Source organism: Anolis carolinensis, chromosome 5 (genome assembly GCF_035594765.1).
Source record: "Anolis carolinensis isolate JA03-04 chromosome 5, rAnoCar3.1.pri, whole genome shotgun sequence".
NCBI lineage: Eukaryota > Metazoa > Chordata > Lepidosauria > Squamata > Dactyloidae > Anolis > Anolis carolinensis.
Window position 1 is genome coordinate 15,962,274 of NC_085845.1, and position 129,625 is coordinate 16,091,898.

The window sequence follows — 129,625 nt, forward strand, 5'->3', positions numbered from 1 at the left end:
GTGAGGTCTATTGGAAACTAGACAAGTGGGGTTTATATATCTATGGAAAGTCCAGGTTGGGAGAAAGCATTCTCGTCTATCTGTTGCAATTGATCACCTTGATTAGCATTTAATGGCCTTGCAGATTCAAAGCTTGGCTGCTTCCTGCCTGAGGGGATCCTTTGTTGGGAGGTGTTAGCTGGCCCTGATTGTTTCGTGTCTTGAATTCCCATTTTCAGAGTGTTGGGGTTTTTTTTAAAATATTTACTTTGGTTTAAGAGTCTTTTCAATGTATAATTCTGAAACCACAATATGGTATATGGTCCCAATGTACGTCCATTTGCATTAACATCGGCCCTTCACGTGCTTTCTCCCAGTTCTTGTAAACCATTCTTCCACTCAGAATTATCCATTTTTCGATATCATTTTCCATATCACTCTTATAAGTTCTCGCTTACTCCAAAGCCTGTATTTTCGATGTGGAAGAAGCAAAACACTTCCAAGTCATATTATTTCGAAACCAGGTGAGCTTGCGGCTTTATTATTATTTTTTTGTATATATTTTTATTATGCAGTTTGTAAGCAACTCGTACATTTCTTGTTACAATAATAATTCTTTTTTTACCATATAATAAAAAACATTATTTCGAAACCAGGTGAGCTTGTGGCTTTAAATCATCCTAGCAAAAGAAATAAGTTCAAACCTCTAGATTCATATTATGGCACAACTGATATAGTGGATACAAATTAGGCTTGGGCAAACTTCAGCCCTCCAGGTATTTAGGAATTGTGGGAGTCAAAGTCCAAAACACCTGGAGGGCCCAAGTTTGGTGTAAACTATCCATTTTCCATATTCTTTTTCATACTACTCTTCTAAGTTCTCCCTTACTAATAGGTTTACTCCGAATCCTGTTTTCAATGTGGAAGAAGCAAAGGACTTCAAGTCACATTACTTCGAAGCCAGGTGAGCCTGCGGCTTTAAATCATCCTAGCAAAAGATATAGGTTTGCATCTCTAGTTTCATTTTATGGCACACTTAATACAGTGGATATATAAGATGCGGAGCTCAAAAGATGGGACAACAGATGTGTTATCTCTCCCAAAGGAGACTCAAAGCGGCATAATATAAAAGCACTAGCTTTGCCACACATTGCTGTGGCTTATGGGAATCATTTGTTGGCCAAGTAGAATAGCCTTGCAGCCTCAAAAGCCTGGCTTTTTTCTTCTTATGGAAATACAATGGAATAGGCTTGCTGCTTAGAAGGCTGGGTACTTGCGTTCTAGGTCATTTGGGCTGCTAGAATTGCAATGAATAGCCTGGCTGCTTCAAAGCCTGGCTGCTTGCTACCTAGCAAAATCTTTGGTTGGTCAGCTTCAATAGTATAGAGAAGTATCGCTGCTTCAAAGCCTGGCTGCTTGCTACCTAGCAAAATCTTTGGTTGGTCAGCTTCAATAGTATAGAGAAGTATCGCTGCTTCAAAGCCTGGCTGCCTTCTACCAAGGTTAATCCTCTGTTGGTCTGGTTGAATTGGACTGAATAGCCTTGCAGCTTCAGTGCCTGGCTGTGTTATATCTAGGGGAATCCTTGTTCGGTAGCATCCTCAATCAAAGAGTCGCTTTGAAGCCTGGCTTATTCCCTTGTAGGGGAATCCTTGTTTGGCCAAATTGAATTGCACTGAATAGTCTTGCAGCTTAAAAGCTTGGGCACTTTCTACATAGGGGCAACCTTCGTTGGCCAGGTTGAATGGGATGGGGTAGCCTTGTGGCTTCAAAGCCTGGGGTTTTCTATCTAGAGGAAATCTTGGTTGGCCAGGATGAACACTGAATAGCCTTGCTGCTTGCAAGCCTGGCTGCTTTCTACCTTGCTGAATCTTTGGCTGCCAGTTTGAATAGCAATGAAGTCTCTGTGTGACAAGTATGAATGCTGCAGTTAGGCACCTTGATTAGCATTTAATGGCCTTGCAGCTTGAAAGGCTGCTTCCTGCCTGGGGGAATCCTTTGTTGGGAGGTTTTAGCTGGCCCTGATTGTTTCCTGTCTGGAATTCCTCTATTTTCCGAGTGTTGTTCTTTATTTAGTGTTCTAATTTTAGTGTTTTTAATACTTGGAGCCAGATTGTGTTTGTTTTCATGTTTCACACAACACAATAACAATATTATTAATAGTAATAATCATGACTTTGATAATAAACACTACTTCTCTCCCTTCTCAGCTCAATTGTGTCTGTGTTGAAACAATTTTTATTTTTTAGCAAATTATGACGAGGTCCATAACACAAAATAATTTAAATTCTATGACACATTCTATATTTTATATAGTCTTAACTAAACCAAATTTCTATTTTAGTTACAAAATAATACTGTCATGCCTGTTAGAAACACTTGAAAACTGTCAGTACACTTTGACAGAAATCAGGATCCATCAATAAACTTCGGTGGACACTCAAGACTGCAAGTCCAGTCAGTCTTTCTTGCCCCATTGTGCTTCTTATGTATGTTTTCAAACGTTCACTTGTTGAAAATGACCTTTCATTTGTAGCTGTTGATACTGGCAATGTGGCAGAAATCTGAAGAAGTTTCTTCACATTGGGAAAAACCTGTCCATCACAGACAAGATATGCTTCCAGTGCATCTGATGGTCTTTCCGAAGGTGCAATCTTCTTCCATTTTCTACACCATCAGTGTCAGTATCTTGAAGGCATTCACTGTAAAGTTCGATAAATTTGTTCAAGTTGGATTTTAAATGTCCACAATTAAGTTGCAGTTCCTGAACTACTTCCCTGTGCCTTGTAAACCTTTCTTGAAGCTGATCATAGAAAGTCCAAAAATGGGATGAACACATGTAGCCTACAATATTCCATTGGTGTTGGTGAAGTTGCCTGCATGTTGTTTTTACAAGTCTGGCTTGAACAGATGTGGGGAATCCTAACTTCTCCACTCATCAGCTCCACTGACCTTGCCGTGTCAAAAACCTTCTGAAATTCTTTCAGATTCTGTGCATATTTCCCTGACTTTCTAAGAGAAGTTCGACATATTGCAGATTACCAAAAATGTTGGCATCTACTCTGCTAAACTGGAGGGATACTGACAAAAGCTTTCTTAGTATCTGTATGGTTACTACAAATTTAGCATCCAGAACACCTAAAAGAAGTTGTCCAGCTTCAGAAGAAGTCTCACTGTTGCGTAAAGGACTCTTAGTTCTTCAAGTGTTCTAACCACCACACTGTAGTTTAACAAAACGTAAAACTGCATCTTGTTGCTCAACTCAACAGGTTTCACAAAGCAACAGGTGGTTTGCACTTGATTCAGGGAAACTGTCATTTATATTTCTCTTCAGCAGTTCCAGTCTAATTGGTGATGCTCTGAAGAAACTGCACACCAACGATATTCTTCCCTGGCAATTTCTGACAAGTGGAATGTTGCAAGTCTTTACTAAAGCTTGATTTTGTAAGTGAGCACTATAGTGGGTGCAGACAGCCAATGGATACTTCTGAGATATAATTGCCTGTGCTCCACTAATATGACCACTGAGATTAGCACCTCCATCATAACCCTGTCGACACAAGTATTGCAAGTTCTGCCCAATTTTTTTCCAGTGATTCAAAAATACTTGAGTGTTTGGGAGAAATTAAAGTATAAACTTTTAAAGCAAGCACAAATGATCATAGTTGCTATGATAATAATTTTATTTATATCCCATCACCATCTCCCAAAAGAGACTCAGGGCAGCTTACATGGCAACAAAAGTGCAATCTAGAAACATATACATACATAAAAGTTCACCCACAATGAGCTACACAAAATATCATAAAATAACTTACAATAACTGAGAATACAATTTAAATTCAAATACACATTGTGAAAACACAATAAATTAAAGCTAAAAAGATATACAGGGTGTTAGAAAAAGAACTCCCTAGTTTTAAGTATAAATTAAATGGTGAAAATAATGAAAAACTACATCGAGTACATACAATAAAAGAGTACCTTCAAGTTTTGTTTTAGTATTAGTAGACTTCAACGTGGGATCCATTTGTTGCCCTGCACACGTCAAGACGATATTCCAGTTCTCGCCACGTATTCACCAACATATCAGGTGTAACTGTCCCAACTGCTGCAATGATTCTTTCCTGTAAATGATTGATGTCTTGGATCTTTTCACCATACACAAGATTTTTTACGTGGCCCCAAAAGAAAAAGTCCATTGGGGTTAAGTCCGGGCTTCGTGGTGGCCAAGAGATTGGGCCAGCCCTGCCTATCCACCTTCCCGGAAAGCGAGTGTCAAGAGCTGCACGCACATGGTTACTGTAATGAGGTGGGGCACCATCTTGTTGGAAAAACACAAGCCCCTTTTCTGCCTCAATATCTTCCATTTGGGGAAAGACATACTCTGTCAACATCTTGTAGTAAATGTCCCCATTTATTGTTCCTTCTACAAAAATGAAAGGACCAATCACACGGTCTTCCATCAAACCGCACCAAACATTAACTTTGGGAGAGTCAGGTTGATGCTGAATAACTTCATGTGGATGCTCTGCCCCCCAAATTCTGCAGTTATGACGATTAACTGTTCCACTCACATGAAATGTAGCTTCATCAGAAAATAGAATATTTTTCAAAAAATTGCCATCATCATCAATTCTGTGTAGAAAGTCAATAGCAAACTCACACCTTTTGATTTTATCAGTAGGTTTTATTTCATGTAACAGTTGCAATTTGTAGGCACGCAAATGAAGTCTTTTACGTACCACATCATAAACAGTACCTTTAGGCACTCCTAATTCTAGACTACGTCTGGCAAATGACTTATTTGGGCTCCGAACACATGAAACACGGATTTGTTCAACAACATCTTCAGAAGTTCTCGGTCTACCTGGCGATTTTGCTTTTAAAACACTACCAGTTTCCTTGAAAGACTTTAGCCAATGACGGATAGTTTTTGCTGTGGGTGGTTCACTATCATACTGACGTCTAAAATTACGTTGCACTGTTATAACAGACTCAGTTTGCACAAGCCAAATAACACACTGTGCTTTCTGTTGCGGAGTAGCCATTGCACTGCACTGCACTGCACGCCTGGACTGAACTGAGGGAACTGAGCACTGGCGCCGTCTCAAGGTCAAGCAGACTTGCCAACTCTACAAACCAATATCATAAGTTTATTTAAACTTAATTTTTTCTATAGAATTTGATCTGGGAAGTCCAATTCAGATGTCAGTTTTGGTGGATTACATCATCAAAGACTCAGCATAAGGATTTGGTTAACTAGTTAAAATTCATGAGTAAACCAGGTTTTTTAACATGAAATTTTGAGGGTTGGGCGTGAAACCAGAAACACATGTGCACACACTCGTCTAGGTCCTCATCTTAAGACTGTTGGGGAGCTGGACTATAAGTTTGAAAAAAAAAAAACATGAACAAATTCCTAATCACAATGTACATATCTTATTTATAGTGCATTTTTAAATTAGTGACCTAATGACTGGAATCCTGTTAATCTCAAGTAGAGTATTCATAAAACCAGTTGAACAGAGAGCCAATTAGATATTCTAGTTGCAACTAACAATAAACTATTCTTGCTGTTTCACACGGGTCCATTGGGTTACCTTGCTATACTGGCAGTTTCCTGATCCCTGAAAAAAAAGAAAACATTATTATGTAAAAGTATTCTTCATATTCATTTTGCTATTTTTAATTACACTATATTGAAGAATCTGGTAGTTTTTAAATGTGGTGTCCTCATTCAAAAGATGAATAATCACAGCAAATCATGATGTGAACAGCAAAGGGTTTAATCACTGGACACCAGGGACAAAGCAGCAGAAATTACTCCATGTAAGGCAAATACTTCAAAACTTACAGAAGTTGTGCTTTTCAAAGAATATTAAATGACCATAAGCAGCAACTGTTATAAATAATACACTTTCATAAACATATGCATACTACTCATGAATAGAGGTCTTTAAAATAAAAACAAGACTTATTTTGAAGAAAAATTAATAAAATTGCACCTCGAGGGATTTGGGATTCCAACATTCCTGGTAGCACGTTAATGGAAAAATTAATTCCTAGGAAAGTAGAGAAGACAGTTTAAAATGCTTAGCCTTCTGCCAACTCAAAACACTGGACATAAAAATATGCATGTATAAGCTGGAACTTGAGGTATCTTACAAAATAAAAAACAAATACAAGGAAACAGTTGCTACCATATTTCTTACTAGGTAAGGGCAAACTTTGGCCCTCCGGGTGTTTTGGACTCCAACTCCCACAATTCCTAACAGCCTACTGTTGTTAGGAATTGTGGGAGTTAAAGTCCAAAACACCCGGAGGGCCAAAGTTTGCTCTTGCCTGCCTTATACACATTTTTTACTGTACCACCGTGTTGCACGCAGCCTGGGACTACAAGAGATACAATGCCATGCAATGACTAGCCAGGAAAACATGCTTAGCAGATGACAGAAGCTCCAGCCATTCCTAATACAATTTGTGTAGGTCATAAAAACGTCATTGCATTCCTGGCAAGAGAATGTCAAGAAGCATGCCATGTTTCTAAGAGAAACCTAACATGAATTTATTATTGTTATATTTATTTATATCTAGATTTTATCTTTTTGGTATGACACAAAACAGCTCACATCATTTTGTAAAAGAACAATTTTAAACTCACAATCTACAAATTTTAAACCAGTTGAAGTAGGAAACAAAGGTTGAGTTACATCCTAACACAACACAATTGTGTGTATATATATATATATGTGTGTGTGTGTGTGTGTATTCCTAACTCAATTCATTATAGATGTTTGATTTCTTCCCAACTCTAATTATTTTATATGTACAAATATATTTACATGTTATATGATATATATATATATTGCATTTAGAATGAAAATTGTTTTGACTTAAAAAAAATCAAATAGCTTCAGACTATTTTATCCTTTAAAAAGAAAATATATAAAACACACACACACACACGATTTCTCAGTCTGAGGCTCTGGTTTCTTCCTAACACAACATGACAAATCTGTGTGTTGTCAAAGGCTTTCATGGCTGGGATCACTGAGTTGCGTGAGTTTTCCAGGCTGTATGGCCACGTTCCAGAAGCATTCTCTCCTGATGTTTCACCCACATATATGGCAGGCATCCTCAGAGGTTGTGAGGTCTGATGGAAACTAGGCAAGTGGAGTTTATTTATCTATGGAATGTCCAGGATAGGAGAAAGAACTCTTGTCTGTTTGAGGCAAGTGTAAATGTTGCAACTGGCCAGCTTGATTAGCATTGAATAACCTTGCAGCATCAAAGTCTGACTGCTTCCTGCCTTGAGGAATCCTTTGTTGGGAGGTGTTAGCTGGTGTCTGGAATTCCTGTTTTGTGAGTGTTCTTCTTTATTTACTGTCAAAATTTCAGATTTTTAAAAATATACTGATAGCCAGATTTTGTTCATTTTCATGATTTCAAGCATGCAGGCAATTTCAACAGAAAAGAAGAAGCCATGAAAACGTACAAAATCTGTCAACCAATATTTTAAAAACTCTAAAATCAGTACAGTAAATAAACACTCTGAAAACGGGAATTCCAGGCAGGAAACAATCAGGGCCAGCTAATCACCTCCCAACAAGGGATTCCCCCAGGCAGGAAACAGCCAGGCCTTGAAGCTGCAAAGCTATTCAATGTTAATCAAGCTGGCCAATTGCAACATTCACACTTGCCTCAAACAGACGAGGGTTCTTTCTCCCAACCTGGACATTCCACAAATATATAAGCCCCACTTGCCTAGTTTCAATCAGACCTCAACCTCTGAGGATGCCTGCCATAGATGTAGGCGAAACGTCAGGAGAGAATGCTTCTGGAACATGGCCATACCATCCAGAAAAATCACAGCAGCCCAATGATTCCGGCCATGAAAGCCTTCAACTATACATATATACACAATAATAACAACACAACAATAACAATTTATCTATTAAATTAAAATGAATAATTATCATGGTGCGTTAGGAAAAAATTAAAGACTCTGACTCGTATTAGAAAACACACCTCATGTTTCCGAGCCCAGGTCTTTGATTCTGAAGCCCGCTCCCATTTAACCGCCCTCTCTCCACAGAGGAAACAAGCAAAAGGAAGTCGAACAGAGAAACTCCCCTGACCTAGCCTCGCTTCTAACTGTGCCGCTCCCTCATTGGCTTAAACGACGGATTCATTTTGATTGGCCTTCCTTTCCAAGAACCGACCAATGAAAACAGACGTAAGAGCCAATGAGAAACGGGCGTAGAAAAAGAGGCGGTAAACTGAGGAGGACAGTTTGAATGGCTCTTTTGTGTCATGGGTTGTTTTATCGCGAGAGAGGGAAGAAACAGAATTGGCGCGAAAACCCTCCCTCTTTCTCGCCTCCTATTGGTTAGTAAACGTGGCAGACGGGCGGGGCTTAGAGACAATGGAATGATCCAAAAAGAGAAAGAAAGGGGGGGGGGGGAGAGAGAGAGACAGATGGACGAAACCAACTCCCGCTCTTGGAAAGAGACAGTCACTGAATGGGATGACACGTGTCAGTGATTATTGGGAGGTTTTTCCCCCCGCATTTGTTTGGTTTATTTTTCTTGTTGCAAGAAGTGTACCTGATTTGAGTGTATCCTACCTATTTCTGTTCTAATATCCCATGCCACTTTGTATTAAGATGTAAAGTGGTCAATATTTGGTGTCTTACATTAGTTTCATATAAATTAAATAATAATCATAATACCAAAAATGCCCAAAATTTCTTGTATGTACTGTTCTCTCAAACAAGTCCTACTTCATGGTTAATAAGCCGAAGTCAATGATTAACAAAACTGTTATCTAAAGCTGCATCTACATTGAAGGATTAACACAGTTTGATACCACTTTAAAAGCCATGTCTCAATGCTATGGAATTGTGGGAGCTGTAGTTCAGCAAGGTCTTTCTCCATCCCTGACAAAGATTGCCTCAACATGTTGTCAAATGCTTTCATGGCTGGAATCACTGGGTTGTTGTGAGTTTTCCGGGCTGTATGGCATTCTCTCCTGATAATAGTGGATAATTAGTGGATAATCTGCTTTGAGCTGGATTATATGAGTCTACACTGCCATATCAAAGCAGACAATCTGGATTTTATATGTCAGTGTAGAAGGGGCCTAAGTGATAATGTATGGCAATGGGTTCTCGTCCCTTCTATTGTTTATTTCAATGAGTCAAATAGCATTTGCCAATTTGCTGCAAGTTTAAAGGGGCATGCAGTACCGTGCTTCCTCGAAAATAAGACAGTGTCTTATATTATTTTTTGTTGCCAAAGATGTGCTACGTCTTATTTTCTGGGGATATCTTATTTTTCCAGGAAGAAGAATTCACATTTATTGTTGAACAAAAAAAAATTGAACATGTATTATATACTGTACAGTAGTTGTCATCATAAACCAGCATAACCAAATTGTGAATCCTATCAAGAATTTCTTGTTACTACCATTATTTCCATATACAACAGTCTATGGTACGTTACCAATCCTGCATGGTCTGGTGTTCTGTTTGGTGGGTATGCTTCTAAACAAAACCTTTGCTAGGTCTTACTTTTGGGGGAGGCCTAATATTGAGCAATTCAGCAAAACTTCTACTAGGTCTTATTTTCAGGGGATGTCTTATTTTTGGGAAAATGGTATAACAAAATAACCCCAAACCACTAAAGCCACAGATCCACTACACTTCAAACTAAAATGGCATTTGCTCTGCTTGATACAAAAGAAAGCTTAGTATTTAAGATTAAATGTGGATAATGCCTAAAGGTAAAGGTTTTCCGCTGACATTAAGTCTGGTCATGTCTGACTCTGTGGGTTGGAGCTCATCTCCATTTCTAAGCCAAAGAGCCTGCGTTGTCCATAGACGCCTCCAAGGTCATGTGGCTGGCATGACGTGCCAAGAGGAAGGTGCATCAAGCCAACCCTGACCAGAATTGCCTTCCACTTGGAAACCGGTGCCCTCACTGTAGATGAACATGCGGGTCAAGAATAAGGCTCCACAGTCACCTGAAGGCCATCATATTCGGACAACAAAGGATCACCTAAGTAAGTAAGTTTAGTATTCCTAATTAATAAAGAAAAACGTGAAAGAATTCCACTTGAACATAATAGTATAAACGTTTTATTTTTTCCTTGTGATTTATGACATTTGTTTGTTTGTTTTTTTACAATATAGAAAAAGTGTCCTCTTTGAATAGTCTAGTAAATATAAATTTAATTCTATTTAGATGTAAACCGGAACTAGAAAATAAATCCCCAATACTGCCCCTCTTTCAAAATCTGCTGACATTAAATATGATACAAAAATGTTCGGCCCCAGCACCTGCCAGTCATTTCTATAGGGGCTTGGGCAGAATACTGCAAAATTCCAAAGAAGTGGAGACAATCATGCTGCAGGTGTGCTCCTCCATACTTTTTCTCCCAGTATCTCCTGAGAAGTTGACTATTTTTACGAGTTTGTTGAGCAATGTAATACAAAGAACTAAGCTTTTTTCCCAAAAAAACAACAACAACAAACCCACATGAGGTGAAAGAAGGGAAGAACCAAGCTAAGTACAAGACAAGAGCCTGTTTTAAGAGACAGAAAACTAGATCTTTGATTGCACCTTTTTTTTCAAATCTTTTACACATAGTTCCATCATACATAATCTACAACTGGAATCCCAACTTCACAAAAGGGTTTCTGCACACTTATATAAATACACATCACAAAAAAGGTGCAAGTTCAAATAAGACAAGACTATGTACAAAATTAAACACCAATTTAGTTCTAGTCAAAAGGTTGCATATTTTTAAAAAAATAACTTGATCAAATATTACTTTATCCACTTACACTAATTTACATTTATACAAATCTCTCATCCTACAGATGCTTATGTAATTAGCAAAAGGCGAGTTCTCACCATGTTTTCTGAAAGATAGCACACATTTTTTTTTCTAATCAAGAGCTCCACTTGCTAAATATTCTGCAAAAATGAATATCTTCCCTTTCAGGAGTTGTGTGTGAGAGAGTTATTATGTGCAATGCATGCACAGGTACATAATAGAATACATATGTACAGTTATATTTTGAAAAAGTCCCTTTTAAAGAATTGCAGCATAATAATTACAGAGCATATTAAGATGGCTAGGAAGTGCTTTGTAATTCAAATACAGAATTTAAAATCAAATTTGTTGAATAGTTTGTCGTGCTAGAAAAGCATGCAGTTGTGTTTATAACATTTTAATAGCATTTGTCACAAATATTCTCGCTTCTAAGCATCTCCATTCAAACAATACAATTTAATCCTTTTTCTTGTTTCACCAAGTAATCTTTAGGTCTAGTTTTTTTAATACAGTGCAAAGCTAACACACTGCACTACTTCATTATATTTTAAAATATCAGTCGAAGCAATATCAAAAGTACACATGGCTTGCAGTTATTTGAGTACAGCTAATTTGAGCAACTCGGGCGAATTCTTCCTAGGACTTTGCTCTCTATTAAAAAGGAAACGCCTGACACACCCACATTTCTATGATGGATCCTTTTCTGCTATTTGGGAAAATGCAGTTTTAGGTAATTTATAAAAAGACAAATCTACGGTCTCATTATCACAATCCAACAAATGCTCTTAAATACACAGAAATCAATTGTCTCAAATGATCTAGGATGGACTAGCATCATCTAATGGTCTGTGTTTTTATTCTAGCCAAATCTATACACAACTATTACAGTTACAAATGTACACCTCATCTTTAGAGAACTGTGCCTTCAACAATTCAGCATTAAAAATATATGAAAACAATCCTTGACTCACGTTTATGCATTCCCACTGACAATGGGATTCTACAAGTCACTTTCAGTGTACCAAGGGGATTCCTTCAATGTCATAAATTGGATGATCTCCTTTCAAAAAGAGCTTAATAATATGTGATCTAATTTAGGAGAGAGGACTGAGTCTTGGTGGGCAAACGATCAGTTTCATCCCAGTCAGTAGAGATAATTTTATGCATTGGAAGTTCACAAGGTAAAGACTATTTTAAGATTATATACAGTACTGTTACTGTAACTGGATTCATACTGCCATAATAGAACATATTTGGATGATTAGGAACTTACCCAGAATTTGTTTATTGAATGGTAGTTAGAGCAAGATAAATTTGCCTCCGGTCCTTCAGAGGGCTGAGGGGTGTTTGAGTCATGTTAAAATTCTCTTACATTAACATTTGTCCAAAACCAAATGAATATAGTTTGTTAAAATTTGGACCATGTGCTACAGTGATATATTACTTTTAAAAAACTTACCAAAATCGTTTTACGGCAATCTGAAGATAGGACACATATTTTGACCTTGATTTTCATATATCTATATATTTCCATAGCTAGCTACAGTAATGTGCTACTCTTAATCAACACAAGTATTTCCACTGAAGTCAGAACTTCAACCAACAAGGCAAATTTGCATCTCTTTCTAAATTGCTTTTCTGCAAATATTTATTTATTTACTTTTGTTTACCACCAACTTGTCTAGGGACTATCAATGTGCTCTTGCGTTGCTGAGTGTCCAAGATCCACTGGTCATTTTAAAGGAAGTGTGCTCAAGAGATGTTTCTAATAGACTTGGCAATGTCTGCCCCCCCCCCCTCTCTATACAAAATTCAATACTATACATGTCAAATAATAAGTTAAAGAATTATCAGAATAACATTTTCTAACAGCAAAAGAGGGGGGAAGCCTTCACAAATCTGCATAGTCCTGTATAGTTTAGAGGGTGAGGAAAAGAAATATACACATGGCAGAGGAAAAAAATATACACATTGCAGATGTTAAGTAGAAGAAAGTTAAGCTACAATGGTACTCGTCATTACAAAGCTCTATATCAACATACGCCAATGAAAACCAAGCAGCACTGAGTTAAGAATGAAGACGGCTGCTGAGAACAAAGTGTCCACGTGCCTTTTAGTGTCCTGTTTAGACTTCAGCTCCTTTTCAAGAGTTAGCAGTTCATGGCACAAGGGTCACTTTTAGACTTCCCTGCTGAGTTAATGATTCTCATCAGGCAACGCCCAAACTCTTCCAGAATAATTCGTTCTGCTGCCGCCTTTGACTGCCCTGCCTTCTCTGCCTGTTCCGCCTGTGCAAGTAAGCAGTCACACGTCGCATCGGCAACCTCCTTCGTCACAAAGGTAAAGGGTAACCTGGCAAGAGAAGGACATGCTTGCATGTAACACATTGGTGAAAACCAGGTTTTGTTTAGAAGCCAGCTTTATTTCAGGGAAGTTTCACAATATTTGTCAAGAGCATGAATCAGAGACACATCCTTTAGGATTCCAATGTAATTCCTCAAACTGTGAAGTACTGTACATCCTATTTCCTCTCTGAGTAATGCGACTGGTCCTCTGTGCTGCAGGTTTGACTTTTGCAAATTTGGTTGATTAAAATGTTATCTCTATAAATCTCACTATGACTCTATAGTTACATTGAAACATGATTGTAAAGTCCTGCTTGGAAGAGCTAGAGATTCCTAGTAAGAACACCACTCTACGGCCAGCTTCCAACAGAGGTAGACCACACAGTCATGCTGGAGGACTGAGAAATTCATAGAGAAGTGTTCTCTCAAGTAAACAAATAGCATTGTTATTGTTGTTGTTTCTATCCTATTTTTTCTCCATAGGGACTCATGGTGGCTAACAATAACATGACACAATCCAATAAAATTCAAAAACACAGAAAATGCAAAATGCAAAAATGAAAAAAACCCCACAACTGAATATTTTTGTCATCAATACAAGTTAAAATACAGTTAAAATATAATTAAAATTACTTTTTAAAGGAAATTTCACCCCCAAAATCCCACCCACAAATATCTCAGCACCATGCCCCCATCCTCCCCTCCCCAAAAGCCTGCTGTCACAGGGAGGTCAACTTGCTTGCGGAAGGCCTGGTCTCTCTTGGGAGGGAGTTCCACAGTCTGGGAGTAGCCACTGAAAATACCCTTCTCCTTTGTTCCCACCAAGAATGCTTCAGCAGGTGGTGGGACAGAGAGAAGGCCCTCCCCAGTTGATCGTAGATTTCTACCAGGTTTGTAGAGAGAGATGCATGGACCTAAACAGTTTCCCCCTTTTTATTTTTTTTACTTTCATGGGGAACCTATACTGACTGTATCATTTAAGAAACTGCACAAAGCCAACCGAGAAAGGTGGGGTATAAATATATAATGAAATAATAATAATAATAACAACAACAACAAATTGGATATGGACAGACCTTCCCCCACCACTGGTGAGCACTGGTGCTGGCCTTGTCAGTAGGTCTGAAATCTGCGAGGATAGCTTTGTTTTTGCGGCAGTTTGTTGCTGGACTCGTACTTCCGCAGCATCAGCTAAATGCATCAATGTCTTCCGCTCTGGACTTTCCTCAAAGTTCTTGCAGCCAATGCATTTACAAATTGAAGAACACATAATCTTCGCCTAGAAAAATATTATACAATTTATATATATATATATATACACACACACACACACACACACATACATATACACACACACACACACACACACAATGTTTATTTGATTCAGTAGTCAAAATTATTGGTTATTTAGGATACCTTTCAGTGAAGCCAGCAAAAAACATAAACCTTATTAATCCAAACTAACACTGCCATAATGAATTCTCCCTTTCAACCTCTCCATATGATATAATTTTCATCTAAGAACTTATTCAAATACTTCTTGCATTGTTTTTTTTTATTCAAGAGAAGATAGGGAAAACCATATTTAAGGGTTTTTTTTACAATGTTATTTCTAGTCTTACCTCGTAACATTCACAATAGTTTTTGAGGCATCCAGACCGCTTGCAGTTGCAACCTTTGCTGTGCCGCCTGTCTGATTCACCTTCTTTTCCCTTCCCTATTTTCGGCTTGAACGCTTCAGGGTTTCTATCAAGGCAAGCCTAAGAAGACAAAGGCAAAGAAACGTTCAAAGCAAGTAAATGATGGAGACTTAAAGCCAGTTCTTTGCAGGAAGAACTAGCTGAAACTCTTTAGTTCAAACTCAATTATCATGCCTCTCGATACCATCCAGCCTAGGAAGGATAACAAAGTAAGAAAGGAACTTTCTTTTCAAAGATATCAATGACATTCAGAAATATATTTCCCTAGGATTCATCTACCCTCAACTAGAGTATTCCGTTTGAAAAGAAATCCTACCTTGATTGCTTTTTGTCTATCATTTTCATGATCCAGGTTGTTGTAACAATTTGCACAGTTGCAGTTGTTGCAGAATTCGCCGTTGGCAAAGCAATCACAATACCTAAAACAGAAAACCCAATGATGGTTTAAAAAGAGTAGTTGGTTCTACACTATTAAATAGCAGGTAATGACAACTTGCAGATTGCATAACTAGAACAAACCTAAAAGGCTGCACCAATTCCTCCAAGCAGGTTCATAATAGGCCAATAATCATTTCAAGGATATTTAACAGTGCCTCCCAAGCTATGTATCACAAAGTAAAAATTATGGAGTCGACTTATGAAACAATCATTATCAAAGGTCAGAGTTATAGACTTTTAGAAGAGAAAAAGAAGTCTTCTGATCCTTCCCTTATTTATGAACAAAGAGAGGGTTTTCCCTGAAGCAAAATAAAAACATAGGCTTTCTCTATCAGCTTTGCAGCCAAACTAAATCGACTTGGTCCACTAGACAGAAGTTTTCTTACACTTCTTACTCAATTAACCAAACTCACTGAAGGTTTGTGTCCAAATACATCCTGTCCTCAAGTGGCATATCCCATCAAAAAAGGCCTTATCCTACCATGTTCATGGAGTTTAATAACTATTGTGCAGACTGTAGCCACATCATCTGTTGCTCAGTAAGACTAGATAACAATCTAGAATCCGTAGGACTCAAAATCTCCACTTGTTTATCATTTTAACAGCCAGTTCCAATACAATTGCTGGAAGGAAAGTGGAATGTTTAACATTTGAAGTTGTCAACAGAAATTATTATACTTACAGTTTAAGACACAGTGATTTTGTACAGTTGCATGGCTTTCTGGGACGATTTGCGGATTCAGAAGGAATTACCCTGCAAAACAATTGTAACATCTTCAGGTATTTTGCTCACAGGAAAAAAACCAGAATGGCTACTAAATAAGTGCAAAGATGTAGGACGAGGGTGGAGACGTTGTGGCCCTGGAAAAGCCACGTTCAATTCCACAATGGTAAAATGTTGTCTAGCTTTAGACCAGTGTCCAGACTTGCTTCACTCCTATTTCCCTGCTCTGTGACATTTAGCCTCTCTTTAGAACCAGAAGTGGACTCCTGACAACTTTCAATTTTGTTTCATTTTGTTTGACATCCCATGCAGCCACCAGAGTCCTGGGGCAGAAAAATAGCTCCTGGACCTACTGCTGTTGTCCATCCTTGCTATGGGACAATTCTGCCTCAGATCAGCCTACAAAATCCAATGTACCCAAATCATTCCATTCTCAGAGAACAGGACCGTAATAGACAGTTGCTTCCAGAGCACACTATGTTCCACAAGAGAAATACAAAACCAGATGATAAATACTTTAGGATCATTTTCCATAGATACCATAGTACTTGCTCTGGCCTTGTTTCTTGCTAGCCAGTTTCTACCAGAGACAAGTAATTTAGCTTTTGACAGCCATTTGGTATAACTTCAATTATTCTAATTAAAAAGACACAGAACAATTACTATTCTCCTCCATCCCAACTCCCATTGCCCTGGCCTTAGAGGGAGAGAAGAAGAGGCAGTATGTACTGCAATTAATATCTACCCTCACTGCCATCCACTTTCCTTGTGAGTTGCATCCGATTTAGATTGTAAGCCTATGATTGTAAGCCTATGACTGCGGATGACAAGTGGATGGAAGCAAAGATCGTGGTAATATCTGAAATGGCTTTACAAATCATCTGTTTGAACTACCTATGTCCATGTGTTTTCATGTCCCATGTCTTTGTAGTGAACTGAGCTAGCGGCTAAAATGACACAACTGGTCAGCTAAGCCATATACAAACAAAGCAAAAAGATAGAAGGTAGTGCTGTGGAGGAAAAGTTTTTTTGCTCCTAAAAATACACTTGAGATTAACAATCAAATAATGGACATCATTTTCAGTTAATCTTTCCCTTCCCATTTGAATTAAACACTGTTCAAAACTAAATACAATTTTAACTTATCTATCCAATACACACCCATTAAATGGCAGTCTGGCTTGGGTCTGGATACTAGATGTCCCACTAAGACTGGCGTTGCTTGCTATGGATACATAGGATGACTGCTGCAGCTAAAAGAGCACAAAATTAGTACATGATTTATTGTTTGTAGATTAGTATTTTCATAAAAAGCAGCCTTAATCACATGCTGCTTATTCTGTGCTTAAGAGTCAGAAAGCATTGTTCATGACTATTTGGATGGAGGAAGGAGAATAATTTTGTCATCTTGGATTATATTCTCAGGTTCAATATATACATAGGTTTCCAGTGGCAATGAAAACCCCTTTTATAATTTACTTATATTTCTCTCTGAATTTAATGAAACAGATGCTTATTTCAGTGCTCATGTCTCATAACACCATCACATAATTTGGGTGCCTGGGCTGAAAAATTCATCAGCTATCACCATAACATAGCAAAACACACTGCTTTATTTAACACTCTCTAGGAATCAATGCTATAGCCAATCTGCATTATCTACCATCAAAGCTCATTATTATCTTACTTAGGCTACATTTCATAGCCCAACAAAAATTAGCAAGAATAAGAAAATCTTGAATGAGATAACACATTTGAATTCTGTTCTCCTTGGTTTCCTTCTCACTGATAAACCTCTTATATAATTTCTCCATAACTACATGGTTGTTTTGGATCTTTTCATTTTTGCTGCAGGTGATATTAAACCAATTTATCATATAAACAAACTCTCAAGTTCCCTGAAGCAAATTAAATAAAAGCTTCATACATTCCTTGTGCATGATTTTGGTCAATTTCATTCTTCCATCAACACCCTACCTGTGTGACATATTGAGCCGGAAGAACTGCATATCCCACATTTCCTGCACCAGGAGCTGGGGCCAGGACAGTTCCTGGGGGAAGGTTGGTGAGGTTTGGTTGGATCTGTGGCAGTGGCGTGGCAGGCATAATGAGTCTTTGCTGGGGCTGGCTTGTGGTCACTATCTGTGAAGTTGTATTAATCGGTTTAGGTGCCACCTGCAAGGGAATGAAAAGTTTAATGACATCACCCCTGCTGAGAAAGTATTATGCTTTTGAGGGAAATTATTTTACACATATCAAGTAGAGGTACACAGAACTTACCTGTTTGACTGTCTGCGTTGCTGGAACTATTGGGACCGACATCCGCACCGGGGTTGCATTCACCACCATTGGCTTAGCTGTTTAAAAGAAACTGCATGAGGCACAATGTGCAGTATTTGAGACAAACCATTTAACTGACAAAAAGCTTCTTTGGTTAGCCAGAGTAACATGTTATTGCCCAAAACTAAGTGTCTATTAAATAGCTCCACCCTGATTCATCCCAATATCACCAAGAAAGGTTGGCTGCCTTTGATCTACCATGATGTCACAGTATTGGAAGGCAGAATGGCAAAAGAGTTATTTTGTTGGCCAGGCAGAATGCCCTTCTGGATCTCATTGTAGGGCCACAAAATAAATGGACCGAATTCCTTTGTATTTTGATAGTAATGAAAGAATTCTAAAGTGTATTAATATAAGAGAGACCTTGACCAGATGGTCACTGTGTAGGTTCCTCTCCCAGTAAGCTCCCAGGCAAGAAACCACTACCTGTGGGAAACTGCAGTCCAGCGACATCGTCAACTGGAGAAAATTATTCTTTAGGAAAAACGAGTTCCGAGGTTGTTCTCAAATTTCTGTTTCTGACTTTGCTGTCCAGCCGTGGCATATATCATGTCAGCACACGAGGCCAGTAAAGACTATGAATAAAACCCTCCCACATCTTGTCTACTGCCAAACAACTCCAAGCAGTGCCAAATGCCCATTCTTAATGAGAAACCAAAGGTATAACTTTGTGAGAAGCTCTTTATCTCATGACTTATATCTTTTCTTCTGGACCTGCATTCTTTTACTTATCTGAGAGACATTAACGAACTCAGTTTTAAAGGAAAATACATCAACAAAGCCGCAGTTGCAAGCAGCTGTAAGCAGAGAGTTCCCCACTAGCATCTCCGCACTTTAAAATAAAAGCTATGTAAATTTGGAAGGTTAGACCTAATAACAACTTCACGATTAACAAACAGTTAAAGATTGCTTTATATTCTTTACCTCACATTTAACCTCAAGAGTCTGAGACTAATAGGAAATGGGTATTTCAACTGTGAAAGGGAACTAGAAAGAACTTGCATGGAAGACTTAGCGTGTGTTTAAGCTAAATTAATGTCAGAAAATCCTTGATGTTTTAGATCAACTGGTAACTTAGAAGATTTCAAGGCAAATGGCTTTTAAAGAACTGTGAGCGTTTGTGGATCAGCAAGAAACAATCAGATTAATCCAATTTTTATCAATTAAGGATAATTAGAAAGGACTTTACAGCTGATATGAAAGAAAGTGTGTAACTCTTTGGAAAAGCTGACTGGGGAACTAACTCTGATGAACCAGAAATCCGTGAATCCAAAACTTGGGGCAGAGAATCAGGCAGAACTAACAGAGAAACGAATGCATAAGCAGGAGGAATTTTCAGAAGTACCAGCACCATATTTTAAGGAGAAAGAGAGAGGAGAACAACAAGAATAAGTTATTCATGTCAAAATATATGAAGCCCTGGCTAACTTTTGGGAGGTTTCATATAAAAGTTCCACCTAGGAAGCTGTTATCTATCAACTGGATTCCTATATGGCCAAATAGAAAAACCTGCACAGAGATGTGGTGGATAATGTCGTAATATTGCTGATTCATGATGTGATTCTATAACTGAGCATGATGGGGATGAGATACAGGAACATGATCAAATGCCCGGAGAAAGAAAATATGGAAAAGAGAAGTTGGAAGAATTATGAGAATGGCTGATCGAAATTTGTGATTGCATTGTCAATTTGATTAAGGTACATAAGGAGAAATATTTGTCCAACTTTAAGAAAGATTGTTTCTTGTTCTATTACTTTGTTATGATAATAATAGGGGCAAATGTTACTTGTAAGATTTATGAATTAGAAAAATGTCATTAAAAGTAGAAGTATGCCTATATACCACCATATAAAGAGAATAGATTAATAAAAAATATAACCATCAGAAAAAGAGAGGTAGATTTGTGGTTGGTTGGTTTGTTTTTTACTGTTAGTTTTGTGTATGCAAGTATATTCATGTTTCATTTTTGTATTTAAAATCTGTATTTTAAATAGGTACTTAATTGTAGTGTTTATAGTTGTACTAGGTTAAATGTGGATGGGTAGTTTTTAAAACATATAACCTTAAAAAGACTTGTTTGTAGGTTCTATGATTCTTTTGTAACTATGCTTTTCTGAATATAAAATTATTTTTAAAATGAAGTATATAAATATATAAGACAAAATGAGTTCTAAGTTGATGCCATTATCATGCATTTTAATTAAATTTAATTCTCAGTATTTTGCAAAAGGTTGTACCTCTTTTTAAAAAAATAATTTTTATTGAGAGGTTTCCAAGCAACACCATACATTTCTTATTACAACAAAGATTGTTGTACCTCTTGAGACACCATTTCTTGTCAAGGACAAAAAAGTTTTATTTTTATACTGCTGAGAAGAGGGAAAAAGGGCTTTTTGCTATTGTTTTGAACACAGTGAGGAATGAAGTGGATAAAACCCTAAGGAGAAGCACACTGTATGGCAAAAAAAATCTTTGTTCTGTTTCTATTATTCAACCATTAATTCTCTTAACAGTGAGAACAGTCAAAACAGTGTCACGGCCACATAAAAATTAGTAGGAGTGTGAAAACACCAAGACATGAAACATGCAAAAAGCCTTTAAAACTGGACTCAAAGACAACATTAGTGGCTGAATGAAGTCAAGAGATGCACTTTAGTCTTCTATTCATCAACTGTGTATTTGCGAACAATCAAGCATTGATTGGGCTTCAGTACTATTATAAAAGCTCGTCATACTTTTCATCATCACATCAGTTTAAAATTATATACATACAAACAAAAGATGTCTCAGAATTTTGTATATAGGGAAAACATCATGTACAACAGTTAATCCTAAATCAATGAACTAATGGATCTTACATGAGTGTTCCACTTACTGTTTTTTCATAAATTGATCAGTGAATCTAGCCTAACTAGGACTAAAAACTGGATTTTGAGTCACATCGAATGGAACAACAGACAACACAACAATCAGATTGCACTTAGAAACCACCTCTTACAGAAATTCGTTGTGCTTTGTAAAATTAAGTGTAAAGCATACAAGTCACAGTCTTAAACTGATTATTTGACAACTGAACAAGGCATATAGGTAGGTTTGGTACAAACTTTTCTTTGGAAAAAACTACAGGCCGTAGTATAACTACTCACAGATTAATACGTTTTCATGAAACATTAGCTGATATTATTTGAAACATTAGTATTTGAACTTCTTAAATACATTGAGGGTTACTGTTTGGTTTAATTAAGGGCACTACTATTCAATTAACTATGCTACTTACCTTGCTGAAGAGGTGCTGTGCTGGTGCTGGGGTTCTGAGTGGCTGGTTGTGCAGAGCTGCTGGCTGTTGTGGCAGTTACAAGTCGGACGTAATGAAATTTGCTTCCAGGTACCTGAATCTGCTGGACGTTGGGTGCTGTTGCCAAGGGAATGATGGTCTTAAACTGAGACGTGCTCACTCCACCTACAGTCAGGGTTTGTACTGCAGATTTCACAGCCTGTTGAAGAACAATAAAGTTCTGTTATAGAAATGTATTTTAAATTTTTATTGTTGGAAAATAAATATTTCCAATGGAGCTGGTATTATTTACCTTCACACTTCAGATTAAAGTACAGATATATGACATATATGCTTCTATCTGCCTGTCTTTCATTATGAAATACATTATAATCATATTACTAGGCAAGAAAATACATTATATAGCCAATATACATATTATTTTGGAAATAACAAAACCAATGCTCTCTAAGTTTGCGATTAACTGTTTTCTCAGCTGTATTTCATTTGAGTATTTCAAAATAAAAGCAGGAATAAGGCTTTCAACAATATCTGTAACAAGACACAAGCCAAAAGAGAGGCTCTCGGACCAAGTTATATCAGTGCACACCTGAGCAGTTGTACTGTTTGCTACAGCTTTTCCTGGAGAAGATGGTGTTGAATGCTGCACTGCCAGAATCTGCTGCCCCAAGGCAACGTTTAGTGGGACACCGACTGTTTTCTGTGGGGAGCTTGGAGGTTGTGAGGCGACTGACACCACTGTTAGCTGCTTAACAAAAATTGAAGACCTCAGTTAAAACACTTTGTGAAAGACAGATCCACACAAATACAACTCATTCAAGTTCAGAATGTATACATCAGACAAGTACACAAAATGACCTTTAGTGCTTTTGGTGCTGTCAGGGCAAGACTGAAGACAAAATAAGAAGGAAAGACCACAAAAGCAGAAGTGCTGATTTGAAACATTTTGAAGAAAGTGAAGTGGTACCTATGACTCTCTAAAGAGGAGCAGTTACAAGAACATTAAGTCCATTTGCTTCTCATAAACAGTAACATTCAACATTTCTCTGTAAATTAACCTGATAATCTAAGGTGAATTTAATTACAGAATCATAGAGTTGGAAGAGACCTCGAAGGCCATCCAGTCCAACCCTCTACCAAGAAGCAGGAAAATTGCATTCAAAGTATCCCCAACAGATGGCCAACCAGCCTCTGCTTAAAAACCTCCAAAGAAGGAGCCCCATCACACTCCGGGGCAGAGAGTTCCACTGCTGAACAGCTTTCTCTCACAGTGAGGAAGTTCTTCCTAATGTTTAGGTGAAATCTCCTTTCCTGTAATTTGAAGCCATTGTTCCAATCTTGCTCCCTCCCCACTATGACTTCCCCTCATACATTTAAACATAGTCATCATGTCTCCTCTCAGCCTTCTCTTCTCCAAGCTAAACATGTCCTGTTCTTTAAGTCACTCCTCATAGGGCTTGTTCTCCAGACCCTTTATAATTTAAAGTAACAGTTACACCATACTGACAAACATGGAAAGGCACAGTGCATATGTCTTCGGGATTTTGGTGGGCTAGAATTTAATATTAAAACTGCTAAATACTAAATATACTAAAGCCATCTAAAGATTGATGTAGAAAGCAATGAAGTTGGCCACAGCAAGTACAATGAATAACATGAGCAGTTTCCCATGTTCATTCAGTGTCTGAATTAAAAGGGTTTATCAATTCCAATAAATTCTAATTAATTATTGTACTGTATATCTATATTGTAAGTTACAGCACTTTAAGCAACAGGATTTATCTGCACTAGGAAACCATCCTTCCCTATTCTACTCTAGGGTTTTTTGCCAGTCCAGTGAGTTGGTTTTAAGTCCAAATAGACTCATTCTAACTTTGACCAAAAATGAGATGATTTTAATCTTTAAGGTGCCAGAGATAATTGCTTTTGCTGTAACACACTAAGCAGAAGTTAGCATCATGGTATATGTTTCTCAGTTGCAATCATTTCAGACCAATACTGGAATTAGTATAGGTGTGTATGAAAAATATATATAATTTTGCATTATTCATTAACACAGAAGGAAAAATACAGTTTACCTTGTTGGGGGATTTCAAGGGAGAAATTGCTATCTTGTTTGGTGCCTGCTGTATAGCAGAGCTTATAGAAGTCCCAATAACTCCACTTTCTGAAATAGTTACAGTCTTTGGGGGTGTTCCTGGAGTAGTGTGAGAAAGAACTCTACCTGAAAGGAAAACGTCAAGAGAGACATTATTGTTAGAGTGGCTATCATCTTTCCAACCTAACTTACAAGGCAGGAATGGTAAACAGCCTATCAATTGACTATTCTCTTCTCTTGTGTAACTTAACAGACATGTCTTGGACTTTCTACTTCAGCCTAGTAGTAACCATTAAGATACCATCTTCCCAAACCTAAACTGCCTAATCAGCCATGAATTCAAAGCTTCTCACCATGCTGCTGCATCCTGACACTATACAAGTTAAGATAACACTTTGTAGGCAATACTGGGTGACTCTTACTGCTCCATTTTCCTCCTTGTTCCCCGTCCTATTTTCACTGAAAGTACATCTGCAAATATACAAGATTGGGGTTATCAATTGGCCCTTAGCACATCAAATTTCACTCTGGAACTCAAGAGGAGCTTATTCATAGGGATTTGGAAAGCAGTGATGGGAAGGAATAGTGCTCTTGAAAACCCCCCAGGACTATCCAGCCACATCTCTAACTCAACTGACATTCACACCCTTGAAAAACAGCACCATGCAAGAATATATAAATATATATAAAAACCTGCAATGATAGGTGACACTTGGGTTGTCTGTCCTGTAACTGCTTTGCTATTGATGGGTTTTGTGAAGATCAACTTTGTTATTACTGGGGCTGAGGTTGGTGTCCTAGTTTTCTTAGCAATCTGAAAGAAAGAAAAATCCAACAACCAAGTCATTCTTTTACAAATTTTTTTCTTGAGCACCGATACTGAATCCCTCTTTAGATTGGGTATAATTTTGCAATTCGAGTTTGAGAAAATGGAGGAAGGGGAAAAAACAGAAACAAAGGGAAATGTATAGAAATCAATGTGGCATTCCTGAATTCATGTGATCAAAATAGTAAACATACATTACAAACTGTTCTACACCTGTCAAGTTTTATTGTGTCTTAGAATGAAGGGGGTGATTTAAGTTCACAGCTATTTTTGATGTGATATGAACAGCAGAGCACCACTAGGGGAGCCAAAATACAAATCTAGCCATTTATGTTTGAAATAGCATCCACTAATCCAACAGTTTGGGGAGAATTATCCTATCCGCTGTTTAAAAATGCAGCTACTTCTATATTGTTGTGCTGGCAAAACCCACCACAATATTTAAAATGGTGGGCAAATGTCTATCACCATGACAACTACACCTACGCATGTATCTTACATTTAAATATATTCCTTCCTAATTGTTTTCAGCTTCCCTTTCCAATAACTACTAGTCTCATTCTGCACTGCATCCCAACCAACAAATCTGAACACAGTTCCAAATCATTTCTAGTTATCACAAGTGATGCTGATCTTTTCATGATTTTTGGGAGACATAATTGAACTCAGTCCTGGTGTTACCTATTTATTTGTTATGTGCCTAACCCAATCTAACAGCACATCTCAGAACATAACATAATCAACAAAACAATTCAATAAAAGAACCTAAACAATTAAACTGCAAGTTATAAAAACCATCAGTATAGGCTGACCATCACCTACATGAAATGCTTGGCGTTTTTGGATTTTTCACATTTTGGAAAATTTGTATTTACATATACATACATAAGGAGATATACTGGAGATGAGCCCAAAGTCTAAATATGGATTTCATTAATATTCATATACACTTTATGTGCATAGCTTAAAAACAATTTATACACATTATTTTTAATAATAAAAACAAACTGAATTTTGTTTCCACTGTGACAAAGTGAAATTTTAAATAATTAGAACAAAGTTTGTGTACTCTGAACCACTTGAAAGCAAACACATCACTCTTTCAGCCACCAATGTGGACAATTCTGGAGTATTTCAGATTTTGGATAGGAGATGCTCAGTTTGTATAAGATCTGCACCAATAATCCAAGAACATAAAACAAAGTTCAAAGCTTTGAGTAAATAAAATAGTCTTAATTTTATGACATAAAATCAGCATCAACACCAAGCAGGCCTCTATGTCAAGCCTTCTCTTGACATCTCTACATGTACATCGTTTAAAGAGAGATGCAGAGAACACTCTCAGCACATCATTGCATTCATAGAAGTGAATAAGAGGAAAGGTGCCTTGATGTACCAAATCTATATATATAAAAGGGTAATGGAATCACGGCACCGGACAAAACAACTAAACTAAATGCCCCACAATCTCAAAAATTGACAGCACAACCTCTCATCCACGCCTCTACGTTCATACAACAAAAAGAAAAGAAAAATAAAGTCCTAGCCACAGCAACGCGTGGCCGGGCACAGCTAGTTTATTTAGAATAACCCATTATCCTGATTTGAACCCAACTTTATATCTTCTTGATATTCAGTGGCCTCTTACCTGCCTGACCTTGTTCCAAGTACAACAAAAGGAAACTCCCATTAAGAGAACAATTTTATCACAAAGCAGATATTAGCATAACTTTTCCTTACCTGCACTGCTTTAAGCTGTTGTGTCTGCAATACAGAGGACTGGGTGGTAGCATTTACTATCTGGCTCCCTGGAGTCAAAGCTGACATGCCAAGGACAGGCTGCACCTCTGCCCGTCCTGCAATTGTTACCACTTTGAATTGCTGTGCAGAGACCTTTGAGTCGCTTGTTTGCACCTGTGATGTAGCTTTTTGAGACTGTGAGAGCTGGCTGTGGGGCAGAGTGAGAACAATTGGCTGTCCAGGCTTCCCCAAAGTTGTTACAATGAGCTTTTGTCCTTCCTGTTTTATAGTCTGTTTGCTAATTGTTAAGTCCGTTGCCTTGTTTAAAATGATCTGATTGGCTGATATAGTGACAGGTGTCTGTGTACCCAGTTTTTGGAGACCACTTTGAAAGGGAGGTTGTACACTCACACCCGTTTCTGTTTTTGCAACAGGAGCATTGCCAGTGACAAGGCTCACACAGTTGCTGGGCACTGTGACAATCTCGGTCGCAAGGGATGATGTAGCAGCTGTAGTAGAATCACCAACTAAGGTTACATTTGTCACTCCTTCCAGTTCCATTTCCATAGGAATACTCTCGCCCACAATTACAGCCTCAATGTTCTCATCATCTTCTGGGGTTATACCCGTGTCCATGATTTCTTCTGGGAGCAAGCTGTTAACTTCTGCCGATACCACCTCCATGTTGTTAGTGTTGGTGGCAGGCCACAGATGATTCACTGCAATGTCAATTCAAATGAAATTCTGGTTTTATGCTCCAAAATAGTATGTAAATGAGAGTCATGCGTATCATGGTAGAACAGCGTATAACTGAATATATATACAGAGCAATTACAGCTACAAAAGGTGCCCCCAAACTCAGTACTATGGATGACTAATAAGGACTTTCATTGAGAATACTGAAGACATGAGATCAGCCACCATATCATGGGTAAGTAACAAAGGGACAAATCAAGAAGCCCCTGATTCAAATTTCATAGAATGATGTCACCTCCTTTGCATCCAGATTGCATTGTGATTCATGTCTGTCAGAGATATAACATTTAATGGAACTTCAAGGCAGTATCCTTATATCTAAACTATAGTGTGAAAACTGAAAAAGAGATCACATTGCACCTGAACATAAGAACATTCCTTCTCAGAAACTCCCTCTACAAATACCATCAGAGCTTTTTAAAAAGCCTTTTGTACAAAGCGGTGGTGGAGCAGTTGATATAAAGTCCCTATAGGATATATCTCATTCGCAAAGCCCAAGGTGCCCTCTTATACCAACATTGGTATTGTAATGAAAATTAACAGCAGTAAATGATCATAAAAGATGTCAGGAGTTTGTACAAGCAAGTAGAAATAACTAATTATGAGATTTAGGGAGAACATAATATTCGGTGTTTTCGCACTTACTGGGGAGCATTTCAGGAAATATTTAGTACAAGTAACTCTAGATTAGACACTATCTGGCCTTTGCAGCTGTTACTATGACGCATGAAATTCTGAAATACAGAAAAATAACAGTTGTATGTACTCTCAGTACCTGAAATCCTTTTAAATTATGTTCCACATCAGACCACCTCCAGTAGCATCATAGTACAGCACCATCTGTTCAGACAAAAGAAGATGAGGAAATGTCATAAGTGACAGAACGCTTCTCTTTATAAATCCAGCCATGAACATTGACAACAAATGTTACAGCCTGAGGATTCTTCTTGCTACCTGAGTTGTGCATATTCATAGTATGTGTGGAACACCCCTTTCACAAAATTGAATTTCAAAGCCCCTCACCACAGCAAATTTTCAAGAGCATATAGTTGTGTCAAGAAATATCCCATTACAGGAAGAAATAAATTATTTCACCAGCTACTACAAGAACACAGTATGGAGGTACAAACTACAGTAGCTGACAACGTTAACATGCCACTTTAATTAACTATTTAAGAACAAACTGGGGACAGCGATGTTGAAGCAACTGGTAATATTATTTTTCTATTGAAAATAGCTGTAGAAAATCAAAAGAACAACCCAATTATTCGATATAGACTCTTACTCTTACACCTAAAATAATTATTTTTATAACATTTATAAAAAATTACTAGCCTTCTGAAGGACTTAACTACCTTCTTTTCTGCATGCATCATGAGCGGGGTACATTTGATGACTGACTACAGAGAGGAATGTCTTAAAAAGAGACTCATATAGAGGCACAAAAGGCAGCCTCCACTAAGAGAAAGGAATTGTTTCGCAAACTCACCTAATGTAGGCATGCAACAAAATTATGTCCCCAACCAAAAGTTTAATTACACAGAGATAGGATACTTTGATAACCTTTATGTTTGCTAATCTATGATTTTTTTTCACAGTAGCAAACTGTTTGCATCACATTAGCTTATCTTAGCACACTGTTTGGAAATTACTAGCATAGAATGTTAGGGTCAAGTCAGCATAAATCATCATCATCATCATCATTTAATTACTTATTAATCGCCCTCCATCCATGATGCTCTAGGCGATTTACAAGATAAAATTGTAAAGGATAAAAATACGTACATACAAATATTAATAAAATTAACATAGATTAAAAGCTCTAGTAAAGAGCCAGGTCTTGAGTGATAGGGTAAAAGGCCCTAACTCACGCATGGCTCTCATATAGGGCGGCAAGGCATAAAGATGTCAGAAGATTGTCTGGTGTAAATCATTGTGTACTAGAAATGCAATTTTTGTTACATCAAGAGGAGTTGAGACGATGGGCCTTGTCTCTTCTCGTTTTGCCCTAATTCACCAGCATCTTTATGTAAAAAACTAATGCTGGAGATGAGAGAAGAACATAGCTCTTCAAAACTGCGTAGGTGCCTAAATAGACCACAGCAAGGCCATTCATGTAAAATTCCCATGCATAATTAAAGGATTAGCACATTAGAAATAGCAGTCCGTTTATTCTAATGCACTAATGAAATACTGAAGGTTTTGTTCATTACAAAGCTTCTTTATGGCTCTGTTTATACCACTTTAGGACTAATAACCAGAACAGACCACAGATAAGCAGAGTTTATTCATCCATGAGGCACAAATAGGAGGGAGCGGATTTCCCATGATTATGAGTTGAAAATAACACTGTTCCCCACTCCACAAAATACAGAAGACACTGCTTGTACTGAAATAACTATGGTGATTTAAGTTTTCCCTTCCTCTTGTCACAGATCCAAAGACTGTTCTGAGTGAGCCCATGTACTTCTGGCCCTCAAACTCAGTGTCAAGGTGATACAAAATGCAATCTGTCATAGTTCAAAACAGCTATCACTACACTAGTGTTTTAAATATATGTGTGTGTGAAGGAACTGGACAAAACAAGAGACAGATTACCTAAAACTGATCTGACAAATATTTGCCCTTTAAATGCTACAGGAAGTTGGACAACTCTATTTTTCTGAAACTACTTGAGCTGCAGATGCCTAAAAAATATAAATATGCAGAATGCAGTAGTGAAAAGAAACTGATAAGATGTGGACATGATGCAGGAGACAGAAAACAAATGTTATACACAAAGAAAGGAGGAAGAGACAGGGACAGCTGCCAAAAATGTACACAGCATGGAGGAAACAGAACCACTTTTTTTAAAGCCAATGTTTTTAAAATCCTATTTCAGGATTTTAAAAACATTTTTAACAATATTAGGCTGGTTTGGGGGGAAAGTACTTTTCCATGAACCACTCAGTTATACAAATGTGTTTATAAATAATTATTGCATATCAATTCTGTATATAAATAAAATATGTTTTATTGTTCTGATGCAATTAATGCTTTGCTTTGGTGCAATTAATGCTTTGAAAATATTAGCTCAACCAGTTAATTGAAAAAAAAAATCATTAGCTTCCAAAACACTATTCTAAGTAGACAGGAGATAAATCACTTGCTATTAAATCACAGCTATTAAAAACAGTCATAGTAAAGTTTATGGCATTGAAGATTATCATTTCAAAAATTCATTTTCAATTCAATAAAATAGTATTTTAAAACAATACTTCTATATTTTGAATTTTTTAAAAATATGATTACATAGATCACTTATCAATAAGCTACTGACTACATTTAAACATCTTATAGATGGTAAATTTCATCTATATCACCAAACTAAGAATAACCAAATAAACAAAACTAATGGCAGCTACAAAGTTGCACACAGTACATTCCAGCATAATCCCTCAAATTACTAGGATTCATTTGTAGAGATTGGTATTGCTAGATTTCAACTGGCAAAGGGCAGTTTGCCACTGACAACAGATGGCAGACTCTTAGTGCTAATAAAAGGGTATTTAAATTCAGTGTGAAAGTATGAACCTAAACTGATTCAACAATAATTCTAAGATAGAACACAGCAATTCTCCATTTCTTCTGTGGGCTACATTTCTTAAAATTTAACACTGTCCTAATTCTATTCAGTATATTTCCAATGTTCTGTACTATTAGCAATGGAGGAAGTACAAATATAATCTTCACTCAAGCAGACAGTTTCCCTAGACCTGCATTTTATGTCACTGTCACATAAGAGTTGTAAATAATATTCTTGACTTCCAGCCACTTATCCTATACAAGAAACAAAGTACTGTAGCTGTACTGGCCATGGAGCAAAATATAACAAAATACAAAATACACAAATCAGCGATCATGTTATTGAGCCAAGAAAATACACAAAATACGTCAACCAAGCTTTTAAAGCTTCGGTGGTTTTTACATCAAACGAAAAAGGTTAAAATCATACTGGAGAAGAAAAGTGATGATGTTTTCCTCAGCTATTATTTCTGTTGTCAACTAAGATGGCCTGGAGGGATTTCAATACGGACAGAGGGGAGTCCCCTTCTTGGTCATTTGAAGAGGGTCATAAAACACAGGCAATAAAATGTGTAATCCAGCAGAAGCAAAAAACAAACAAATAAAACTTCCAGGATTGTACATTATTACATTAATACCTAATATTCCTCAAGCATCCTCACCTGAGCCAAGAATTTAGCATTTTGATAATGCATCATGGGTCCTTATATACCTGACATTTTACATGCTCTTCATTGGCCCTTCTTGTAAAAAAACCAAAAAACCTTCACAGAACAAAAGTGAATGACGTGCTACTTCAGGTTCCATCATAATCTGAAATTCAAATACCAACGCAACATTATAGTGCTTTCAGAGCTCCCATATGACCTGATCATCCTTCCAAAAGAAAAACTCCTCACATGCATTTTGTCAATTTATATTCAGTTAAAGCAGGTCTGGCTGATCTCAGTACTTCTAGCTCAGGATGCAAGCAGGCGAGTGTCAGGTCACTGGAGGACGAAAGGCTGCTATTATAGAAATTCTCATACAAGAGTGATATGATAAATATCTATATTCTATTATGTCAACATTTTTCACGTAATATTTAGGAAGAGAGTAGTTTCCTCCAGACTGCATAATGTATCAAAAGGATGCAATATGTGTTACTATATTTTTCAGGCAAAATGGCACTTTTCTATCAATTCCTGGAACCAGTTGGAATGTTTTCCTTTCATTTAATGCTGCTAGATCCTACTACGCAAGGAACTACCTTCCAGACATGCCCTATATCCCAAGATCTGATCCCAGGTTTTCTGCTTTATACTGGATTACATGAGTCCTCACTGCCAGATAATCTGAGATAAACAGAAAACCTGGGATGAGGTCCTGGGATATAGGGCCTGTCTGGAAGGGCACGAAGTGCTCCGGCTTTCTTGATGGAAGCAAAAATGGAGCTAAATTAAATGTAATGGAATAAATATATGGACTACAGTTAAGATCAATTTTCATGCCAAATTTAGCAGCTTTCCCCAACCTGCTGTCCTACAAGTGTTTTAAACTACTGGCTATGCTGACAGATGAAGTCCAAATATTTAAAGGACAGACGTTAGCACATTAATTCACATCATTATCAAAATGTGTCTGATCTTTACACAAAGTAGTACTATAAAGTGACAATGAGTATCACAGTGGGTCCAAGAAGGAGACACATGAGAGACTTCCCATGGAATGCAATATTTTAACAGTATGTAACAGGCAAAGATAGAACAATCCAATGCAATAATATTGAAGCTGCTGTGGAGGCCGCATGATTCCAACCCTTTTTACATAGGTAAGTAAGTTTGTGTGTACACCTACAAGTGACCTACTGACTTATGGCTGAATTCCATAGGGTTTTCTTGGGTAATAAATACCCAGGTAGTTCTGCCAGTTCTTTCATTTGAAATATAGTCTGCAGTACCTCGGATCAGCTGAACATACAGCACTGAAGAAGAGCTACCTTGCAGTAATATTTAGCCAAATTTAAACTTTACACATCTTTTATTAAAATTATTTTAACATACATAGTAGGAATATGGCTGAATATTTAATATAAGATATATGTACTGCAGTACATATATCTTATATTAAATATTGTTGTTTCAGTTTTAATAACTTATTTGCAAATGTTTTGTAAATAAGTTATCAGAGAGAATTGGCTCACAGATACTTTTGGTTTTATGTATAAAGGAAGTAGGTAGAAAAATCAATATTACCAAATTGTGCAAGATCTTGAACCCAATGCTGAAATGCCTTAAGCCAATAAAGTCATATTATTTGGAGCATTCTACTATTTTCGTGAGAGAACAACATTAAGCTATATCTCCTCAATAAAAATATGTTTCCAGGAAATGATGCATAATTACTATTTATCACAAAAATGCTAGGAATTTTAGTTATGTATATCAAATGGCAGCAATTCATTCACATATCAAGATTACACTTGCAAACAATATTCTTTTATACCTCCTCACATAAACACTTTTTACAAGTTCCTTTCTTTTCTACATTAGGTGCAATGATCTTTCTAAAGCTCCCAAAGGTAAATTCACCAACTCCCACTTATTTACAGTTTTAATGAATAAGCATGCTGTGAAGCTATTGATGCCCATTGCAACAATGAAAGTGTTAATTAACAATGAATGTAAATAAGTAATTTGCCTTTAAAATTAGAATTTCATAAGCAGTCTGAAGAGAGATGTGGTGGCTTGATCATTAGGATTACATATCTGGAGACTAGGATTTGAAACCCCACTCAACCATGCAAATCCACTGGCCAACTTGGTCAAGTCACGTTCTCTCAGCCTAAGAGGGAGGTAAAAGCAAAAGCCATCCATACAAATCTTGCTGTGAAAGTTTCACCATTTGTTGGAAAAGACTTGAAGGCACTCAGTAACAACAATCAGTTTGAACCATAAAATTCTTAAGAGACAAACATGTACAGATATGTAAGCATATTTAATGTAAGAAATATGTATTTCAGTGTCTCAAATAAAAGGATGCTTCAGTTTTAATACCTTATTTACCAATAAAGACTAAGAACTGACAAGAAAAAAAATGTGGCTCTACTTCGTTCTTCTGACTTCTGTCTGTCCCTTTCCTTACCACCAAAACTAACAAAAACAACACTAACACAGCTCCACAACAATCTGACCCAGACCTTGGCCTGAAGAAGACAAGCCCAAACAGTTACAAATACTCCCTCTTTGATGGCTCTGTGTTTTGGAAATACCTGAATCTAAAGACAGATGACCCAAACTCAACCTGACACAGGCATCGGTGCATCTCTCTTACCCTTTTTCAGGAGCAGCCATGAATTCTTTCCTTCCTTCCAAGCTTGCTCAGTTCCAGCTCCAAGGGTCGGAATAGCTGGAAAGCTGGAGGGAGAAACAAGGGGGAGAGGGAGGGTTTCTGGCACCAGCAGGGTTAGAAGCTGACCGGGCAGAGTTTTCTCCAGGCTTAGCTCCAGCCTCTGGTATGTCAGAGGCCGGGATAATATTTCGAAAGATCCGCCATTTTCACTCCGTCATCACCATCACAAATCCAGCTCAGCAACAACCTCCACCTCCTTCCTCCGGGCTGGACTGAGCCCAGAAGCCACTCCCCAAGGAAGAAAACCTGCCCACTTTGCCGACACTGAAGGCACAAAACAGCAAAAGCAAAGGAAGGGGTCCTGTAGCACTTTAAGAGACTGAAAGAGAGATGTTGGCAGCATCAGCTTTCTAGACTGAAAATCAGATGCATGCTGCTCTCTGTCTCTAAAGTGCTAAAACATCCCTTTGCACACTCATAATCCAAACTAAGTATCAATTATTCTACAGCACTAAGAGATTCCTTTGCACATTTATATTCCAGCCTATGCCCCTGAATGCTACAAAACAGTCAAGAAAAGGAACATCCTTCAAAGGAAAAGCCAATCTCACTTCTCTCATAAGCGCAAAGGAAAAACATCTGCAGTTATTACAGACAGGACAAACTGGAAGGTGAATTTCTTAAACAACAACAATGAAAGTCAAAGCTCTGCAGTACCTTAAGAACTAGATACATTTAGGATGGAGGACAATTTATCAGGCATTTTGGAAAAGTAATAGTAACACACAGAATGAAGGAGAGGTAATCTTTTAGTCTGCGAATACATTTAGCAAAACAACTTTTGCTAAATGAAGTTTTGTATTTTTATATCCTGTGGCTAAATAGGCAATGGAAACCAAATCTGAAATCTATATGCATTTACTGATAACCACACAATATATTTATAACAGAGACAGGTAGAGTGTAATCTATTCCCAGTAACAATCCCACTAAATAAATTATAGCATCAAAAGCTTTGAAAATGTTATAGCACATAGAACTAAAGGAGAAAGTACTTATGTTTGATTTTCACACATACATAGACATGTACCATTATACAGTGCTGGTTCCAGGATTTAGCTGCCATTAGTTTCTAGTCAATTAAACTTAATCAATTAAACTTAAAACAGATAACTTTTCACATGATTTGAATGGAACACAAGTTCAGCTAACAGTCTTGTGTCAACTAACACACAATTAAATTTAATAGGCTTGCAAAGAAATTTTAAAAGGATTTTTTCTATGTATTTTACACAATTTCCAACCACATATCTTGTAACCACCAAGATAAACAACGATAACGATATCAGAAAGGACAGTGGATTGAATAGCCCATGCAGTTCTGACTCTATGACTTCTTGAGCAAACAGCAAATACATTATTCAACAATACTGTTCCTCTCCAATGAATTTATTCTGAAGATAATGTCATTTTAGCCCGGGCTGTGGCGCAGGCGGGAGAGCAAGCCAGCTGCAATTAACTGCAATGAATCACTCTGACCAGGAGGTCATGAGTTCGAGGCCGGCTCGGAGCCTATATTTGTCTTGTCTTTGTTCTATGTTAAAAGGCATTGAATGTTTGCCTATACGTGTAATGTGATCCGCCCTGAGTCCCTTTCGGGGTGAGAAGGGCGGAATATAAATGCTGTAAATAAATTTTACTGATTCCAAAGGAACTTGCAAAATTCAAATGCACTTTTATCTGCACAGAATTTGTATGAAAATTTGAATGAATGTATTTTAATTAAGTAGCAGGTTTTGTTTTTGAACGGAGAATACAGAGAGATTTTAGGAAATATGCATTCCAAGCTATTGTAATAAAAACTATTATACAAGCCAAACATATACCAGGCACAAGCAATTTCCAGACTGTGGATGAGGCGTCCCTTCTGGGCTTCCAACCTTTCCTAAGCCTTGCCTATTTTTATCTGGACACAGTGAGAGAAGATGGGATTCCTTTCTGATTGTCTACTGATCAGAAATAATCAGTTTCCCCTATTCCTGCACTAAGTTAGGCAGCACTAATCTCAGATGATGGGATGTGTGAATTGTACTCTCTCTCTTTCTGTACATTTGTCTACAAGACAAATGGAAACAAAATGTGAATTAAAAGAGGGACAGCCAAAAATGATTCAACCCTCTTTGGGCACTAATCTGTAAAGCCTGAACCAGTTTCGTTCTGAAGCCTGAAATTATTCTTAGTGACTGTTATAATCAAAGCACTGCCTCTGACAGACAGGTGTCCAACAAAATAATGATGCAGTCTATTTTCTTATGATACTGACAAATTATTTCAAAATCTTTCCTTAATCAAGTCACATGCCACTATTTATGGCAATTCCCGAACATCAATATATGAATTATAGCACTAAACACATGTATCTGTCAGATTATGATAATGCAAGACACTAACACAACAATTTCTGAAATCAAAACCTCAAATGTCAATATACCTTAAAATGTTCTTAGAGAAGGGGGATTTTAGTAAAACCTGATGTTAAATTTCTGTTTTATTAGAAGAACTGAACAAGTTGTTTCTACATTACAAGTATTGGGGAATGGGGTTGTTGTATGTCTTTCGGGCTGGGGAATGTTTCCCAAAGGAATCAGTAAACGCTTTGAGATATGAGAAAAGCTACTAAAACTACAACTGCAATCAAATGCAACTATCCCAAGTGATTTGAAGACAAGATCCTCTGTGCCTTTCTATTCTCCATCCTCATTATACTATTAAGGTAATTTCTACTTATCATCTTCCAGCTCAGAAAAGCCTACGCAAAGTAGCAGAAGAATGAAAAGCAATTGTTTTGTCACAGGTGGCAGGGCGGTTAAAACCACCTTCTTTGTTCCTGCCAGCAGGAATAATGCTTTCCTTCTCCACCTCCTTCCTCATCACCTGGCTCAGCAATATTATTATTTTTATTTTGTTTGTTTATGTTATTGTTTTATGTTATCATTTCTGCAATTTTTGTATTTTGTGTGTTTGCACATTTGAGTACCTTGTAAGCTACCCTGAGTACCTCTGGGAGATGGTGGCAGGGTATAAATAAAGTTTATTAGTTATTATTATTATTATTATCTCGCTTTTTTTCTCCATACGGAGATTCAAAGCAGCGCACAACTAAAAGCACTGCAATACAACTTAAAATATGCAAATATGCAAGTATTAAAATGGTCTTGCAGCTTCAAAGCCTGGCTGCTTCCTGCTTGGGGGAATCCCTTTGTTGCTGCCCCTGATTGTTTCTTCTCGGGAATTCCCGTCTTCTGAGTGTTGTTCTTTATTTACTATCATGATTTTAAAGTTTTTTAATATTGGTAGCTAAAACTCCAGAAGACAGGAGCAGAATTCAAAACGATCTTGACAGACTAGAGAGATGGGCCGAAACTAACAAAATGAAGTTCAACAGGGAAAAATGCAAGATATTTCACAGAAAAAAAATGGAATGCAAAGATACAGAATGGGGGACGCCTGGCTCGGCAGCAGTATGTGTGAAAAAGATTTTGGCGTCCTCGTGGACAACAAGTTAAATATGAGACTACAATGTGATGCGGCTGCTAAAAAAGCCAACGGGATTCTGCCCTGCATAAATAGGGATATAGCATCTAGATCCAGGGAAGTCATGCTACCCCTCTATTCTGCCTTGGTCAGGCCACACCTGGAATACTGTGTCCAATTCTGGGCACCGCAATTGAAGGGAGATGTTGACAAGCTGGAAAGCATCCAGAGGAGGACAACTAAAATCATTAAGGGTCTGGAAAACAAGCCCTATGAGGAGAGGCTTAAAGAGCTGGGCATGTTTAGCCTGCAGAAGAGAAGGCTGAGAGGAGACATGATAGCCATGTACAAATACGTGAAGGGAAGTTATAGGGAGGAGGGAGCAAGCTTGTTTTCTGCTGCCCTGCAGACTAGGATGTGGAACAATGGCTTCAAACTACAGGAAAGGAGATTCCACCTGAATATCAGGAAGAATTTCCTCACTGTGAGGGCTGTTCGGCAGTGGAACTCTCTCTCCCGGACTGTGGTAGAGGCTCCTTCTTTGGAGGCTTTTAAGCAGAGGCTGGATGGCCATCTGTCGGGGGTGCTTTAATTGCGATTTCATGTTTCTTGGCAGGGGGTCGGACATGAGGTCTCTTCCAACTCTACTATTCTATGATAGCCAGATTTTGTTCATTTTCATGGTATCCTTCTTTCTGCTGAAATTGTCCACATGCCTGTGGATTTCAGTGGCTTGTCTGTGTAGTCTGACATGGTGGTTGCTAGAATGGTCTAGCATTTCTGTGTTCTCAAAAAGTATACTATGTCCAGGTTCTCCGACCCTGGACCTTCCACAGATATATATAAACCTTCCTTGCTTAGTTTTTCCAATATACTTCACAACCTCTGAGGATGCCTGCCACAGATATTGGCGAAAGGTCAGGAGAGAATGCTTCTGGAACATGGCCATACAACCCGGAAAAATCACAACAACCCTGTGATTCCGGCCATGATTATCTGCATTTACCCAATTTGTAACTCTATCAAAAAAAAGAGATCAGATTAGTCTGGCATGACTTGTTTAGGGGGAAAAGCAAGGGGCCTGAGGCTGAGAGAGACAGGGCCTTCTCCGTGGTGGCCCCAGGCTCTGGAACTCGCTCCCCAGTGAGATTATTACCCTGGCAATTTTTAGGAAGAGCTTGAAGACCTGGCTCTTCACACAGGCCTTTGGAAAAGGTCTGCCCATCTTCATGATAATTTCCTGCTTCCTGTGACCATTTCCTCATTGAATGCACTTTAATTCGATATAGTCACAGGATTTATTCCCTTCCCAAGTTGTCTTCTCATTCATCTTTAGCACTTTGTCACCTACCTCAGGCTTGAAATGTATACAGTGCACTTTATTCAGTCTATTTTAACCTGTGCTTTAATTATGTTATTAAGTTTGATATTTTACCGTATGTGTAAATGTCTGTTTTATAATTGCATATGTCTCTGTACATTCGATGTGTTTTATATTGTTACTGTTTATATCTGGGTTTGACCCTTGTACGCCGCCCCGAGTCCCTTCGGGGAGATGGAAGCGGGATATAAATAAACTATTATTATTATTATATTAGGAATTGTGGGACTTAGAGTCCAAAACACCTGGAGGGGGGTCTGAAGTTTGCCCAGGCCTGGCGTCCAGCCACTGCCATAGCATCCAGTTCATATCAGACACCTGTCACTCCAGGGCGTGTTTTCCGTCAGGCTTCTCCTCCGAGCACCAGGCCTTCCTTCGCCCTCAGCTGCCGTTGAGCCCTCGGGCTGGGCCTCTCCCTCCCTCCCTCTCTCGCGCTCGCTCTCTCACCCGCTTTGGCCCGTCTCCGCTCCCTCTCCTCCGTGTCTCCCTTCTCCTCTCCCTTCTCCCGGTTCCGTGTTTGTTCAAAATCACGCGCCCAGCGCCATTCCGCCGCATCCCATAATAGCTCGACAGCGCCGCCGTCCTGGCAACCGCTCCGGCGTCATCGCTCGCTCCCTCCCTCAGACCCCTCGCTCGGCTCTATTCTCCCGCCTTCTCCGCTTCCACAGCCACTTCCGGGTTGGTGGCGTCAACTGTGCGCGCGCGATCTCATGGCGACGCGGCGTCCTTCCTCATTGGTTTTTGACGCGGAGGGGGCGGGGCTTCTTTATTTTCCCCCTCCCTCTCCTTCCGGAAGTAGTGTGGAAACAACACAAAGGAAGGAAGAAAGATGGCGGCGGCCGTGAGGCAGGAGTTGACGCAGCTTATGAGCTCCAGCGGCTCCCACAAGGACTTAGCGGGGAAGTAAGTGCCAAGCGGCGGATACTTAGTTTTCAATAAGGAGAGGCAAAGCAGGCAAAAGGGAACGGGAAGGCTAAATGGTTGCGTGGCTTAACGCGGCCTGGCCTGTTCCTTGGCCATTCACTGTATCATAGAATACCCTGTTTCCCCGAAAGTAAGACATCCCCTGAAAATAAGACCTAGTAGAGGTTTTGCTGAATTGCTAAATATAAGGCCTCCCCCGAAAGTAAGACGTAGCAAAGTTTTTGTTTGGAAGCATGCCCGCCAGACAGGACACCAGAGCATGTAGGATCGGTAAATGTACGTACCATAGAGTGTTGTACATGGAAATATTGGAAGTAACAAGAAATTCTTGATAGGATTCACAGTTTGCCTGGTTATGCTGGTTTGTGATGACAACTACTGTGCAGTATATAATAAATGTTCATTTTTTTTGTTCGCCAATAAATGTGAATTCTTCTTCATGGAAAAATAAGACATCCCCTGAAATTAAGACCTAGCACACCTTTGGGAGCAAAAATTAATATAAGACACTGTCTTATTTTCGGGGAAACACAGTAATAGAGTTGGGTGAGATCACATGGACCATCTAGTCCAATCCCCTGCCATGCAGGAAAAGCACAATCAAAGCACCCCCGACAGATGGCCATCCAGCATCTGTTTAAAAGCCCTCCCAAGAAGGACCTTCCACCAAACTCTGAGGCAAAGAGTTCCACAGCTGAACAACTCTTATGGTTAGGATGTTCTTTCTAATGTGTTGTCGAAGGCTTTCATGGCCGGGATCACAGGGTTGTTGTATGTTTTCCGGGCTGTATGGCCATGTTCCAGAAGTATTCTCTCCTGACGTTTCGCCCACATCAATGGCAGGCATCCTCAGAGGTTGTGAGGTATGGAGAAACTAAGCAAGGAAGGCTTATATATATCTGTGGAAAGTCCAGGATGAGAGAAATCTGGCTACCAGTATTAAAAAACTCAAAAATCAGAACAGTAAATAAGAAGCAACACTCTGAAAACAGAAGGAGTTCCAGACATGGGAACCAGAGGCAGCTAATGACCCCAGGCAGGAAGAAGCCAGGAAATGAAGCTATTCAGTGCTAATTAAGGTAATTAACTACAACATTCACACTGACCTCCAACTGACAAGAGTTCTTCTCTCACCCTGGACTTTCCACAAATATACAGTAGAGTCTCACTTATCCAACATAAACGCGTCGGCAGAACGTTGGATAAGCAAATATATTGGATAACAAGGAGGGATTAAAGAAAAGCCTATTAAACAACAAATTAGGTTATGATTTTACAAATTAAGCATCGAAACATGTTGTACAACAAGTTTGACAGGAAAAAGTAGTTCAATACGCAGTAATACTATGTAGTAATTACTGTGTTTATGAATTTAGCACAAAAATATCACGATATATTGAAAACATTGACTACAAAAATGTGTTGGATAATCCAGAACGTTGGATAAGTGAGACTCTACTGTATCTATGGAAAGTCCAGGGTGAGAGAAATCTGGCTACCAGTATTAAAAAAATTCAAAAATCAGAACAGTAAATAAGAAGCAACACTCTGAAAACAGAGGAGTTCCAGACATGGGAACCAGGGGCAGCTAACGACTCTGAACAAAGGATGCCCTCAGGCAGGAAGAAGCCAGCAGATGAAGCTATTCAATGCTAATTAAGGTGATTAACTACAACATTCACACTGACCTCCAACTGACAAAAGTTCTTCTCTCACCCTGGACATTCCACAGATATATATAAACCTTCCTTGCTTAGTTTCTCCATACCTCACAACTGCTGAGGATACCTGCCATAGATGTGGGCGAAACGTCAGGAGAGAATACTTCTAGAACATGGCCATACAGCCTGGAAAACATACAACAACCCAGTTCTTTCTAATGTTCAGGTGGAATTTCCTTTCCTGTCACATTTATGGCAGACATCCCCAGAGGCTGTGAGGTTTGTTGGGAACTAGGCAAGTTGGGTTTATATATCTCTGGAGTGTCCAAAGTGGGAGAAATAACTCTTATCTGTTTGAGGCAAGCGTGAATGTTGCAATTGGACACATTGATTAGCATTCAATAGCCTTGCAGCAGTTCCTGTGAAAAAGATCTTGGAGTTCTTGTGGACAAGTTAAACTTTAGCCAACAATGTGATGCGGTGGCAAAAAAAAAGCCATTGGGATTTTGGCTTCCATTAATAGGAGTATAGCGCCTAGATCCAGGGAAGACATGCTATCTCTCTATTCCACCTTGGTCAGACCACACCTGGAATTCTATGTCCAATTCTGGGAACCGCAGTTTAAAGGAGATGTTGACAAGCTAGAATGTGTCCAGAGGAGGGTGACTAAAATGATCAAGGGTCTGGAGATCAAGCCCTATGAGGAGTGGCTTAAAGAGCTGGGCATGTTTAGGCTGCAGAAAAGAAGGCTGAGAGGAGACATGATGAGGGCCATGCATAAATATGTGAGGGGAAGTCATAGGAAGGAGGGAGCAAGCTTGTTTTCTGCTGCCCTGGAGATTAGGACGCGGAACAATGGCTTCAAATTACAGGAAAGGAAATTCCACCTAAACATTAGGAAGAACTTCCTCACTGTGAGAGCTGTTCAGCAGTGGAACTCTCTGCCGCAGAGTGTGGTGGAGGCTCCTTCTTTGGAGGCTTTAAGGCAGAGGCTGAATAGCCGTCTGTAGGGGGTACGTTGAATGCAATTTTCCTGCTTCTTGACAGAAGGTTGGACTGGATGGCCCATGAGGTTTTTTCCATCTATGATTTTATGATTCAAAGGCTGACTGCTTCCTGCCTGGGGGAATCCTTTGTTGGGAGGTGTTGGCTAGCCCTGATTGTTCCCTGTTTGGAATTCCACTGTTTTTGAGTGGTGTTTCTAATTTACTATCCTGATTTTAGAGTTTTTTTAATACTTGAAGCCAGATTATGTTAATTTTCACGGTTTTTTCCTTTCAGTTTAAATTATTCTTATGCTTGTGGATTTCAATGGCTTCTCTGTGTAGTCTGACATGGTGATTGTTAGAGTGGTCCAGCATTTCTGTGTTGTCAAATAATATGCTGTGCCCAGGTTGGTTCATCAGGTTCTCTGCTCTGACTGACTTGTCTGGTTGAATTAGTCTGCAGTGCCTTTCATGTTCATTGGTTCGTGTTTGGGTGCTGTAACCCATACACGAATCAAGAGAGAGACAGATAGAGAGATTAGGTTTCATTTGCTCCAGGAAACATTTATTTGTTATTTGGCAGTACATAGTGTCTGTAGAACTCCCCTCCATTACCATGTTTAAAATGACCTCATATTGTCTCTTCTATCCTGATGATTGCTGGAGATCAAAGTATTGTTATAATGAACAACCAGAGGGGCTGGTTGCACAAGAAGAGTTCAGCATGATGCTTTACAAAGTACAGAAGGACAGCTCCTTGCCCAACACTGTTTATACTGTATAGGATATAGTAGAAGAGTGGAGGCAAATATAAATAGGGGGAGAATATGCTGCAGAAAATGAAAATGTGTGTGCCTTCAAGTTGCCTATTGCTTTTAATGACTCCATGAATTTCATAGGGTCTTCTTAGACAAGGAATACTCAGGGGTGGTTTTCCATCAGTCCTAAACACTGGCTTGTGTACTCTTTGTTAACCACACAACTAAACAGTTGTTAGTATGTAATCTCCATCTGGGATGAAATGTACTGGTTGATTTACCCTGTTTACTTGTAAAATGCTTGATACATTTTTACCCCTGCCTTGTCTATACAGTCAGTAGGCTTGTCCGATCGATGGAAAAAATGTTTCAATTCTCGTTTCTAAAGTAGGGGGTGCCGGCTCTTCGATGTAGAAATTATTTCTAAATGTTTCACCCAAAATTTTTGGATATTTACGAAAATTCGTAATGTTTCTAAAATGTTTCTAAAATGGCGGACACGCATGCACAATCGCCAAAAAACAGGAAACTGGGGGGGGACTTTTCTGGGGGTCTCCTGCCCTCATTTCTTGAGCTATTCTCATCAAATTTGGTACAGTGGGAGAACACATTCCACACTCTTTGCTCAACAAATTGCAGAATGTTTCCTGTCTCCTATGATTTTTGGCGAATTTTCATAACTTTTTATAATACACTATTTTTCAATATTTGAAGAAACCTGTTCCTGGTTTGAAAGTCTTATTTCCTGTTCAATTGGGTTCTTATCACTGTAAAAGTCCCTCTTCTACTTGTGTAGACTTTGGATTAGAAATGCAGCACACACCAAGCAATGCCTTGACAGGATTGGCAACGTCCTTTGGAAACTATAAATTGCCTTTGAACCTTTTGATTAATGGTGCCACTGGCTGACCTTGTGATTGCAAAAATGAAACTCTGGCTGAGGACTTTGGATTAGAAATGCAGCACACGCCAAGCAATGCCTTGGCAGGAGTGCCCACGTCCTTTGGAAACTATAAATTGCTGTGGACCCTCTATTGAATCAAATCAATGTCTGACTTTGTGACTGCAGAAATAAAACTCAGCCCAAGGCTTGGGAATAGAAATGGAGCGTGAGGGAAGCAACGCCTTGGCAGGAGTGCCCACGTCCTTTGGAAACTATAAATTGCTGTGGACCCTCTATTGAATCAAATCAATGTCTGACTTTGTGATTGCAGAAATAAAACTCAGCCCAAGGCTTTGGAATAGAAATGGAGCGTGAGGGAAGCAATGCTAATATATAATAATATATAATTTTCAAGCTCCCTCCTTTTAAGGCTTGGAAAGAAAGGCTTATGGGGTGATTGCTTTATTCCAAAAAAGGAAAAATAGAAAGGCAAAAGGTCTACCTCAGGAGAAGGAACCAACCCAAAGCTCAGCACTAGCAGGGAGGGACGCAGACTCCTTTGGAAAAAAAATTCCCAACATCCACAGCAAGGACTCTGCCCCAAGCCAATTTCCCCCCAACACAATATCTAAGCACTGCAGCAACCCTCTACCCCCAGTCACTTTGCCCTCTCAGCTTCACAGCTCGTGCGAACCACCCTCTCTTCTCGGTATCCCAACCCAGAATGGCTTGGCTCCGTGCGGAGGCGATTTTTATAGCGATTCTAAACGTGGACGCGGAGGACGCTAGCCCCCACCTTTTTTAGCCATCGTGGAAGACTCTGATTGGCAGGGAGCGGGAGCCATGTTAGGCTGCGCTAGGCTCCCGTTCATGTTAGGTTGCAGAAACAAAAATAATAATAATAATAATATTTAAAAAATATTTTAAAAAATGTTTTTGGAGGAAAAAAATTAACGAAAATTTTAAGACACAATTACAGAATGGGCCAACGATGGATCGTATTACATTGCCAGTAGCGCCCAAGGAAAACGTTTCAATACTCGTGTCAAAAAACGGGAACAATACGAAATAATTACGGTAGGGGAATTTTTACGGCAATATGGACAACCCTAACAGTCAGCAGTATGAAATAGGAGTAATTGTATTTTCCTTCCAGCAGAGTCATGTTTTTGAACACGCCTGAAAATAAACAACCAAGATATTCAAATAGCACAATGAGAAATAAAGTGACAGTGTTGTGGTTATGGCCTCTGCATTATGAACGTGACAGGAAGTATGTGTAACATCTAAAATATAAACATGGTGACCACAACACTGTCATTTTCTTTCCCCATAAACAGCTTTACCGTTTTTGCTTGATGACAAGTTCTTCATCTTCATGCTTTGAAAGCAAATGGAATGTACTTTCTGTCTTTCCATTGGCCTAGTAAAGGTATCAACGCAGAATGGAATTTTGGGTTTTGTTGTGTTTGTTTTAGGGCAAATCCCTTAAAGCTAAATTATGTTTTGATTGTTTGCATCAACTACTACTACTCATTCCATCCAAATGTAAAACTCATTCTGAAAATAAGTCAACTTTTAAGTATTGTTAATTGTGATTGATTTATTATTGACATTTTCTGGCAGATATCGGCAGATATTGGAAAAAGCAATTCAGCTTTCTGGAGTCGAACAGTTAGAGGCATTAAAAGCCTTCGTAGAAGCAAGTGAGTTTTAACTGTTTTTCAGTTGTTGTTAAATGTTTTCAGTGTTTTAAATGCTGAACTGCAGGACTTGTATATATGTGTGTTTATAGGTTTCCCATTTACCTGTTTTTGTGTCATGAAGCTGCTAATGATGATTACTCTTTATCCAAAAGTACTTGGACCACATGAGACATTTAATAGCCCACCAAATGAGTTGAAAATTTGATATTGTACCACTGTTGGTGTAATATGCAAAAACTCTTTTCATTTAGTTCAACTGTCTGAAAATTAAGTTTACAATCAGCAAAACATAAATTAGTCTTGATAACAGCATGATTATGGTCCAAATGACAAGCCTGATGTAAATGTATGTTTTTTTTCTTTCTCCTTGCATCACTTACCTAAGTGGTGAATGAAAATGTCAGTTTAGTGATTTCACGCCAGTTGCTGACAGACTTCTGTACTCATCTCCCAAGCCTTCCTGATGGCACAGCTAAAGAAATCTACCACTTCACCTTGGAAAAGATCCAGCCTCGTGTAATTTCATTTGAGGAGCAGGTAAGAACAAGATATCAGGAGTTCTTGACTTCTAAAAGGCTACTCTGTAGGAGTTTCTTTTCTCTAGATTTGTACAAGTATAATGTATTCTTTGTTCAATACTTTAAACTGGTCACTTAATTTTATGTTATTTTTGTCTGTTTCAACTCTAGTCTTTAATTCATCTGAACATGCTTATCCTTTTTCATATTACAGATCCTCTTTCATTTTATCATTTACTCTGAATTGTTGGTTCCTCTCTTAAATTATTTGAACACATTTGTTAACTGATGCGAGAACAGATACTTTGAAGCTTTTAAACCAGTACTGCAGTAGAAACTGTTTACTGCAAACTCATGTTGACTGAATTTACTGTGTGGCTCCATTCTTTTGTAAGCAAATATTTATCTGATAATTTACATGTTGTATTGTCAGCTAAGCATTTCTTATTGGAATGTGTTAGGTCCTAATACAACATTTTATAAGTCCTTCAGTTTTGAAATGTAGAGCATGTGATATCTGTTTATTGTTTAGTTTATATAAAATACAAAATCAGGGTATTAGTGATTAGTTGAGGAAAAACTGCTATTGAGAAAAAAGGAAAAAAGAGCTTATGAAAAGTATTCAAAGTGGATCTTTTTATATTAGCTTGGTTTATTACTTTTAACTCTGTGTCTCCTGTGTCTGTCCCATTGTACTTGCAGGTTGCTTCTATAAGACAACATCTTGCATCAATTTATGAGAAAGAAGAAGACTGGCGGAATGCAGCCCAAGTGTTGGTGGGGATTCCTTTGGAAACAGGACAGAAGTAATTACACTCATTAAAAAGTTGCCTCTTTTTTCTTTGTACATACATAGCATGTTTTAGAAATGTTTCAGTTTGGCATATTCTGGAACTGTATTCTTGAATAGTCATCTCATTCTGTGCGAGTAATAGCTGCTTTTTCAAGATACTATGGGGACACTTCTAATATTTATTCTAATGGTAACCTCTAGTGCTGTTTTTATAACTTTCCTTTGCAACAGAGCCATCATTTTGGTTTCACCACTTACCTAATGCTATTTCTGGCACTGCTTAGAAGACTGTGCATAATAGTGGGTTAGTAAAATAATATTTTAGTATATTTGAATCACAGAAAGCTGAAGTGTAGCTGATTATTACTATATTTACATTGGGTTGCTTCATTAAGGCACCATAATTATGAGAGTTATTGAAACCAACTTTCTTCCTTCTGCTACAATTAACAACTATAATTCAGCCAATATGTTTACAAATGTATGTGACAAAATCAGAATAGACTGAAGTTAAAATGTTGCACGTGTGTTTCTCCCCGTTCAAGGCAGTACAATGTAGACTATAAACTGGAGACTTATCTAAAAATTGCCCGACTATATCTAGAGGATGATGATCCTGTTCAGGCTGAAGCATACATAAACAGGGCCTCTCTTCTTCAGAATGAATCAACGAATGAACAGCTTCAAATACATTATAAGGTGAGTTTCTTTTTTGGGACAATGACGAATCACAGGAGGACATAGTAAAAGTAATTACTTCTTATCAGAAGAGTTGTCAGCTGTTTCTAAGCCTTGTGCCATTTGGATGCTCAGATATCTACTGGATTAAAGAATGGCTTTTCATATGGTAGACAAATTTCGAACAATAGATTAAAGAAGACCATTCAATGTGTCTCAAGATTTATTTAGAATGTGAGCATTCATTTCTCAGGCTACATGCCATCTAGTGCTTCCCTGGTTGATCATTTTGACAGTAGTTTTGCCATGCACCTCTTTAGTGACAATGTAGAGGTCATAGGTTCAGATCCCGAAAGTGTAATGCTGAAAAGTCCTATTGCCATAGTCTCTGTGAGCAAGCAGTTTATGATGGAGGCAAAGAGACACCAAGCCAAATTTGGCCTATGGACTCCCATTTACTGATCTTTTATTCGAAAGACTGGCCTGAAACAGCTGAATTGACAGAGCAAGGTATATTAAATTACAGGTTTTCATTTTCCTTTTAAATTGGCAGAACATATAGCAAACAATCTTACATGCAGTATGTGAGTTTTTAGTTACATCTCTCTCCCTCCCCCCCCCCCCCCCCCATTTCAGGTGTGCTATGCCCGTGTTCTAGACTACAGAAGGAAATTCATTGAAGCTGCCCAGAGGTATAATGAGCTTTCGTACAAGAGTATAGTCCATGAAAGTGAGAGACTAGAGGCACTGAAACATGCCTTGCATTGTACTATCTTAGCATCAGCAGGTAAAATCATTTTTATTTATAAATTTGCGATCTGTCTGCACTGCAGGATTAATACAGTTTGACATCTCTTTAGCTGCCATGGCTCAGTGCTATGGAATCCTGGGATTTGTAGTTTGATGAAGCACCAACACACCGGCAGAGAAGGCAACGTATTTTGTAAAACTAAAATTTCCAGGATTCCATTGCACTGAGCCATTGCAGTTAAAGTTATGTCAAACTGCATTCATTCCACAGTGTAGATCCACCATTGGATGTTTTCTGTTCCTTAAAGCTATACTGTTTCTGCTCTCATTGAAAATCTGTATTCATAATATTATTTTCCCCGTAACACTGAAAAATGTTGGAAACTGATGTGTTGAATGCTATAATCAAATCCAAGAAGCATGATTTGGGTATGTAGAACTACAGCAAGAAGTTAATTTACCTTTTTCTATAATTTTTTGAGCCTTTGTCATTTTCTGTGTTAAATATTTCACCTGAATATCTAACCTGCCATAAATTCTCTTTTCAGTTGATCATTTCATCTGCAATAATATTAACCATAATGATTACTCACTCACCTTGCTGGCATAGAGTCCTACAACTGCGTCCCTAAGCAAAAATGATGCTTTTTCCATTAAAGAAATGTATCTGCTGAAGCACTTTGCATATTCAAAGCATTGATCATCATTATTAGCAGCGATGATCATATCACTCAATTTAACACTGAGGCTTGAGGGGAGGAAAAGAATCTTAGGAGAATATTGCAGACATGCAAGGAATACCTGACTTTTATGAGAGGTTGAGCAACATTTACAACCTGATATGCAGTCACGAATCTTGAGCACAATTTGCTTGGGCTTCTGCATGCACAAATTTATTTCCATTCTAGGAAGAAGAAACATACAGTAGTCAGCCTTTCCACTGGTAAATACTTGTTGCTGTGGAAGTGAGCATAAAGATTTGTGCGCATAGTGATGGGGTGAGCTGGATGTCTTACTTTGGACAGACGGGATGAAATTCCTCATTAGGCACTGGTTCTAGCAGCTGTAAAGAAAGCACATCCCATCTTTTCTGAAATGTAGTACAAAGGAATAATACAGGACTGAAATGAGCCAGTTGACAATATTTTCCCTGTGTTTTCAGGGCAGCAGCGTTCTCGCATGTTAGCCACTCTGTTCAAAGATGAGAGGTGCCAGCAGCTTGCAGCCTATGGGATACTGGAGAAGATGTACCTGGACCGGATTATCAGAGGAAACCAGCTACAGGAATTTGCTGCCATGCTTATGCCACACCAAAAAGCAACAACAGCTGATGGTAATCTTGTCTCCCAACTGTAAACTGAGCGCCACTCAGACATTGTTCACATCAGTGTCTAACTTTACTAAGCTGTAGGGTTGATATGCCAAACTTTTGACTATGAGTGCTCTAATTTTTCTGTTATGTGACTGAATCCTTCATAAATGAAAAGTTTATATTAATTAGTAGTAACAGATATTGTTTAAAACGGCAGTTCAAAGCATCACATCACTTCCACATGCTTCATCAGACTGCTTAGATTAGTAGAATGTAAAATATATTTAAATTTTTGGAACAAGAAAATTTTCTAAATTCCTATAAAAGTACATATGCAACTGACTAGACACTGAATATTGTATACACACTTCCATGCATGCTCTGCAGTGGCCTCTGGTCACAAGAAATAAATTGGTATGACTGCTATTACTACTACCTTTACTAAATGGATATTATTGTATCCTGAGTCTTCATAGTAATGTCTTGCTCCTCCAGCATTTGAAACAATGTGTTCCTAACGTTTGCAACTCCAGAAATGATTGTGTGCCAATTTTATGTCATAGTTTTTATTTAGAAACAAATATCTTAACCCAGGTGTAATTTTGTATACCATTATTATTATTATTATTATTATTAATATCCTATTTTTTCTCTCTGTAGAGAGACTCAACAGCTCACAACTAAAAGCCATGAGATGATGGTCAAAGACATAGAAAGGGTTGTTTGTAATAGATACATTTAGGCTTTTCAGTACATACATTCGATTCCTTCCTTCCTTGTAAATCCGTGAGGTTTAAATAATAAGTGTCTTGCATACCACTTGTAACAAATCATACCTGAGATTTCATACTATTGGTAATTGTCAGGTTTTTTTCCTGTTCAGGTTCTAGTATTTTGGACAGAGCTGTCATTGAACACAATTTGCTATCTGCAAGCAAACTATATAACAACATAACCTTTGAAGAACTAGGAGCATTATTAGAAATCCCTGCTGCCAAGGTAAACTAAGCATAAAAGCTATTTTGTTTCTTTATTTACTTTATTTTTGTCTTGCCTTTTCCCACAATATAGAAACTCAGGGCTTTGTAATTTGATAGTAGTTGTGTTAAAATGTATACTGTATATATTTTCAAGCATATCCAGCTTCTTTAAAAGAAACAGTTTGCTTTCCCTGCTTTCAAGTTCCGTTTCGGGTTTTTTAAATAAAAGGGGCAGGCAAATTATAGCCTTCCAGGTGCTGAGGAATTGTAATTCTCATAATCCCTCACCATTGGCTATGCTAAATTTAATTGAGTCTGCAGACCTACATTTGGAAGGCAGCAATTTTCTTGCCTGTTTTAAAAGCTCATTCTGAGAATGTATTTATTTAATTACAGTATTTATATTCCGCTCTTCTCACCCCAAAGGGGACTCAGGGAGGATCACAATGTACACATACATGGCAAACATTCAATGCCACATGAACATAGATACAGAGACACATAGAATCATAGAATCATAGAATCATAGAATCATAGAATAGTAGAGTTGGAAGAGACCTCAAGGGCCATCTAGTCCAACCCCCCGCTAAGAAGCAGGAAATCGCATTCAAAGCACCCCCGACAGATGGCCATCCAGCCTCTGCTTAAAAGCCTCCAAAGAAGGAGCCTCCACCACGGCCCGGGGGAGAGAGTTCCACTGCCGAACAGCCCTCACAGTGAGGAAGTTCTTCCTGATGTTCAGGTGGAATCTCCTTTCCTGTAGTTTGAAGCCATTGTTCCGTGTCCTAGTCTGCAGGGCAGCAGAAAATAAGCTTGCTCCCTCCTCCCTATGACTTCCCCTCACATATTTGTACATGGCTATCATGTCTCCTCTCAGCCTTCTCTTCTGCAGGCTAAACATGCCCAGCTCTTTAAGCCTCTCCTCATAGGGCTTGTTCTCCAGACCCTTAATCATTTTAGTTGCCCTCCTCTGGACGCTTTCCAGTTTGTCAGCATCTCCCTTCATCTGCGGTGCCCAAAACTGGACACAGTATTCCAGGTGTGGTCTGACCAAGGCAGAATAGAGGGGGAGCATGACTTCCCTGGATCTAGACGTTATTCCCCTATTGATGCAGGCCAAAATCCCATTGGCTTTTTTAGCTGCCGCATCACATTGTAGGCTCATGTTTAACTTGTTGTCCACGAGGACTCCAAGATCTTTTTCGCACACACTGCTGTCAAGCCAGGCGTCCCCCATTCTGTATCTTTGATTTCCATTTTTTCTGCCGAAGTGAAGTATCTTGCATTTGTCCCTGTTGAACTTCATTTTGTTAGTTTCGGCCCATCTCTCTAGTCTGTCAAGATCGTTTTGAGTTCTGCTCCTGTCTTCTGGAGTGTTAGCTATCCCTCCGAGTTTGGTGTCATCTGCAAACTTGATGATCGTGCCTTCTAACCCTTCGTCTAAGTCGTTAATAAAGATGTTGAACAGAACCGGGCCCAGGACGGAGCCCTGCGGCACTCCACTTGTCACTTCTTTCCATGATGAAGACGACGCATTGGTGAGCACCCTTTGGGTTCGTTCGCTTAGCCAATTACAGATCCACCTAACCGTAGTTTTGTCTAGCCCACATTTTACTAGTTTGTTTGCCAGAAGGTCGTGGGGGACTTTGTCGAAGGCCTTACTGAAATCTAGATATGCTACATCCACGGCATTCCCTGTATCGACCCAACTCGTAACTCTATCGAAAAAAGAGATCAGGTTAGTCTGGCATGACTTGTTTTTGGTAAATCCGTGTTGACTATTAGCAATGACCGCATTTGTTTCTAAGTGTTTGCAGACCACTTCCTTAATGATCTTTTCCAGAATCTTGCCTGGTATTGATGTGAGGCTGACCGGACGGTAATTGTTTGGGTCGTTCTTTTTTCCCTTCTTGAAGATAGGGACCACATTCGCCCTCCTCCAATCTGCTGGGACTTCTCCTGTTCTCCAAGAACTCTCGAAGATGATTGCCAGTGGTTCTGAAATAACTTCCGCTAGTTCCTTCAATACTCTTGGATGTAGCTGATCTGGCCCTGGGGACTTGAATTCGTTTAGAGTGGCCAGGTGTTCCTGGACAACTTGTTTCCCTATTTGGGGTTGGATTTCCCCCAATCCTTCGTCCATTCCATGTTGCTGAGGTTGAAGATGGCTTTCTTTTTGTGAGAAGACCGAGGCAAAGAAGGCATTAAGCAGTTCTGCCTTTTCCCTATCCCCTGTCACCATCACCCCATCTACTCCTTGCAGTGGCCCTATCGCCTCCTTTTTCTTCCTTTTTCTACCAACATAAGCAAAAAAACCTTTTTTGTTGTTTTTTATGTCCCTGGCAAGCCTGAGCTCATTTTGCGCTTTAGCCTTGCGAACCTTTTCCCTACAGGAGTTGGCTATACGTTTGAATTCTTCTTTGGTGATTTCTCCCCTTTTCCACTTCTTGTGCATGTCACTTTTGAGCTTTAGCTCAGTTAGAAGTTCTTTGGACATCCATTCTGGCTTCTTTGCACTTGTCTTATTTTTCTTCTTTGTTGGCACTGTTTGCATTTGCGCCTTGAGTATTTCACTTTTGAAAAACTCCCATCCATCCTTAACTCCCTTGTTTTTTAATATCGGCGTCCATGGAATGCCGCTCAGTAATTCCTTCATTTTTTGGAAGTCAGCTCTCTTAAAGTCCAGAATGCGTGTTTGACTTGTCTTAGTTTCAGCATTCCTTTGTATTGCAAACTGCAGGAGCACATGGTCACTTGCCCCTAAGGATCCAACCACTTCAACTGTATTGATCAGGTCTTCCACATTTGTTAAGATTAGATCAAGAGTTGCTGATCCCCTTGTTGCCTCTTCTACCTTCTGGACCATAAAATTATCTGCAAGGCAAGTGAGGAATTTGTTGGACTTTGTACTCTTGGCTGAGTTTGTTTTCCAGCAGATATCGGGATAATTGAAATCGCCCATGACTACTATATCTCTTCTTTGTGCCTGTTTGGTCAGCTGTTGACAGAAGGCTTCATCAAGTCCTTCATCCTGACTCGGAGGTCTGTAGTAGACACCCACGACAAGATCTTTTTGAGTCCCGGTTCCCTTGATTCTTATCCAGATGCTTTCAAGCTGGTTTCCCGGATTACAGTCTCGCATTTCTTCTGCAACGTAACTGTTTTTGACATATAAAGCTACTCCCCCTCCTCTCCCCTTTGTTCTATTTATGTGAAAGAGGTTATAGCCCTCAATGGTTAAATTCCAGTGATGGGAGTCATCCCACCAGGTTTCAGTGATGCCTATGACATCGTATGTGTGGTGCTGTGCTAGGAGTTGGAGTTCGTCTTGCTTATTTCCCATGCTCTGAGCATTAGTGTAAAGACATGTAAGCCCCTGTGACCTCCCCTCGAACTGTTTATTTGGGATTATTGTGCTCTCTGTACTTGGTCCTTGCTGTGTTTGTGCAGCCCTCCGTTTAGCCTTACGGCGGTTCCCTGTGGTCGTGGGTAATATAGTGTTCGCCAGGCTGTTGTTCCCCTCCCCCAGTGGATTTAGTTTAAAGTGCGCCTGATGAGGTTTGTGAGTCTGTGTGCAAAAAGATGTTTTCCTACTTGTGTGAGATGCACCCCATCGCTTGCCAGTAGTCCATCCTCTTGGAAGAGTAGACCATGGTCAAGGAAGCCAAAATGCTCCTCTTGACACCATTTTCTGAGCCAGTTATTGACCTGTACTATTTTTCCGGCCCTTGTAGAGCCATGTCCTACAACGGGGAGGAGGGATGAAAAGATCACATGTACATTATACAGTTTTAGCTTTGTTCCCAGAGCTCGAAAATCATTTGTGATCTTTTGAAAAGTATGCCTAGCGGTGTCATTGGTACCTACATGAATCAACATAAGGTGGGGAGGGTGATGGGGCTTTAGGAGCCTGCTGAGCCTCTGAGTGATATGGTGTATTTTTGCCCCCGGGAGGCAGCATGTTTCTCGAGCCATCCCATCCGGTCTGGAAATGATGGCTTCCGTTCCTCTAAGGAGGGAGTCACCTACTACCAAGACCTGTTTCCTTTGAGGATTGACAGGGTCCCTTTTGTGCAAGACAGTGTGTATGTCCCCTGAAGAGTGTTCCTGTTGAAGTGAATCATGTAGGTGTAAAGTGTTGTCCTCCTCCTCAACATCCCCAGTGCATTCATCAATGACAATCCATTGAGATACATCCGAGAGCCCATTACTCTCCCAAGGATGAGGCAATTTAACCTTCTCCAGCTTCCTGAGGGTATGCTCAATTCCAGCCACAGGGGGAGCAGCTGCTTCATCATCCACTATGACGGCGAGTCCTTGGATACTTCCTCATTCCAAATGCTGCTGGACGATTTTTATGGTGTCGTAAATTAGCCACATAAGTGGTACCTAAATTTCCTACTTGATAGATGCAACTATATTTGGGTTGCTTAGGTCAACAACAAGCAGGGCTATTTTTTATGTTAATGGTTGGATGCACACTCCTACGGGCTGGCCTCGAATTCATGACCTCTTGGTCATAGTGATTTATTGCATCTGGCTACTAACCAGCCTGTGCCACAGCCCTGTCTTTTCTATTTACTTGGAATTCTGTCAGCAAACCCTTACTCTCATTCTAAACTCGATAAGACATTTAAAACTTGCACTGCTACCTGTAATGTGGGAATCAGGATGATGCATCCTGAGAGTAGTCTATGAACTCACATAAGTAGCACATGGCAGAGTTCTCTGCATAAATACGTAGATCTGTATGATTTTTGTGCACTGCCAATGCCTTTGTGTGTATACTAATGCACTCCTGTCTGGTCTGGTCTGGCTTTCGCATTCTTGGAAATAAAAGTGGACATTACCTTTGGCTCTTTTTTCCCCAGGCAGAAAAGATAGCCTCCCAGATGATCACAGAGGGTCGCATGAATGGATTCATCGATCAGATAGATGGAATAGTTCACTTTGAAAGTAAGTTTGGATATACCTTTTTGGGTTTATGAGATGTTAAAAGCATGTGCTTAAGCAGTCTTGTTTAGTTCTCAGGTGACTTCAAGTTCCTGATTCAAAGTACTATATCAGGCATTGGCAAACTTCAACCCTCCAGGTGTTTTGGACTTCAACTCTCATAATTCCTAACAGGAATTCCGAACAAGAATTGTGGAAGTTGAAGTCCAAAACACCTGGACATTTTGCCTATGCCTGCATATCTTGATAGGCTGATTCCTACTATGACCAGCAGGTGGTACTTGTGTAACTGTATTGGCTTGGTAAAGAACTGAAAATGTCCTTATTTATGTCAGTGTTAATGTAGCAGAAATAAATTACCGTATTTTTCGCTTTATAGGACGCACCTGATGATAAGACGCAGATCGCCAGGAAGGGAGAATGGGGCGATCTGTGCCGTCCACGCGTGCGAACGGCACAGATCGCCCCATTCTCCCTTCCTGGCGATCTGCGTCTTATCATCAGGTGCGTCCTATAAAGCGAAAAATACGGTAGAACTGTAAGATTGACTTCTACTGTTACCTATCCTTTGTTGTTTTTCAGCTCGGGAAGCCTTACCAACTTGGGACAAACAGATCCAGTCACTTTGCTTCCAAGTTAATAATCTTCTGGAGAAAATCAGCCAGACTGCCCCAGAATGGACAGCACAGGCCATGGAAGCTCAGATGGCTCAGTAAAGTTTCTTTTCCTATAAAGAAAGACTATTTCTCAAAATGTGAAACAAGCATCTGAAACTGAGTATCTGTGTTTGTTCAGCTTCTGCTAAAACCCAAACTAGATAAAAGATAGATGCATTCTCTTAAAGGAACAGCAGTGTCTCATTAAACTAGTTTTGAGGTGGAACTGAAAAATAACAGGATGGAGGAGAAAAACAAGTTAAAGTTTTTTATTAAAATTTCAATTGTTTTGAGGCCTTGTGAATATTTTTGTGGCATGACGACTGGAGTGCCATGTTTCCTTTAGCTGTAATTATTCCAGTAAAGCCAAGCTAGGGATGAGTCAGATACAAGGTACATGGATTCTGTGTTTTGTCTTCCCTGTAAAACCTCACTATTGAATTTAGTCTTTGAAAATGTTTGTTGTGAAGCATATTTTAAAGTGTAAGTACTTTAGTTGAAATATGACATGCTTATGTTTACGGGCCCTTTTCATGTACAGAGGAAGAAGAAAGCAAATGTGGGAGAGTTGTCCTCAATTCTTGCTGGAGTTGTTTGAATTGGGCAGGTCGGTGGAAATCTGGCCTTAAGAATAGGGTGAAAGGTGGAAGAGGAGATAGAATAGTCATAAGTTTTCGGTCCTGTATAATTCTTCACCTTTGTCATAATTGAGAGAAGCAGAATAAATTATTCAAAATAAACGTGTTTAAAATGTGAATAATTTTGTGTTTTAATGCAATACATTTTTTTAAAGATGGATCAACACTTCTATTACAGCAATCCTAATTTCCCCCATATTATGTTGCTGTGAGTCTTCCTGGCTGTATGGCCATGTTCTAGAAGCATTATCTCCTGACATTTCTTGCCTAGGGGAATCCTTTGTTGGGATGTGTTAGCTGGCCCTAATTGTTTCATGCCTGGAATTCTCCAGATTGTTCTTTAGTTACTGTTCTAATTTTAGGGTTTATTACTGGTAACCAGATTTTGTTCCATTTTCATGGTTTCCTCCTTTCTATTTATATTGTCCACAGTATTTTAAAAACTCTAAAATCAGAACAGTAAATAAAAAACCAGCAGAAAACAAAGGAATTCCACTCATGAAACAATCAGGGCCAGCTAACGCATCCAACAAAGGCAGGAAGCAGTCAGGAAGCAGCCAGCTTTTGAAGTTGCAAGGCGATTCAATGCTAATCAAGGTGGTCAGTTGCAACATTCACACTTGCCTCAAGCAGACAGAGTTCTTTCTCCCACCCTGGACATTCCAGATATATAAATCCCACTTGCCTAGTTTCCTACAGACCTCATAACCTCTGAGGATGCCTGCAATAGATATGAGTGAAACATCAAGAGAGAATGCTTCTGGAACATGGCCATACAGCCCGGAAAACTCACAGCAACCCAGTGATTCTGGCCAAGAAAGCCTTTGTCAACACATTCCCCCATATTCTTCATTCTTCAACCATTTTTGTCCTAATGTAGATTGTAAGCATCTTGGGACTTAGTTATGTCTCTGGTGTATATTTTATTCCATTAGCTTAGGCGGCTGAGGGGAAAAAGGAAGGTGCCTGAGGCTAGGAATTTTGAGAGTTGAAGTCCAAAACACCTGGAGAGCCGAACTTTGCCCATGCCTGCATTATATAGTTCAGTGTTAACATACATTTTTGTTAACATACCGTTTGTACAAAAGTGAGAAGAAGAACAAAAGAAGGCACTCTTTTTTGCACAGAATAGAGGTTTATTAGAAGCACAGTGCACCTCAGTTTCAAGAAACATTGCCAATGGCATATGAAAGGTTGATTTTCTAGATAAAGTTTTCTGTATAAAAGAACATTATTAAAGAAGCTGCATGAGCAGAGAACATACTTTTCAAGTCATAAACACTGCTTAGAAACTACTAATACAAGCTAAGATTTTTTTTGTCAACAGAATGCTGAACCACGTAACTTCAGGACAGGTACATCTGAAAGGAAAGAAGCAACATTTAGAGGGGGTTAGGCATTCGTAATAATGATCCACAAAGGTAATAAATTTATTTTGCAGGAATATTTACTGACTCACTATTTTACTGTAGGCCTGCTTTATGGCATCCGTATACATATTAATACAATGAATGAATACCATTGAGTGGCATTAGTACATTATATAAGTGTGGAGAAAAACCATGTTATCTATTGTCATAATGATTTCAAATAGAGCGCTGACAGGCGTATACTTATGTTTCCCATGCAGCCATTTTTTCCAGATAGAAGGTATCAAACAATTTTTTGTGGATAACAGTATGTTAGGGGAAGATACTCAAGAGGAAAATTGTAATAAAAATGTGGCAGATGAACAGGTTCAAGCTACCACTTACCCACTCTTAACCACTGCAGTTTTTCCTGAGTGATCTTATACCAGGCATGGGCAAACTTTGGCTCTCCAGGTGTTTTGGACTTCAACTCACACAATTCCTAACAGCCGCTAGACTGTTAGGAATTGTGGGAGTTGAAGTCCAAAACACCTGGAGGGCCAAAGTTTGTCCATGCCTGCTTTATAATGTCAACTGCCCTTTAGCCCTTTAGCCGAAGAAGTGAACAAATGTTTATGGATAAAACGGCCAACCAGGTTTTCATTTGGTGGGCTCTGGAGAAATAGGTAAAGCTATACAGTAGAGTCTCGCTTATCCAACCTAAATGGGCTGGCAGAATGTTGGATAAGCCAAAATGTTGGATAATGAGGGATTAAGGAAAAGCCTATTAAACATTAATTTACGTTATGATTTTACAAATTAAGCACCAAAACATCATGTTTTATAACAAATTGACAGAAAAAGCAGTTCAATGCCAAAACATCACAAGATATTGACAACATTGCCTACAAAAACATTGACTACTAAAAGGCAGATTGCATTGGATAATACAGAACGTTGGATAAGTGAAGGTTGGATAAGCAAGACTTTACTGTATTTGGCAACAGTTGCCTGACGTTCTAAGCAACTGCAGCAGCCATTAAAACTATAGGGAAAGGGATTCCACCTGAACATTAGAAAGAACTTCCTAACGGTAAAAGCTGTTCAACAACGGAATATGCTGTCTTGGAGGGTGATAGTGTCCTTCACTGGAAAGTTTCTCTGCAGAGGCTGGATAGTTTTTTTTTATTGTTCCTGCCTGACGGAATGGGGTTGGGACTGGATGACCCTTGTGGGCTCTTCCAACTCTACTCATTGGAATAAGGATGGAAGAGGGAGGCCTTTAAAAACACACACACACAAAATTGTCAGCTCACCACAGCCGCTCCTGAATGAACACACGAGACTCTCTGTGATATCACCAGAAACTTTTACTGTAGGAAACATGAACATCAAAAAAGCCAAGAATGGGAGGCTCCGGCCAACCATCCTTTATATACCCTCCCCCTCATTTGAAAAGTCTCTTCCCGCTCAGTAAAACCCCGCGCAAATTCCCCGCCAAGTCCAGCAGCCGTTTCTTCTCCGAGTCCTGAGCCGCAGGTGTCTTATCAATGTCAGTGACCCTGAAACTCAGAGCCACATACAGGCTCTAGTAGCAGGGTTCTGACATGGCGTCCTCCTCCCCTTCGTCCTGGAAGGAAAAGATTAAACACAACTATTGTTCTCCGCTGTCCAGAGTTCCTTTATACTTTTTTAACAGGCTGCAATGGAATACCGGGTGTACCTTTCCTAGGTCCTTAGGTAGCCTCAGCTCATAGGTCACTTCGTTTATTCTTTTTGCTACCCTGAACGGCCCTATATAGCGTGGAGCCAATTTTTTAGATGGGAACCCCAATTTCAGGTTTTTTGTGCTCAGCCAAACCAGATCCCCTTCGCCCAATTTGTCCCCCTCTCGGCGCCTACGATCTGCAAAGAGCTTGTACTTCTTTTGTGTTTCCCGCAATGCCTCCACCACGGTCTGCCACCCTTGCTTAATTTTGGCCGGCCATTCCTTGTCGGTCTGGCCCTCTCCTTCCTTCCACTCGGGTAGCCTGGGGAAAGGTGCCACCTCCTGTCCGTATACTATTTCGAATGGGGCACGACCTGTGGCCGAATGTACGGCCCCGTTAAAAGCCATCTCAGCAAACGGTAGAAGGTCCGCCCAATCGTCCTGTCTATAATTGGTGTACATCCTCAAGAATTGGCACAGTGTCTGTTGGGTACGTTCGACCCCCCCGTTGGTTGCGGGATGAAAAGCCGAGCTCAGGTTCCTTTCTGCTCCTAACAGCTGTAAGAATTTTCCCCAAAATTTTGCCGTAAATTGGACTCCCCGGTCGCTAATTATTTTGTCGGGACACCCATGTAGGCGATATACATGCTTCACATACAAATCAGCGAGCTTTTCAGCCGAGGGGAGTTTTGGCAGGGCCACAAAGTGTGCCTGTTTTGAGAATAGGTCCAATATTGTCCAAATGTATCTGTGGCCTCTGCTGGGGGGTAGTTCGCCTACAAAATCCATGGCCACGCATTCCCATGGCCTCATGGGCTCCACCACCTTCTGCAATAGCCCCTGGGGCTTCCCCGGTGGTGTTTTTCCCTCTGCACACAATTCACACTGCGTGACGTACCCCCTGGCGTCTTTCCTCATTCCGGGCCACCAGCATTGTTTGGCCAACAGTTTAATAGTCCTGGTGGGGCCTAGATGACCCGCACCCTTGTTATCGTGGCACTTCCTTAACATTTCTCGTCTTAAACATTCAGGAATATACAATTTTTTATTTACAAACACCAAATCCCCACACAATTCTCCCTTTTCTTTGTTAGTTTGTAACCATTTGTCCATTCCATACGCTCGCTTCAACTCTTCCTCCCATATTTCTCCTCCCCCCGTGGAAATGGCAGTACGTTTGTTTTCTTTGGCCGCTTGTGCTCGAGTTAGCACTGCCAGGCCCCACTGCTTATCTAGGAACAGGCTCCCTTCGGATTCCTGAATTCCTCCCCCGTGCTGAGGCATCCGAGAGAGAGCGTCAGCGAGTATGTTATGTTTCCCCTGGAAGAATCTGAGTCTGAAATCAAAACGGCTGAAATATTGGGCCCATCTAATTTGCTTCGCTGATAGTTTACGAGGGGATCTTAGATACTGTAAATTTCTATGATCAGTCCACACCTCAAACGGTGTTCCACTTCCTTCCAGAAAGTGTCTCCAGCACTCTAGTGCTTTTAGAATCGCTAAGGCTTCTCTCTCCCAAATCGGCCAGTTTTTTTCTGTATCGCTAAACTTTTTTGACAGATAGCCACATGGCTTCAGGTTCCCCCCCTCGTCTTTCTGCAGCAGAACTGCCCCATATGCCCGGTCTGACGCATCGCAATGTAATACAAAGGCCTTAGACATATCAGGGTGCTGTAGGACAGGTTCCTCAGTAAAACGCTTTTTAAGGGCTTCGAAAGCTTCCTGGCATTCTATTGTCCATGTCAGTTTGGCCCCTGGGGCCTTCACTTTGGCTGTTTCTCCCCTGCCTTTAGTTTTTAACAAATCCGTTAATGGCAAAGTGAGGCGCGCAAAGTCCTTGATAAATGTTCTATAGAAGTTTGCGAACCCTAGGAAGGATTGCAGCTGCTTCCGTGTTTTGGGGGCTTCCCACCCCCTCACGTCTTCCACCTTCGCAGGGTCCATCGCCACTCCCTGGGAGGAAATCCTATACCCCAGAAAGTCTATCTGGTCTTTATTGAACTCGCACTTTGCAAGCTTCGCATACAGTTTCGCTTCCCTCAACTTTTGTAGGACTTCCCTGACTAGTTCTACGTGTTGCTCCTTAGTCCGAGACATTATCAATATGTCATCTAAAAAAATAAAGACTCCCTTGTACAACAATGGATGCAATACTTCGTTGATTAATTGCATGAACGCGGCCCCTCCCCCGCACAAACCGAAGGGGAGCACACGATAATTGAATAATCCGAATGCGCAGGAGAAGGCCGTCTTCCACCTGTCCTCTGGTTTGATCTGCAATTTATGGTAGGCCTCAATTAAGTCCAATTTAGTGAATATCTGCCCTTCCGATAACTGGGCGATCAAGTCCTTCACTAAGGGTAGGGGGTATTTATTTACAGTACTGATTGCATTTAGGCCCCTGTAGTCAATGCAGAGCCTCAGCGTTTGGTCCTTTTTCCGCCTGAACAACACAGGTGCCCCTAAAGGGGAATTTGAAGGCTCTATGAAACCCCTCGCTAGGTTTTTATCAATGTATTTTCTCAGTTCCTCCTTTTCCCTAGCTGACATCGGGTATATTTTTGCCTTGGGAAGCTCTGCTCCTGGGACTAGCTCTATTTTCACTTCAACTCTCCGCTTCGGTGGGAAATTGTCTGCTTCCTTCTCATCAAACACGTCCACAAAATCCCGATACTCTGGGGGTAATTTATCTGCCAGATCTGCTATTCTGATAGAGTCTTCCTCCCCCCTTTTCCCTGGCTCCCTCTCCCCTTCCTGGCTCCCTTCTTCCAAATTCATCCTGAAGATCATGCTCTTATCCTCCCAGTTGATTTGCGGGTTGGCCTGCCCCAGCCACGGCATGCCTAGTATAACATTATAGCTGGCTATTTGTGATATCACAAATGACACCTTTCCTTCCCAACTCCCTATCTTACACTTTACATCTTCGGCACTGTACTTAGCTAACGATCCCGATGCTGTGGATCCGTCCAACTGCGAAAAAGCTATTGGGGATTCTAGGTTCGTTCTTTCGCATCCCAATCCCTCGGCTAATTCAGGGGAGATGATGTTCCTGGAACATCCACAATCCACAAATGCTTTGCAGGTTGCTTGTTTGCTGCCATTTTCAAGCTGAATGGGGACCACTATCATAGCTTTGTCCTGACTTACCAACCCCCCCGAGTGGTGCCTCATCGGTGGTTCTTCCTCGGCGCGTTTCCCTGCCACGGCTCTTGGTTTGGGCGGGCCTCCGCCTTCCCCTTTTCTCTGCCAGCACTCGGCAGCCCTGTGGCCCAACCGGCCGCACACGAAGCAGCCACTCCTGCTGGCGCTCACGTTCCCTGTCGGCTCCGTTCTCCTCCCGGCTGGGGTTGATCCCTCCTTCCGGCTCCCCTCTTTCATCTGCGGCCGCTGCTGTAGCCCTCCTCGGTGCCTCCTCGCCTGGGTCAGCGATGTCTCGACGCGCCCCGCCAGCTGAATCCATCCGCGCAGTGTGTCAGGCTCATCACGATGCACCGCCCAGGAGAGGATCTCCCGCCTGAGACCCTCTTTGAAGAGTTCTATCTTTGTTACTGCAGACCATTCCGGCACCTTTTCGGCGAGGCATTGGAACTCCTCCGCATACTCAGATACCGACCTCTGCCCCTGGGAGACGGTCTTCAACTTCTCCCTCGCCCGGATCTGCTCCAGTGGATCTCGGAAACGGGTCTCCAGGGCCCCCATAAAGCGTCGGAGTGACCCCAGACATGGGTCGCGCTGCGCGTGCAGCTGAACGTACCAGCTAGCCGCTCCCCTCTTCAACACTGCACCAATGGCCCGTATCCGGCTGGATTCCGTTCTAAAAGTGTGAGCATTGTCCTCCATATAGCCCCTCACCGTGGTCAGGAAAAAATCCAGTTCAGAGGACTCTCCCCCAAACTCGATCCTTAGTTCCTCTCGTCTTGGTAGGGGTCCCTGTGGTGGCAATCCCCAATTCTCCGCCCGTCACAAGCCCCCTTGCGGACCAGTGGGCCCCGCTGCTGCTTCTCTTGGCCCTGTGCCACGCCCGGCATTCGCCAGGGGCACCAGGGTCTCAGCTGGGAGCGTAGCTGGGATTCTCGGAGGTTTTTCCCCTTCGTCGTCACTCTCCTCCACCCGCGTCAGGCTTGGTTGGGTCTTGGGCCGGGCGCCGGGCTCCTTTCGCATTTCCCTTCCCTTCGGTGCTGGGAGGTCTGCAAAGCTCTGGCTGCTTCCCACGCTCACGTCCCACATTGAGCCAGCCCGAAGTTCCCTTCCTCTCTCTGGCTCCGCCAAAAACGCCAGGCGCTCCATCGCCCTCGACATCACTGCCAGGGTGGTCTCCATCGCCGACATCCTCTCCTCCAGAAACACCATCCTTTGTGGGCCTGGGGAAGGTGAACCTTCCTCTCCTCCGGTGCTGTCTCCCCGCACCACTCCACGCCTCTGGGTTACCCCATTTGGCTGGGCATAAGCGGTGGATGACGCCAGGGCCGCCAGCTGGTGGAACTCAGCGTCCGGCTCGGGAGTGGCCCTTTCCGACCTTCCTCCTCCTGCGCCCAAGAGCTCTTCATCCTCCACTTGCATGTTACACCTCACCGCTACAGCGGGATGGTGTCCGTATTCTTGGCTTAGTGTCAGCTCACCACAGCCGCTCCTGAATGAACACACGAGACTCTCTGTGATATCACCAGAAACTTTTACTGTAGGAAACATGAACATCAAAAAAGCCAAGAATGGGAGGCTCCGGCCAACCATCCTTTATATACCCTCCCCCTCATTTGAAAAGTCTCTTCCCGCTCAGTAAAACCCCGCGCAAATTCCCCGCCAAGTCCAGCAGCCGTTTCTTCTCCGAGTCCTGAGCCGCAGGTGTCTTATCAATGTCAGTGACCCTGAAACTCAGAGCCACATACAGGCTCTAGTAGCAGGGTTCTGACACAAAATTATGTGTATTAGTGGTAGGCTTTCCAGTAAGCCTGCAACCAAAATATTAATAATTTTTTATTTTATTTATACCCCACTTTTTCTCTCCACAAGGAGACAAAGTGGCAAAATCTGACATGGATAAGATTTCAAAGACAGTACTGTGTATAGCATAACCTCACTGAATGCTGAACATTCAGAGCATAAATGGGAGCTAAAAACATAAAAAATACCAAGATAGATCTTGCAGGTTACATCATTTTGCACAATGGTTTTTTTTGTTTAAAAGAAAGTGATGTTTTTGAAAAGCACATATTACAAAGAATGTGATGCTCCAATACGATGCCCTGGTTGAAAAGGCTTGGGACATTAGGAAGTCTAGATATGGAAGTAGCAGTCTGGAAAATTCTCTATAAAACAGATCTCAGAGTAAGAGGTGAAAACTATACTGGGAGTAAATTCACTCCGTGCATCAGATGGCACAGGACTATGACCACATCCTTGATGCCAGTAGATTAGCTACATTCCTGATACTGCTCATTCTTTGACCCAAGTGCCTAACAGAGCTTCAACAGCCAGTATTTCAACCAAGTAACCAAACTTTGCTCCTCAAGCCCTTTCCCCCTTAAGGGAAAGAAAATTACGGGCAGTGCTGTCATTCTGATTGGAAAGTAGTGAATCATTTATGTGTCAAGCCATATCTTAAGGGCTTTATGCTAGGACATAAAAATGGGATGGAACAGGAGGCTTGCAAAAGGTTGGAAGTTATTAGCATTTATATATATATTAGCTGGATGCTTAGTCTAGTGCAGGGAGAAAAACAAATGTATGTCAGCCTTAAAGCCCACTATGTTTAATGAGATTTGCTCCTGAATAAGTATCTTTCATAGTGGCTTTCTTATATCTTGGTTCAAATTCATATCACTACTGTAGTTGTTTACTTCCAAGGCTCATTTATATATGATCTCTTATCTGCATTGCTCCAATTGGATCTCCTTTCTTAGACCGTGCCAAAGTGACAATGTTTTGGGAAGTAGGATTTTTTTTTAAAGACCAAATACCTTAGAGCTTTCCTAACAAAGCTTTGAATCATTAATACCACATAGTAGATTATATTAATACTATTTTCTCCAGCCATTACATTTGATGAGCAATATCCACTAACCTTCCTAGAAGATTCCGAGTTCTCTTCTCCTATTGATGTCCCTCTTGATTTGGCAAAGAGAACAAACAGGGCAACATAGCACAGTACAGAAGTCATCACAGAGGGATCCCTATTAAAATAAAGAGCAAAATAAGACTTCATTTTGAAACAAAGGAGACGCCAGCACCTTGGCTGAGAAGGCTAAAAACAAAAATTAAAACTCCAGTGATGTCATAGCACTGTGCCATGGCAGTTAAAGTGATGTCAAACTGCATTCATTCTATAATGTAGATGCACTTAAAATATATAGGTGTATTTCTTTGTAATTACTTCCTATATGTGTTGTTTGTGATGAGGCTACTGCATATGGGATTGACTTAAAGTGACAGTAAGCATGTTTTACCCCCAAAAGGTGAAAAATTTGGTTCGGCCAAATTCAATTTTGGGGAGGAGTCCACATTCTAGTTGAGAGTGGCCCAATGGCAGAAAGATGGGACCAAAACTATCAGAATATTTCAAGCTTAAAGCTGTTACTGTGGAGTGGTCAGTATCAGGAGACGTATTTTAATCCTATAGAACATGATGCAAAAATCTACAGAAAAATTAAGAAACTTTAGTCCAAATGATCAGGAGAGTTCTAGTTTTTGCTGCAGGACTTAACGTTCACCAAACTCATTTTAATCCTTTCTCTGTCCACATTCAGCCACTCCTAAGCATGCATATTATTATAAAGCAATCAAGAATTTTTTTTCAAAAAAGATTAAAGTTGAAATTAAAAAGATCAAGTTAAAAGAGTTATAAACATAAATTAATTTCACACCACACATTTTTGTTTCCATGAGGCCATGGAAGCTGCAATTTGAGGAAGGGAGAGGCAGACATAAAATTCTCAGCACTATCAACATTTCTCAGAATGGTTCTGGTATTGTAATGTGAATAGAAAAGGTGTTCAAAATATCAGCTTTCGGCTTGCTGGAATAAACAGTATTTAATTGCTTTCCAGCCCTATTGAACCAGGACTTCTAATTTAGCTGTGTAACATGGCTATAACAAAAGTGTTTTTCTTCTCCTTCGTAATGACTCTACTGGAACAAAGAAAAGTGAAAGAAGGAAATCAGATAGATTTTAAGTTTTTTGCATGAGAGAGCACCGAGCAATCAAAAACTCATATATCTGCTGCCTCTCCAAGCTTCTATTTGGTACCTGCTTCCACCTGTTTAGTCCTGAGTTTCTAGCAAAAACAAACCCCAAAAACTTGAAGTTTGCCTACTCCTGGATGAGATAATCTACTTACCGGGATCCTGTATCTTGTCCTGTAGACAGATCTCAGTGCCATACTTGTGCCACAGAGGCAGCATTCATTCATGTCTGCAGCCACTTGGCATCCCAAACACATATAGCAAAACATTCCGCAACATACTAGAGAGGCAGAGGAGAGAAGAATGTCAAAAGTTTCTAAAATATATCACTTTATCAAGTGGAGGGCAAATAACAATTGTAACGCTTATTAAATAAACTATAGACCCAAATTCTGTAATATCCTTCCATCCATCCATTCACCTTTTCTTTCCTTTATAATCAGCGACTTGCTATTGGAAAACAAGAAAATGAGACTAACCACAAAAACAGAAAATAACTTTCCTTGCAACTCAATGTAGCAAAGAAAAAACAAAACCCTTTTACTGAGATAGGGTGCCGGATGTGGCATAATTGGTCAAGAGAACAGATTTCACAACAGCGGCTAACCACTGGAATGTATTTCTTGTCAATACACTGAATCTGTATACAGTTTGCTTGCCGATGCTGACTTTCCTACCCTCTCTCCCTCCTACTGAATTAACTGAATGCAAACTACATTTTCCACTTTGTTTGCAGGAACTGAAATAAGTTGGGGATATAGTATTCCCTCACTTATCACGGGGGTTAGGTTCCAGGACTACCCATAATAAGTGAAAATCCGTGAAGTAGGGACACTATATTTATTTTAATATTTATACATTATTTTAGTAGGTATACACTATTTTAAGTCTTTATCAACCAATCGTGTTGATAAATCGCCTCCTTCTCCTTCTGTTGCCACTTTGGCTCCTTCTCTCTCCCTTTGGCTTCGCCTTCCTCCCTTCCTTAGGCTGTAAATTGTCATTTTTAATGATTTATAATAGTCTTTTAGAGTTTATTGAAAAACGGCAAAACAGAAAATCTGCGAAAAGTGAACCGCGAAGTAGTGAGGAAACACTGTAAATGGAAGAAATGGGAGGAAGAAAGAGATCTGGAGCATTTTAAAAATTAGGAGGGGATTAAATGCAATTGTCCCTGAGAAATCAAGACAGTTGGAGGATATGGAATTACAAATAGAAATCCATCCCCTAATTCCCATTATGACAATCTTTTGGCCTGGTAAGGTAATAAGTCCCTCCATTAATTCCTCCGCAGTTAACAGGAATATTTGAACTCACAGACGCCACAGTCGGAACAACAGTCACACAGCCCAGTCTGCCAATGGTTTCGCTGCTGCTGCTGGACAACCACAACTTGTGGCTGAGTCACGACCACTGGATGAGGGTTCATATCGAAGGTGGCTGATTAGGGGAGGGAAAAATGAGATTGAAAGGAGCCAAAACCATTCTGCAAACATATGTCATGGCAATTCACAAAATGGATACTGTATATACTCATAGATAAGTCTAGAAATTGACCTTCCAAAACATGGGTTGACTTATCCAAGGTTCAATGTAAGTTCAGTACTTTAGCTCTTTATCAAAAAGGAAACCATATCTGAGTTGTGAAAAGCAAGTGCTTAGTCCATCCCAAAAGAACCTGAAAGAAGCACTGACCTTTACTCTCTCTGCCATCATATCAAAATCCATAATTTTAGCCCTAAACCAACCCTCAATTGGTTCAATTTATATACAAGTGTATAAGGTAAGCCTTTTGATACATTATCTGACTACTAACCCCTGTTTGTGGCTTAGATGCACACTTGTCTGGGAGCTCCTATCAATCTTGGCACTAATGAATGTATTTAGAAATAGAGATTTTAAAATCTGAACATCAAAAATATGCCTATGTGCAAACAACACAAACAGGTCAACCTTTTGACAACTTGTAGTTAGCTTTATGAGAGGAAGTCATCATTTGACTTTGCCCAACTTTCCAGCAAATCCTCCTCCTCTGTCTTTAATAGAGGAGATATTTAGAAATGTAGTAGGAACAACTTCTCTTGGCATGCAGATCACATAGGTGGACAAGTTTCCTTTTCTGAGCATCAAGATCCAACAGATAAACAGAAAGTCTGAACTCTACCAACTTCTATATTGGAGTGGGAATCATGCAGACCCAGACGTTGTTGAACTGGAAGTCCCAATCACCTTAGCCAGCATTTCCAATAGTGTGGGATATGGAAACAATGAGTGATGATGAAGAAAGGTCTGCTTACAGTAGAAAATAGTGCAAGCACTTAGTGATTTTATGTTAAGTGGTACGAGAAAGTTTGGTGTCATATCATCAAACATCAGGACAGTTCGGTTCAGACGACAATAAAACCAGCTGCTAGAACAACCAGTGGGAGATACAAAGAACAAGTGTAGCATGCAGAGTTTGGGAAATAGTACTTACTCATTGCTGATGAATTCATGTTATTTTCATAAGCTTTTATTGCTCAGTTGCTGCAACTGTATGGTGGTTTTGTAAGAATTAGTAAAGGAAAGAAAAAGGGTTTCCTTGTGCACTAGCAGCTTTGTGCTGCCATTTTAAACCAGTTTTTTTTTTAATGGAGCCTCCGATGGCCTAGGGGATAAAGGCCTTGTGACTTGAAGGTTGGGTTGCTGACCTGAAGGCTTCCAGGTTCGAATCCCACCCGGGGAGAGCGTGGATGAGCTCCCTCTATCAGCTCCAGCTCCATGTGGGGACATGAGAGAAGCCTCCCACAAGAATGGGAAAACATCAAAAATCATCCGGGCGTCCCCTGGGCAATGTCCTTGCAGACAGCCAATTCTCTCACTCCAGAAGCAACTCCGGTTGCTCCTGACACAAAAAAAACCCCAAAAACAAAACAAAAAACCAGTTTTTAATGTTTGGTCCTCCAAATGTTTGGAGTTCCCATAATCCCTGAGCATTGCTTATACTGACCTAGACTTCTGGGAGCTGTAGCCCCAAACATCTGGATGGCCAAAGGTTGAGAAAAATTATTTTAGACCGTGGACCCCTGGTATCCACTAGGGTTGGGGTCCAATACCCCTCCCTCATTGGATACCAAAATCCATGGATGTTCAAGTCCCATCCTATACAATGCTGTAGTAAAATAGTGTGACGTATATACAATTGCAATATCAAGGTTTGTTTTTTGGATTTTTAAATATATATATAGTATTTCAGAGCTGTGGATGATGGAATCCATGCTTATGAAGTACTGACTATATTTTCAAATAACTTTCACTTCCTCAGTATTGGTAAGAAATTGATATTTTCTATTATAACCAATAGCTGAAATTCTATATCATGTTTATACAGTGCAAATCAAGACTCATTTTCATACCTGGTATTTGTACTATTATCACTCGTGTGTTGAATATAACTATTTTTCAACCAATGGTGTATCAATCTTGTCTCTGTGGAATGGAACATGCATCATGATGGGATTTTTGCAATCCCAGTGAATCAAATGTTACACTGAAGGCAGTGATGAACACATATTAATATGAAACTACATGGCTAGAAACCTGTCAGTCTCAACTAGGGTTGAGAATTGAATAGGATATGATTAATAAAGCTAACAATATTCCCAGATATGAGCTATTTACTATGTATCTCCAACAGATGCTAACCCACACACATATGACCAAACAACATCATAGTGTAGTAAGTTATTCATGAAGAAGAAAAGGCAATTTAGGGGAGGCTGCAGCAATTTGCTTTTGCCTGAGTCTATTGGGAAGAGGAAGCCTTCTCCTCTCCCTTTTACCAAGTAAATTCAAGAACTCCTTTGCACTTTGAACTCAGTTTGCTAAAGAAAAAGCAATCTGAAAGGGAAAACTGAGATATCATATAAGCATCTTTAATAACTGAGATGACAGAGGATTAATCAGGACTCTTCCTGCCAAATTGGGACAGTTTGAGGATATGTTCCTTAAGCCCCACTATGGTACATTGTATTGACTAGGAGTAAACCCACTGAACTCAAATAGTTATTTCTGAGGAAACACATATAGGATTGCAATGTAAATTCCCCAAGATTATCTACATATTTGCATAGGAATCTCAGCTCTTTCCTGCAATATCTTTCTGTTACTTCCCACTATCTGGTGGCACATACGGTATTACACTCTGCTAAAATTTATAATGAACCCGAAGGACCATCATGTTGTAACATTGCTACACAAATTTTGGTTTAAATTGAGGGTTTTTTTTTCATGTAAGGAGCGACTTCAAAAACTGCCAGTCACTTCTGGTGTGAGAGAATTGGCCGTCTGCAAAGATGTTGCCCAGGGGACACCCGGTGCTTGATGTTTTATCATCCTTGTGGGAGGCTTCTCTTATGTCCCCACATGGAGCTGAAGCTGACAGAGAGAGCTCATCCATGCTCTCCCCAGTTTGAACAGTCAAGCTTCAAGTCAGCAATCCAACCTTCAAGTCAGCAGTCCTGTCGGCACATGGGTTTAACCCATTGTGCCACGGGGGCTTCATTAAGGAGTTAATACTCTGAGAATTGTTTAATTCAAAACCAAGGTCAAATAAAAGGAAGAAAGTAAAGAAGTAAAGCTATTCCTTACCTGCAATATGAAATAGGAGGCACTCCTCAAAAAAAATAGAAGTGACAAGCCTTATATTCTACGAATATAGTAGAATATGAAATGATCGAGATTCAAATGCCTGCTTTAAAGAGTTAAGCACTTTAAAGCTTTGGCCTAAAACAGGAAAGCGATCACTTTCATTTCTCCACATTTGAGTACTTTTTTGAAAGGTAAGTTTTAGTTCTTCTTGCTAAAATTAGACAGTTCCAGTTCTTTCTACATTTGCATATTTTAACTTCTTTCTACCCTGCATTTTTTAAAAGGTGAACTTTTCTAAATGCCTTTCAAAACTAAAGCAAAACCCTACTCTGAAATTAAATCCTATTAAACCTACTATAGATTCTTGTTAACTAGCCAATTTGGATTATCTGTTTAACCTGATCATGTCATTTCTGCCTTGTTAGCCAAAGTTATAAGGGTGCTAAAGTTGAGGTAAAACCATACAATAAACCTAGAGGTTTTTTATCATTATCAGAAGCGACTTGAGAACATACTGCAAGTTGCTTCTGGTGTGAGAGAATTGGCTGTCTACAGAGATATTGCCCAGGGACCGCCCGGATGTGTAACCATACTGCTGAGAGGCTTCTCTCATATCCCCACAAGCTAGAGCTGACAGACAGGAGCTCACTCCATTTCGCGGATTTGAATTGGCAACCTTCAGGTCAGCAGTCCAGCTGGCACAAGGGTTTAACCCATTGCACCACCACAGCTCCATAGATTAGAGTAGACCCATTTAACAAATTGTTGAAGGATAATTAACAGGTCAGTAAATCCAGTTGAGTCAATGACTGTGGTCTCCTTGGGAGTAATACTAAGGTGGTGAACATAACATAAAACACAACATTAAAACTTTTTTGGGGAAAAAACTAGAGTTAGGCCTTCACATTCACTGGAGTTAAGTGTGCAGGACCCTTGCAAAAGTGGGAAAACTACATTTTTTAAGAAAAACGTTTTTTTAATCTGAGAGAGTTCCATGCATGCAAAGACATGTACTTCCTTTCGATGAAACTCAGCAAAAGCAAAACTCATCCCAAGTCCTGCTTTTGACTTGTATGTTTCTAAAATTAAGATTTCTTTCAATCGTCTTTCCTTCCTCAGAAATTTCAGAGGCAATTCTTAAGCACTATTAATTATTTCATAAAACAATTTTGTAAAATAAACCTGGAAACATCAATAGTTTGCATACCTGTTAGTTACCAAGCTCTTGGAAGGAGGCAAAGAACTCTCTGTAACTATAGTGATGCCTTCTTGAACCAGCTAACCTTTGCAATGTTCCAAGATTGATGATTAGCTGTCAATGTACACAAGGAAGAAGGTTGAAGTCAAAGCCATCCAATCTGATTACTGCTCTATATTGATTCACTTTTGTAGCAGTATAAAAGGATTGTTGTGCAGCTTTTTTATTGTATAATTAAGCAGGTATCAACACATAAAGAAAATGCCTCTTATTTCCTGGAAACTCTTGTATGTGCCAAGGAGCAGGTAAATACTGCATGGAGGCAAAGCTCAGGCAATTCTTTCCTGGGGGTATTTCATTGGAAACTAGAGCCACACACACAAGAATGATGCACATTTACTTGGAAGTAAATCCAACTGCTCTTTGAGGAACTACAAAGTGCTTTGGATTGCTCTATTAAATGCTTTACCTCCAAACACAGTATTAAAATTAGCCTTGCATTAGGATGCATCTACAAAGATCATACAATGCAGCTTCAAGTTGAGGTGTCTACAGAACATACACCAGCAATGCACACTTTAAGGTAGAAACAGTTTGTTAAAGAAACTCACTAGAAAGTCCAGAACAAGCCACAAAATCTGCTACAGTCATTGAAAGATGTGGATTGCCTGTCAGGGCAGTGCTAGCACTGATGTACTTTAAAAACACCGTAGCACAGCTGAACTGAAGACAAACAAGCACACACACCCAGGTAACTACTACATCCTTCCCTTCATTTGCCAGCATCTTTCCCATTCCTCAAACCTTATTGTATGTCCGAACTCTCTTGCCCATGTGGTCATGTTTTCTTTAACATGTACCTCTTCTGTTTCCCATATCAGCAACTGTTGATATAACATTTTGACTACTTTCTTTTCAAGATTTAAGATCTTATCCCATACTGTTTCGTTCCTTTCAAGTCCTATTTGACTGTCTGTTTTAGAACCTTCCCTGATCTGCCAGTAATTTAGCCAGGTTATAGATGATTCTATTTGTTTAACCTCCTCGTATGATTTTAACCCTATTCCCTGATTATCTATTTTTACCATTTGTTCATATGTTAACCATCTTTCCCTAGGGATCTCTCTCATGTGTTCTGACTCTAAGGGGGAGAGCCATAATGGTGTTTTCCTGTAAAATCTGTTTTTGTATTTCTCCCATGTTGCTAATAATGGTTTTCTCAAGTAGTGATTGTTAAAATTTCTTTCTTTATGACCTTTCCTTTTCCATAAGTATGCATGCCATCCTTTGTATAAGTCCTGACCTTCTAATGCCAGAATCCTAGCCTTCCGTAAAATAGCCCACTTTTTTACCCATTCCACTGCGTCAGCATTGTAATACAGCTGAATGTCGGGAACTCCCAACCCTCCTCTTCGGATGTCTTCTTTCATGTATTGAAACTTTATCCTCGCTCGCTTTCTGCCCCAGATGAATTTATTAATCTCTCTCTGCTACTCCTTCAAAAAAAATTGTTATTTAAAATGGGTAAATTCCTGAATAGAAATAACATTTCCGCAAGCTGGGATACTTTTCATCTGTCTTTATTAGGAAAAATTGCTGTTATAAAAATGAAGGTTCTAGCGGAAGTGTTATTTCTACATCCTTCCCTTCAGAATGCTTGCTTTCCACCCCTTTGTCTCCATCTCCTCGGCCCTGCTTTGGTCTAGAACTGATCCTGAATCGTCCTGGCAATGTATATCAATGCACATCAATGCACCCTGGGTTCGGTTCTTGCCCACATTCTTGCCAGATATTGTGACCACCGTCCTGGCCTCTTACCAGCTCTTGGAGCAATTGTAAAGGTGCTCTGCAGTGAAACTGGTTCCTTTTACTCCATCTCCAAACTGCATAATAGTGTCTGTGTAGAACCACCCCGGGTCTTCTTTTTCCCCTCCCTGTTTGTGGAAAAAGTCTAATGTCTTACACAAATGTTAAGCACACCTGTGCCTTAAACTGTTGAGAACTCAAAGCTACATCGGAGAAATTACTCAGTCTCGCTTCTTCTCTGTGGAGTTTTTTTAAAGGGCAGTTTCATTTCTTCTTTCCTGAATGTTTTAAACCTGCCACTTTTAGTTCCACCTGCATTTGAATGTTTTAACTCAAGTCCTTTCTACCCTGGATTTACACACACACACACACACACACACACACAGTTTATACTCTTATAAAAAAGCAAACACAAACTTGAACAAAACTCTGTTCTCATCTTACTCAGAAGAAAAATCTCAAAGCTTACTATACATCTCCCTTCCATGACCTCTTCTACACTGCCAAATAAAATCCAGATGATTTACTTTGAAATGGATTATATGGCAGTGTAGACTCATATAATCCAGCTCAAAGCAGATAATTGGATCATCTGCTTTGATAATCTGTATTATATGGCTGTGTAGAAGGAGCCCATGCAATTGTGGCTAGGATTTCAGCCTGGGTCAGAAAGTAGTTTTGTCAAATTAGTATTCCCCTTGCATTCTCCAGTCTTCCAGCTCTTTCCAAGTAAAACATTTGGAAAAATAATATATAATAGGTTGCAGAATATATTTGGATAATTTTGGACCGTTTGCTTTTGATAAACCTACAAAAGTTTCACTACTTTGGGTGCCATAAAAAGATCAGGGTTTCTGCAGTAAAAATAAATTATAACATTACTACAACATCTATTTCCTTGGGATCGTTCCATCACCAATACAGAGTATTTTTTTTAAAAAAAAACACATAATGATATTGAAAACAAGATGCACAATTGCATACATGCCACTTACCAACTGCTGAGAAAAAGCCACAGATTCTTCTCAAAGTCAAGAGGTATCTAGAGATATTTCAATGTAACAGGCAAAGTAGGTTGCTTCTTCCGGAAAGCAATTGGCTGTTGGTGGTTGAGGAAGTTGGCTGCAAATCAATAAACACCGAGATGGAAATCAACCCTTAGTTTTTTCCAGGTGAGCTTGTTAAATAAAATTCGCCACGATTAGCCAGGGAAAGGACAATCAATCGAAACCATGCCTGGGAGAAAGTCCCACCATTAAACTCAGCATGGAGTTTACTCCTAAGTGGACATGGATAGGATTGCACATTTTAAATGCTTATATACTTTTTTTTAATAATCTCCCTTCAAATATGATGGGGGTTGTTCTTGTTCTTCTAGAGGATAAAATAGAGTTTCAAATTTGGTGAAGCCATTGCAACCTTTAAAATGGTGAATAAAACATACAAAGACTTGCAAAATGCCAAATGGTGGCTTATGGTGGTCTGTGGAAGGCAACAGGTCGGATTTAACAACAGGGTCCAAGTTTGCTACCGTTGTCTAAAATACCATATAAATATTTATATCAGCACTGACTACCTACTGTGAGGGGGACAACTTTTGAAGGAAGGCACCTCGAAACTGTGGCTTTGTCTCCTTGCCATTCTAGCACCTGGCTCTGCCACAGTTACCACATGATGTAACTGTTACTCTCTGCCTAGTGGTTGAGTTATATCTATAGTACTATTTTTCTACCAGAGAAAAATACTACTGAATGAAAGGCTCATGCATTATTTCTCCTTACCAGAAGATTTTTCTTGCTTTCCCCTTATGGAACAAACAGTAAGAGAAGGCAATGCAATAATGAACAACTGCAACATGAGCAAGTTTTGTTTGTTTCCTATAGTGATTCTACTGGGTGGAGGAGTGTACGAGTTTCAGTTCAAAAAAATGCTTTCTCTGGCTTGCAACAGTAAAGTCTAAAGTGTTTGATTAGACTCAGGAGGATTTGCGGTCCAGTTCTAGATATGCTTGTTTGGTTTAACCCAGTCTTATGTATGCACACCATGTTTACTGTGGGACTGCTTCCCATGTAATTGTGTCAACAGTAAGCTCTCTTGGCAGCAGTAGTTGCGGTGGCTTCCATATCAAAAAGAAAATTAATATCCTACAGCAGGGGTCCCCAAACTAAGGCCCAGGGGCCAGATGCAGCCCTCCAAGGTCATTTACCTGGGCCCCGCCCTCATTTATAATATAATATTTTATATCAGTTTTAATAATATAATATATTATGTATACATGTGATATTGATAATATTGTCATGTTATACAATGTAATAATAATAATAATACCATATAATAATATTAATTACATGTTATATATTACATATAATATTACAGTATAGTGGTAGAATTCAATATAGTAATATATAATGCTAATATTGTGCCATGCTAATAATATAATATATTGTATATACATACAGCTGCTCTGAGTCCCCTTCAGGGTGAGAAGGGCGGGATATAAATGTAGTAAATAAATGTAGTAAATGAATAAATTTTAGACTTAGGCTTGCCCAAAGTCTGAAATGACTTGAAGACACACAACAACAACAACAATCCTAATTAACCTGACTATCTCATTGGGCAGAAGCAGGCCCACACTTCCCATTGAAATCCTGATAGGTTTATGTTGGTTAAAATTGTTTTCATTTTTAAATATTGTATTGTTCTTTCATTGTTGTTGTTATTTTGCACTACAAATAAGACATGTGCAGTGTGCATAGGGATTTGTTCGTATTTCTTTTTCCAATGATAATTCAGCCCCTCCACAGTCTGAAGGATTGTAGACCGGCCCCCTGCTTAAAAAGTTTGAGGACCCCTGTCCTACAGGATTTAGTACTTTGCTGCACGAGTTCATGAAAACGGGTTCTTGCATTGCAAACCTGTCCTGCTGGGAGCTGGAGCATGCCAGGAGAAGCACTTTTCTTATTGCAACAATCTTTGCTGTAGTTTGTAGTTTACTGTAGCAAATTAGATGTAACTCCTCCTCACTTTTGTCCATGTCCCTTCCTTCCCCCCAAAAGAAGTGTACAACTGTGGCTTTATTTCGGTGTGAGTTCAAAAGTGCCCAGTAAATTACTTACACGTTTTCAAATTACACAAGCACTTTCTCTACAGAAAAAGTGTAGAGAAAGTGTAGAAAAAGTTTTTTTTCGTGTCAGGAGCAACTTGAGAAATCGCAAGTCGCTTCTGGTGTGAGAGAATTGGCCGCCTGCAAGGATGTTGCCCAGGGGACGCCCAGATATTTGATGTCTTGCCATTCTGTAGGAGGCTTCTAGCATGTCCCCGCACGGGGAGCTAGAGCTGACAGATGGGAGCTCACCCCACTCCCCGGATTCAAACGCCAACTTTTCGGTCAGCAGTCCTTCCGGCATAGTGCTCTACATAGACTGAATATATTAGTAAAAAATAAGAATGCCTTTTGCAGTTCCAAGTTGTTTCCTATTTTGTGTATTCTGTATGCATGGGGCGGTTGCACTCACAATTGCCAAACCTTGTCTCGGACTGCCTGAGCATGCATCACTGGAACCATTGCAAGCAGGACACAGGAAGTCTTGCAAACAGTAAGAAAATGCTTAATTGGGGATGGAATTTCCTCTCGGTGCCTGAAATTCCCCTCAAAACCATGTAATTACTTGATTTTTTAAAAAGTAAGCAAATGGAGTGAAAGTGGGAAGTTGCAGGCAGAGTTCCTCTCTGGATGTTCACTGGAAGTAGAATGACAAGAAGCTTGGGGATAAGAAAGTGAAGCAATTGAAATTGACACAACTTGCCCAGAGAAATATGTGCATGTCCTAAACATGCTGAAGCAGCTGCATTATTGACTTGTCACACTACCTCAATATACTTTGGAAGTGCTTTTTTTCTGCCTAAAAATGAGAGTTCCAAGGTTATTGAAACAGACAGCTTCACAATGAGTTGAACACTATTTTGAGGTTACAACAACATTGTGTGGTTATTTAGCATTGAATGTTTCCATTAGTGGCTAGGAAGAGTCTAACACACACTATAAGCCTCTTGCAATAATATCCTCAGTCCGCTTTAAAAGGTGTCCAAGCTGCTGAACCCCATCCACCAAATATATTACAAGCCAGAAAGTGTCCAAACTTTCTAGAATTTTTCATGACATTGGGTATGTTTAGCATAGAGAATTAAGAGATGATAAAGGTTGTTATTGCTGTGTGCTAATAAGTAATATCAGAGTTATGGTAATATCATGAGGTTTTATGGAGCTGAATGTGTTTGATTTGCCCAAGGTCACTTAATGAGTTTCCATTGCCAAGCGGGAAATTGAACCCTGGTTTCCAGAGTCATGGTGCAGTGCTCAAACCATGATAACCAGTATTGTTGCATGGTATATAGGGCGAGCTTTCCTTTTGCTCCAAAGGGCAAGACCCAACCCATTATATGCAAACTCCCTTTGAAGGCAGTGGACTTTTCTTCTTGTTGGTTTTCAAATGAAAACACTCCCAACAGATACCCATCTTCATGTTTATCTGCCTGGAATGGCTTGGAATGTTATATAACAGTATTCTACATTGGCTGCTTAGCTAGGTACATGTAATAAAGTAATGACAATGAGAAACAGGACTTTGTCCCAAATCCTTGTTGCAGCTGCACTTGCTGATGTGGGGGATATGGAAGACACCAGCAAACACTGGAGAAATGTTTATCCCACCAGTTGATCCTGTTGTGGCAATGCAATTGGTTTTATTTATTTCATGTCAAAAGCATTGCATAATAAATAAGTTTAATTAATTAATTATGCAATGCTTTTGACACGAAATGCAATTGGTGGAGATGAGGAAGACATTTCCGCCTTGCGGAGTTATGCCCTGGTCATGTTACAACCAGACAATGCTGGATGTTACTTGCACTTCAGGACATAATAAAACTGAGCCTCCCCTGGGTGTGTGAGTCCATAGTTATAATAAAACATACACATATGAGAAAATTAAGCAAGTGGTATTATTGTAAAAATGCCATAGACTGTAAATACAGGCTACCTGGGGAAAATGGCTAAATATTAACAAGCATACCTTGCTTAACAAAGCCTCTGAAAACTAAAAAAGCTTCTCATTTTTTACAAAGTACAATAGATTCTCAGAACTCAAGCAAACCAAATCTCTCAAGTGACCTGCAAGAAATCAAAGAAATTAGCTTTATGTTTGTCTTGATTTGCTTTCAATTCTATATCAAATCAGTACATGGTTTCTTGCATGGGGCACAGTATTACTTAGACCTCTTTTTAATAACTCTCAAGCAACCAGAAAGTTCAGTTATCTGGCACCTACCAATCCCAATGGATGCCGATTAACTGAGACTCTACTGTAGTTTAATGCACACTCCCTTCCTTTTCATCCTCATCTTTTGTCTAGCTTGAAAGTGTGTTTTACTTTGTTTTTGCCAGCAACAGCATTGAAAGGGTGGCAAAGAAGGGACTGAGAAACAGATTTTGGGCGTTTGATTGCAGTAGTATTTCTTTTGTAAACACTGTGTGAAAGCTTAATAAATGGGTTTCAATCCCAGGTGACCCTATTGTTGTCATTTGTGCCTGCCTACAAGTTAAACAGCAGCTGCTTCTAGGATTCCTAACTGAGCACATGAAAAGAGCAAACAATGCAATGGAGAGAGCAGATACATCTACCTCACCAGTGCCTTGCATTATGTTAAAAATCATAGATATGTAAATTTGACCACCAAAATATCATCTGCAAAATATAAGTGAAGTCTGGTGAAAGAAAAGGTAAACCCTGTATGCCTTTTGGAAAACGCCTTCAAGTTGTTTCTAGAAGATTCAAAATACCTTTGTTTGCTAATGCAAAACATGTCTGAATAGGTTGCTTCATTTCACATGTGCATACTGCTAAATTTGAATAAAAAACAAAAATCTGCTGAAACGTGGAACTGTTTCCCTTTTTGTGGTTGTAGAAAATTTCCATGTTAACTCAGCCTCCGGCACAATTTTATTTTGTTAAAAAAGTAATGTCTAGGGACACAGCTACTTCATTAACTAAAATAGGTCTGTTTTTGAAAATGGGAAATATAATTGGCAAAAACATAGGCATCAAGTACAGATATACCAATATGAGCATACAAAATATACTGTATGTAGTATACTTATGTATAAGATTAGAAATGTTATTCAAGGAGTGGGCTCAAGAAACCTGGGTTGATTTATCTGCTGGTCAATGTAAGTATTGCAGCTTAAGTCTTATCAAAAAATGAACTAGCAAAAGACAATCTCAGGAGAACTTGAAAGAAGCACCAATCTCCTTTACTCTCTCTGTTGCTGTGTCACCTGTACCTTTTTTGAATGCCTTCCGCCTCTTTGTAAGATGCCCCTCAACCTAAAAATAGGTCATATCGAAATCTATAATTTTAACCCCGAAACCTACCCTTGATATATACATGAACACAAGTACACATGGTAGTTTTTATGGTGTGAGCCAACATAAAAATTAATATGAGATTAATTAATTGTGTGTGTGTGTGCATGCATGTGCTATTAAGTCATCTGTCAACCTATGAATTTCACAGGGTTTTCTGAGGCCAGGAATACTCAGAAGTAGTTTTGACAGTTTGTTTCTCTGAAATATACCTTGGCGGTTATCCATCCAACTACAAAGCAAGTCTGTCCTTTCTTACCTTCTAATATCAGGCAAGATCTGGTCCTTTAAGGCAGCGGTTCCCAACCCTTTTTTGATCAGGGACCATTTTGATGAGGGACCACCCTCCAACATTAGTACCAAAAGGGTTACGAATCTGTTTTTGGTCAACTTTAGATTTGGTTTGGTTATTTGGGGTGCTGATTCAGAAAAATGCATTGGATAGACCACATCAGCTCTAGTTTCTGATACAGAACATATGCCATCCAGTAGTCACCATCTGCTTGCCAACTACATTTAATAATCTAGAGCTGATGTGGACTATCCAATGCAACGGTCAGCTCTGCGGAAAGGAGCAGAAGTAAAATTAATAAAATAAAATCAATGAAGAAGAAGGAGGTTTGCGGATCAGATTTTTTAAAATATAATTTTCATTATGATTTTCAAGACATTACAGCGAAAGAGTGAGAACAAATTTTGAAAGGAAAGTGAAGAAAAAGAAAGTAGAATACAGTAACCAAAATTCCCCCCACCTACCATCCATCAAAAGGAAAAAAAATAGTAATAATTGTTGACTTCCGTTCTTCTTCCTTTACCCCATAACTATCTAATCTTCATATATCATAAACTTCTGCAAATAGATTTCATTTTCCTCTATCTCTATAAGATCCGTCCTTCATGCTATTATTTATTTTTCATCCGTCTTTAGATAACTATCAACCATAGTCCAGTCGGTCTTTTTAATTCCCTTTCCGTTGCTCTGCTTCATCAGATATGTTACTTTGTCCATATCCTTTATTTCCATGATTTTATTGATCCATTGTGTCTTGGTAGGGATTAAATCTTGTTTCCAGAGTTTGGTAAACACCATCCTAGCTGCTGTCACTAAAAATGTAAACAACTTGTCTACGTTTAAATCCCCAAAAAAGTCAAAATTAAACATGCCTAATAGATAAATTTCAGGTTTCATTGGGAAATCTTTTTAAAGTATTTTTTTACATTCAGTGTGTATTAGTCTCCAAAATTCAATTGTTTTTTCACATAACCACCACATGAGGTAGAATGTGCCTTCATGTAATTTACACTTCCAACATTTTTGATCAACATTTTTATACATTATTCCTAATTTTTGGGGTGTAATATACCAGCGATGTAGCATCAGATTTTTGTTCTTGTGGCCCACTGCTGGGCTGTGGCCGACAGGTTGAGAATCACTGCTTTAAGGTAATTAACTACTGAGATCTACAAGACTGTGTTGTTAGAACAGGGTCAGGAATCATGCAGCTTTCTTGGGATTGTAACTCCCAGCATTCTTAGGGCCCTTTCACACAGCCCTATATCCCAAAATATCAAGACAGAAAAACACACATTATCTGCATTGAACTGGAATATATGGCTGTGTGGACTCAGATAACCCAGTTCAAAGCAGATATTGTGGGATTTTCTGCCGTGATATTAAGAGCCCTTAATCATTGGCTATGCTGGCTAGGAACATGCAATTCAACAGCAGCTGCACAACCACTTCTATTACATGGCTTCCTTTAATTAGTTGTACAATTTTCCAAGAAAGGTGATTATGCCCAGTTCTCCATTCACAGTTATTCATGGCATGATATTTTAGGCTGACATGGCCTTAAGAACAATCTTTCCATTTTCTTTCTCTCTCCAAGGGCAATTGTGCCGACTAAGAGTAACAAAATTTCAGCAGATGAAGGTTTTCCTGACATGTATCTTCACTGATGGCAAAAGTTCAACCTGTTGTATCCTGCAACTGTCTGGGAGTTCAAGAGAGAAAAAATGTAGTAAAGGTCACTCATTCATTGATCTTTGTCCTATCAGGAAATAAAGCAAAGCGGTGGGTTTGGCTCCATGGAGAAATGAACCCAACTTCCCCATTTACTCTTTTGTGTACGTTCAATATTAGCAGGACTTGGTGGTGGCTTTCTTTCTTTCTTGGTTTCTCTTTATGTAATATGAATAAAGAGAGTTTGAAAGGACTTGTCTGGATGTGTTGAGAGTCACTGTGATCTCAAAAATTAAACAAGATAGACTAGCAACAGCTATTAAAAACAGAAGTAAACATGGGTCAAGAGAGAAAGATATTTACTTAAGAGCAAACATCTTAAGTAAATACTCCCCTTGAGGAAGAACACAGACTTCTGATTTTCTAGGTACATGATGATAAAGAATGCAAAAAGTGGTTGGTGTGTGTAGCTGTGCCTTCAAGTCACCTGCTGATTTATGGTGATTCCATTAATTTCAGTGTTTCCTTTGACAAGGGATCCTCAGAGATGGTTTGTTAGTTGCCTCCTCTAAAATATCCACAGCACCTGGTATTCATTGTACCAAGTACTAACCAGGACTGAACCTGCTTAGCACCCAAGATCAGATGGGATCTGTGCCTTTAGGGTTCTTAGATGGACTATAGCTCCCCAAATCCCCGTGCTAGCATGGTTGGTCAGATAATTTTGAATCTAAAAGGCTTACTGTTTCAGAATCTGGATCAGATTCTTAGTTGGTATCTACGCTTAGATGTGTTAGCCATACATCTTGTCAATATTCTATTTAAGTGGGCTCACGTTTCCTACGATTTGTCATAGATTCTAGAGCAGCTTGCCCCTTCTTCAACGTGACATCCTTTCAAATGTGTGGTGGCTATCATGTCATCTCTCAGGCCCCCTCTACTCTGCCATATAATCCAGATTATCAAAGCAGATAATCCACATTATCTGTTTTGAACTGGATTATATGAGTCTACATTGGCATATAATCCGGTTCAAAGCAGATAATCTGCATTTTATATGGCAGTGTAGAAGGGGATCCAGTCTTCTTTTTCCCCCCAAGATAAACATCCCCAGCTCCCTAAGCACCTCCTCATAAGGCTTGGCCTCCAAACCTTTGATCATTTTAATCGCCCTTCTCTGAAGATCTTCCACCTTGTCCATATTTATTTATTTACGATATTTCTATCCTGCCCCTCTCTACCCCAAAGGGGACTCAAGGCAGTTTTACAAAACGGCAGCTATTCGATGCCTTAACAAACAATACAGAATTAAAACAGACATATAAAATAGAATATTAGAATATAATTAAAACAGTTAAAACATATAAAAACCATACAATCTTAAGGTAAAGGTAAAGGTTTCCCCTGACATTAAGTCCAGTTGTGACCGACTGGGGGTTGGTGCTCATCTCCATTTCTAAGCCGAAGAGCCGGCGTTGTCCGTAGACACCTCCAAGGTCATGTGGCCGGCATGATTGCATGGAGCGCCGTTACCTTCCTGCCATTGATCTACTCACATTTGCATGTTTTCAAACTGCTAGGTTGGCAGGAGCTGGGGCTATCAGCGGGTGCTCATTCTGCTCCCAGGATTTGAACTTGGGACCTTTTGGTCCACAAGTTCAGCAGCTCAGCACTTTAACACACTGTGCCACCAGGGGTCCTTATACAATCATAACTGATCACATAACCCACAAACATAAACCGGACCGTTCCTATAATCATAACATGTCATTCCATAACTGTTTCTTGCACAGGTTCTCCAAAGCCTTGGTCACAAAGCCACATTTTTACTTTCTTGTGGAAGATCAGGAGGGAAAGGGCTGATCTAATATCCCTGGGGAGGGAGTCCCATAGCTGAGGGGCCACCACTGAGAAGGCCCTGTCTCTCGTCCCCACTAATCATGGTTATGAAGAAGGCGGGACTGAGAGCAGGGCCTCCACAGATGATCTTAAACTCTAAGATGGTTCGAAGAGGGAGATACGTTCGAACAGGTACACTGGGCCAGAACCGTTTAGAGCTTATAGGCTAAAGCCAGCACTTTGAATTGTGCTCGCTAACAAACTGGCAACCAGTGGAGCTGACGTAACGGGGTTGTGTGCTACATGTACGCAGCTCTGGTGAGCAATCTGGCTGCTGCTCGTTGGACCATTTGGAGCTTCCGAACAGTCTTTAAAGGCAACCCCACGTAGAGCGCATTGCAGTAATCTATTCAGGATGTGACCAGAGCATGGACTACCATGGCCAATCCTTCTTGAATTTTGGTTCTGATCAATGCAGAATAGAGCAAGACGATTACATCCCTTGATCTAAACTTCTACCCAGTCCAAAAATTTACTGTATATGCTTGAGTATAAGCCTAGTTTTTCAGCCCTTTTTTAAAGACTGAAAAAGCCCCCCTCGGCTTATACTCGGGTGAGGGTCCTGGTTGGCTTATATTTGGGTCAACTTATACTCGAGAATATATGGTACATGTATTATTTTTCTCTATTATTATTGATATTATTACATTTATTATTTTTCTCTATTATTGTTGCTACTATTACATTTATTTTACTCTATTTTTATTATTATTATTATTATTAATAATACATTTATTATTTTATTCTGATCTTCTTCTTCTTCTTCTTCTTCTCCTCCTCCTTCTTCTTCTTCTTCTTACTAGCTTTGCCCGGCCATGCATTGGCTTATGGGAGTCCTTTGTTGGCCAGGTGGAGTAGCAGTGAATAGCCTTGCAGTCTCAAAGCCTGGCCGTTTTCTGGAGTAGCTGGAGCTGTTTATTGTATGAATGTAGAGGCATGGATGAGGGGTTGTGCTGCCAAGTTTAGTGTTTCTGGGATGTGTAGTTTTGTTGTTTTGTCCTAGGCCGAAATTTCATTACCCTTTTATATATATAGACTAGCTTTGCCCGGCCACGCGTTGCTGTGGCTTATGGGAATCTTTTGTTGGCCAGGTGGAATAGCAGTCAATAGCCTTGCAGTCTCAAAGCCTGGCTGTTTTCTGGAGTAGCTGGAGCTTTTTGTTGTATGAACGTAGAGGCATGGATGAGGGGTTGTGCTGCCAAGTTCAGTGTTTCTGGGATGTGTAGTTTTGTTGTTTTGTCCTAGGCTGAAATTTCATTACCTTTTTATATATATAGATTGCATTTATTATTTTACTCTATTTATTATTACTTGCATTATTTTCCTGTATTTATTATTATTATTATTATTATTATTATTATTATTATTATTATTACATGTATTATTTTACTCTATTATTATTAAAAGGATACATAAGCACATTTACATTGAAGAAGATGAGAATAATGATTTGATCAGAGTTGGACAGTTTTATCTTAAATTTGAGCTTTACGTAAATCTTCAAAAACATTTAACCTACTGATGCCTCAATTAATGTAATTTTATTGGTATCTATTTTTATTTCTGAAATTTACCACCCTCGGCTTATACTGGAGTCAATGTTTTCCCAGTTTTTTTGTGGTAAAATTAGGTGCCTCAGCTTGTATTCGGGTCGGCTTATACTCGAGTATATATGGTAGTATTTGGATTCTTCATCAGCACTATGCAGGCATTCTTGAAATGTACTTCATTGGCATGAAAGCTATTGATTATGGTTTCAGCAGCTACGGTTGACTTGTTCTATGATTCTAGCATGCATCGCTAAGGGTTGTGACAATATAATCCACAGAAAGAGGAAGTAGGCACAGAAAAAAAAAATAGCTCACATAGTTTTTGCTGTGACTCCATCACATCTGCCTGTCCTGGTCCACCCATATTTTCCCAACATAGAAATAGTTAGAAAGTCCACCGCTCAGTCTTCCACAATTTCTTCTGCGTGGTCTTCAGGCCAATTGGCAAGCTTAGCTCTGTTGACTGATAAGGTAGACAGCAATGCCTTCAGGCAATTCCTTTCCACATTCCTTTCAAGGTGCCGCAAGAAGTTCCTGTGATCTTCAAGGGAAACACCAATATTTTTTAAAAATATATTTTAAATAATGATGAAAAATGTGCCAGAGTTGAGCTGGTCCAGACTGGGCTTTGTTTTTGTGTGCTTTCAAGATGTCCCCAACTTACAGCAACCCTAAGGTTGCCATCATGGGGGTTTCTTGGCAAGATTTGTTCAGAGAGGATTTGGCTTTGCCTTCCTCTGAGGCTGAGAGCGTGTGACTGACCTAAGGTCACCGAGAGGATTTCTATGGCCAAGTGACAGTTTGAACACTGGTCTCCAGATTTGTAGTCCAATGCTGAACCACAGTACTGTACCACATTGGCTCTCAAAGGGAGGCATTTTGAAGGATATACTATATGTTGGGTATACTAAGAGGAGTGGTTTGGGCCATGTACTTGGACTCTCCGAAACCAGAATCTTTGCAGAGCCATAAAAGCCCTCTGGGTGACATTGGACAACTCTTACTCTCTCAGCCTCAGGGTTTCATGGGAGTTTCTCAGGCAAATAATACTTGGGGTGTGGAGTGTCATTGCCTTTCTCTGAATATTGTGTACTCTGCATAATATTTCCTGATGGTTTCGTCCAACTATTAAACAGGTCATGCTTGGTTTCCCTGCTCAGACAAGACCTTGTGCCTTCAAGGTATTCAAGTAATGGTGATTTGAAGACAACCTTAAAAACCACTGCATCCACATACATTCTTCTGACAATTAAGAGCAGTGGTTTATTTATTTATCTGGGACATTTCTATACCGCATTTCTCCAAAGACCCATCGGTTTGCCACAGCAATTACATACAAATATAAAAATAACCGTCAAATAAAATCTATCAAATAAATCCCCACCATTCTAATTAATATAAAATTATCATTAAATAATAACCCGGTGGCGCAGTGAGTTAAACTGCTGAGTTGTTGAACTTGCTGACTGAAAAGTTGGAGGTTCGAATCCGGGGAGCTGAGTGAGCTCCCGCTGTTAGCCTCAGCTTCTGCCAACCTAGCAGTTCAAATCAAATCAAATCAAATCAAAATCTTTATTACGGTCATAGACCAGCATAAGTGGGGTACAGTCTCATAGAAGCATGTGCATAAAATCTAAAAGGCTAAAAAAACAAAGTTATGTTGAGGGGTAAAACACAAAAACTCTTTAGCAAAGGGTTTGGACAAAAAAGGGATGGAGAGGAAGGGAGGGGGGAGTTTGATGGGTGAGTATGAGCATTGAGGGCACAAGTCTGGGGACTGTGGTGAATCTGGGGAGCGGAATGAGCTCCTGCGGTTAGCCTCAGCTTCTGCCAATCTAGCAGTTCGAAAACATGCAAATATGAGTAGATCAATAGGTACTGCTCCAGCAGGAAGGTAACTGCGCTCCATGCAGTCATGCCTGCCACATGACCTTGGAGGTGTCTATGGACAATGCTGGCTCCGGCTTAGAAATGGAGATGAGCACCAAACCCCAGAGTCAGACACCTATGGTAAGACCCTCTATCTCAAGAATCCTGGAACGAAACCGTGTAGGGCTTTATAGGTTAAAACCAGCACCTTAAATGTGGCCCTGAAGCACATCGGGAGCCAGTGGAGCTGACTCAGCAGTGGAGTGATGTGCTCCCTGGAGTCAGCTCTGGTAAGCAGTCTGGTTGCTGCACGCTGGACCAATTGCAGCTTCCGAACACTTTTGAAGGGAAGTCCCACATAGAGTGCGCTGCAGTAGTCCAACCGGGATGTAATCAGTGCGTGTACTACTATGGCCAAGTCAGATTTCTCCAGAAATGGGCACAGTTGGTGCGCAAGTTTTAGTTCTGCAAAGGCAGCCTTGATCACCGCCACCACCTGGGTTTACAGATTTGAGGGCCATGCCCAGACTGTGAATCTGAGATTTCATGGGAGTGTAACCCCATCCAGATCACATTGCAACCGTATCTCTGGATCGATCTTGTGCAAGACCTACTTCCATTTTGTCTGGATTGAGCTTCAATTTGTTTGTCCTCATGCAGTCCATTACCACCCTCAGGCAACGGTTCAGGTGCGGAGCTGCTTCCTTGGTTTCAGATGGAAAGAAGTAATAGAGTTGGGCATCATCTGTGTACAGATGGTACCAAACTCCAAAACTCCAAATGATCTCTCTTTGCGGTTTCAGGTAGAAGTTAAACAACATTGGGGATAATGATGAGCCCTGTGGGACCCCATGATTTCCCCTGTAACACCTTTTGGAAACAACCCGAGAGGAAGAACTGAAACCACTGCAGAACAGTGCCTCCAAGGCAGGTGCTCCAGAAGGAAACCATGGTTGATGGTATCGAATGCCACTGAGAAGTCTAGGAGGACTGACCAACAGAATCACGCTTCCCCTTGTTCAGTTCCTCCCGAAGATCATCCACCAAGGTAGCCAAAGCTGTTTTTGTCCCATGACCCAGCCTGAAGCAGGATTGAAATGGAGCTAGAAAATCAGCATCCTCCATAAAGGTTCCCAACCTTTTGACTTCTAGGTGTTTTGGACTTCAGCTCCCACAACTCTTAACAGCTGGTATGATAGCTGGGGTTTCTGGGAGTTGAAGTCCCAAACACCTGGAAGACCAAGGGTTGGGAACCACTGAGAAGGGACCTGTTTTCCATTAAGGAAAAAAACTAGCTTCCAGAATGCTTGGGGGAGTTGTCATCATCACTGTCTCATCCTAGATATATCTATATTACATAGAAAAAAGAAATAAATGTTCAGGAAAGCAGTTACAAAGTTGTTGTATGTCTTTCGGGCTGTGTGGCCATGTTCCAGAAGCATTCTCTCCTGACGTTTCGCCCACATCTATGGCAGGCATCCTCAGAGGTTGTGAGGTATGGATAAACTAAGTCAGGAAAGGAAAGAATATATATCTGTGTAGAGTCCAAGGTGTGGCAAGAGTTCTTTGTCACTGGGAGCCAGCATTAATGTTTCAGTTAATCACCCTAATTGGCACTGGAAATGTTTTGTCCCTTGCCTGGGGGCATCCTTTGTTCAGTCAAGTCCTCATTGTGTTGGTTCCCATCTACTGTTTTGATTTTGGAGTTTTGTAATACTGGTAGCCAGATTTTGTTCATTTTCATGGTTTCTTCCTTTCTGTTGAAGTTGTCCACATGCTTGTGGATTTCAATGGCTTCTCTGTGTAGTCTGACATGATAGTTGTTAGAATGGTCCAGCATTTTTGTGTTCTCAAATAGTATTCTGTGTCCAGGCTGGTTCATCAAATGCTCTGCTATGGCTGATTTCTCTGGTTGAATTAGTCTGCAGTGCCTTTCATGTTCTTTGACTCTTGTTTGGGCGCTGCATTTGGTGGTCCCTATGTAGACTTGTCCACAGCTGCATGGTATCCGGTAGACTCCTGCAGAAGAGAGAGGATCCCTCTTGTCCTTCGCTGACCGTAGCATTTGTTGGATTTTCTTCGTGGGTCTGTAGATAGTTTGTAGGTTGTGCTTCTTCATCAGCTTCCCTATGCGGTCAGTAGTTCCCTTGATGTATGGTAAGAACACCTTTCCTCTGGGTGGATCTTTGTCTTGACTCTCATGGCTTGTTCTTGGCCTTGCAGCTCTTCTGATGTCTGTGGTGGAGTATCCATTGGCCTGTAGAGCCCAGTTTAGGTGGTTGAGTTCACCTTGGAGGAGGTGAGGTTCGCAGATTCTTTGTGCACGGTCTGTCAGGGCTTTGATTGTGCTCCTTTTTTGACTTGGGTGATGGTTGGAGTTTTTATGAAGGTATCTATCTGTATGTGTAGGTTTTCTGTAAACTGTGTGGCCCAATTGTTGATTGGGTTTGCGGATGACCAGAACATCTAGAAATGGCAGTTTTCCTTCCTTTTCTTTTTCCATGGTGAATTGGATGTTTGGGTGGATGCTGTTAAGATGGTCCAGGAACTTGCTGAGTTCTTCCTCTCCATGGCTCCAAATTGTGAAGGTGTCATCTACGTATCTGAACCAAACAGTTGGCTTTTTTGGTGCTGTTTCTAGGGCCTGTTTTTCAAAGTATTCCATATAGAAATTTGCTACTACTGGGCTGAGAGGGCTCCCCATGGCCACTCCATCCTTCTGCTCATAGAATCCAGTGTCCCACTGAAAGTAGCTAGTGGTGAGGCAATGGTGAAACAGGGCTGTGATGTCTTCTGGGAAGTTTTGTTTGATTAGTGTGAGGGTGTCAGCTACTGGGACTTTGGTAAAAAGGGACACCACATCAAAGCTGATCAGGATGTCCTTGGTGCTTAGATTGAGGTTGCTGATCTTTTCTATAAAGTGTGTAGAGTCTCCAACCATCACCCAAGTCAAAAAACTCCAACCATCACCCAAGTCAAAAAAGGAGCACAATCAAAGCCCTGACAGACCGTGCACAAAGAATCTGCGAACCTCACCTCCTCCAAGGTGAACTCAACCACCTAAACTGGGCTCTACAGGCCAATGGATACTCCACCACAGACATCAGAAGAGCTGCAAGGCCAAGAACAAGCCATGAGAGTCAAGACAAAGATCCACCCAGAGGAAAGGTGTTCTTACCATACATCAAGGGAACTACTGACCGCATAGGGAAGCTGATGAAGAAGCACAACCTACAAACTATCTACAGACCCACGAAGAAAATCCAACAAATGCTACGGTCAGCGAAGGACAAGAGGGATCCTCTCTCTTCTGCAGGAGTCTACCGGATACCATGCAGCTGTGGACAAGTCTACATAGGGACCACCAAACGCAGCGCCCAAACAAGAGTCAAAGAACATGAAAGGCACTGCAGACTAATTCAACCAGAGAAATCAGCCATAGCAGAGCATTTGATGAACCAGCCTGGACACAGAATACTATTTGTGCCGTCCGCCGGACAATAAAAAACTATAAAACTGAAACGTGCTGTCCTTTATCCGGGCGAACTGCAAATCCCTATAAGCTGTCCTATAGATATTGAACGACTGAGTCTGGATAACTTCAAAAAAGGATGTTTATTCATACAAGGTTGTAAACCTGGCACAGATCTTAAAGTTGCAGAAAATGAAACAAATTTCTATAGGTTTTAGGTACAGAATTATCCCTGGTTCCAGAAAGCAAAGGTGATTATAAAACCACTATACCCTAATCACGCTGCCTATATTAGAAGGAGAAACTCTTTCCTTCCCTATCTTTACAGCAAAGATTAGTTCTAGAAGCGACAGAATAACCCTGCTCCTCCAACTAGATTTCCTATTCCAGATCAATATAATTCAATACTTATCTAATTTGGATAGGCTTAGATTGGCCTGGTTTTGAGGATGATTTGTCCCAGTTAGCCTTGCACAGCTCCAGCACGTTGGAAGACTATAGCCAGAATGAAGCTCCAAAATGGAGACTAGACCCTGGTAAAAAGGGCGGTCCTAAGATGTTGCATTCTTTGACCAATCACTGCAAAGAAAACTGCAGCCAGCTCTTGCAGATTCCAAGCCATTTTTCCTAGGCTTTTGCAGCCAGAGGCTCAAACAAAATGTAAAGGAGGGAAAACAAACAAACGACCAATAGGTAAGGCAAACCATCGTCCTGGGGGACGGAACACTCCCCGCTAAATTCCCAGGATGTGGGAATTTACCAATCAAAAACATACAAACACCTTTGTATACACAACACAAACACTAGAACTTTAAACATCTCCAATAAGCAACACGAGGTCACTAATTGGTCTGTCCAAAATGGACACTTTGCCTCTGTTGCAAGTCTTTAATTGAACTTTCCTGACCTTACCGTCCGGGCAAGGAAAGGTCTTTAATACAATGCCCATGGGCCATGCATGGCGGGGCAAGTCTTTGTCCTTTAACAACACAACGTTGTTAACCTCAATGTTGTCCTGTGGGCTTTGCCAGATTCTTCTAGCTTGAAGCTGGCTTAAGTACTCAGCTTTCCACCTTTTCCAAAAGTGGTTGGCCAAGGACTGCACCTGTTTCCACAGGGCACGGTGAGTTCCGTCCGGAACTGGCAACATGACGTCCTTCCATCCTGGCACCTTTTGTGTCAAAATAAGTGCAGGAGTCAGTGGTTGTAAGTTCTCAGGGTCACTGGTAAGGGGAACCAGCGGCCGGTTGTTGATAATTGCGGTAACTTCCGCCATAAGTGTCACCAAAACATCATGCGTCAATGACCTATGACTCAAAAACATGGCATTAAGGATTTTGCGACTAATACCAATCATCCTCTCCCAAACACCACCCATGTGGGAGGCGTGAGGAACATTGAAAGTCCACATAATTTGTTCAGTATTCGTAAAGTTCTGAACCTTTGGGTCTCTCCCAAACCTAGACACACAATTGAGTTCTTTGGTCGCACCTACAAAATTGGTGCCACAGTCCGACCGAATTGACTTAATTGGCCCTCTGAGGGCTATGAACCTTTTTAATGCGTTTAAAAATGATGAAGTGTCCATCCCTTCTATGACTTCTATATGGACAGCTCGTATTACTAAACAAGTAAACAAAACTGCCCACCTCTTGTTATTTACAGCACCACCCCTGGTTTTCCTAGTGACAACCTCCCAAGGACCAAACACATCGATTCCCACATGGGAAAAGGGTGGGTCTGTCAAAGTCCTATCCTGAGGTAGTTCTGCCATCAACTGACTTTGACAGTTTCGCCTAAGGCGCCTGCATTTAACACATTTGAAAATACAACTGTTGACCAACCTTTTGGCATTAACTACCCACAGACCTTCATTTCTAAGGGCTGACTCAGTTAGAGTTCTACCCTGATGATGGATCCTTTCATGGTGATGCCGAACGAGCAGCAATGCAGTGTGACTATTAGGGGGTATGATGATGGGGTTTTTTATGCACGCCTTGAGTTTAGCTTTGGCTAACCTTCCTCCAACTCTCAAAATACCCTCCTTGTCTAGAAATGGGTTTAACTCATTTAGAAGACTTTGATTAGGGATGTTGAGCCCTTGCTCTAGCCTAGCTATTTCCTGCTTGAAAGCAGATCTCTGTACTGACTTGAATATGACGCTCTTAGCCTTTATCATATCCTGGACCTGTAAAGGCTCACTATCTTTGCAAGCTAAACGATGTATAAGCCTAGCAACTGCTCTAAGAAGACTGTGCCACTCCGAAAAACATTCAAAACGGTGTGGTTCCAGGCAAGATCTTTGGCCCATCTTGATTTCTGTGGTTGATTTGCAGGCTTTCACCTCTGCACTTCGTGAGACTTGAGCATTCATAATGTCCGAAAACCTTTGCTCATCTTTCGAGAGCGCTGTGGCTTCGTCTCTCTCAGAGACTTTGAAAATGGAGGAATACTCTGGAGTTATTGCTTGGCAGTAGACTGAGATGTGACTTAGGCAACTGCGCACAAGTGTAGGACGTCCACCTTTAAGCACCTGTGCTTGATTGGAGTCCAACGACGATGGTGGGTGCATCTTGTTTATGCACACTGGGCCTGTAACTGTCCAGCCTAGTGGTAGCAGCTGAGCAATGGGCGCCCCTGGAGGTCCCTTAACTTGGTCGTTCACATAGAACAAGTTCGGACAGTCCGCACCAAGCAGAAGGGCAATGTCCACATCTGGACGGAAAGCAGGTAAGGCGTTCTTCAGCCTTCGCAAGTGAGGATGGGCTTCCACGACTTCTCTGGTGACAATCTGCCTTTTGTTCCGGGGAATAGAGGAACACTCAATGAGGTCTGGTAACTCGAACAGTCTCTTCTGGTCACAAGAGGAGACAACAAAGCCGGATGCTATGCGACCCTGCAACTTCTTCTTCCCTACACAGGTGGACATGGTGTAGTCGACCGTCTGGGTTTTTATGTCAAACAGTTGGAAAAACTCTGGAGTCGCCAGGGAGGCGTCGCTTTGTGAATCCAAAGCCACGTAAAGTCTCTTTTTAAGCCAAGGTCTTCTGGCTGGATATACATCTGCTAGGCAGATGGGATGGCAGACTCTGAACTGGTGCACGTCAGAGCATAGTTCAGTGCAGGCGACCGATGGAGCATCCTCCTGCATCCGTGACGCGGCCTGCATGTTGGTGGCTTCAGTAGATGACCCTTCTTTGAAAGACGTGTCCCCTTTGGCGCGGGAGACAGCGTCAGAGTTGTGCATCGCGGTGCAATGCTTAAGGCTGTTACACCTTGCGCATTTGACGTCCTCTTTGCAGTTGGATGCAAAGTGAGGAGTTGCTCCACAGCACCTAAAACATATGCCCAGCTTCTGTACAATCTGTTGTCTTTCTTTATAAGGCTTCTTGCCAAATTCCCGGCAGTTGGCCAAACTGTGAGGCTTTTGGTGAATGGGGCAGAGCACCTCCTTCACCTCTGACTTGGATTCGTTGGCCCTGTGCTGAGTTTCAACAGCCTTAACACTAACCGGTCTTTTGGCCTCTCTGGATGGTTTTTTCTCCACTTTAGGTGCCTTCTCTGGCTGGGTCCCTTGGTATAAGGTGGGGAGGCCCGTCTGCGGATCATTCCTTTCTCTGGCCGCCCTGGTGATGAACTGGACCAAATGAGAAAATGGAGGGTATGCCTGGGAGTGGGCCTCCTTGTAGTTGAAGACCTCCTGTCCCCAGCGTTCTTGCAAAGTGAAGGGCAGCTTGGTCAAGATCTGCCTCTGGGACAGGTGCTGATCGAGGCACTTCAAACCGGGCAGTTCTGGATTCTCCTTGGCCGACTCTAATTCCGTAAGGAGATCGCTGAGGTCCCACAAGAGTTTGAAGTCTTTGAGTTTTAAAGCTGGGAACCTTTGGAGCTTGTCCATAAGAGATGCTTCAATCTCTGTGCTGGCCCCATACCTCTGCTGCAACCTGGCCCAGGCCTTTTCCAGGGCTTTGTCGGGATCGGCTACGTGGGCTGCGTAGATCTTCTTAACTTGTGAGGATGAGGCTGGGCCCAACCATGCAGCCAGAAGAGTCAGTTCTTCCTCTGGCAATAACTTTAAGTCTCTGATTGCTCTCTGGAAGGTGGCCTTCCAGAGAAGAAATTCCTCAGGCTTGTCCGAAAACTTTTCGACACCCTTGTCCTTAAGATCTCTTCTGGGGCTTCTGATGATGGAGACAAGCTGGGACTCTGGCGTCGAAGGGAACAATTGAGGAGTTTGCTGTTGTGGAGTGGACTCCCACCGTGCACCTTGCGTCAACCTTTGGCCTCTTGGAGGGATGACATCGACCACTGACGAATCGGTGGCTCCCTGTGCAGCTGTCTGTAGGGGCCAACTAGCACTTGGCCTTGAGGCCCTGATTGACTGACCTAGGGATTTAGCAGGAGGCACAGGTAGCTCGGGCAAGGGTGAGCTCCCCGCTATGACGCTCTGCTCTGCAGGAAACTCAAAAGTGACTTTGGGGCCCTGCTCTGGGTAAGGAGAGAAGTCTTCCTGTTCCTCATCCGAAAACTGGCTGTTTAAGCTATTAAGATGCACAAGCACCTTGGAAGAAGGGTCCTGCTTCGGCAACTGACTTACATTTTCTTCTGTGAGTGGCTCAATTAGGGCCTTGGCCAAAGTCTCAGCCCTTACCTTTTTGGCAGTAGCATCCATCCTTATTCTAAGCATTTCTATTTCACCTTGCCTTTGGGCCTGTTCCATTTGCATTTCGCTTTGTCTACGGGCCTGTTCTATTTGCATTTCGCTTTGTCTACGGGCCTGTTCTATTTGCAGTCGTTGCTCTTCTTCTTTAAAGGGAAGGGTGAGATCAGCTGCCTTAGCATCAGCCTCCGCCCCCGCTACCTTGCTCTTTAGCTTCAGACGTGCAGCCTCCTTAATGTGCAAGGCAGCTAGGGAAGAGATGGCACTCCCAGCAGCAGAAGACTTGCTAGAGTGGCTATGTTTAGATGATGCACACTCCCTTAGCTTAGATACCTGGCTAGAGCGGTTGGACTTAAGACTAAGTGCCACAGCAGGTGATTTTAAAAAATTGGTCTCATGGCTGCATAAGGAAGACTGATTTCCTTTTGGCTCAGACCTTAGATTAACAGATGGAGAACTAAATTCCAAAGCATCTAGAATTGCCCTCACCTTATTTTCTTTCTCATTAGTGTCAGCTAAGACACTCACTATTTCTAACTCTGAATCCTTGGCGTTAATGCGCTCGAGGACCTGGACTATCTTAGACACCAAACCCCTCCAAATACCGAAGGTCTCTTCAAGGTCTGTCTGTAATATGGATGGCACCCTTGTAATACCCAAGCTCTCAATTCTGTCCATTAATGTTACAATTCGCTCCCATGCCGAACCTAACCTCACATGGAGGAGCTCCTTTTCATCTATTAGATGGGCTAGCATCTTGGCTGAAGGGTGCTTTATCCTTTGGGGCCTTTCATTCCTACTTTCAGCCTCAGAAGGAGGTATACCATCTGTATCATCTTGAAATTGCATAGACATTATGTATTCTTAATAGCAAGTAAATTTACAACAAAAGCAAATACAACATACCAGCAAGTAAATTTACAATAAAAGCAAATGCAATATATAATACAATGCACAACACTTAACCATAGCAATATATATCACTAAGTAACTATACTTTACAAAGATTGTGACCTTTGGCGCCAGATTTTAGTGGGCAAGCTGCAAAATGCCAACTGACAGCAACTTGCCACTTGATACCTCCCTTGCCCGAGTGACGTAAACTGCCAAAATGGCGACTTCGCCAAATTTTCAAGCACCTCGTGCTCTGCGGCTCGAGGCCTGCCGCCGAAGGAGCACCGAGGCTGGCTTTGGAAAGGAGGAGAGAAAAGACGCCTCCTCCCCGCTGTGAAGGGAGGTCACCACCGCAGGACGATGAAGCAGGTCACCACCGCAGGACGATGAGGCAGGTCACCACCGCAGGACGATGAGGCAGGTCACCACCGCAGGACGATGAGGCAGGTCACCACCGCCAGGCGATGAGGCAGGTCACCACCGCAGGACGATGAGGCAGGTCGAAGCCGGCCGAGTGCTCCGGCCGAACTCGCAGCAGCGTTGCCAGGCCTGTCCAGGTTCTAGCCTGGTTCTGGTGGGCTTCACGCCTCAGAGCCAGCCAAAGAACTGTCGCTGGTGCTCCGCGGCTCGAGGTGTACCGCCGAGGGAGCCCTGGACGTTGCTGGGAACTGCACAGCCTGTGCAAACCCAGAAAGCCACTGGGCCACGTGCGCACACGCGAGCCAAATAGCAAGGAAATAGAGCCCCACTATTTGACTCCTTCAGGTCTGAGAGCGGGCTCCACTGCCTCAGACGCTGGTAGAGTCTTTAGGTATGCAGACTGAACTCAGGCGGAAAAGCCGCGGCCTAAACTAAACTTCCTAAACTATAAAAAACTATAAGCCGTGCAAGCTAGCTCAAGCGGAAAAACCGCTGATCTACCTCAAAACTGTGCCGTCCGCCGGACAATAAAAAACTATAAAACTGAAACGTGCTGTCCTTTATCCGGGCGAACTGCAAATCCCTATAAGCTGTCCTATAGATATTGAACGACTGAGTCTGGATAACTTCAAAAAAGGATGTTTATTCATACAAGGTTGTAAACCTGGCACAGATCTTAAAGTTGCAGAAAATGAAACAAATTTCTATAGGTTTTAGGTACAGAATTATCCCTGGTTCCAGAAAGCAAAGGTGATTATAAAACCACTATACCCTAATCACGCTGCCTATATTAGAAGGAGAAACTCTTTCCTTCCCTATCTTTACAGCAAAGATTAGTTCTAGAAGCGACAGAATAACCCTGCTCCTCCAACTAGATTTCCTATTCCAGATCAATATAATTCAATACTTATCTAATTTGGATAGGCTTAGATTGGCCTGGTTTTGAGGATGATTTGTCCCAGTTAGCCTTGCACAGCTCCAGCACGTTGGAAGACTATAGCCAGAATGAAGCTCCAAAATGGAGACTAGACCCTGGTAAAAAGGGCGGTCCTAAGATGTTGCATTCTTTGACCAATCACTGCAAAGAAAACTGCAGCCAGCTCTTGCAGATTCCAAGCCATTTTTCCTAGGCTTTTGCAGCCAGAGGCTCAAACAAAATGTAAAGGAGGGAAAACAAACAAACGACCAATAGGTAAGGCAAACCATCGTCCTGGGGGACGGAACACTATTTGAGAACACAAAAATGCTGGACCATTCTAACAACTATCATGTCAGACTACACAGAGAAGCCATTGAAATCCACAAGCATGTGGACAACTTCAACAGAAAGGAAGAAACCATGAAAATGAACAAAATCTGGCTACCAGTATTACAAAACTCCAAAATCAAAACAGTAGATGGGAACCAACACAATGAGGACTTGACTGAACAAAGGATGCCCCCAGGCAAGGGACAAAACATTTCCAGTGCCAATTAGGGTGATTAACTGAAACATTAATGCTGGCTCCCAGTGACAAAGAACTCTTGCCACACCTTGGACTCTACACAGATATATATTCTTTCCTTTCCTGACTTAGTTTATCCATACCTCACAACCTCTGAGGATGCCTGCCATAGATGTGGGCGAAACGTCAGGAGAGAATGCTTCTGGAACATGGCCACACAGCCCGAAAGACATACAACAACCCTGTGATTCTGGCCATGAAAGCCTTCGACAACACATTGAACATCTCTACGGGGAGAAATTGTTCCAAGACACACGGAGATTGGAAAAACTAAGGACCAGGAAAGCACATCTACTGTGCTCCCTGACCTTCCTTCTACGCTGCAGAGACACAGATACCATCCCACAATTTCTTGCAGCCAAAAGGACCTTCAAAACACCACAGGCTCATCGCATTTACAACCGCCTGGAACGCAACCTCTTGAGAGAGAGAATCCACACCATCCGTAAAGAACTCGCAAACACAGACAAAGAACTGCTGCACCTCCACATCAACATCAGCCAAAAGATGAATACCCAGGACTGGGATAAAATAGACAGCCTTACCTACAAGAAAATGGAGAAAGACATGGTTCTCCACACCAAGAGACAAAAACAAAAATTTGACAAATGCCGTAAGCAACAGCCAAAGCCAGAACTGGATAAATCACGGACCATCATCAACCTGACGGACAGACAACTCACTGAAGACCAAGTATCCATTCTAGAAAAAGGAGGAAATTTTGCAGTCACCACCACCAGGATCCCAGTAGAAAACATCATTGCCAATGTTGAATCAGCAATTTACCAGCTCCCTGAGGAAGAAGCAGAGGAGGTAAGAATGGAAACAGCAAGGATCCTGAGAAATGCAAAACTCCCCCCCAGCAACATAACGAGAAAAGAAAGACAGGCCATCAAAGATCTCAACTCAGATCCTGAAATCATCATTCTTCCAGCTGACAAGGGGAATGCCACAGTAATCATGGAAACAAAACAATACAAAGAAAAAATCAGACAACTTCTAGATCCCACAATTTACAAGAAACTGAAACAAGACCCCACTAACAAAATCACCAGAAAAACGAACACTCTAATCAAGAACTCCTCCATTAACTTTGACATACGCCAACAGCTGTGCAAATCAGAAGCCCTCCCACCCAGGCTTTACGGACTCCCCAAAATCCACAAGGACTCCATCCCACTCAGACCCATTGTAAGTGCCATTGGATCGTCGACTTACAGCCTGGCAAAATTTCTGGCTACACAGCTACAAACCCACATTGGGCTCACTGCACATTATATCAAGGACTCTACACACTTTATAGAAAAGATCAGCAACCTCAATCTAAGCACCAAGGACATCCTGATCAGCTTTGATGTGGTGTCCCTTTTTACCAAAGTCCCAGTAGCTGACACCCTCACACTAATCAAACAAAACTTCCCAGAAGACATCACAGCCCTGTTTCACCATTGCCTCACCACTAGCTACTTTCAGTGGGACACTGGATTCTATGAGCAGAAGGATGGAGTGGCCATGGGGAGCCCTCTCAGCCCAGTAGTAGCAAATTTCTATATGGAATACTTTGAAAAACAGGCCCTAGAAACAGCACCAAAAAAGCCAACTGTTTGGTTCAGATACGTAGATGACACCTTCACAATTTGGAGCCATGGAGAGGAAGAACTCAGCAAGTTCCTGGACCATCTTAACAGCATCCACCCAAACATCCAATTCACCATGGAAAAAGAAAAGGAAGGAAAACTGCCATTTCTAGATGTTCTGGTCATCCGCAAACCCAATCAACAATTGGGCCACACAGTTTACAGAAAACCTACACATACAGATAGATACCTTCATAAAAACTCCAACCATCACCCAAGTCAAAAAAGGAGCACAATCAAAGCCCTGACAGACCGTGCACAAAGAATCTGCGAACCTCACCTCCTCCAAGGTGAACTCAACCACCTAAACTGGGCTCTACAGGCCAATGGATACTCCACCACAGACATCAGAAGAGCTGCAAGGCCAAGAACAAGCCATGAGAGTCAAGACAAAGATCCACCCAGAGGAAAGGTGTTCTTACCATACATCAAGGGAACTACTGACCGCATAGGGAAGCTGATGAAGAAGCACAACCTACAAACTATCTACAGACCCACGAAGAAAATCCAACAAATGCTACGGTCAGCGAAGGACAAGAGGGATCCTCTCTCTTCTGCAGGAGTCTACCGGATACCATGCAGCTGTGGACAAGTCTACATAGGGACCACCAAACGCAGCGCCCAAACAAGAGTCAAAGAACATGAAAGGCACTGCAGACTAATTCAACCAGAGAAATCAGCCATAGCAGAGCATTTGATGAACCAGCCTGGACACAGAATACTATTTGAGAACACAAAAATGCTGGACCATTCTAACAACTATCATGTCAGACTACACAGAGAAGCCATTGAAATCCACAAGCATGTGGACAACTTCAACAGAAAGGAAGAAACCATGAAAATGAACAAAATCTGGCTACCAGTATTACAAAACTCCAAAATCAAAACAGTAGATGGGAACCAACACAATGAGGACTTGACTGAACAAAGGATGCCCCCAGGCAAGGGACAAAACATTTCCAGTGCCAATTAGGGTGATTAACTGAAACATTAATGCTGGCTCCCAGTGACAAAGAACTCTTGCCACACCTTGGACTCTACACAGATATATATTCTTTCCTTTCCTGACTTAGTTTATCCATACCTCACAACCTCTGAGGATGCCTGCCATAGATGTGGGCGAAACGTCAGGAGAGAATGCTTCTGGAACATGGCCACACAGCCCGAAAGACATACAACAACCCTGTGATTCTGGCCATGAAAGCCTTCGACAACACAGTTACAAAGTTGTGTGGAAATATGATTTGTGAGACCACGGAATGGTGGACTGGTGCAATTGTGCTGTTTAAGAGGGACGTGTTATCAGAGATACTCTACCCACTTTGCATCCATACTATGCTAACATGTCTGTAGCAATGCAGTGACTTGATATGATATAGCCCTGCTCAGCCATAGGAAAGCACCAGAGAACTTTTGTGCAAGTCATTCTCTCAGCTTTAGAGGAAAGCAATGGCAAAGCACCTCTGGATAAAACTTGTCAAGAAAACCCTCTGAGAGGGCTGACATAAATCAGAGTTGGTTTGAAGGCACATACAGTCTTAACAAGAAAAATCAACAAAAGATACAGTACAGTTCAGGTGGCTCATACTTAGCCACAAGATGGCAGTGGTATTTGTGCAGTGGATTCATTTTCTGTTAATGTTTCTATTCCAAAATAACTATGGCAATTTCCTTTTGCAATGACTGGCAGAAGCAAAATAATAAGGAAACCGACGAAACCATTGATCATATCCTTAGCTGCTGTAAGAAAATCGCACAGACAGACTACAAACAGAGGCACAACTATGTGGCCCAAATGATTCATTGAAACTTATGCCTCAAGTACCACCTGCCAGCAGTAAAGAACTGGTGGGATCACAAACCTGCAAAGGTTGTGGAAAATGAACACGCAAAGATACTGTGGGACTTCCGAATCCAGAATGACAAAGTTCTGGAACACAACACACCAGACATCACAGCTGTGGAAAAGAAAAAGGTTTGGATCATTGATCATAGAATCATAGAATAGTAGAGTTGGAAGAGACCTCAAGGGCCATCTAGTCCAACCCCCCGCTAAGAAGCAGGAAATCGCATTCAAAGCACCCCCGACAGATGGCCATCCAGCCTCTGCTTAAAAGCCTCCAAAGAAGGAGCCTCCACCACGGCCCGGGGGAGAGAGTTCCACTGCCGAACAGCCCTCACAGTGAGGAAGTTCTTCCTGATGTTCAGGTGGAATCTCCTTTCCTGTAGTTTGAAGCCATTGTTCCGTGTCCTAGTCTGCAGGGCAGCAGAAAATAAGCTTGCTCCCTCCTCCCTATGACTTCCCCTCACATATTTGTACATGGCTATCATGTCTCCTCTCAGCCTTCTCTTCTGCAGGCTAAACATGCCCAGCTCTTTAAGCCTCTCCTCATAGGGCTTGTTCTCCAGACCCTTAATCATTTTAGTTGCCCTCCTCTGGACGCTTTCCAGCTTGTCAGCATCTCCCTTCATCTGCGGTGCCCAAAACTGGACACAGTATTCCAGGTGTGGTCTGACCAAGGCAGAATAGAGGGGGAGCATGACTTCCCTGGATCTAGACGTTATTCCCCTATTGATGCAGGCCAAAATCCCATTGGCTTTTTTAGCTGCCGCATCACATTGTAGGCTCATGTTTAACTTGTTGTCCACGAGGACTCCAAGATCTTTTTCGCACACACTGCTGTCAAGCCAGGCGTCCCCCATTCTGTATCTTTGATTTCCATTTTTTCTGCCGAAGTGAAGTATCTTGCATTTGTCCCTGTTGAACTTCATTTTGTTAGTTTCGGCCCATCTCTCTAGTCTGTCAAGATCGTTTTGAATTCTGCTCCTGTCTTCTGGAGTGTTAGCTATCCCTCCGAGTTTGGTGTCATCTGCAAACTTGATGATCGTGCCTTCTAACCCTTCGTCTAAGTCGTTAATAAAGATGTTGAACAGAACCGGGCCCAGGACGGAGCCCTGCGGCACTCCACTTGTCACTTCTTTCCATGATGAAGACGACGCATTGGTGAGCACCCTTTGGGTTCGTTCGCTTAGCCAATTACAGATCCACCTAACCGTAGTTTTGTCTAGCCCACATTTTACTAGTTTGTTTGCCAGAAGGTCGTGGGGGACTTTGTCGAAGGCCTTACTGAAATCTAGATATGCTACATCCACGGCATTCCCTGTATCGACCCAACTCGTAACTCTATCGAAAAAAGAGATCAGGTTAGTCTGGCATGACTTGTTTTTGGTAAATCCGTGTTGACTATTAGCAATGACCGCATTTGTTTCTAAGTGTTTGCAGACCACTTCCTTAATGATCTTTTCCAGAATCTTGCCTGGTATTGATGTGAGGCTGACCGGACGGTAATTGTTTGGGTCGTTCTTTTTTCCCTTCTTGAAGATAGGGACCACATTCGCCCTCCTCCAATCTGCTGGGACTTCTCCTGTTCTCCAAGAACTCTCGAAGATGATTGCCAGTGGTTCTGAAATAACTTCCGCTAGTTCCTTCAATACTCTTGGATGTAGCTGATCTGGCCCTGGGGACTTGAATTCGTTTAGAGTGGCCAGGTGTTCCTGGACAACTTGTTTCCCTATTTGGGGTTGGATTTCCCCCAATCCTTCGTCCATTCCATGTTGCTGAGGTTGAAGATGGCTTTCTTTTTGTGAGAAGACCGAGGCAAAGAAGGCATTAAGCAGTTCTGCCTTTTCCCTATCCCCTGTCACCATCACCCCATCTACTCCTTGCAGTGGCCCTATCGCCTCCTTTTTCTTCCTTTTTCTACCAACATAAGCAAAAAAACCTTTTTTGTTGTTTTTTATGTCCCTGGCAAGCCTGAGCTCATTTTGCGCTTTAGCCTTGCGAACCTTTTCCCTACAGGAGTTGGCTATACGTTTGAATTCTTCTTTGGTGATTTCTCCCCTTTTCCACTTCTTGTGCATGTCACTTTTGAGCTTTAGCTCAGTTAGAAGTTCTTTGGACATCCATTCTGGCTTCTTTGCACTTGTCTTATTTTTCTTCTTTGTTGGCACTGTTTGCATTTGCGCCTTGAGTATTTCACTTTTGAAAAACTCCCATCCATCCTTAACTCCCTTGTTTTTTAATATCGGCGTCCATGGAATGCCGCTCAGTAATTCCTTCATTTTTTGGAAGTCAGCTCTCTTAAAGTCCAGAATGCGTGTTTGACTTGTCTTAGTTTCAGCATTCCTTTGTATTGCAAACTGCAGGAGCACATGGTCACTTGCCCCTAAGGATCCAACCACTTCAACTGTATTGATCAGGTCTTCCACATTTGTTAAGATTAGATCAAGAGTTGCTGATCCCCTTGTTGCCTCTTCTACCTTCTGGACCATAAAATTATCTGCAAGGCAAGTGAGGAATTTGTTGGACTTTGTACTCTTGGCTGAGTTTGTTTTCCAGCAGATATCGGGATAATTGAAATCGCCCATGACTACTATATCTCTTCTTTGTGCCTGTTTGGTCAGCTGTTGACAGAAGGCTTCATCAAGTCCTTCATCCTGACTCGGAGGTCTGTAGTAGACACCCACGACAAGATCTTTTTGAGTCCCGGTTCCCTTGATTCTTATCCAGATGCTTTCAAGCTGGTTTCCCGGATTACAGTCTCGCATTTCTTCTGCAACGTAACTGTTTTTGACATATAAAGCTACTCCCCCTCCTCTCCCCTTTGTTCTATTTATGTGAAAGAGGTTATAGCCCTCAATGGTTAAATTCCAGTGATGGGAGTCATCCCACCAGGTTTCAGTGATGCCTATGACATCGTATGTGTGGTGCTGTGCTAGGAGTTGGAGTTCGTCTTGCTTATTTCCCATGCTCTGAGCATTAGTGTAAAGACATGTAAGCCCCTGTGACCTCCCCTCGAACTGTTTATTTGGGATTATTGTGCTCTCTGTACTTGGTCCTTGCTGTGTTTGTGCAGCCCTCCGTTTAGCCTTACGGCGGTTCCCTGTGGTCGTGGGTAATATAGTGTTCGCCAGGCTGTTGTTCCCCTCCCCCAGTGGATTTAGTTTAAAGTGCGCCTGATGAGGTTTGTGAGTCTGTGTGCAAAAAGATGTTTTCCTACTTGTGTGAGATGCACCCCATCGCTTGCCAGTAGTCCATCCTCTTGGAAGAGTAGACCATGGTCAAGGAAGCCAAAATGCTCCTCTTGACACCATTTTCTGAGCCAGTTATTGACCTGTACTATTTTTCCGGCCCTTGTAGAGCCATGTCCTACAACGGGGAGGAGGGATGAAAAGATCACATGTACATTATACAGTTTTAGCTTTGTTCCCAGAGCTCGAAAATCATTTGTGATCTTTTGAAAAGTATGCCTAGCGGTGTCATTGGTACCTACATGAATCAACATAAGGTGGGGAGGGTGATGGGGCTTTAGGAGCCTGCTGAGCCTCTGAGTGATATGGTGTATTTTTGCCCCCGGGAGGCAGCATGTTTCTCGAGCCATCCCATCCGGTCTGGAAATGATGGCTTCCGTTCCTCTAAGGAGGGAGTCACCTACTACCAAGACCTGTTTCCTTTGAGGATTGACAGGGTCCCTTTTGTGCAAGACAGTGTGTATGTCCCCTGAAGAGTGTTCCTGTTGAAGTGAATCATGTAGGTGTAAAGTGTTGTCCTCCTCCTCAACATCCCCAGTGCATTCATCAATGACAATCCATTGAGATACATCCGAGAGCCCATTACTCTCCCAAGGATGTTCCTGTTGCTCCTGGTCTATGATTGGGGATGGAGCATTTGCATGATTACATAAGTGTGACTGTGGTGATGCACTGTCCCTGTCAGGGCTATCCCCTGCGCATTGATCCAGGATGGTCCACTGAGTGGTATCTAAGAAACTGTGGTCCTCCACAAGATGTGTTTCCTGATTGTATGTTAATGATGTAAGAATTTCAAATCTGTTGTGTAAATGCAGCTGAGCAGAGGAGTTCTGTGGAGGCTGCCTGGTCCTGCGTCTCCTTCTATGGGTGACCTCCTTCCAAGCCTGAGGGTTGTCTACCTTTGAGTTGATCTCCCCATAAGGTTCCTGATCATGGTCTTGGTGGTGTTGGTGTGATGCAGGCTGCTGATCTACAGCAGCGTGTTGTGCAGTGTCCAAGAAGAGCTCGAGTGCCTGAATGTCCTTAAGGGTCTTAATACGGTGCTCGAGCTGGTGGATCCTCTGCTCCATCAGAGTCATCTGTTTGCATTTGGAGCAGATGTAGTTGTCTAGTTTTTGTGTGAAAAAGCGGAACATGCCACAGCTGGTGCATGTGATGGGAATGTTTTGCTTTTGTTGCATCTCTTGGTGAGCGTGGTGGCCAAGTGGGATCTTTGTACAGTTAAGTAATATGCACGCACTTTATGTGCAGACTGCAACAAACCACGTCTTTGTGTATTTGTTTATGTTGCTTTGTTTCCTGTATGTACTGCAAAGGATAGTTAGTAAAGGTGCCTTTTCCTAACCAACTGCCCTTCTGGGATCAGGCTCTGGCAGAAACTCACACTGGCAAATAAAGCTTTCCCAGAAACTCAATTAACAGGGGACAATGCCTGCTGTCAATCAACTTAAGTACCTGGCTCTCTTTCAACACAACAGTCACACAACAGTTAGACTTTGACCACAGGAGCCAAGCCCAAACTCAGTTTAAAATCTTAGCCAAATCTTAGCCAAATCCTACCTGAAGCCAGGGAGCAAAAATGTCCTCCTGCTTCCTCTGCTTCTGCGAGAACCAACTGCCCTTCTGGGATCAGGCTCTGGCAGAAACTCACACTGGCAAATAAAGCTTTCCCAGAAACTCAATTAACAGGGGACAATGCCTGCTGTCAATCAACTTAAGTACCTGGCTCTCTTTCAACACAACAGTCACACAACAGTTAGACTTTGACCACAGGAGCCAAGCCCAAACTCAGTTTAAAATCTTAGCCAAATCTTAGCCAAATCCTACCTGAAGCCAGGGAGCAAAAATGTCCTCCTGCTTCCTCTGCTTCTGCGAGAACCAACTGCCCTTCTGGGATCAGGCTCTGGCAGAAACTCACACTGGCAAATAAAGCTTTCCCAGAAACTCAATTAACAGGGGACAATGCCTGCTGTCAATCAACTTAAGTACCTGGCTCTCTTTCAACACAACAGTCACACAACAGTTAGACTTTGACCACAGGAGCCAAGCCCAAACTCAGTTTAAAATCTTAGCCAAATCTTAGCCAAATCCTACCTGAAGCCAGGGAGCAAAAATGTCCTCCTGCTTCCTCTGCTTCTGCGAGAACCAACTGCCCTTCTGGGATCAGGCTCTGGCAGAAACTCACACTGGCAAATAAAGCTTTCCCAGAAACTCAATTAACAGGGGACAATGCCTGCTGTCAATCAACTTAAGTACCTGGCTCTCTTTCAACACAACAGTCACACAACAGTTAGACTTTGACCACAGGAGCCAAGCCCAAACTCAGTTTAAAATCTTAGCCAAATCTTAGCCAAATCCTACCTGAAGCCAGGGAGCAAAAATGTCCTCCTGCTTCCTCTGCTTCTGCGAGAACCAACTGCCCTTCCGCCATCCCAGGTGACAGTCGCATCGACGAAAAACAACAGGAAAAACTCAGCCACTATCAGGACCTCAAGATTGAACTTCAAAGACTCTGGCAGAAACCAGTGCAGGTGGTCCCGGTGGTGATCGGCACACTGGGTGCCGTGCCAAAAGATCTCAGCCGGCATTTGGAAACAATAGACATTGACAAAATTACGATCTGCCAACTGCAAAAGGCCACCCTACTGGGATCTGCGCGCATCATCCGAAAATACATCACACAGTCCTAGACACTTGGGAAGTGTTCGACTTGTGATTTTGTGATATGAAATCCAGCATATCTATCTTGTTTGCTGTGTCATAATAAAATAATAATAATAATAATAATAATAATAATAATAATAATAATAATAATAATTTTATTTTTATACCCCGCCACCATCTCCCCACAGGGACTCGGGGTGGCTCACAGATATAAAACAGCATACAGTGGTATCAAATACAAAAAACACACAAATAAAATTAAAAGGCATAAAATAAAATCACAGTCATTATAAAACACATGATAAGACACAGCAATAAAATCATACAATGGACTGGGCAAAGTGCACTGAGTGAAACTTGTAAACATGAAGGAAGTTAAGGTGCTATAAGGTCATGGGGAGAACCTTAAACTGGGGTGAACTCTGTGCCTATGTCGAGGAGTTAACCAACAGGTACAACTGGTCAGAAGTAACCGCTATTAAGAGGGTTTAGCGTACAGTGGGTGGTACGTATTCAAAAGCCTCTGTGAAGAGCCAGGTTTTCAGGCTCTTCTTAAACATTTCCAAGGTGGCAGCTTGCCTAATTTCCCTGGGGAGTACGTTCCAGAGCCGGGGGGCTGCCACGGAGAAAGCCCTCTCTCTCGTCCGCACTTGTGACGGAGGCGGAAGCGAGAGGAGGGCCTCACCCGACGAATGAAGAGATCGTGCGGATTCATAGGGGGAGATCTGGTCAGAAAGGTAAATGGGTCCCAAACCGTTCAGGGCTTTGTAGGTCAACACCTGCACCTTGAATTGGGTCTGGAAAATAAACAGCAGCCAGTGGAGCTCCTTAAACGGGGAGTAGACCGCTCCCTGTAATTCGCTCCTGTTAGAAACCTGGCTGCTGCGTGCTGAACTAGTTGGAATTTCCAGGCCATTTTCAAAGGCAGCCCCACGTAGAATACATTGTAATAATCCAACCTAGAGGTAACTAAGGCATGGACCACCATGGCCAGATCAGACTTCATGAGGTATGGTCGCAGCTGACACACAAGTTTTAGTTGTGCAAAGGCCCTCCTGGCCACCGCCGACACCTGAGCATCAAGCATCAATGCTGAGTCCAGGAGGACCCCCAAGCTGCGGACCTGCACCTTCAGGGGGAGCGCGACCCCGTCAAGCACAGGTTGCCACCCAATACCCCGATCAGACGTACAACTGACCTGGAGGACCTCTGTCTTGTCGGGATTAAACTTCAGTTTATTCACCCTCATCCAGCCCATCACAGCAGCCAAGCACTGGTCCAGTGTCAGAGGGGTTTCCTTGGATTTTGGTGGAAAAGAGTAGTAGAGTTGGGTGTCATCTGCGTAGAGATGGCACCGAACTCCAAAACTCCGGATGACCTCTCCCAGCGGTTTCATGTAGATGTTGAAAAGCATGGGGGAGAGAATAGAACCTTGCGGGACCCCACAGGTCAATGGCCAGGGGTCCGAGCAGGTGTCCCCCAGCTTCAGCAACTGGGAACGGCCCTCCAAGAAGGACCGGAGCCACTGCAAAGCAGTGCCCCCAAGGCCCATCCCGGAGAGCCGTCCCAGAAGGATACCATGGTCGATGGTATCGAAAGCCGCTGAGATGTCCAAGAGAACCAGCAGGGTCACACTCCCCCTGTCCAGCTCCCTGCGGAGGTCATCCACCAAGGCAACCAAAGCCATCTTGATACTGTGCCCAGGTCTAAAGCCGGATTGTGATGGATCCAGAAAATCAGTGTCATCCAAGAACCCTTGGAGCTGGGAAGCAACCACCCACTCCAGGACCTTGCCCAAAAAAGGAAGATTCGAGATTGGTCTGTAGTTATTTAGGATGGTTGAATCAAGGGAGGCTTTCTTCAAAATTGGCCTCACTATGGCCTGTTTTAGGGCAGATGGAAATTTGCCTTGAACCAATGAGGCATTAATTATACTCACAAACCAATCTCCCAATCCTCCTCTGGCCGATTTTATAAGCCAAGAAGGGCAAGGATCCAAGGCACAAGTGGTCGCCCTCACAGCTCCAAGGATCTTGTCCACGTCATCCAGGTCAACAGGCTAAAACGAATCCCACAAATATGGCCAGACAGATGCCTCAGTTACCTCGTTTGGCATTGAATTTAAGGTGGCGTCCAACTCAAGGCGAATCTGAGCGACTTTATCTGCAAAATGGTGCGAAAACTTGCTGCACCGAGTTGCTGGGTCTTTGAGTACCCCTGCCTCCTCGGGAGGGTGGAGGAGCTCCCCGACGACCCGGAACAACTCCAATGGTCCATTTGTTGCAGAAGCTATGCGGGCAGTCGAGAAAGCCTTCATGGCTCCGTGCAAAGCCGCGGAGTAGGCCCAAATAGCGGCTCTAGCCCGTGCTCGGTCAGATATGTCATGAGTAATCCACCAGACGCATTCTAGTCTCCTTCTCGAGCATTTCATCACCGCCAACTCCTCCGAGAACCAGGGAGCCAAAGTGACTCTGCGCAACGAGAGGGGACGTTCGGGAGCGATCGTGTCAATTGCCCTAGACATCTCGCTATTATAGCGATCTACCAAGGTATCGACAGGATCGTCAGCACCCAAGACAGGAGAATCCCCAAGAGATCTCAGGTCATGTAAGTGTGATTTATTGTTATAATTGTATTATTTTACTTTGTTTAATAATGTGTATTATGTTGTTATGTAATGTTTGTGTTGCTTTTATGACTGTAAACCGCCCTGAGTCCCATCCAGGAGATAGGGCGGTATATAAATAAAGTTTTATTATTATTACTATTATTATTATTATTATTATTAATCCATCAAGATCCATCAGTCTCCTGGGGTGGACCATTTTAATGGGTCCCCCACCCCTGCGGAGATTTTTTGGGGACACGGTAAAATAAACGTTTGCAAAAGATTACAGGGAAAATCTTCATTCTTGTGGCTTTTGAATCTGACTAATCATACTACCTACTTTTTGAGATTTAATATAGGGATTGTGATGGCTGGAATTTGTTATTGTGTGCGTTCAAGTAGCAGTTAGTATTTGCTGCTCAATAGTTTGCTATAGGAAATTCCAAAGTAGTTTGCAGTACACACACACACACAGACAGACATTCATTTTAAAATAGATTAGGCTGAAGGGTTTTTGCTCTGGCAAATAACCTGAAGGCACCAGATCCCATTTGCTCTAGAAAGCTAAGCAGAGTCAGATCTGGTTAGTTCTTGAAAGGGAGGCCAACAAACAAATACAAGGCGGCATAGGCCATAATTAAGAGGAAAGTAATGGCAAACCACCTTAGTATTCCTTTAAAAAAACATATGGTTCCATGAAATTAATGGTCTCACCAGAAGTCAACAGGTAACTTGGAAGCATATCTATGCTTGAAAGTCAGCAAAACTACAGATAAATCCAACAATTTCTAAAAGGAAAAGAAAACACAACCAACATATACAATGTACCAAGCAAAACACAAACCTATGTTTTCCTTATGCGTTGCTCTACCTTTGGGGCGTGGCATAATTAGCCATGGATTTGGCACAACTCTAAAATCTGCAGAGATACTTACAGGAACATCTCAGCAAGCAAAAGTCCAAAAGTGGCAGGCTAAAACCCGGAACCTCAATCAAGGCTGATACTGATTGAGAAACCTGTCCCTGGGCACACAGAAAACTGGGTGATTTGGAAGGCACTGAACAGACTGTGCGCCGGCACCACGAGATGCAGAGCCAATCTTAAGAAATGGGGCCACAAAGTGGAGTTCATGGCATGCGAGTATGGAAAAGAGCAAACCACAGAATGCAACAGAACAATGGTGTAGTGCAACTATGAGTTAATGACTAATATATTTGTGTATAAGTTGAGGGCTGCTTCAGGTGGTCAGCCATCCCTGGCTACTGCTACTACCATTTTCACATTTACAAAGGTCAGAAGTGGCACCACGATGGACAGAGTACATGGGGCTCCGTGCTCCTTAGTTTTTGCTGGAATTGACTACGCTCTTACCTTAGTTTGCAATTGCTCATGTCATAATATTACGGAAGAGAATCAATTAATTTGAAATGTGGTGCTGGAGAAGAGTTCTGAAGATGCCATGGGTTGTCAAATAAATTGACAAATCAAGACTGATGTTGTGTACTTTCAAGTTGCTTCCAACCGATGGCAAGCCTAATTGGATCAGTCAAGAAAGCGGTGGTCCCGAGTTTGTAAGACCTTAACAGGGCAGTTGATAAGAAGATGGGTTGCTGTGAGTTTTCCTGGCTGTATGGCCATGTTCCAGAGGCATTTTCTCCTGACATTTTGCCCACATCTATGGCAGGCATCCTCAGAGGTTGATAAGAAAATGACTAGGTGATGAGCAAATCTTAGTGTTGCCATAAGTAAATAATTATTCAGATGCAAAATAGTCAGATTGGAATTAAAATGAATATTTATTGTTCTTGGAAACTGTGCTTATTATTGGATCCCTTGATTATGTGATAGTTACTATCAAATCCCACCCTGAAATGACCCATTGCCAAGATCAATGGCATAAAACTGCACAGACAAGACATTCCAAGAAATATGGCTTTTACTTTCAGGTAAAATATAATTTTAAACACATCCCTTTTCTCAATTTTTTCTACAGATAGTTAATAAGCTCATTCTTTTTTTCTTCTTATTATTAAACACATGTTAACCAATTTATACGCGATTCATTTAAATACAAAAATAAATTGGTTCATTCTGAAGAGGCCTCAAATATTGTTCCTTGCCGGCTTCTTTTTTCATATTGAACACACTAACATGATTTCTCTCAGAAACTCAGTTATAGCAGATGATATCAAAGAAGTAATAAGAGACTTTGGGACACTGTTTTCTTGAATAGTTCTGGAAGGGAAGAGAAAAAATGTATATGTGAGAGAGCAAAACAAATGTCCTTCATTTCAATACTTTCATCCAGGAACATATAGCCCCATGCATTTGGAGTTCATGCTTTAGAGACAATGCGGGCATTGGATTGCTGTGAGTTTTTCGGGCTGTAGGGCCATGTTCCAGAAGCATTCTCACCTGATGTTTTACCCACATCTATGGCAGGCATCCTCAGAGATTCCTCTGAAGAAACCTGACATAGATGTGGGTGAAACGTCAGGCGAGAATCCTTCTGGAACATGGCCCTACAGCACGGAAAACTCACAACAACCCAGTGATTCTGGCCATGAAAGCCTTCTACAACACAATATGGGCATTACATTGTGATTTTTCAGTATTTCTCCTCTTTTTCAGTCATCCTCTTGATGATTCAAGATTTTTGTTGTAAGCTGCTTCGAGTCCCAAACAGTAAAATGTGGAATATAATGACAACAGTAACAATCAACAAACCTTCCTAGAAAATCCCCATATCCCGTCTTTTGTTGATGTCTCTCTTCAGCTGGCAAAGCGCACAGTGCGGGCACCACAAGTTAACACAGAAGTCCCCCAAGAGAGATCCCTGTTGAACAGGAAAACAAATGTTGGAATTTTTTTAAAAAATGGCATGGAGAACAAATTAACTCACAACCTCTGAGGATGCCTGCCATAGATGTGGGCGAAACGTCAGGAGAGAATGCTTCTGGAACATGGCCACACAGCCCGAAAGACACACAACAACCCTGTGATCCTGGCCATGAAAGCCTTCGACAACACATTGAACAAATTAACTGTTGAGAAGATAGATGCTAACTTGTTACATAGTGTTATTATACAAAATTTGAAAAAAAAAATCTGTTCCTGGTTTGAAAGTGTTATTTCCTGTTACTTGTGCAGTACTTACTTTGAAAGTAGTTGTTATACTCCAGAAACTTTATTTTTGTGGCTATCACATTTTATGTTGAATTGGTTGAGATAGTCATTGAAACACTATAGCAAAATGTGCTGCAGTTTAATACATTTTCCCCATGTTTTTTTAATAGAACCAATTAGGAAATGACATTTATTGACCCAGGAACATAGTGTAATTTGTTTGAAAGGCCCAGAGATTTCCCCAGTTGACTCGAGAAAATGGGGAAATATAGCTGAATTACAATACATTATTGTGCCATTGAATGGGGAAATGGAACCTGTTGTAAAACAGTTATCTCCCTTTTGAATGTCTTCGACAACAATCCCTATCATTTCTAATCAGTAAGCTAGTTCTGGAGGTTGGGCATTGGAGGCCAAGACAGCTGGAAGGTACCTAATCAGAGATGGCTATTTAACCCTTTTGTTTATGGTGGCATTAGCCTTCTAAATTGAACCTTTTCTTTAAAATGGGGTTTATTCATTTGGGATGTATCTTCAAGTCATTTCCAACTTATGACAACCTGAGAGTGAAGCTGTCATAGTTTATGGGGGCCAGATTTGTTCAGAAGGGAATTGCCATTGCCTTCCTCTGAAGCTGAGAGGATGTGACTTGTCTGAAATGGTCTTCCATGACCAAGTCGGGATTTTAACCCTAGCTCCCTGGTCCAACATTCAAATAACTACATTATACACATGGTAAATCTCCTGGAGTTCAGGACAAGTAATATTTATTGTGCAACCCACTATCATTTTCTAAGCCTCTGTTTGCATATAAGCTTCCTTTAACTCATACTAACTTATTTTACTATCATATTGGATTGCACTGTTTCCTCTATTCAGTCATACACAATTCCAGAAATGTGGCCAGGATACAGGAGCAAGTAAATAACCCTCCAATATACATTTGGGCTTAAGTGTGTCAAATAATTGCCACAAAGAAATAAAGTATGATTCAATATTGTTATTACGGTCTAAATTCTGAACCAAGGAAAGCTGAATTTCGTGACCTATAGAAATTATGACAATTAGACCTTTCTGCAGAATTTATTTTATCTGATTGATTGATTGGAAAAGTTGAGAAGGTCATTACGCAGAACAATTCAAGACCAGTTCAAATTGGTCTAATTGGTTCTTAATGGCACATTTCCTTTATGAGGGTAATACAGTATGACCTAATACAGGATGACCTGCAGCTTCACTTACTACATCAAAAATGAATATATAATTGTTCTCTCTATATATTTTCTAGGTCCCCCAGTGAAATTCTATGTTATGCTTCCACAAGAAGTTGACCATAGATCATGTTGGAGGACCTAGAAATGCTAAAAAGGCGTTCTCTCTAGATTTTCTAAGGTCTTGCAACATGAGTCTATGGAATAGTTCCATTAGAAGTTGTTCATTTCAGTAGGCTTCACTGTTATCCATGGTTTTGTTTTTCCATGGTAAGTTCAGGAATGTATCCCCCAAGGGTATCTGGTTGTACTGTGTTGCGTATTGCTTGCTCGCATGGATTTGCAGACACTTTCCATACCAACTTAACAGAAGATGAGCCATTTGAGTTCCACAAGCTCTACTACTGGGTGAGCATATGAAGTGCTACTTTTGTGCATGTACTCAGTTGACAACAGAAGAGAGTCAGTGTAAAAGCTTTACTTACGGGGATCCCGTATTTTGTCCGGTAGACAGACCTCATGGCCATGGTTGGACCGCAGAGGCAGCATTCATCCATATCTGCAGCAACTTGGCAGCCCAAACATAGAGGGAAAAATGTTCCACAGAGACCTAGAGAAAAGGGAGAGCATTGAAAGTCTCTGGAGGATATCACTAAGGAGAGTCTAGTGTTAATACAACAGGTAGGAAGATAAGATTTTAAAAGTAGCAATCTAGTTAGGCATTTTGTTCCCAGATATTTATGAGAAGCTCATAAGCAGGAGATGTTTATCATAGCATGCTCCTGCTTGCATTTCCCAAAGGCATTATACTCTCTGATGCTGGAAGCAATGGTAGCTGGTGGCTTCCATGTTAGTAGGGTGGTGAATCTGTCTCAGATATGATTACAAACTTTAAGAGCAAAACTTTATAAATCCCAATTTAATACCAGCTCTTTGCAGGAGAGGGGAATATAGTCACCGTACCTCAGGGCTTGGGCCTTTCCCTTCAGTCCTGAAGGTGAGGAAGGGAATTATCTCAAGTGAGAGCACTGCTTTGAAATGTGCGTTCTTATATATTTTCCTCATTCATAAGACTTGGCAGCTGTTGTGTTTACATTTTAGTTGCATACTCTATGCAACCTTGGTGAATGCTTAATGTATCACACTACTTTATTTATCGTGTCAGAAGCAAACTGGGGATACAGTTAAAATGCATTTTAAAACACAAACAAAGTTAAAAACTTGGCATTACACTAGATTTCTTTTGATGAGAAGTTGTCCACTTGGAGTGCCTCTGGTGTCACTGTGAGAAGGTCCAATGACATGTGGCATGGCTCAGGTTGCATTGTAGTAAGTGGTCTGTGGTTTGCTCTTCTCCACACCCACATGTCGTGGACTCCACTTTGTATCACACTTATGCCACCATCAGTGCCTGATTCTTATAGCATCATCTTTGGAATATCAACAAAGCGCATACCTGCACCTTCTAACTGTCCTGATTTGCCAGGGACAATCCTGATTTTTCTTCCAACATTCCATTTTTAAAACTGCTTTTAAAATGCCCTAGTTTCTCTCTCTGTCTCCCATTTTTCCCTTTGACTGTATCTTACTTCAATTACTGAAAACTCAGAAGTGTAAATGTTGCACTCCATTTACTTTCACAACCGTATCTTCCACTGAACCCAGCTTCAATTGATGAAGTAAGCCTGACGCTCCTTATATTCCTTTAATTACTACTAAAAAGATGTGATTGCCCCATTCCATTTCTTTCGGTGCTGTACCCTAAGTGTCTTAAGTTATATGAAGCGAGGGATCATCAATCTTTTCCCCAAATATGTCTAGGACCAGGACCATATCTGCAACCAGGGCTCCTATATCTTTAATGGTTGTATAGAAGAGGGAATGTCAACAAGTGTTGCTAAGTTACTTTGTTTTGTGATAAGCAACACTTCCTTAAATGCCCTCTTCTATACCAGCACTACTCTAATTACAGCCAAACATATTTGCAAGTTTAACTTTGTGGCTGTGCGTATTCACAGATTTGATTACAGTAGAGTCTCACTTATCCAACACTCACTTATCCAACGTTCTGGATTATCCAACACATTTTTGTAATCAATGTTTTCAATACATCGTGATATTTTGGTGCTAAATTCATAAATACTGTAATTACTACGTAGCATTACTGCATATTGAACTACTTTTTCTGTCAAATTTGTTGTGTAACATGATGTTTTGATGCTTAATTTGTAAAATCATAACCTAATTTGGTGTTTAATAGGCTTCTCCTTAATCTCTCCTTATTATCCAACATATTCGCTTATCCAACGTTCTGCCGGCCCGTTTATGTTGGATAAGTGAGACTCTACTGTAGTATGTTTTCTCTAGAAATCCTAGATCCTCTGGCGTAACTCTGTGGTCTACTTTGGCTGAAAGCTGACCAAACAAGTGAGAATAGTTCCCTAGGCATTTTGTATCTTCTCCAGCATGCTCTGTGGTCAGCATCTAGTGAAAATTGGTCACAGAGTCATGCTGCTACATTTCTAGAGAGGCTTTCACTCAGATAAAAAGAATACCAGGGCTTTTTATTTGTGGTTTTCCCACTTTCATATGGACATTCACCCCTAACTCCAGCAAATGTGGATGGCAAGTTATAGTGTCCCTGAACTTGTGTCCATCTCAGAGCCATTGGCTTTTCCTGGCAAGTTTCTAGGGAACAAAGAAGTAATGAAATCCAATGGGAACAAGTTTAGTACCAGGCTCAGTAATTGCTGCCCTACAGATACCCTGAGATGCATTGTTCTACACAACTTTAAAGGTACAGGAGTCTTTACCAGTTTTCACTTTGGGAACCCTGTAACCATTGGGTTGCAATTAGATATATTGTTCTTGGGAAGTCTCCAGTATGTTCTTGGCTCCAGAAAATTAAATTAAATTAAAACCAGAAACGTATTTATTAGGATTCACAACTACAACATTAAATAAAAATTAAGATAGAGTACTATTCCACATTAGTGCGGCAGCAAGATTGAATCCTTTACTTCTGATATTCCATGACATGACTTACTACTCTTATCCACAAAAGTGATCAAAGCAGGCTGGATTCCCCTTCATTCTTCCCAAAACAATTAGAATGAAAATAGGGGTTGCAACTTGACTTTCCTATTGCCATTTAACTCACATAGAAGGAAGGCTAGTTGTATGACATGGTACAGTAATAGTATGTGGGTGAACCCAAAATTCGCACACATCTAAGCATCATGCAAATAGATTAAATATGGATCAAACTTAATCTGATATCTTCTGGATGCTTTGGACGACATCTCCCAGAATCCCTCAACAATCCATGCACTCTGGGGGTTCCTGAAAGCTGTAGTCCAGGACATCTAAAAGATCCAAGCTGGAAAAAGCTGTTGTAGATGGCAGTGATCATCACTTAATCCAGACCTTGGAAATGTTTGGGGATTTTCTGGACCAGCAGTCCCAGGATTCCTTGTATCTTGATTATGCTGTCTGGGGAATCCAGGACTTGTAGCCTTATAAAGTGGTCTATTTTAGGTGCTCAGATATTGCCCTTCTCTCATTGTTTACATATCAGGAGCAAACATGCTGTAGTTGAAAGAGAACTGGTGATTTCTAGGGTCAATTTAGGATTGATCTTGGTTCAAAAAACATTTTTAAAATGCACCCGTATGCCAAGAGTACATATTGATTCTACCACTCCTAACCCTAAGCATCCTTCCCTTAGTCAACATCTATCTATGCATTTACAAACAGGAATTACTTCCTTCATAAGAAGTTTCTGGATGGAAAGGTGTTTGAGGCAACAAGTCTCAACAAGGCTATAATGAGTAACTCTGCAGATTAGTATTTACACAGCTAATACTTACATATGCCACAGTCGCTAAAACAGTCGAGTAGGTCGGTCTGCCATTGGGGGCTTTGTTGTTGGACAACCACAACCTGAGGTTGACTCATGATCACCGGAGTGCTCATTCTGCAAGCTGTTGTTAAAGATGGAGAAAAATGTGAGAGTGTTAAAGAGCTGTCAGACAAATCAAGAGAAAGTAGCAACTGAAAATTATGACAATAATCATATAAGTTATGTATACTATGACCCATGTATCTGTGAACTCAATATCCACAGTTTCACCATTCCCACCAGACACGTTTGTGGGACACTCTAAGTTATCCAGTACAACTGCATTGAAGGTTTCCAACACAAGTACAGTCAAAATATTGGGTTCACTCTCATCTGTGGTTTTGAATATCCATTGGGGGGAGATCTTCAAACACATCACAAGTGAATACAAGATCATACTGTATTTCAGTAGGAAATACAGAAGGAATGTAAGTATTTTATCATAATGTTTCCATCTAATGAATGGCTTCCTTTAGATTCGGGTAGACAAACCATAGCCAATGGGACATAGCAGGCTGATTTGCTGTAATCCCAGTCCTCACACCCTGAACCCAGAAGTGATGTTTGGTTATTTCCTGTCTGGACTTTTTGGTGAATGGGAGGAGACGGTTTGTGTCCTACAGCACATTCACTGTTGCTATATTGATGTTTTGTTCCTTGAAGCCATTTCCAGTGTATGGTGACCTAAGCCAAACCTATCCCAGGATTTTCTTGGCAAGATTTGTTCATCTCAGGGTGAGAGATTGTGACTTGCCCAAGGTCACCCTATACGTTTCCATGGCTGAGCAAGGATTCAGACTCTGATTTCTAGGATCATAGCCACGACACTACACTGCTCTCCTGCTACATACGAATAGCAAACTTGGGGTGTCATAGCATTATGTTGCTGTAACTCATGGTTACTCTGGCAGTTGTATTTTAGGACATTGTCAGTGTCCTCAGATACAAGCATTTAATTATTTGGTGTGTTCTGTGAGTTTTCCGGGCTGTATGGCCATGCTCCAGAAGCATTCTCTCCTGACGTTTCACCCACATTTATGGCAGACATCCTCAGAGGTTGTGAAGTAGGTTGGAAACTAGGCAAGCAGGGTTTATATATCTATGGAACGTCCAGGGTGGGAGAAAGAACTCTTGTTTGCCTGAGGCAAGTGTGAATGTTGCAATTGGCCACCTTGATTAGAATTTAATAGCCTTGCAGCTTCAAAGCCTGGCTGCTTCCTACTTGGAAGAATCCTTTTTTGGGAGATGATTAGCTGGCCCTGATTGTTTCTTGTCTGGACTTTTCCTGTTTTTGAGAGTTGTTCTTTCTTCAGATATGTCAGATAATAATAATAATAATAATAATAATAATAATAATAATAATAATAATAATAATGGGTGCCGTGCCAAAAGATCTCAGCCGGCATTTGGAAACAATAGACATTGACAAAATTACGATCTGCCAACTGCAAAAGGCCACTCTACTGGGATCTGCACGCATCATCCAAAAATAGACACTTGGGAAGTGTTCGACTTGTGATTTTGTGATACAAAATCCAGTATATCTATCTTGTTTGCTGTGTCTAATAATAATAATAATAATAATAATAATAATAATAATAATAATAATAATAATAATTCTGATGATAATGATGGCTGAAACCTCACTCAAGGAACTCTTGAAATAACAGGCTAATTGTGTGAAACTTGTGGTCCCTGAACTATTATCCTCCAAGTATTCCAATTTGGCAGGAACAGTCACAAGTAATGTGTTGTTGAAGGCTTTCATGCCCAGAATCACTGGGTTGCTGTGAGTTTTTCGGGCTGTATGGCCATGTTCCAGAAGCATTCTTTCCTGACGTTTCACCCATATCTGTAGGCGAACCGTCAGGAAAGAATGCTTCTGAAACATGGCCATACAGCCCGAAAAATTCACAGTAACCCTAGTCTCAGGTAATCCTCTGTTTCCCCATTTTTTAAACTGCTTTCAAAATGTCTGAGTCCTTCCTCATTTTTCCGATCACCCTCAATTTACTACAGTTGCTACAAACTGAGTTCAAAGTGCAAAAGTATATTGCAGCTATTAATTCAGGAGAGGACAGAAAAAGCCGAATGTTTCCCTTCTGCTGAGGCTTTCTCTAGATTAATTACTTTGCCATCTTGATCACAGTTGCTTGGCCATATGTTTCCTGGTTTTCATTTGTGAAATGTTGGAGAGTATGTGAGCCATAAACATCAGTTATCATGTGTGTCTGCATCATGGGGGAATGATAAGATTAGAAAACTTTGTGCAGAAAAACTCGGAACTAGAAATCTGCTTTGATCTATATCTTACCACCAGTAGATCCCGTGCGATCCTCTGTCCTAGCATGGGGCCACTCTTACACACAAAACCACTTCTTTCTTTCTACATTTGACCAAAGCAACAAAACTAGGAAAACACAGACCCTTCCTTTAGCTAACAATTTGGTAAGATATGGATTGAAAGAAAACCATTGAAGTCATCGCAGATAGCAAAATTACAAGAAAGTGATTCAAATAGTCTCTCCAGTATGACTTCCTGTAAAGCAGATAAATAACAATCTGAATGAATTTCTAAAACAATGTGGGGGCGGTTAGTGGACCAGGCTAATATTTCTCCAAATGGTGGAGGTAATTTTAAGGCTAGTTTTGGTAATTTTTCTTTTGATGACCACATAGAGGGATCCAAACATGGTGTAAATGCCCTCCACAACTCCTGGAAATAGTTCACACTACACTTTATAGAGCTATTATCCCACCTTAACTGCCATGACAATATTATTTGGACTGGAAGTCTTGTTAAACAGGCTGATTTCCCCTTTTTATGAATTACAGATGAAGCATTTTCTGCAGTGTCCACTGTAAACACTGCATATTGCTGCTAACAATTTTGTGTCAATGTCTTAAATAGACACATGGTGACATTCAGAAACCTTTTTCTGTTGCCAGACTTTTCAAGACCCCAGTATTGAACTAAAGAAACTCCATTTAGGGTCATGACCCACAGTTTAAGAAGCAGAGTTCTAGGGTTGTGGAGCAATAGCTATAAGGCTATCACTGCCATAAACTTTAGATAACATCGCATATGGTGAGAGATGACGAAAGCTGCAATCTAACAATGCCTGAAGGGCCATACTTTTTCCACTTCTTATCTTTCTTCCTGTTTGTCTATCCATTCAGCTAACAATCTATAGGTTCTATCATGTTGAACCAAATACAGCATTGGGCACACTACGGGTGCATCTACACAGTGGAATTAATATAGTTTGACACCCCTTGAACTGCCACTCCTCAATTCTATGGAATCACATCAATTGTGGCTTGGGAAGACATCATCAATTTTTGACAGGGAAGGTTAAAGGCTGTGTAAAATTACAACCCATGATTCAATAGCTCTGAGCCATGGCAGTTAAAGTGGTGTCAAGCTGCATTCATTCTACAGTAGTTGACACAGAATTTGTCAAAACTGTGTTAAAACTGGCTGTTTGCTTCAAACAAAAATAGCACAAGTTAAAAAAAACCCCTCTCTATACAACAGTTAGTGCAAGTAATATTTGGATCAATGCCAAACAATGGCCAGAGATGATGATGATGATGGTTAACAATAACAATACTTTTATTTCTTACCCGCCTCTCCTCATATCTCGAGGCAGGTTACAACATAGTTGTACATAAGTGTTCAGGGCAGATTATATGGGAAAAGATGATCCTGTAGGTAACCTGGACCCAAACCATGTAGGGCTTTAAAGCTCAAAACCAACACGTTATATTTTGGCCGGAAACTAATTGGCAGCCAGTGGAGTGACGTTAGGATAGGTGTAATATGAACCCCGGTGGCGAAGTGTGTTAAAGTGCTTTGCTGCTGAACTTGCAGACCGAAAGGTCCCAGGTTCAAATCCCGGGAGCAGAGTGAGCGCCCACTGTTAGTTCCAACTTCTGCCAACCTAGCAGTTCGAAAACATGCCAATGTGAGTAGATCAATAGGTACTGCTCCAGCGGGAAGGTAACGGTGCTCCATGAAGTCAGGCAGGTCACATGACCTTGGAGGTGTCTATGGACAATGCCGGCTCTTCGGCTTAGAAATGGAGATGAGCACCAACCCCCAGAGTCAGACATGACTGGACTTAACGTCAGGGGAAACCTTTACCTTTATCTAATATGCTCACTCCTAGATGTTCCCATAACCAATCTGGCTGCCACATTTTGAATCAGCTTCAATTTCTGAATTTGGTACAAAGGTAGCCCAATGTAAAGCGCATTTCAGAAATCCAACCTTGAGGTTACCAGCGTATGCTCTACCATCTTTAGGTCCTCCAAATCTAGGAAGGGGCGCAGCTGGCGTACCAGCCAAAGTTGCTAGTAAGCATTCTTGACCGTTGTATCTACCTGGGCTGACATTTGGAAGGACTGATCCAGAAGCCCTTGTCCCAAGCTGCGAACACACTTTCAGGACTGGTTGACACACCTACACCCCTAAGTTAGGACCCTTGATGGCAAGCACCTCTGTTTTGTCTGGATTCAATTTTATATTGGTGTGGCTCAGTTATAACTCTATGCAACACGATATTTATTCCTGGATTATGAATGTAATTTCCTAATTGGTTCTATCATAAAAACATGGGAAAAGTTGATTTAACTGCAATAACATTGTTTTTTGCGAGACATCCTGCAGCACATGTTGCTATAGTGTTTCAATGAATATCTCACAGAGTCTCAACATGCAGTAGAGTCTCACTTATCCAACATTTGCTTATCCAATGTTCTGGATTATCCAACGCAATCTGCCTTTTAGTAGTCATTGTTTTTGTAGGCAATCTTTTCAATACATTGTGATGTTTTGGTGCTAAATTCGTAAATACAGTAATTACTACACAACATTGCTGTGTATTGAACTGCTTTTTCTGACAAATTTGTTGTAAAATATGATGTTTTGGTGCTTAATTTGTAAAATCATAATGTAATTTGATGTTTAATAGGCTTTTTCTTAATCCCGCCTTATTATCCAACATATTCGCTTATTCAATGTTCTGCTGGCCCGTTTATGTTGGATAAGTGAGACTCTACTGTAGTTTGTGGCAGCCACTAAAACAAAGTTTCCGGACTATAGCAACTACGGTACTTTCAAAGTAAGTATCACACAATTAAACAGAAAATAACACTTTCAAACCAGGAACAGTAAACTTTCAAATTTTGTTACATAGTGTAATAGATGAGATAATCTCTTGATTTGCACTCATTCTGTTGATTTCTCCCTGCTATTTCCATCTCCCATAGCATTGGGGCCACAAAAACATGAATTTGATCTCACATCCTACTTTTTCGGTGAATAATACTGCCTATTTTCGATTCTATTATTCTAGGATCTCCTCCCACTGCCTTGGAAATTTAGCAAATATTGAATGTATTCTGCTAGAATACAAAAGAAACACCAGACAATTGATATTTTGTGAAATATATGTGGATACACAATTTGGAATACCAGTTTAACTTGCTAATGTCATTTTTATCCAGTCCAGTAGCCTAAGCTCTAAAGTTGCTAAAGTAGAAGAAAAATCATACAGTAGTATTGAAAATTCTGTTAATTGGTTCCACTTAGGCTGGACTTACACTGCCATACAATGCAGTTTGAAGCTACATTATATGGTTAGTGTAGACCAGGCATGGGCAAACTTGGGCCCTCAAGGTGTTTTGGACTCCAACTCCCACAATTCCTAACAGCCTACCGGCTGTTAGGAATTGTAGGAGTTGGAGTCCAAAACACCTGGAGGGTCCAAGCTTGCCCATGCCTGGTGTAGACTCATATAAAATAATTTGACTGCATTGAACTCAATTTATGAGTCTGTGAAGCTTCAAACTGTATTACATCGCAGTGCAGATCCAGCCTTTAAACTTAATGTTGAATGATAAATCAACATGTAGGCAAATCTAGCTGGATCGATGAGTGTATTCTCCTTGAGGATTAGGACCACAAAAATATGAAACACAACATTACACCTTTTTAGAAAAAAAGATAAACTACAAAATAAAACCAAAGTAAAGAAAGCGAACAGTTGCTCTAAGATTTAAAACGCAGGATGAAATTTTGAAAATTTGCAGTCTTCTGCCTATGAAATGATTACAGTTCTGTTGCATGCAAGCATATACTTTCCTTCAATGGAAATCTACAAAAGCTGAACTGATCCCAGGTCCTGCTTCTGAAATGAATGTTTATTATATAATAATAATAATAATAATAATAATAATAATAATAATAATAATAATAATAATGTCTTCCTTCCTCAAAGACAGTTCCTAATTATTTTCTAGTAGACATTGTTGCAGAATTAAACTGGAAACATTAATTGTATAGAGAGTTGTTACTTACCAAGGGCTTGGAAGGAGGCAAAGGAACTTTTGTGTTGGAGTCAAGAGGAACTATAGAGATGTCTTACTGAAGCAGTGAATCTTTTGTAGCTTTCCAAGTTTGGTGATGATTGGCTGCTGATGAACAAGGAAGAAGTAGAGGTCAAAGTCATTCAATCTGGTAACTGCTCCCTGTTTAAAAAGGGCTTTTGTACAGCTAGTTGTTGTGCAATTAAGAGAGTCAACTGTTATTCACGTACCTTTGAATTAATGACTTTTGCAGGAACCAAGAACAGGGAGTCCTGCATCAGGCAATCCTTCCTGGGGAGGTTTCACTGGAAACTAGAGTTGCTCCAAGGAAAGAATAATGCAATTTACTTGAAATTAGTAAACCCAACTTGGAAGGACTTACATCTGAGTCGAATTGCTCTGGTTACCATCTAAGCGCAATATTATGAGAAGGACTCGCAATCTTAACAGGGAGAATGTCTCACAGTTTTTTCCTTCCTCAAGGAAAAGAAATGACATGCAAAAGAGATCACAGTTACATACAAGAGTATTCCTGTATTACAAAAGCAGGAAAATAAAAACAAAGGGAGGGGAAATAACCATGATAGTCATACATTTCTATAAATGCTGACCAAATATAGGTCCAATGTGACCAAATATAAGTCCAGAAAGGAAGAAACCATAGAAATGAACCAGTATTTTTTTTTAAAAAAAAACTCTAAAATCAGAACAGTAAATAAAGAACAACACTCAGAAGACAGGGGAATTCCAGAAGGAAACAATCAGGGCAAGCTAACACCTCCCAACAAAAGATTCACCCAGGCAGGAAGCAGCCAGGCTTTGAAGCTACAAGGCCATTCAATGCTAATCAAGGTGGCCAATTGCAACATCCACACTTGCTTCAAACAGACAAGAGTCCCTTCTCCCACCCTGGACATTATTTCACAGATGCCCACTTGCCTAGTTTCCAACAGACCTCACAACCTCTGAGGATGCCTGCCATAGATGTGTGTGAAACGTCAGGAGATAATGCTTCTGGAACATGACCATACAGCCCGGAAAACTCACAGCAACCCAATGATTCTGGCCATGAAAGCCTTCGACAAATACAAGTCTGTTCGTGTCGTTTTGCCTATGTGCTGCAAGCATTGTTCATAGTGTTCCCCAGTGTAAGATGAGGAGAAATTTGATTTATTCTATAAGGAAGTAAAAGGGGTGGAAAAAAACCCTTTTAAGGTGGCCTTTTAGTCTTTGTTTCATTTACTTTGTTTTCTTGCTGCTCTTTTCATTGTATTTTGAATGAGTACCTTGTGAGAGGATTTATGATGACTAGGAAAGCATGCATCTATCAGGGCTGTTTTCTGCCAATTCTAATTTCTTGTTGAATTTTTGAAACCCTTTTTGGAAACAAGGTGTTTACGAATTTCCGATACGTTTTATTTAAACAAAATTAATAGAACACAATATTTTTTCCATCATACACAGCAGCCACATGGAAGAGCTATAATAGTGTTTGTTTTTTCTATGATTTCCTTTCCTTTCATATCCTGCAATCTGGATGCAAACCTACATGCTGGATTTTGCCTGGATAGTAGTGTGCTGTTTTGCAATTTAACTGTTACCTTCAGCTTGTCTTGCTTCATTTTGTACCATTTCTCAACTTAACAGTTATCTGGACTTGTCACAGATGATAAGACATGAAGGGCTTCCTGGAGTTAATTGCATGTACAGAGATGTAGACATACCATTTTGCAGAACAACGGTGAATGCGCTTTCTGGTATCTTCCCAAATGAAGACAGCTCATTTTTTTTTCAGCAGAGCAAGGGTCTTTGGACTCTTCTCTATAGACCATATGAATCAGCTACTATAAAGATAACCACCTGAAGCCTAACCCTGCCAAGACACATGTGTGTGCTTTCCAGCTATGTAATCATGAAACCAATAGGAAACTGAAGGTTACCCAGGAAGGCCAAGACCTTGAACACTGTTCCAACCATAAATATCTCAGCGTCATTTAGGAAATGCTGTGCAAACACCAAGCACAAAGTAGCTGCACGCAATAACATCCTGAGGAAACTTACTAATAGTGCATGGGGTGCAGACCCAAAATTAATAAAAATACCAGCCCTGGCCTTGTCTTATCCAACTGCTGAGTATGCCTGTCCTGTTTGGCACAAGTCTGCCCACACAAAGCAGGTGAATATAGCACTGAATGAAACATGTAGAATAATCATAGGATGTCTCAAACCTACACCTGTTGATAGACTCTATAATCTAGCTGGCATTGCCTCCCCAATGAGCGATGGGAAGTTGCTGCCAACTGTGAGAAATAATGTTGAACACTATGAAAGTCACCCACTGCATAGCTATCAGAGTCCTCCCAGTAGACTTAAAAAAAAGTTTTATGAGAACAACCACTTCTCTAAATGTCCCTCAAGCAACAGCACAAATAACAACAACAACAACAACAACAACAAGAAGGGGCCGGGTTGTGGCACAGGCTGTTGAGCAGCCTGCTGCAATAAATCACTCTGACCATGAGGTCATGAGTTCGAGGCCAGCCTGTGGCGGGGTGAGCACCCATCAATTAAAAATAAAAAATAGCCCCTGCTCATTGCTGACCTAGCAACCCGAAAGATAGTTGCATCTATCAAGTAGGAAATAAGGTACCACTTATAAAAGTGGGGAGGCAAGTTTAACTAATTTACGACTTGGAATGAGGAAGTGCCGTCAGAGTGGATGATGAAGCAGCTGCTCCCCCCTGTGGCCAGAATCGAACATCCCCCCAGGAGAAGGTTAAATTGCCTCTGCGTCTGTCTGTCTTGGTCTCTGTTTGATGTGTTTATGGGAATTTTTTTTTATTTTTTATTGAGAGATTTTATATACAATTTTATAAAAACAGAGCAAAAAGAAAAAACGGAAACAGAAAAAGGGGGGGTAGGGAAGAGGGAGTGAGGGGGAAAGGGGGAGGGAAAGAGAGAGAGAAGAAAAAGGAAAAAGAAAAAAAGAAGAAGAAGAAGAAGAAGAAAAATATAGGATGAGTTGTTGATCTTCCATTCTCAACGCTTCGGATCGTCATTTCCTTTCTAGTCTCTATTTCCGATTCTCCTCGGGTTGGTTTATTATATTACATGCCAGTGCTAGTCTGGAATTGTTAGCCTAAACTTTAATTGTCCAGCATAAGTTTCTTGTATTTTTCATAAGGTGTCCAATCTGTGCGCTTGATTGTCATTCCCCTGTGCTGTCTAACCAGAAATGTTAGGGAGTCCATGTCATATATTTCCTCTAGTTTATCGCTCCAGTCTTTGATACTTGGGGTGCTTTGTGATTTCCAAAGTCTAGCAAACGTAATCCTTGCCGCCGTGCTCATGTATGTAAATAAAATGTCATCATTCCTATTAAACTTTATGT

General features: G+C 40.9%; 6 protein-coding genes across 15 annotated transcripts; 2 read left to right on the top strand and 4 right to left on the bottom strand.

Moving 5' to 3' along the window:
- Positions 1 to 3,644: 3,644 nt before the first annotated feature.
- lin54 (lin-54 DREAM MuvB core complex component) lies at positions 3,645 to 39,576 on the bottom strand. 4 transcript variants are annotated; one of them, XM_062981569.1, is made up of 18 exons: positions 39,346 to 39,576; positions 27,865 to 27,929; positions 26,334 to 27,052; positions 24,461 to 24,581; positions 23,748 to 23,893; positions 22,259 to 22,417; positions 21,652 to 21,868; positions 18,312 to 18,388; positions 18,009 to 18,206; positions 17,193 to 17,284; positions 15,990 to 16,061; positions 15,186 to 15,288; positions 14,792 to 14,929; positions 14,246 to 14,448; positions 8,011 to 13,176; positions 5,988 to 6,044; positions 5,583 to 5,609; positions 3,645 to 5,114 (listed from the first exon to the last, which is right to left on the bottom strand). In XM_062981569.1, the coding sequence occupies exons 3-15, from the start codon at positions 27,015 to 27,017 to the stop codon at positions 12,975 to 12,977; spliced, it is 2,412 nt and encodes an 803-aa protein (XP_062837639.1). In that variant the 5' UTR covers positions 27,018 to 27,052; positions 27,865 to 27,929; positions 39,346 to 39,576; the 3' UTR covers positions 3,645 to 5,114; positions 5,583 to 5,609; positions 5,988 to 6,044; positions 8,011 to 12,974. The 4 variants fall into 4 exon arrangements, with proteins under 4 accessions (XP_062837639.1, XP_062837638.1, XP_062837637.1 ...); XM_062981568.1 differs by adding an exon at positions 33,966 to 34,048 and having other exon boundaries at positions 3,645 to 5,609; XM_062981567.1 differs by having other exon boundaries at positions 3,645 to 5,609.
- An 80-nt stretch (positions 39,577 to 39,656) lies between these two features.
- On the top strand, positions 39,657 to 57,196 carry cops4 (COP9 signalosome subunit 4). The gene is made up of 10 exons (XM_062981571.1): positions 39,657 to 39,801; positions 45,737 to 45,816; positions 46,202 to 46,353; positions 47,037 to 47,140; positions 47,673 to 47,826; positions 48,442 to 48,592; positions 49,718 to 49,888; positions 50,751 to 50,866; positions 55,719 to 55,803; positions 56,383 to 57,196. Exons 1-10 carry the CDS (start codon positions 39,728 to 39,730, stop codon positions 56,514 to 56,516), a joined length of 1,221 nt encoding a protein of 406 aa, XP_062837641.1. The 5' UTR covers positions 39,657 to 39,727; the 3' UTR covers positions 56,517 to 57,196.
- A 1,013-nt stretch (positions 57,197 to 58,209) lies between these two features.
- On the bottom strand, positions 58,210 to 76,107 carry plac8 (placenta associated 8). Of its 5 annotated transcripts, none has more exons than XM_062981574.1 (7): positions 75,962 to 76,107; positions 73,170 to 73,274; positions 69,810 to 69,865; positions 68,651 to 68,773; positions 67,489 to 67,613; positions 66,216 to 66,324; positions 58,210 to 58,455 (listed from the first exon to the last, which is right to left on the bottom strand). In XM_062981574.1, the coding sequence occupies exons 3-6, from the start codon at positions 69,826 to 69,828 to the stop codon at positions 66,220 to 66,222; spliced, it is 372 nt and encodes a 123-aa protein (XP_062837644.1). In that variant the 5' UTR covers positions 69,829 to 69,865; positions 73,170 to 73,274; positions 75,962 to 76,107; the 3' UTR covers positions 58,210 to 58,455; positions 66,216 to 66,219. The 5 variants fall into 5 exon arrangements, with proteins under 5 accessions (XP_062837644.1, XP_062837645.1, XP_062837646.1 ...); XM_062981575.1 differs by lacking the exon at positions 75,962 to 76,107 and adding an exon at positions 74,979 to 75,123; XM_062981576.1 differs by lacking the exon at positions 69,810 to 69,865.
- Positions 76,108 to 90,081: 13,974 nt separating this feature from the next.
- LOC134299270 (uncharacterized) lies at positions 90,082 to 101,081 on the bottom strand. Its single transcript, XM_062981583.1, has 2 exons — positions 101,016 to 101,081; positions 90,082 to 91,580 (listed from the first exon to the last, which is right to left on the bottom strand). The coding sequence occupies exon 2, from the start codon at positions 91,374 to 91,376 to the stop codon at positions 90,279 to 90,281; it is 1,098 nt and encodes a 365-aa protein (XP_062837653.1). The 5' UTR covers positions 91,377 to 91,580; positions 101,016 to 101,081; the 3' UTR covers positions 90,082 to 90,278.
- LOC134299269 (uncharacterized) lies at positions 99,547 to 102,233 on the top strand. Its single transcript, XM_062981581.1, has one exon. It carries the CDS (start codon positions 99,723 to 99,725, stop codon positions 102,231 to 102,233), a length of 2,511 nt encoding a protein of 836 aa, XP_062837651.1. The 5' UTR covers positions 99,547 to 99,722.
- Positions 102,234 to 113,396: 11,163 nt separating this feature from the next.
- On the bottom strand, positions 113,397 to 126,679 carry LOC100562622 (placenta-specific gene 8 protein). Of its 3 annotated transcripts, none has more exons than XM_008111005.3 (6): positions 126,465 to 126,679; positions 126,227 to 126,339; positions 119,831 to 119,944; positions 116,447 to 116,571; positions 114,352 to 114,460; positions 113,397 to 113,859 (listed from the first exon to the last, which is right to left on the bottom strand). In XM_008111005.3, the coding sequence occupies exons 3-5, from the start codon at positions 119,934 to 119,936 to the stop codon at positions 114,356 to 114,358; spliced, it is 336 nt and encodes a 111-aa protein (XP_008109212.1). In that variant the 5' UTR covers positions 119,937 to 119,944; positions 126,227 to 126,339; positions 126,465 to 126,679; the 3' UTR covers positions 113,397 to 113,859; positions 114,352 to 114,355. The 3 variants fall into 3 exon arrangements, with proteins under 3 accessions (XP_008109212.1, XP_008109211.1, XP_003221268.1); XM_008111004.3 differs by having other exon boundaries at positions 126,227 to 126,342; XM_003221220.3 differs by lacking the exon at positions 126,465 to 126,679 and having other exon boundaries at positions 126,227 to 126,391.
- Between the last annotated feature and the right edge of the window lie 2,946 nt (positions 126,680 to 129,625).

Bases quoted from the DNA above. Each gene is read 5' to 3' on its own strand.
- cops4 (XM_062981571.1), top strand. From the start codon at position 39,728: ATGGCGGCGGCCGTGAGGCAGGAGTTGACGCAGCTTATGAGCTCCAGC. The intron at 49,889-50,750 runs GTAATCTTGTCT...TTTCCTGTTCAG, and splicing joins AAAAGCAACAACAGCTGATG to GTTCTAGTATTTTGGACAGA. The intron at 50,867-55,718 runs GTAAACTAAGCA...TTTTTTCCCCAG, and splicing joins TAGAAATCCCTGCTGCCAAG to GCAGAAAAGATAGCCTCCCA.
- plac8 (XM_062981574.1), bottom strand. The intron at 67,614-68,650 runs GTGAGTTCAAAT...CTGCCTCTCTAG, and splicing joins TTGTTCCGACTGTGGCGTCT to TATGTTGCGGAATGTTTTGC. The intron at 66,325-67,488 runs GTAAGTAGATTA...TTATTTTAATAG, and splicing joins GGACAAGATACAGGATCCCG to GGATCCCTCTGTGATGACTT.
- lin54 (XM_062981569.1), bottom strand. From the start codon at position 27,017: ATGGAGGTGGTATCGGCAGAAGTTAACAGCTTGCTCCCAGAAGAAATC. The intron at 17,285-18,008 runs GTAGGGTGTTGA...GTGCTCTTTTAG, and splicing joins CGGCTCAATATGTCACACAG to CTGCAGCAGTCATCCTATGT. The intron at 13,177-14,245 runs GTCTGTCCATAT...TTCTCTTGCCAG, and splicing joins CTCACCAGTGGTGGGGGAAG to GTTACCCTTTACCTTTGTGA.
- LOC100562622 (XM_008111005.3), bottom strand. From the start codon at position 119,936: ATGAGCACTCCGGTGATCATGAGTCAACCTCAGGTTGTGGTTGTCCAA. The intron at 116,572-119,830 runs GTAAGTATTAGC...CCTTTTCTCTAG, and splicing joins TTTTAGCGACTGTGGCATAT to GTCTCTGTGGAACATTTTTC. The intron at 114,461-116,446 runs GTAAGTAAAGCT...CCTGTTCAACAG, and splicing joins GGACAAAATACGGGATCCCC to GGATCTCTCTTGGGGGACTT.
- LOC134299269 (XM_062981581.1), top strand. From the start codon at position 99,723: ATGCCTGCCATAGATGTGGGCGAAACGTCAGGAGAGAATGCTTCTGGA.
- LOC134299270 (XM_062981583.1), bottom strand. From the start codon at position 91,376: ATGGGGAGCCCTCTCAGCCCAGTAGTAGCAAATTTCTATATGGAATAC.